This window comes from Emydura macquarii, unplaced genomic scaffold (assembly GCF_026122565.2).
Source record: "Emydura macquarii macquarii isolate MOO-44397 ecotype Brisbane River unplaced genomic scaffold, CSIRO-AGI_Emac_v2 contig_691, whole genome shotgun sequence".
Taxonomy (NCBI): domain Eukaryota; kingdom Metazoa; phylum Chordata; order Testudines; family Chelidae; genus Emydura; species Emydura macquarii.
Genome location: NW_027130828.1, coordinates 5,489,384 through 5,617,390, shown reverse-complemented (window position 1 = coordinate 5,617,390; position 128,007 = coordinate 5,489,384). Strand labels below are relative to the sequence as shown.

The 128,007-nt window shown below is 43.7% G+C and overlaps 2 protein-coding genes across 3 annotated transcripts; both read left to right on the top strand.

Annotated features, from left to right (window-relative positions):
• Positions 1 to 6,343: 6,343 nt before the first annotated feature.
• Positions 6,344 to 45,919, top strand: QSOX2 (quiescin sulfhydryl oxidase 2). Its single transcript, XM_067541813.1, has 12 exons — positions 6,344 to 6,602; positions 15,979 to 16,079; positions 18,456 to 18,504; positions 19,795 to 19,894; positions 20,085 to 20,175; positions 23,403 to 23,548; positions 24,949 to 25,092; positions 28,281 to 28,410; positions 32,127 to 32,249; positions 34,672 to 34,822; positions 38,653 to 38,841; positions 40,956 to 45,919. The coding sequence occupies exons 1-12, from the start codon at positions 6,344 to 6,346 to the stop codon at positions 41,504 to 41,506; spliced, it is 2,034 nt and encodes a 677-aa protein (XP_067397914.1). The 3' UTR covers positions 41,507 to 45,919.
• A 9,858-nt stretch (positions 45,920 to 55,777) lies between these two features.
• On the top strand, positions 55,778 to 74,965 carry LHX3 (LIM homeobox 3). Of its 2 annotated transcripts, none has more exons than XM_067541599.1 (6): positions 55,778 to 55,887; positions 66,582 to 66,753; positions 68,474 to 68,676; positions 71,085 to 71,236; positions 72,205 to 72,376; positions 74,547 to 74,965. In XM_067541599.1, the coding sequence occupies exons 1-6, from the start codon at positions 55,818 to 55,820 to the stop codon at positions 74,963 to 74,965; spliced, it is 1,188 nt and encodes a 395-aa protein (XP_067397700.1). In that variant the 5' UTR covers positions 55,778 to 55,817. The 2 variants fall into 2 exon arrangements, with proteins under 2 accessions (XP_067397700.1, XP_067397701.1); XM_067541600.1 differs by lacking the exon at positions 55,778 to 55,887 and adding an exon at positions 64,606 to 64,612.
• Positions 74,966 to 128,007: the final 53,042 nt, after the last annotated feature.

Below are 128,007 nucleotides of genomic sequence, written 5' to 3'. Positions count from 1 at the left end.
GGCACCTGTAAGAGATTGAAGTCCCAGTGTGTTAGGCATTGTACATCCATATAATGAAAAGAGCTTACAAATGTAGGCAAAGCTTTTGTCATGTCCTTAACTTTACACATTATAGTCCTTTTGCACTCAGTGGGACTACTCACAGTGCATAAAGGAAAGCATGTGTGAAAGTCTTTGCAGATTCAGGCCCTAAATCAAACAAAGAGTGGAATGGGCAATTCTGACATTCAGTTGCAATATTAAAATATATTCAATTATTCACACAGCACTGGTGAAATTAGCATGTTGTGGGGTACAAGTAGAGGCACTACCACAGCAACACACATTCTAGGCCAGAGCCTTAGCTGCTGTAAATCAGCATTGCTGTGCTGACTTCAGTGAAGACATCGAATTATACCAGCTAAGGATCTGGTTGGACTTTCTTGTGCTTCAATTCTCATTCTCAGTGTACCACTAATGGAGTTCTCCATCAAAACTGCCCAAGCCAGAACTGATGCCAGCAGTGCACAGATGTTCTCCTCCACTGTAATGCCACCGTAGACAGCAAGTGCTGACATGAGAGCTCCAGCAATGCAAACTGTCCTCCCACCCTCATCCCAGAGGGCATCAGGCATTTCCCCAACAATTCTATTGGGACGCAAAAGGAGTTTCAAAAGCTCCCACAAGCCACTGCTTTGGGAAGCTTTGCTGGGAACTGTTGGATAGGTACCAAGAGGGAAGTGCACTGCAATTTTTATTAGAGAGCTATGTGTGAGTGCAGGGTAGTGCTTGCACCCAAAACAAAAGGCTGTCATGGACTCAGTGCACCGTTCCTGTTTACATTCATGCCATCCTACTGGTTCAGTTACAGAGTTTAGATTCTCTACTGTAGAAACAAGCTTTGGGACCAGCTACTCCTTCCTGTTATCACAGAAAACTGACCTCTGCCCTTCAGACCTACTGAATGAATTGACATTAAAACTCTGAGGGTCAAGACTCCAATGGAGTCAAAGGGCAAAACCCCGGGATGGAGCGAGAAGCAAGAACTGGCCTTTCAGCGTTTCCGAATGACATGGAGAAAGGAGAGGAATAGGAAGAAGAGAAGCAGCTACATGTGCTGAATATTTTGAATCCCATTTTGAACATTTGGTTGAGTGAAGCATGTCCCGGGGTCACTTCTCACAAACTGAGACAGCCTGGAAGAATGTTAATGCCAAAATAAATATGACTGTAACCCACCCCAAACGCCTTCAATATGGTGCTCCGTTCCCTATCTAGTAGCAACTGGACCACATATAGAAGTTGCTGAGCCTGCTACACAGCCTTGGCTGACAGTACTGGGTCTTTTAACTTCGGTAGTAGAGGTTCATGCATAGAATACCCGGCTTTTGGAAGGTAAATTTTCCTACTTTGCTCCTCCTGCTAATTCAGCTCTTTGTTCCAACAAGAAGTTTTTCATATTGTCAGTACGACAGGGTGTGGCCTTCCACTATTGCAGTGTTTCTCAATTATATTTCTCCACGGAACCCTTGCGCGGCCATGCCATACCCTCCACCGACAAGTCCAGAAAATCTTCCCCTTTTCGGCGGCGCGGTGTAGGCTGGTTTCGGCAGCGCGCTCTCTAAGCAGTTTTCAGCGGCGCCATCAGCTGTTCGGCGGCTAATTTGTTCTTTAACTTCCTGGCCCCAATCTAGCTAGCAATCAGGCATGCTCCTGATCAGATAGGCTCTCGCGAAGGCTGACTCACGCTCCATCTCTCAGCACTCTCTCCGTCCCAATCAGCTAGGCTGGTTATTAACTTAAAGTTTGCTCCTGCCCTGAGCTTACAGACAAGTCATTAGGTATTGTAAGAAATCTATATATTGAAGCACTATAGTTTTCTCAAAGTTTACTTTCTTATTATTTAGTACCAGCATCATCAAGATTCCTGTTATGTAGGTTAGCAATAAAAAAACTATTTTTTAGTATAATTTATATACATGACTGAGTGGATCAAGAGCTTGGTTTATTTTGGAGTATTCAGATTACAGGACTGTATGTTACACTTGAGAGAGATAACCATTACAGCAGCAATCAGAAACCTAAGTGAAGCTTGAATCTTTGCAGGAGAGCTATATATAGAAGAAGGACAAAGCTATAAAGTAACTGCTGCTTGATGGGAATAAAAAGTGTATACACAGATGTCCAACATGTTTAATATCCTCCACCATTATGTGTACAAAGCCTTAGACTTTGGCACCCAGATATATTGACCTGTTCAGTCAGTGGCAAGTCTTCAATATCAAAATTACTCTATTTCAAGGTCTAATATTTTGCTTGCCTTGGCTTTGATCAATATTAACCTCCTGGGTCAATAAATCTTGATACTAACCTCAAGAGAAGTTATTATCTTTCATAGAAAATGATTATTTCTCAGTTAAACTCTACATTTAATTTTCCTGTAATCCATCTCTTTCAGTCTCACACATTTAACAATTCTTCTTTTGAATAAAATGCAGTCTAAAATATCTTAAACATTGTCTATTTTTAATTTCTTGTTAGTGGTAACTCTGAGATTTTTGATTCTTTGATTTATTTAGACTCCACTATTGAAACAATATCATTTTGGTGCATTGGGTTACAATAAAATAGAGATGGAAATTCTTTGGCTCAAATTAAAAGATGACATAAACAGTGGTGTAAGTTACAATTCTGTAAGCAGATGTAAAGGAACAGAGACTGCTAAGGGGTGGAAAAGAGGTGAGTAGCAACTAAAACAATTAACAGGAGGGTGTAAGCTATATCAAAGGGTGATACCATCATTTATGTCACTGCTGAATTTGGCCTGTTGGATATTTATAGCGCAGCAGCTAAAAACAATAACAATATATAGCAAAAAGGGCTATATGAAAATTTGTTATCAAAATTTAGATCTAGCCAAATGCAAAAAGTATCTGAAATCCCAAGAACTTTTGCTCCTTTCTGTTTCAGTGATGGTGAAACTTCAATGTTGAACAATGTTTAACCTCTAATCAACCCATAATGCTTACCTCTACTGCCCACCTTCGTGCATGCTTGGCAGAAGCCCCCTGAAAACATCTGCAAAACTAACTCATTATCTTCCTTCAAATCTTTCCTTAAACTCTCCTTTGCCATGAAGCCTATAAAAAAATTTGACAGGAGTTAGGCAGCTGGTGTGCTGAGACTGCTGCCTATTATGCTGACCAATACATTTGTATTGTTTCCTTTTACTCCTTGTTGGTCCGTCTGTATCCATCTTTTGTTTCCTGTCTTATACTTAAATTGTAAGCTCTTTGGGGCAGGGACTGTCTTTGTTATGTTTGTACAGCGCCTAGCACAATGGGATCTTGGTCCATGATTAGAGCTCCAAGGAATTTCACCCAAAGTTGTTAGGGTTTTTATTCTTTGGGTTTGACAATACAGGGAAATTGACTCCTACAACGGTATAATTATACCTGGATAGCAATGCTGAGATCTCTTCCCATGTGGACATTCTGTTCTGGAATAAAAGTCACTTTAATTTAGGATAGAGTGTCCACATGAGGAGTTATATTGGCATAGCTACAGCATTATAATTATGCCACTATAGTTCTGCCAGTCAGATTCCCCATGTAGATGAGTCCTCAAGCTTCTATAGCAAGCTGGCCTACCTGCTGAAAAGTTCATTTTACTGCAGAGTCAGCATCAATAGTTTTCTGACATTTACATGGCTTGCAAAGCCATATGTTTTCAGCCACATTATTCAGCCACATCTGGTCCATTTCACGTTCCTTCACTTTTTTGCTGCAATGAAAATACATTATCTTACCAAATATCCAGTCAGAGGACATTGTGTTTGTCCGTGTGCTTTTGGTTTCGTGCATGCAAACAGACACACAGGTGCTACTCATGGTAGAACTGAGTTAAGTGCTTTTATTGTGTATTGTCTCTTATATCAGCATTATTTGTTTCTTTTATGTTATGTATTTGTAAGGTTCTAATCCCTGCAATAGACATCATATGCACATTTATATCAGTGTAAATGCAGAGTAAATTAGCATGGAACTACATTCTATTATCTGAATTTACAATGGTGTAATTGAGATAAGAATCTGGCCCCATATGTTTACTATTTTACCGAGAAGTGTTAAGGGGTGAGTCTGTCTGTACACTAAGAAGCAAAAGTAAGAACTAATTGAATTTTGGGTGACTTCAATCTCTATTTATCACAGAATTCTTAAGAGTCCTTTGAATTCTTCCTCTGGAGAGCATTTGCTCTTTCCTTCTCTGGTAATGTAATGAAAATCCTTAATCCTCTACCTACAAATGAAAGGATGCTTTGGTAAGTTTGCTTCTGCTACACAAAGTGTTTAAAATGCATTTCTAGCTCATAACCAAACTGGATTTAAAAGTACAGTGTTTCAAAAGTCCTCTTTAGAACTGGGGAGTTCTGTTCAGCCTTTTTTATCATGTCTCTGTGTTGAAAGAACTTTAAAGTACTGAAGTTCCATTAGTTTCTCTCTCCTGCTGAGTTCTACAATTTAAAATATGGTTCTGAGCAGGATTGATCCCAATTCCTCACAGACACAATTTTAAACTGTTCTTCTCCACAAGCTACGAAAAAATGTCAAGAAGTTAAAAAGTTTTGTTTTAATGATAAATGTATAATTTTTAAAATAAATCACAGAAATGTTTCTGATGTTTATTCATTCTCCTGCACTTCTTTGACAATATCTCTTGTTAGTTATTTGTATGGTCAATAATTTCATTGGAAAACAAGGTTAGGCTTTAGAATGTGCAAAAAAATTCTTAGCCATTATTACCAATGGATGCACTAGTTCAGCCACTGTGGGGTTCTTAAGTATGACCCCCTTTACACTCCATTGATGGCATAAAGGGGAAGGAGGCCTTAAAGGGGGCAGAACAGGCCCTGGAAAACTCTTCCAAGGCAGGGATGGGCTGGTGTAGGCAGCCCTAGGAAACCCCCTCGGCTCCCCCCATACACACACAGCCCCCAGGGTAAGAACATGCTGAAGGAGTGGCTGTATGTGCATGGGAGAATAGCAGGGATAGAAGGGGAAGTGTCTGGAATGCTGATTGTCAAGCTCTTCTGGACTACTGAGTAACTCAGTGGCAAGCTGGGAGCAGGTCCTAATTTGGGAGGGGCAATTCTGCCCCATTTTGAAGTGTGTGTGTGTGTGTGTGTGTGTGTATGGGGGAATTCTTTTTCATTTGTGGGGCATAAGGGGATTGATTTTGAGATACTTTTAAAGCAGCTCCACCTTTATGATGCAAGCTTTTGCTGTGACTGTGTGTTTCCAATCAATATTTTATAGTGAGTCTCACCAGTGTCAGAGGGAAACTCAGCTTTTTGGGGGCAGGAGTTGACTCCGCTTCATTTATATGGAGCTTGCCTTCATTTCGGATAAACAGCCTCATTTGATGGCACAAGATGCAATTTGTTTGGTGGGGGACAATTCTCAGGGTAACACCCCTCTGTTTTCAAGGGGGTAACTTCTAATTTTGGAGGGTCTCCCCTCATTTGAATGATTGTTTTGGGGTGTCACTCTCCATTTTGGGGATGACTCATTGCAGTGAGTTTCTCTGAGTGACTCTCCCTCACTTGCAGTCAGTGTTCCCCAGTTCTCACACTCTTCTCTGGAGTCTCATGATAGCTGGTGTTTTTCTTTAAGTCCCAGCTCCTGGAATCCTGTGAACAGGTGCGAGTCTAGGCTATGAAGTAAATAAAAAAAAAAAAGGCCAGGAAGTTTCTAGCCCTCATAGCTGCAGAGAAAGGCTCAAAGACAGACCCCCCTAAAGGCTTGAAAGCCAGGAGGCATATAAACAGACCCCCCCCACATTTATTGTTATTTGTATTGCCTGATTTTTGAAGGCTGGGGGCTGGTAGTGCTGATGGGGGGGGGGGTGCAATGTTTGAGAGATGCTGATTCGCAGTGACTCCCCCACCTCTGTGGGGGCATGCCGGTGTGGAAGCTCCTGTGTAGATGGGAGGTCTGATTCGGAGTGACTCCCCCTCACCTGTGGGGCGCGTCTAGTGCAGAAGTCTCGGCGTGTGTGGGGCGGATTGTTTCGGGGCGACTCCTCCTTAGCTGTCGCGCGTGTCAGTACGGAAATCCTTGTGTGTGTATGGGAGCCGGGGACGATTCGGAGTGACTCCTCCTCATCGGGGGGGCAGAGGGGAAGGTGTGTCTCGCTGACTCCGCCCTGGGGGGGAGGGGGCTCACCGCCAGGCCAGCCCCTCAGTGCCGTGCCGGCCGGGTGCCAGTCGCTGCGGCCTAGGCCGGGCCCATCGCCAGGGCCGGCCTTGCTTGTTGCTAGGGCGAGCGGCGGCCGGGGCGCGCTCCCCCTCCCCTCGGCACCCAACATGGCGGCGGCTGGTGCAGGCGGCGGCCCCCCGGCCCCGCTGCTGCTGCTGCCGCTGCTGGCGTTGGTGGCGCTGAGCGGGGAGGCGGCGCGGCTGTATCGGCCCGGGGAGGACCCGCTGACCGTGCTGGAGGCGGGCACCGTGCGCCGGGCGCTGCTCAACTCCTCGGCCGCCTGGGTGGTGCAGTTCTACAGCTCGTCGTGCGGCCACTGCATCAGCTTCGCCCCGACCTGGCGGGCCCTGGCCGGGGACGTGAAAGGTGAGTCCGAGAGCCCCCCGATCTGTTCCCCGGGGAGCCCAGCCCAGCCTCCCCCGCGCCGCCTTGGCTGGGGACGTGCGGGTGAGTCGTCCGCACCCTTTAACCCGGACCCTCGGCCAGCCCGCCCATGGGCTTTGCCCTAGCTGGGGATGTGCAGTAAGTAGACCCCCCCACACACATACACACCTTCCCCCCATTCCCACCCCCTCGCCCCCACTGCACATCTTCCCCCAGGCTGCACCTCTGAGAGAAGACTTCCATCTCCCCTACTCCCCCCAGCCCTGTACCCCCTCAGCCCTCCCCCTTCCAGCCACATCAGCTTTGCCTTGCCCTTGAGGTCTGTGGTTTGGGATGTGTAAAGTAATGGGGTCCCCCCCACACGGGTTTGGGATGTGTAAAGTAATGGGGTCCCCTCCACCTACATCACTGATCCTAGGGCCGCCACAATGCCCATTCATACAGCTCGTCATAATAAGTAACTGTCAGAATAGTACTGTGCATGTAGAGAGCTGGATCGGATCAGTAGATGTCAAAGCAATGTACACCACTTCATAACTAACCTGCCTCCCCCCTATGGCATCACCAGTCCAGTCCGGGTAACAACCCTATCTGATCTCATCCAAATTCCATCTGCCTCACTTGCATGGGTTGTACATCCACCAGTAGGACCTTGGACAAGGACATCAGTACCTACCCTAACATTATACCCCAAATCCCAGTTCGCCTCCACTTTATTTTATTTATTTACTGATTAGCAAAACACTTGTTGCTTCATCAAAGTGCTGCCCAGAAAGGAGCAATACATGGTAAATGGCAACAACACTAGAATTAGCGAAAAACATTTTCAGATTAAGTTTGGGATAAAATAAAAGAAGAAGAAGAAAAAAGGAAACACTGCTTTTCATTATCATGAAGAAAAGAATTCCATTGCTGGGTGTTGTGTCTGTGCAAATGTCCAGTATCTAGGTGCTTTACAGTATAAAGTATACAGTGGGAGCTCTAACAGCATATAGGATATATTTAAACACTTCCAGGCGGGGACTGCATGTTCTGTATGCTTTGTAAATTGCCTAGCCTATTTTAATAGCTAAACAAATAATAAAGAAATAATAGTTTGACCTGCAGTGCATTCACTTAACTTAAGCTTTGTTAATATAAAAAAGAAGACTGAACTCTTGCATAGAGTATATGGAGAAATGAAGAGAGAAAAGAATCAAGTAATGTAAAAATCAGAACTAACTGCAAATCCTCAGAGGCATGGAGATTTAGGTCTCCAATACCCGGATGATGGGCACCACCTAAGAACCTGAATAGAAAGAACTTCTGTCAAATGAAATGTCAACTGTACTAAGTTCCTGTAAACAATCTGAGCATGTTTGTCTTGAGAAGCCACCTTAATTTACTTATTGTTAAGTGATTCCTATATTGACTATAGGTTTTCACTCAGACGCTGTCCCCCCCGGAACTAACTTTCTGCTCCTGTTATTATCTGATCCTTTCTGATCAATAAAATCCTTTCTGATTAATAAAAAGTATCTGGCATACTTTTGGGTGCTATATAAAAATATATAAGGAGATTGTTTACACAGCAGCATGGCACCTTCGTAATTTTACATGCAAATAGCTTTCATTACTTATAGTTAAAATGTATATTTTCTTACTAATAACTTTTTCAGCAATATTTTAAATTTCTCCAGTCCAGAACACTGTAATTTTTCATCTGCAATCTGGCTTACTGGATCACTAACCACAAAATTTATATAATCCTTGATATGAGTTTGCCTTTCCCCTCTCAGGAATTGAAAGACATATTTGAGAACAGACTGGTTAAATGGATGAACCCTAGACCAGTTTGAGAGGGCACTGATTGCTAATCTGCAGGGTGGGTCCATATGCAGCACATTCAATGTGTTTCTCGCATATTAGTTGACATTGTAAGGAATTTTCACTTGTGGCCTTCTGGAACACTAACTCTTAGCTCTATTAACAGCCACACTGTGTATCTCTTGCTTCTGTTTGCTCTTACAGTTAATACAATCACTCATGTTCCAAGACGAAGCAAAAATAAAAGTGTTGGATAAGCAAAAGGGAGTGTTGGATAAGAATAACAATAGGAAAACAGGCAGACTTTCTGTGTGTGGTATGAGACTACGCAATATGTCAGCAGTCACATGATAGTTATGACAGAATCATTTTATAAGAATGGATATTTGATTCATGTGCCAAAAAAGTGTTGTTACCCTTGTTCCTAGGTGTGATACTTATTTAGTCCCTTAAGATATTATTATTTTACTATTTTTACTCATTGAGCTAGCACTGATAGTGATCTCAGAGCCATATAGAATATATACCAGAAAGGTCACTGCCACAAATTGCTTTCAGTCCAATATGACATTACCGATGACCAATCAAATGCAATTACCTTTAAAAAAAGAAAATTGGGTGGTGCACTAAACTTGATGGACTGAATGGTGGAAATGTGTTTTGAAGAGGAATTTGAAAGAAGAGAGATGGCAGAAGATTGCCTCTCTGGAATAGAGAGGGTCTTAATAGCAAAATTGGATGATTTCCAGAGCAAGATCTTGCAGTATTCTGTGTGTGTTGAGATATGTAAGGAAAGTTACCTTTGTTTTCTTGTGAAATTTTGATTTTAATGGAACACCTTATTTGGATCTATTGTCTGTGTTTAACTCAGCACAGTATTTCTACTGTATCTGAAGGGGGTTTCTGATTATTAGTTTTGAAAAAAGCTTTTTGCTTTAAATGCAGCATAGCTGGCAGCTCTTTGCAAATACAGCCCTAGAGTGCAACTCAGCACTTCATAGGACTAGACTTTAGTTGAAACTTTATTTATATTATTGTGAACAACTGGGAGGTAAGGATGGGGTGGGGGAGCACCTTGTGGAAGGAGGTGCTTGTGCTTCTGGGCACATCTGAAAATTTCACCCCTAAAAGATTTTTGTTTGTTTGTTTGTGATTGGTGAACTTTATTGCATTAGCTATTTGTCAAACCAAACTGGGCACTGCTAACAATGTGGTTGGTTTGCATGGTGTCTGAAGTAACTTTTCTGTCCTACTGTCTGGAAAGTCTGCCAGACTGACTGGTAATGAGGAAGGAAATGGAAAGTATTTAACACAGGGTGAACACTATTGGCATTTATCTTTCGTGGGTGTATTACTCTAACACTGAAATGTGTTTCAGATCTCCTGACACTTACGTAAATGATACTGATTTAACTAAATTGAGTTAGGAATTTGTTTTGTTAATTTGGTGTGTTCCCTTTGTGTGGCTGTTCTTAGGGCTTGTCTACATGACAGCAGGAACCAAAATAACAAATTGGTTGTAATTCACACTTAGTTATTTTGAGGTGAAGTTGAGTGTGGACATGCTTATTTCAGATGAAGAATGCTATATTTTGACTTGTTATATCAAAATAGGGCACCTAAACCAAATGCCCTTACAGAGATTTAAATGCCCTTACAGAGATTTACACTTAAATAACTAAAGATGTGATTTACAACCTATTTTAGGTATTTCAGTTGTAGTTACCACATTGACGAGACCTTTTATGTATCCTTAAATCAATATAAGGTACTCTAATACAGAAACAGTGTTAGCACAAGGGGGTTGCACTCATTGAATTAAAGCAGTTTCTGCTGATTTAGTTAAATTGGTACAGCTTTCCAGCATAGACAAGGCCTATGCTAATGTAGTTTACTTTTATTATTTTTCTTACAGTCAAATTCTGCACTAACAACTGCAAACTTCAGTAACTGAAAGCAGGAACCATGGCTGTTTTGTTCAATGCCACATTCACTGATGGAGCATCATAACTTACATTTTCATCTAGGTATCCATTCTTCCATCGAAACAGACACAAAAATTAATTTTGGAGTTGGTCCTGATATGTGCCCAGTTGCTAAAATACTCAATATTAAAACAGTTTCCAGGACTGCTGCTCTATTTAAGTTCCCTGTTGCTACTTTTTAAAGGCAATTAAAACTTGTCTGCAAAAGTTGCTTTTGGTCTGGAATTTTACATAATAGTTCTCAGTGCAAAGGTAATTGAAAAATCCTGTAATTAACCCTTCTAAAGCTGGCACTTATGTCTCCCTTCTTGTTTCTTAAATGAACACCTTTCAGGAGAAGCTACAGAAACCTTGTCATAGTCCAAAAGAGGGAAGCCCTGCAATGTGTCTCTTATCTATTACTAAAATTTCGTAATGGAGAATACTACAATGCATGTAGTACATAAGAGAAAAAGATTTGTGAAAAGGTGTTCCCTTTTTAGTAATGTTTTGATGCTGATATGTTGGATATTTTAGAATATTAAATGTTGATAGTTTTATCTAAATATAGTCAATTTGACCAGTCTTTGAATTTTTAAAAGTTGCATATTTATATTTGCTGTGATCTACAAAGGAAGAAAATCAGCTTTCTGGCTGGAAAATTCTTCAGAATAAGTAGCAATTGTCTTTGTTTAAATAATTTTACTGAATTTCCTTTTTCACACATTTTGGGATATACATCAGGTACTTCGAGATCCTCCAGTATAATCTGTATCAGAAATTGTTTCCTATTGGTATCCCTCGCTTTCATATTTGGAATAATATCCAGTATATTTAAATATATAGCAAAGTATTGCTGCTACTTTGGAAGCACTGGACTACATTTGGCATGTTAAATGTGGGATGTTATTTTTTTTAACTCTTTAGTAACTTGGTGTTGGAAAATCTTGGTACAGTCCTATTTATCAATCTGCATTCACTGAAATCTGTCTAGGCCTTTTCAGTAATACTAATGCCACTTTAAAATCTAATATGCAATAGTGTGGTAGGCTGCAATGCCACTGTAAATAAAAAGTATACAATCTAGGCTATGCGTTGCCGAAGTGAACAGAAGCATGGCTTTCACTTCCCTTAGAAAACTAAAGGCTCTTTTTTAACAGAAGTGAATACTAAACATCACGCATCCCAGCTGGTGCTCTTTAACCCAAGTATTTAGCTAGTGATGGGCTTGCATTGTTGTAAAGTAGGTTATTTGCATTAGGTTTATAGTGCTTCTGTTCATTGTGTGTAGGGAGGATCAAGACAGGTGGAAAAGGGAGGAGAAGTGGTAAAAGTTGAATGAGACAGATACTGTGAAGCCAAAGTTTTTTAATTTTGCATTTTATGTGATAAAATAGACTGTTGTATCTTTTGTGTTCCTGTGAATACATGTCCATCTGCTCTAGGATGCTTATAGTTACTGCTGGCGCCTGTTCAGCTGTCGGCATGCTCACTACAACTGAAATTCTCAATCAGCTGCCCCATCCTTCCTGATAAAAATGCAGGAGTTCTTTCAAAGAAAAACAAAGGTCAAGCTAAATTTCAAAAGCAGCCTGGCATAGAAATGTTGATCCAGTTTTGAACTTATTGAAATGTTCATGTCCTTTGACACAGAGGCAAGTTTAACTTTAGGACATTTTTAAATTAAAGGAGTTTGTTGATTCATGGAATTCATAAAAGAAAAAGAAAAAACTCCCAAAGACATCTCTCTCCACTAATGCTGGTGTATCTTCAACTTTTTTTTAAAGCTGTTTGGCTTCTTCTTTCAGCACTTTAAAGTACCTACTTGAGGATTCCCCTTCAACTGACTGGTGTAGTAGGGAGTGGCTTAAAAAGAAAATTCTTGTGCATTCAAATACAATTGACAGATTAAGTCTTGTCCACACTTGGAAACTTTGCTAGCTACAGCCATGTTCAGAAATGGTGGTCAGACTTCAGATGTGGTTCTACCAACACCACACATGACAGCCATTTTCTAGCATGACTATGAAAGCACCATTTCTCCGCCTTGGTTAGACAGGTTTTTTTGGAAAATGAGAGCAGAAACCGAGCTAGCACCAGCTCGTTGACCACATCAAGTCCTGAAACACAGTTTCTGAAAATGGCTTGTTTTGTGACCATGTTATGTATGGTGTGGTCACCAGCTTTGTAAAACTGTGTCTGGCTGTGAAATGCTTTATAAACATTATAAACCCTATTATGGACATGGCCTTGTTGTTTGCTTTTGGCAATAGGTAAGGAAATTCTTATCCTCATCTCCACACATGAAGGAAAAACAACATGAAAGATAAAATAATTCAGTATCTCTCCTACAGATGCTTCCATCCCACAACTACTTTTTGTAAAATATAGCAGTATAGGACAGCAAGAGGGAAGGTGTATTACAGTATCTTATGTCATTGAACTGTTTCACTGTGAAACCGGAATAATAAACATTAATACAGCTCTTGATGTTGAATATTTCCTAATGTTTTTTCATGTAAGTGTACTGTCGCCATCTGTTACACTAATTGGATGATAGTATTAACTATTTTAATTTAGTTATATGCAATTTGAGAATTCAGAATGATGTGATCTGTTGTTCCAGTGCAATTTGTATGATATTGTTTTTATTTGGGTTTGAAGTTACCTACTGAAGCTAGTCAGATTAAGCTGATTGCACAACATGGCATGAAATGTCACTATGATTTTGCTTATTGATCATGATGCAGACATTTTAAAGTTTTCTCTCCTTTTGTCCTTCATGCTGTGTTATGCTTTATCACTAATGACAAATCCCTAATTATTCATAGATAGAATACCCCTTCTTCATAATCATAAAACAAGTTCTTCATCCTTATAGAAGGAACAGCTTGGTGAGCACCTTGTTGTGCTGAAAATATTGGTCTGCAGGTTTGGAATGAATCAGCCATTCTAAGTCAGCAGTATTACACAAGTTATTCTCTTTAGAAGAAGTGAACAATACTTTCTGCTTCTGTACAGAGGGAGTTTATAATGGATTTATATGTTGGGGAGTTAGGAATAAAGTAATCTAGAGATTAGACTGTATTTCAGATCTGTCTTCAGTCCAGCAGTCAGTACCTCAAGACAACAAATTATTTCCTGTAAATATTACTGCTTTTGCTCAGAGCTAGATGATGATTTTACCTGGACAGAATGATTTAGAACTCTTGCAAGAAGTGTGTGAACAATTATGTGTCATGCTATTGGTTCCAAGTTTTTTAAGCTTTACTTTACCTTCAGTGCAGAATACTAAAAACATTTACCCACAATCGTTCCTTCTGCATAGAAATAAACTTTGGGGTAGTCCGTTATTTACACAGTAACTTTCCCAATCTTATAGTTTTTTTACACACTGAGTAGAAATCCTTTTCAAGTCTCCATCTTCGCTGTCCTGAGGACAGCAAGCATTGACACTGTTTGTGAGACACTTTTTGGTGTGATGTGAGACTACTGCATGAACGATCCAGCTTGAGCCCACAAAACAGTATTTGAGGCTGTCTGTTAAAACTGTTATTGTAGTCTGCCAGATGAAAATAGAATGGAATTAGTTATAAACAAATCCTCCCGGAAAATACCTTGATACTGCTATAAGAATTCCTCTGTCACTGGTGTATTGCAAAGAGAGATTACATCCTATTAAGTTAAGGATATAGCAAAAAAACCAAACTGTACACTTGTTTTGTTCACAGTCTAGCAATTTTGACATGATGTTAAGGTTCCATTAATCATGGTAAAAGCTACCTAAGCATTTCTTATACTTGCTACATTTAGGATTGTCAATATTTTTTTTTTGCCCCAGAGTTCTAAAGTTCTTGATGCGAAGCTCTCTGACAACATGAATGCATCTCGTCTGCTTTAAGTACCACATGTAGCCATTGGACTTAAATGTCAACAGTGTGTTTGAATACCAAAGGATCCAAAAGCTTGGATGCCTCTGAACTATCCAAGCTCCTTGGAGCTGCAAAATTGAGTTGGAAATCTCACAAGAACAGCTTGATTTGCAGCATTTTGGTATTTACATTCATGGTCCCTGGAGGGCATATGTGGGCAAAGACAAAGGTGGAAAAAAGTCAATTTTTAACATCTTTAAAAATATGTGAATGAAGTTTTGGATGAAACTTTTGAGGGACAATGCTGTTAATTTATCTGTGCCCGTTCACTCATCCCTAAGAAGCATATTCCATCACACAACAAAATGATAAGTAATGAAAATCAATGATAGATAATGGTCCTTTTCCAAATGCCAACCCTTTTATCCTTGGCCTCCAACAAGAAGCACAAATTTCTTTAAAGGCTGCTAAAGAATTATTAAACTGATGGTAGAGCAAGGAAAGTGATATAAGCTGAATATTTCTTGTTTCCTATTCGGGGAGCACATACTGGAGATAGGAACTTTTCAATACTGAGGGCTTGCTTTTGAAGCTCCTTCCTTGAGGATGTCCAGAGTCATCATGACAATTTTCCGAATTTCTCTGCTCGGATTAGTTATGGCCATTTAACGTTCCCTTGTTTCCTCTTATTATTCTGCATTGGGCAGGGAGGAAGGTCGTTGTGGAGTGGGAGTTGCAGCAGAACTTTATTTTTTTTTAAAGATTGAATATTTTACTGTACCATACACAGGTATCTCTTAGCAGTGAAGCTTAATACATTTAAATGTTTATTGGCAGCATGTGCTTTACCATATTACTTGAAAATACTGATAAAAGGGGAAAGAAACAAATTATTAAATGCCTCGAAGGGTTCTCTCATCAAAATGGTTTGTGTAAGAATGTTTCCAGCAATTATCATTCTTGACTATTTGTAGTTATTCTCAATAAAACACTTTGCAAAACTTGAAATTACGCTCCAATTAATCTACATGGTGCTGTATTTGATCAGATATCTTCCAGTTGCATCCAACATGCTCTTGGACAGCACTTACACTTAAGAGCACTTTCATTAATCAAAATATGAGCTTTGTGCTTTAATTAGGCCTTGCACAGTTTTGTACACCTCTGAATAAGTTACAAGTTCAGCAAAAAGCAGGTCTATGTTACCATCAGCTCTGATAGAAGATACATCATCTATGTAACTGAAAGCCATGCAGATGGGTAACCATTATGTTCAATGTTCATCTTGTAAAACTGACATGAAGAATAAAATTAACTGAATAATGAGCTTAGCTGACAGGATAAACCAGAGAATATGTTAGCATTGTGTTGGGCCCTTTTTCAGCCACTAGGACTGAGTAAATGCCAGCAGCCTTAGAGAGATGTCTGATTTTTTGCTTTGGGTTTCTTTTTCTTTAGATTTGTTGAAAATACTTCTCTCTATTGTACTAGATATCATCTTTAGTCAGTCAGTCTTCAAATTATTGAAGACTAGCCATCCAAATTATTATTGAGGGAGCAAATGCAGGCCAGATGTGAGCAGACCTAGGAGTTGATCCTATCCCATTGAAGTCAGTGAGTTTTGCCATTGACTTCTGTGGGAGCCGGAACATCCTAAGACAGGATGCCTGGTCAACGCTGCACCAAAAAGTAAAAGTGTTTTTTATTTATTTTCAGACTGGGAACCTGCCATTAGGGTTGGTGTGCTGGATTGCGGGGAGGAGGAGAATTTTGAGATCTGTAAAGAATATGGTATTCTCTACTATCCAACTTTTCGGGTAAGTGGCATGATATATAGTATCTGACAAATGATGGTCATTTCATTTTGTAAAAAAATATACTTGTTTTAAATCTGAAACATTTTCTATTATTCCATGTTCCAAATTATGGCTATAGAACCCCCCTCCTGCCTGTTGTAGTTAAAAATAGGGCAAACTTATTTACCCAGAATATTCTGTGCTAACACTTGTTCTTGAATCTGGATGCTTTCTTTTTCTTCTGCAAGGAGTCTTGGGATTATAATAAAAGATGCTTTTCAGGCTCTGTTAGTCAGTAGAATGGAATAAATGATGCAATCATCTGAATCAGCTGGGCTTTTGATTGTCCTAAACCCTAAATTAGAATTTTCAAACAGAAAAGACATAACATCAGGAAGCAGTATATTATTAAAAGAGTTTTTGTCTCTTCCATCACTATGGTATTTGGATGCAATGTATTTGTTAGCTGTCAAACATTTATAAAGATCCATAGTATAGTAAACAACATTAGAGTTATACATTTTGTCTCCCTTTGTGACATGTGAGAGTAGATCCATAGTTCAAAACTGATACATCAGGGACAAAGATGGAATCAATTAGCTGATTTCATGAGAGACTGTGTGTTAAAGTTAGTCTTGTAACCTTTGGATCAATTCTTCACTAGCCACAGATCATTCTTAACTTCACAGTTCACTGAAATTGAATTTAAAAATATTTTCTACTGTTTGCCAAGAGAATCAGGAACTGTGTTTAATACAGAAATTTTGCATTTAAGGATGAAAATGAACTTCTGTTTTTGACGTAATACTGATCTTCCCTGCTATGTGTAATCATCATCTTTATTTACCCCATGTGAGAATAAAATGTGGGGCAAGGGGAATCTCAATAAAAAGTTTTGGTGTGAGATGGGAGATGAGAGGTATTGTAATATAAAATTGTTTGTTCTTCTGATATGAGGAAAAACAATAGTGATTTTTTTTCTTCTTTCAAGTTGTGAGTCCAAAACATGGCTCAGTTCTTCCCAAAGCACTGTATGTTTTAATTTTGCTTTTAAAAATAGACATTCTGTTGCATTACTTGTTTTGTTTTAACCACTAGAGGGAGTTGAGGATGTTTAGGGTGTGAGCAGTGTTCTTTAGCATAGAATCATAGAAATGTAGGGCTTGAAGGGACCTCAAGAGGTCATCTAGTCCAGCCTCCCTGTGCTGAGTCAGGACCAAGTAAACCTAGACCATCCCTGACAGGTGTTTGTGCAACATGTTCTTAAAAACTTCCAGTGATGGGGATTCTACAACCTATTCTAGTACTTAATTATCTTTATAGTTAGAAAGTTTATCCCAATACCTAACCTAAACCCCTTGCTGCAAATTAAGTTGATTCCTTCTTGTCCTGCCTTCAGTGGATACGGAGAACAATTGATCGCTGTCCTATTTATAACAACACTTAGCATAATTGAAGACTTACCAGGTCCCCCTCATTCTTCTTTTCATGACATGCCCAGTTTTTTTTAACTGCTCCTCTTAGGTCAGATTTTCTATACTTTATCTTGTTTATTGCTCTGGACTCTCTTTCCAGTTTGTCCACATGTTTCTTAAAGTGTGGGTCCCAAAACAGGATACAGTATTCCAGCTGAGGCCACACAAGTGCCAAGTAGATCAGGACAGGCACCTCCTGTGTCTTACTACGGCGGTCCTATTAATACACCCCACAAAATTAGCACAGTTGGCTCCTATTCAGTTTGTGATCTGCTATAACTCTCAGATTCTTCTCAACAGTACTACTGCCTAGCCAATTAGTATTACTGCCTAGCCTACTTTGTATTTGTGCATTTAATTTTTCCTTTGCAACTTTGCATTTGTCTTTATTGAATTGTATTGTGTTGATTTCAGACCAGTTGTCCAAATTATCAGGCATATCCATCAGTTAATAGTATTGCTTAATAAATCATCAATATGAGTCAGCTGCCAGATCCTAACCCTGTCTATGAAGTTGGAGACTTCAGTTGAATTTTCTTCAACATGCCTCTGAAGATATTTTTTTCTGACAAAATCCATATGGAATTTTATGTTACTAGTTTGTTACATTATAGAAACTTTTGACTTCTAAGAGTTTGATTGTTTAAGGATCAGTGAGCAAGATCCACAGATAGTGTAAATCAGCCACCATTATACCCACACCAGCTAAGGATTAGGCTCTTGCAATTTACAAGGCTAGAGTAAAGATTCAGTTGTATTTTCTGCTTTCTGCAAGCTAAATAACAATATATGATTAATTAAAACTGTAAAAAGCAAGAACTCATGAAAATCATGTTCTGCCTTTGAACTGAACTTTCCTGAAGTACTTTTTTCCCCTTGAGCCCTAAATTGCATTCAACAGAATATTTTTTTCACCCCACAGTACTTCAAAGCATTTACAGAGCAGTTCACAACTGGAGAAAATTTCAAAGGTAAGAAAATCCCACTCTAGCCAATCTCAAAAGCATTTATCCTATCCAGAGTACATTCTATAATAAACAAGATTTTTTTTGCTCATCAGTAAAATTCAGACATCCCTAGGTGGAATGTGCAAGCTGTTTAACAGCACACTAAGCAACAGTTTAGAATAAAAGGTTAAGAATATCTTTTGAAAATGAAACTGCAGGGGAAATTTTAGACAGGGAGAACGTAATTGCTAGAGTTTACATTTGTCCAGGATGCTAGAGTTAACACCCCTGTGCTTTTAAAATATGTTGTTGTCTTTAATTGTTGTAAGCGGGCAGATCCTTCATTTTAAATCTCATTTAAAAATGCCACGCCTCTCAGCAGCGTGGTGTGCCTATTGAAGCACTTGTTTGGCCCTGATTTAGGTTGAAGATTGCCACCTTCTGAGTTACCAGTACCCTGAATGCATTAGAAGTTCCTTATTTGAATGTTAAGCAAGGTTGAACTTGGTCATCTATGGCTCTGCAAGGGTCACAGCTTGAAATGATCTGGCTACAGACTAAAGTAACACATCTTTTCAGTTGGACTAACATATGACAGGCCAGAGGTCAGAAAAAAGACCACCGGCACCATTAGCCCTTCTGGTAGAATATTACTGTAATTGTACCTGCTATTTTTAGGGTTTGGGAGGGGGTTGCTTTTGTTTGCAAAAAAAATTAAGGAATCATTTTTTGGCTTGCCCCTCTTCTCTCTCTCCACCCCCATTTCAAACCTTTGATGAAACTTGAAAAACCTTTTTTTATTATTTATTTCCCTATGTGGCTGGCTGTTACCTCACCTGGGCCATATGTTAAGAGTGTTACACCAGTGGCTCAAATTTTCGATGCTTGCAGTTAGCCAGCGTGCAAACAAAAAGCATTCATTTGGTCATTGAACATCTCCATTGCAAAAAAGCTGCTTGAGCTCCTACCACGTTAAGTATTGTCTACATGTGAGTGTAGATCCTGAATGAAGTAAGATGACAGTGTATTGAAGATGAAACTGATGAGACAGGTCTGCTTTTCTGAGTTAGAAATGTCTTTGGTTTTTTTAAACTCTTAGGGAAAACAACTTCTACATAACCCCCCTCAAAAAGTTCCAAAACTTAATCTTACAAATAGAAGTACTGCTACCCCCACCTAAAACAAACACTGTCACCTAGCTTTTTAACCCCAGTTTAAAAAAGCAAAATCTGCAAATCAGACAACCTGAACTTAGTGATTCTTTTCTGTCTTCTGAATAGTTCTTTATTTTTTGTCTGTTTTTAACGGGATCAGATCGCGAACTCCAAACCGTTCGTCAGATGATGATTGATTTTCTACAGAACCATTCCCAAGAATCAAGACCACCTGCTTGCCCTCCCTTGGATCCAGTTCCGTAAGAATCCTGTTTGAAATAACACAATATTGTACACTTAGTATGCTATGCAAATAAAATGTCAGGACTGTTTCTGAGAAAAAAAAATCTTTGTATATCTGTGTAACAAATACTTAGAGTACGTTCAGTGTTGTGGGCAATGAGAACATTACATTCTTCATGTGTTAAATAGTTTTTCTTTTCTTAAAAGGTCCAGTGAGATTGCTTCTCTTTTTGACAAGAATAATCATCATTACACTGCCATTGTGGTTGAAAGTAGTAACTCCTATGTCGGGCGAGAGGTAATGTGTGACTTGTGAATTTAATCCAGTATTTAAATCATTTATAATACAATTGGGGTTATGTTTTATTCAGTCAGTGGAACTATTCCTGTGAATAAAGGTGCGTGTGTGTGCAGGATTGGCACTTAAGAAGTGAAAACCAGATCATATACATTTAGAATATGACTAAGTCATCCGATGCCACATAGCATTGGCTTGTGCTTTAGTCACAGAGTGGAGTGTGTTTTTTAAAGAATGTGATGTTTCTTTTCTGGCTATTTGGATTCCTTTCATGCCTTAATGGAAGTTTAGTTTATCTTCCTCAATAGTAGCAAAATACTTCTGGTTTTCAAACCACACATCATCACAGGAAAAATATATTTTTGATCATTAATGACATTGCTTTTTCACTGTTAGAGAACCAGGCATAATCGTCAGCTTTTGCAACATCATTATTTTACTGTAATCTGTATGATATACTGTGTGTCTGTGTGGTCCATATACCACACTAATTAAAATAAAAAAGCCACTAAAATCAAGACAATACAGAATATTGTAGTAAAACTCTTGGATGATGATGTTCTTAGCTCAATTTGTGCTGAAGTGTGGTAGAGACTTCAGGAATTGCATAATACTACATTTAGGATATTGCATATCCTATATGTTGTTATAATGTTCTAATATGCTATGCTATGTTTTTCATACTTACCTTATTGAATGTCACAAATTGGCCCAAGCTGCTAATATGCTTCTTGGAATTCGGGCCTAATTACCCATTTAAATCTTATGACAGTTTTCTGTGTATGATTGATATCAATCAGTGAAGCAGTTAAATATGTCTTTGTAGCAAGTAAGTGAGGTAAGAACCCCTTTGGTGTATTTGGCACATCCAAAGGAAGGTTAAGTAAAGAACGCAGCAGGGTCTTTTGCAGCAGAAAAAGGGCAACAATGAGTGAACTGAACATGGATACTGGAATGCTACACAGGGGACAAGTGTTTTATTTCTGAGCAATATTGAAAGCACTATGGGAGTCAAAATACCAGGCTGAAGTAAACTGTTTGGTGGGAGGGATCTAGAGAATGCCAGTGTGCTATACAACATAGTCCTTGCGTTCTGGAGAGGACAGTCTACACCTGCATATACATCTTGCTATTCACGAATGGGATAGCTTTGTGTGCCATATTAAATGTGAAACTTAAGGACACTTACAAAATGTTGTGCCATCATCCTAGTGTAGATTTGATAGTAAATATTTTCATCATCTTAAAATATGAGGCATGCGGAGGTGGAGAATTACATTTTTATGAAATTTGATTTGGCACCACTTCACAATCTAAAGAGTTGCTGCTAGCCTGTGTTACTTTTGTTAATTATCTGTTACTGCTGAAATCTAAGACAAGTAAAGAAAAGAAATTACATAATTACTAGGCGTAATCTGTGTCGAAACATGCAATATGTGTTTGACACTTCTGATTACAACTGGCACAACTGGAGTGTTGGGTGCTGCCAGCTTTGGGAAACATGTTCATAGCAGACTGGCTCCCAGGCATTGGTTCACTGTGATTAACTGTGGTACATTGACATTAATAAGAGGCAAGGAGGTGGCAGTAACAAAGCTCTTCAGCATTTTATTTTGTCCTTTCTATAGTCTTATTGTGTTCTGCTGTTTGCCTTCCAAAAAATCAAAGAGACGCTGATAATATCTGCTTTCAAGAAGGGAAGTTTTCTGCTAAGATTATATAGAATTGTAAGTTTACATTCAGTGTTTAAGGGAAACAGATACATGCTTTGCCTCCAAAAGCTTATGCTCTCAATAAGACAAGATACGTAAACAACACAAGACAGAACAGTTCAAGAGAGGGAGGATTAGGTGTTTATCACTGTTGAGAAGGCGGGAGAGACTTGAAGAGAAGGGTCTGAAGAAGCTAGCCGGAGAAGAGAGATGATGTTTGGTGAATGAACCTAGTGAAGAGTTCAAGGCATTGGAAGCAGAATATTATTATTTGTATTATTGTAGTGCCTAGGAACCCCAGTCATGGACCAGGACCCCATTGTGCCTGGTGCTGTACACACACAACAAAAAGACTGTCCTTGCCCCAAAGAGACTACAATCTAAGTACAAAATAAGAGAAAGCAGATGGCTACAGACAGACTGGCAGGGAAGTATAAGGAAATAATGAATGTGCGCTAGCCAGAGTGATAGGTTGTGATCTCAGAGCACCAGCAGCCTAACTGTTTTCAAGTTTTTGAAGGTATCATGGCAAAGGAGAGTAATGAAGTGGCTTTGTGAATGTTTATGAGGAGTACCTCCAAAGCATGAGGGGCAGCATGGGAGCATAGCAGAAGGTACAAAGCCAAGTGTGGAAAGAGGAAACAGGGGGGGAATTAAGAGATTTGGAAGATCACAGAGAAAGGCAGAGTGGAAAATAAAAGCAGAGAAGTAAGCAAAACAAGATTATGGAGGACCCTGTAGATAAGAATGAACAGTTTGATTTGATATGGTAAGAGAGCCAACGGACAGATTTGATGAGGACGGTCATTGGAATGTCAGAAGAGGAAGATGACTCTGGTAATGTGACCTTGAATGACTGAAATTGGGAGAGAATTGTGAGCCAAATGTTCATTATAATCTTAACTAGAGCTGCCTATTTGCAAGCATAATTTTGGCAGTTAAAGTTTAGGTGATGTAGACATGGAAGTCCTTGATTGTATCCACAAGTCATAAACGTTGACATCTAAATAACACCTTAACTTTGGAGTCAAATAATTGTCCCCACAATTATTTGAGCTCAGAAAAAAGGAAGTCGGTATCTGAAAATTTGACTTTAACCCTTGTATGTATGTAACATGTCATCACAAACCAATGGGTGTGTGACAGACCTCCTCTTATCCTCTGTGTTTTGAGGCTTCTCCAGTACATTTCATCACTCTCTCTCGTGCGGTCTTCAGACATGTGAGACTTGAGGGGGGAAAAAGTCAAGATGGGCTAAGGAAAAATCATACAGCTCAGAAAACAAGAAAAAATAGTTTCTCCCAATGAAGTAAAAATTCTGTTCGACAGAAATTGTTAGAGTCCAGGGAATACTAATAAATTCATATACTTGGTGAATAGTAAGTTAGTTCTATCAACAGCTTAGTTTAGTGCAAAAGTACAGTGTGCTCCTTGTATATATCTGTCCTTTCTTACCAGAATTGGATATTCTTTAAAAAGTGTGTAACACTTGTGTGTTGTGTTCTCATCACCCAGGTGATCTTAGACTTGATTCAGTATGAAAACATTATGGTAAAGAGAGTGCTGAATTCTGATAAGGCTTTTCTGGAGAAACTTGGTATTACTTCAATCCCTTCGTGTTATCTGATCTATCCAAATGGGTCCCATGGATTAATTAACATGTGAGTACTATATATCTGTAAAGGATACTTGCAGTACTTCGAGTGGTTCAGTTAAGCTTTAAAACCATTGCCTTGGTTTCATGGGTGTGCACAGCACATTTCATTAGGGTGTGCATCCAGGGAATTTGATTTTATTTTATTTTTTTTGTCAAACTCAATTCCACTGGCGGGCCAATTTGAATTACCTGCTGGCGAAATTCTCGCCACGTCCTAGTCTCTGCCGCAGAATGTCGCGAGAAACGGCATTTCGGCAGCAGATTGCGGCGTGTTCAGAATCTCCCAGCTCCTTCTTTTTCGGCATCAGCCTGTCCGCCGAGAAATCGCGTGCTCTCCACGCTTTCGGCGGCAGCTCTACGCGAATGTGTGACACACGTAAGTTTGACACCCCTGCATTAGGGTGTGCCTGGCCAAACCCCGTGCGCACGCCTATGCTTAGTTTCCTTTTATACAACTAATAGATTTGATAAGAAGGTTTTATTTGTGTATTTAAATAAAAGCAGTGTATCCTAATATGTGATCAGTGCATTTTATTGATTGAAAATTAATGTTCAGACCCTTCATATTTGAAGAAACTGACTAGCTCAAACATTGTTAGACAGCTGTTAAACATTGGGTCTGAAAAAATATACTGTCTCTCTGTCGGAGTTTACAATACATTGAAATGGACTAAGGGAACAAAAAATAAATTCCTCCCTCACCTGGAAGGGAAAACAAAATGCTGTAGTGATTAGTTGTAACTGCAATGGTGAGTTTAGACTACCCACAAACTTGCTTGTAAAATAAGCATTAAAGAAGAATGTGCCACCTGCCAAATAGAAGTACCAGGCTGATGGTGTCAATGTAGAACATTCAGAAAATGTAAGCAGCTGAGCAGTAGCTAGTGACACGCTGATAGTCTAGTGATGTTGATAAACAGGACATCATTGAGGTTTTGAGAAGAGACTCAGTATTAGTCCTGTCTCCCACTGCCACCAGTCAATATCACTGACTCATTACTGATGATGCCTGTGAGGGGAATATGGTTTGAGATAAATCTGAAATACAAATACTAAGTACCAAATCCTGCAGATCTTACCTATTCAATCAAATCTCCTGTTGGATTCAGTGGGACTGTTGTCTAAATAAGGAGTACAAATATGACCTGAAGTCTTGATGAAAATGGGATGTTGCTGTTAGCTTGAATGGTTCTGCAAGCCACTGGTGCTAATTATTTTTGCTACTGCTTCTAAAAATTAAACAGTTTTACATTTCACTTTGCATCAAACATGCTGAATTTTACCAGATTTGTAAAACAAAGTAAAGAAAACCAAATCTCTTACTTCACAGATACATTATATTGTTCCTGTCAATCATTTAGCTTGAGGTGATTTTTAACCCTTCCACTGTCCTTTCATACACAGTTTGAAGCCTCTTCGGTCTTTCTTTTCTTCCTATTTAAAGTCACTGCCTGGTGTGAGAAGAAAACTTGTTTCACAGCTTCAACCACAAAAAAAACAAAATAAAGAGGAGAGCACAGAAGTCAAGGCATGGAAGGAGTTTGATAAGTAAGTGATGCTGTTGAGCTTCAGTTTATTGGTTGGTAGTTAAAATCTACATTCATTATTGCCAAGTGGGAAGCTATAAAATAATTTATTTAACATCTGACTATAGCTGAAAGCTTTATTTTATTCCATAACTACTCAAAGGATACACCTGGAGCTGAGTAGCTGACCCAACCACATGTTGACCCTTTTCATTCCTGCTGAGCAAAACAAAGCGAGTGTGTGTGAGTATTAAAGGGACTCTAGTACTGAAATGTCTTGCAGATCACATTGTAGAGCATTGCTTTCATTTGCTTCTTCAGCAGGATCCTTTTCACAATATACTAAAATAACACTGATAAATTAATTCAGCCCTAGCAGCAAAGATGTCATATTCTACGAAGTGAATGTACCTTTCTTGCAATTATGACTGCTGTTTTAAGGATTTTAAAGAAGCTTTAGGCAATATTTTCAATATGCATTTGAAGCAAATATGTGCATTTCTATGGAAGAAAGGTCTATTAGAGGCTATTTTTATTTTAAACCCATACTTAAAAAATCAAGGGCTTGGTTCTCCTCCCATTGGTGTCAATGCAGGTTTGAGGCTCAAACAGTATCTGAAATGTACACGTCACTAGTTTAATATTTTATTGGAAAACTTTAGCTCATAACGCAATATCCCAGATAAAAATAAAGTGCTGAAATAATTTTAACAATAAGCTTTTGGCAAACCTGCAGAAAACAGAGAACCCAGTGTTTGTCTCTATTATGGTGAGCCAGGATACCACTAGAAAGTGTTAGGTAAAAGCATATACATTAGAAAACCCCACAGTCACCAGAAAAGATGTTTATCAGACAAAATCCACTTAGGTTTATGTTCACCCTCTGACTGTTTGAGAGAAGGATACAAGAGCTTTGCAGTGAGATAATCCTTCAGCATCTTTAGCTGGAAAAGATATAGGGCTGAGTGCTTCTATTTTGTACTTATTTTCATTTTTGTTATGGTTACTATTAAAGTGTCCACCCTATTTTTTTAATGGAAGACTATCTTATTTTCTTTTAACGGTTTATCTAGAATATTGTATTTTAATAACTGATTTTTGTAGCTAAAGAATATCTTATTTATGTGAATGATTCTATGAGTCTTGATGCTTATACACTACAATTTTTTTTTTAAATAAAAGATCACTGCATAAATATCTCCCAGCTGGATTGTTTGGGTACCTGATGATTTAATACTGACAATTATATTTAAGAAACTTGAAGTGAGCAGACCTACTAATGAATAAACTTTTTATAGCTGTTATTCTGAGGGTCACCTCTTTAGTAAACAATGTATTCACTTAATAAGTCTGTAGTCTGTATCATTCAGAATGCAGCTGTCACAGTTCCCGAGATATCTGTATCTCTAAGGGAATCCCATTCCCATAAGGGAACCCCATTCAGGCCTCTAGCCATATCCTTTCTCGGGTGCAAGCCCACATTCCTCCTCTTCCAGACAGGGGATTTAGGCTAAAATTCCTCCTGCAATTCATTGTGATCACCTGAGCAGGTCTGAGTTTAGTTCAACATCCGACATGTTGTTTTCTCTCAGGGGCTATGACAGGGTTAATCAGTGTCCAGCCATTCTTCATAAATCAAAGTATTTATTCGGAATCAAAAACATTATAGAGAAAACATATCTTCGAAAACAATGAACAGCTTATATGCCTGTCTCCCTTATAAAGTATCACCCATCTTCTTCATGGTAGATTTGAAATTTCTTCAAACTCTTTCCCTCCTGTCACAGCCTTGTGTCAGTTCTTGAGTCCAATGAGAGTGACCTCCCTCCTGTACCAGACTTGGCACTTAATGCAATTCTCAGTTCTTTGTTTGATAACCTCTTTCAACCAATTCAAACCAGGATAGTCCATTTTCCTCATGTGTGGTGCCTTTCCAGACTTGTTTATCTGCCTAGGGATTTACATTAATTAATCCCCTAGTAATTTTAGTTCCTGATCATACATTCATGCTTAGCGAGGTAACTTCCCCCCCAGTCACTGCCTTGTCTCACAAAAGAAAGAAACCTCTACACACCCAGCAGAGCAATACAAGGGGAGAGGGAAAACTGAGTCACATACCCCCCCCCCATAAAAATAAATCAGAAGTTTCCCAGTTCTCCATAGCAGCTTTTTGTGTGTTTTTAAGTGTACTGTTATCGTTAAGCAATCATAGTTGTTGGAATCAGCTGATTTTCTCATTGATCGGGTCTCTTAAATCTACTGTTTAATTATGGGGGTGATAAAATTCCTGAAACCCTTATGTCTTATGAAACATCATGCTGTATGGTCAGAATCCAGTTCTGTTTGTTTTGTTGTGTTGCTGTGTTTTGTGCTAACCTGTAATGTAAAAGCACTGAAGGATACAGACTAAGTTGTGTATATTTTGTTCAATTGCTTATCTATTGGTGGTGGTGTAAATACAGAAATATTTTCCATGAGAGTTGCTGCTCTGAGGAAGGGAGATGCAGATGTCTTACATTCACCTCAAATGCATGCTTTATCTGTATCCATCAGTGGGTGACTGGTTCTGTCACAAGACCTTCCGTAACTGACTGACTCTTAAATACGCTATGGTGCAGAAGGTCTCTATAGTGGGACTGTTACATTTGGGGAGAATTTCTAAATGACATTTTCTTAACATGGGTTTATTTTCATATTTGTTTGTCAGCCTCGTTGGAATTATTCCTCATTATCAAAGATACTTCTGTTAAACAAAAGGCTTTTCCCCTCACAGCCTACTGTTCTCTACTTATATTTAACCCTGTAGAGAAGTCATAATTTGTGACACCAGCAATTTCCTTGCTGACAGAATATCAGGGTTATAATTTTTCTAGAGATAGAAGTTGGGCTGGAAGGTAGAAAGTTTTTATTCAAACACAGTTTAACTTTTTATGCAATTGTGCTTCATTTGTCTAGTCTCTGAACTAGTGGCATAAAATTGCTGTTTTTAAATTAGAGTACAGTGGAAGCCATTACATTTGATATTCATCATACTAAGCACTGCACTGTATCTTCCTGCACTTGGAATGGGAAATACTGCAATCACTGTGGAATTGCAGATTTGGAGGTTTGAATAATGCCCACTATATATCAGTTTTACCTTAATGACTGGTGAGAAAATAAGTGAAAGAAAGCTGCCACAATTTTTAACATGATATATGTGTGTTTTAGAGCTAAGCTGTACATGGCTGACCTTGAATCAGGATTGCATTACCTGCTCAGGGTAGAGCTTGCCACTCACAAGACGCTTGAGGGAGCAGAGCTAAAGACCTTCAAGGATTTTGTTACAGTCATTGCCAAGGTATAAACTTCTAATCTTTGATTACATTCACTTTACTCTTACAAATAGAATGTAATATTTACTACTCGACAGAATATGAAAATGTCCTTCAGAGCACCGTTAAAATGTGCATGTTTTAGTTGCTACAGTATCTTAGATACCGAAATTCTGTTATGTTTCTGTGGATAACCTGAAGCATTAAAATGCACTTCAATGTTGCATTGCGAGGCTGGGAATAAAATAAGGAATCTGCTTGACCCAGGCTTGCAGGACAGACCCCTGAAAACTGGGATGGTTGCTCAGATTTTTCTGGATAGTAGTGATTGTAACTGAGCATAGCTTATTCTTCCCTCCTGCCCCCCGGATTCTTGGACTTTCTTAAAGTAACTTTAAAATTGTTGGGCCTGTGTGACCACATACAGTATTTTGAAAATTCGATTGGACTTCTAACGATGCAGCTGACTTTAATCAAGATTTTTTAACATAGCCGATGAGCACTATATTTCAAAGACTCTGAAATAAATCATTTCATGGGTGTTGTGAGGACAAACCCTTTAATGTTTGAGGTGCTCAGAGAGTAGGACAGTGATGAGAGTTTAGTGTGGTGCTTTGTTTTGGACTTATTTGTCCTGAAGTTTAGACATTTTTAAAGTGAGTCTGACATAAAGAAAATGTGACTTGGAAAAATTCTACCATTTCAACATTTAAAAGTGACCCCAGTTAAACATGAGCTGCAGTGTCTCTGCATATTTCATTACCAAGTAATTAACCGATTGTATTTGTTTGTAAACAAAGCAAATCAGTGATGGTTTAGAGGAACAATAAAGGTTATATAACATTTCCAAGTATCTGGCATTATATGAAAATCAGTCAGACAGGTTCTTACTCGCGATGACAGTCAGAGGTCAGAAATCTCTAGTTGGCCTCATTTCCTTTAAGAAAGTGTAGTGCTAATCTGTCCATCATATTATCCCTAAAACAGCCTCTGTTCTTCCTGATGGATTCTGGCCAGCTAATGTAATTTATTTTACAGGCTATTAGTGAATAAATGGGGAATGCGCTCTTCTAGTTAGATTCTCTTGTGTCTAGACCAGTTCCTGCAGCGGCAGCAGAAGGGTTTTTTATTTTGTATTTTTTAACACTTTAAAAAAAACATTTTCTCTTCTGGTATTTCACATTTCATTCACAGTTCTGACTTCTTTCCTGTATGGTTCTTTACACCAAGGGCTTCAGAAAATGTAACATACATCATTGATGCCATAATTTAGTTTATTTGAGATGCATTTGAGGCTTTGTTTTTAAGAACATAACTCCTTTTTAAACTAAATATTTTGTGATCAGTTTAATAAAAACATCTGTGTGAACTTAGATTTCAGGACTTTGTACACTATCCTCATCTCTAAAGAAGAGCTTTTACGGTGTTGCTAAAGTCTGTGCACCCATCTCCTGCTCAGGGATTTTCATTGTTGTAAGATTAGTTTCTTGGCTATTAGTGCAACTTGCAGCAGCCCTTTCTTTGGAATCCTGCAGAAGACTGATACCTATTTCAGATCCCCTATTATGAGTGTAGCTAACATGGGGTTCACATGCCACATGCTTCTTTAGTTCCCCTGACATTTGCACTGATCAGCTGGTCGTTTGGGAGGGTGTTATAACTTGAAGTGCATAGATATATTTATAATATGCAGTATCAGTATTTCAGTTATGCACAGTTTACTCATATTACGGTAGTTTTTTAGGAACCCCAAATCAAGAAGCAGGGCTCTTTGTGCTAGGTGCTATGCAGAGAGCAGCAAAGAAGACTCTCACTGCTCAAGAGTTTTTCATTAAACTAATTAAAAGAGCTCTGGGCCGGGGGAAGAGCCAGAAGGAGAAAGCACACACTGACCATGAATCAAGTAGTTGGAAGGAGCCAGTTGTCTGCTAGGAAGTAGACAAGAAACTTATAAACAGTGAACAGCTACTGCAGAATGAACTTCCGTTTCTATAGGAGCTTCCATCCTAAAGTTCTCTACATATCTGATTAAGCAGACATAGGGACGACATCTCCTACTGTTGAAATGCTGCTATCTTTGGAATGGAATTGTTTAACACAGAGCATCTCTGCTTCCTGTCCTAAGCTGTTGTGTATAAACTCCCATATGCAGTTGAAACTGCATGAGGAATTTAAGTATGCAAAGTGTACATACTCAAATTGAAATTGGTCCGGACCAGTTGGATTGGGACCCCCATTCCTCATAAATAATACTGAAAAGCACCATGGGCTCTTTAATAACTGCAAGCAACTCTCTTTACAACTCATCAAAGACAGCACCTCTAGCACCATGGTGAAGTTTGTCTTGTCTTCCACCTGTGTCACTGACAGGGAATCTGTATCCAAAATGGTATGTCGTTATTTGTGGTTGAGGTCCTTGGTGCTATCTGGAGTATAGTCAGAGCAGTTTACAAGTTTATACAGCAGTGTCCAGAGCTGTTTTTTTTTTTATTTTTTTTTTTTTTTCAAGTCAGTTCCCAAGAGTGAACTGAAAAGTTTTTGGAAATTAAAACTCCCTAAACAGTAAAAACATAAAAGTAAACTTACAAATTACAATCTAGTTCCAATTTTAGAAGTGACATTACATTTACACTTTAAAGTCAGTATTGTAATTCCTTTCCTCCCTTGCTCCTCTCCCAAGCCTTGGGTTCATTATTCTGTTTCCCCTGCAAGGGCGTGAAAACATCAGAGCATATACAAAAATGTAGAAAAATTGCTCCCCTTTGGTTGTCTGAGATCATCCACATTTATAGAAACCTGAATTGAAGTCTAGGCAAGTGAGGAAGGGAAGAACTGTCCTGGAGTAATAAACCTCTAGGAGTGAGCAGGGAGTTTAGTCTCTATACCCATTCAACCCTTGTGCCCTCTGCTGAGACTACTATCAAGGGAGCCATATGTACTGGTGAGTCTGTAACTATGCTTCTGACTTTCTTTAAAATTGCACAGATGCATTCCAGGAAGCCTTGTTTTGTTTGTTTGTTTGTTTGTTTGTGTTTGTTTGTTTCAATGTAACTTACAAAAAAAAAAAAAAAAAAAAAAAAAAAAAAAGAATAGAAACTTACATGGGAGCAATTCAGCCATTGAGGTGAAATCAGTATAAGAAAATATATTGGCCTTCAGCTGTACCACCTCAGATTGTACTCAGTCATGTCTCAAATAAAGTAAGGTCAGATTGAGTCAAAAGTTCAATGGGAAATCTCCATGGAAAGCCTTGGTATTGTAGGAAGCATATTGACCCTCTTCCATTTGAGTCAATATTGAACCAATACTCTGGCATTATTATTATTTATTTGTGTTAGGGGCTGGTATCATTCAGGAAAGACAGGTAAGCAAGCTCCCAAATGTTAAACAGCTGCCAAAATTCCATCTGGACGTGTATTCTGCCAAGCTAAAGTCTCCCTACAGTTTGGATACAATATTCTTCATGTTCTGTCCTAAACTATTGTATTGGATTTCCATGTGCTGTAAAACACCAGCTGCATTTCAGTGGTGAGCAGAGTATGTATATAGATGTTAAATTAATGCAAAGAGGTTATTCACTGAAAAATATAACAAGCAATTAAATCCAATTGTTTGTAACAAAAAATCTAATGAGTTTAATTAAAGCGTTTAAGGAAGTAAAAACATTTTAAAATATTAATTGGTCTCACCATATTGAGATTAGAGCTTTACAAATCTCTGGATGTTTTCTTATTTCTATCAGTTATTTCCTGGCCGTCAGCCCGTGGTGAAGTTGTTAGAGACCTTACAAGAGTGGCTGGTGAGCCTTCCATTAGACAAAATCCCTTATGATGCTATCCTAGATCTGGTCAACAATAAAATGCGGGTAAGCTGTTACTAGTTTCCAGCATTAGTAAAGGATAAGGTTCTATATAAATCCAAGACATCACTTACTGATGCCTCCCTCGGGCATAATGGAGTTATAAGAAGGTTAAAATGGAAATAAAGTGAGTTCATTAACCAGGAAAAAATCCACATGAAGGAACTTAAATGAGAGAAATGAAGGACAGTACTGCATAGCACAGCCCTCTGTGTATGAACATGCAGGCTGATGTTACAGGTCTTCCTTTTGCCACGCTGAGATAATTCAATATCTCTGATGAAAATGTTTGCTCATTATCCTGTCTAAAACAAAGACACACACACAATTTGCTGTGAACATCACCTTTCTAACAGAGAAGGACTGGATGAGACTGCAGTTCAGTGCAAATCAGTTCTACACGATTACTGTATGTTGAGACACACCTCCGTCTTTATTTCCTTCTCCTCTGATGAATGGGATTTCAAGACTTTGAATTGGATCAGTTATTGCCAGCACTGTGATTGTCCTAAAGGCCAAAGTTTAAAAGCTGGCAAAGTTAGCCATTGTGATGTTACATTAGCCCTGAAGACTTTTCAGAAACTTTTTAATGTCCTGACCTAGAACAGGCCTGTCAGTCAGGCAGGTAGTAATCCCACCTTCTGTTCGGTAATGCAAAGCACTGCCACTGGGCTGTCTTTGTGATAGAGAGGTTAACACAACTCTTCCCACACAGTAAGCCTTTTCCAAATTCTGGATACAAATACAAACAACGTTAACATTTGTCTAGCTTCATCCACTCCTCTTCACACAAAACAGGACCTCTACATCTAAAATCTTCCACTGGATTTTCAGATTGGCCAACTTCTTGCTGAAGTTGCATTTCTCCTCTTTAAGAGATTTTAAGGTAGAAGCTTGGAAATACTTTTATAAATTGAGTCTTTAATCAGGCTAGAGAACCTCATGCTAAGCAAGAATTACCATGTTCTTTGGGTGTAACTGTCAAAAATAAATTATGTTTATATATAAATAGAAAAAATAAACAATATATTATATACTTGTTATCCTGTAAATATATTTTAATTATTCTTCATGTGATTGTAACTGAGCAATAAGGTGATTTTACTTTGCTCAGCAATTTTTGGCTTATTCATCTGAGTTTGATGAATAAATAAATGATACTCTGTTCTGTTTCCTTTGTGTTTTTATAAAGAATTTTACAAATTAGAATGCCTAATATTTTCCATCACACTAATTTATAGCTTTTAACAGAAAACAATGCTCTATCTCCTGATATGTTTTATATATATATATATATATTATGTCCTGTTTTAATGCATATACAAAAAGAAGAAATTTAATAACAGTACATTAGAATAGCCCAAACTACTTAACAAACCCTAAGTTCCTTTAAATGTGAATTTAATAGCCTCAATTTAATAAACTTTTGCAAATGGATCATCTTTATTTTAAATTAGGATCTACTGTCATTAATAGTAAAGTTAACTAATCAATTTGCGGGCTGTTCCTGGAATGTGCTGAGTGACTGTGAAGCACTGAGTAGCCTCAGATCCCTTTCATTTCTGTAGGAATTGAGAACCTCCATCATCTTGCAGGTTTGAGCCATTCTGATCTGAATTGAGCTTTCATTAAACTGTTAGTTAATATATTTTCCCAGCTACCAACTAAAAAAACAAAGACTACATCAGTGTAGACGGTGGTGTGCAGAGTACAGGCACACCACAGTGACAGGCAGACTGTGTCCACACTTGTCACAGCAGTGTGTTGCTACACTTGGCTGTGAAAGGTTCCTGCATGAAGAGGCAGTGAGGAAAGGCTCTGGCTGCGGGAAGCGGCCAGAGCTTTTCCCCACTGCTTCCTCCTTGCCAGAATCTTTCACTGTGGCAGGGAAACACTCCAGCAGCAGGATACTACACTGCTAAAAAGAGCAGCATAGACACAGGAGGCATCGCTTAGGAATGGAGAGCTGTGTAGGGTATGTAACCTAGGGGTTCAGGCGTTTAGGGCGCTTACCTACTCACCTAAGCTGTGCCTTGTCATCAACACTGTTGTTTATACCCATGCTAGCTGATCATGCAGTGTCTGTACTGCACACACCACCGTAAGTGTAGACATCCCTTATATTGAACCAGAGGATAGTACAGCTGAAAGAATGTCCAAACATCAACCTGTAATACCAGCATATTACACGTTTGGCTGTATGGATTTGCTTGTCTTAGGCCCTTTTCTGCTGTCCTACGCGCATAAAAGCCTGTTTCTCTTTAACTGACCTATTGAAATGACCAGGCAAACGACAAAAAAGAGGTGCACGCACACCAAACCCATCTCGTATGTTCAGTAGCAATTAACAGACTTGATATGTTCAGTAGTGAAGTGTCATTTTCAAGTCCCAGATTGGACACATCTTTAAAGAATATTTTCTTTTCAGATTTCTGGAATATTTCTCACTAACCATGTCCAGTGGGTCGGATGTCAGGGGAGCAGACCAGAGTTGAGAGGCTATACGTGTTCCCTTTGGAAGCTTTTCCACACTTTAACTGTTCAAGCTGCAGTTCGACCAAAAGCCTTAATCAATACAGGTAAGCAGCAGTTATACAGAAGAACTAAAGGAGGGGAGATCTGATGTGGCAATTTAGCTGTGCATAAATTAGCATAACAAATTACTGGAATTGAATAAATCTCTGCTCAGAGATCACACACCGAGGCTTTAAATAAAAGATGCACTCCAGTTCCGTGGAGTACATTGATATTCAAGGCAAAGTTTTTCAGTTCTGGACCAGTAGGGGTCAGGGCATATCTTTTTTGCCACAGTCCTTCTGGTTGACTCAGGGACTGTGCTGATGGGCTCTGAAAGGCGCCACAGCCATCCCTTCTCCCCTACAAGTGGTTAAGTAAGATATATGGCCTTGAAGATGGGAAAAATGAAACACAGATGAGAGGGAATGTCTTTGAAACTCTGAACTGTTGTTTCTCCTAATGGGGGAGAGGGTTATGAAAATCTGTTTGCTAGGGATAGATCATATCCTATAGTTTTAATGTGAATTAGCAGTACAACAAAATTAGTTATAAAACAGAATAATTGTTCATGAACCAATTCATGTAATTTTATAGATACTAAATCTTAGAACTGAATAATTATTTCAACTGCATTTTCATATTGTAGGTCCACCATGAAAGTTTGTGTGTCCATAAGTGATATTTCTTGTTTAATTGCAAACACACTATATAGTCACTTTTCCTTTACAACCACAGGAGCATGTGAAAAATTGATCTTGATTCATATTTAAGAAGCTTTTATAAATTGTTAGATGCACATTTTATTTCCGTCATGAGAGGAAAACTGCTTTGTTTCCAATCATGATGGTACCTGAAATATCTTTAGTTCACTTAGTTATTAAATAAAACGATAGTTATCATTAAAACTTTAACCATCATTTTATTTAGTAACTATCATTACATCTTTAGTACACTTAACTATCATTTTATTTCCATCATGATTGGAAGACTGCTCTTCCAATCATGATAGAATCTGAAAAATCTTTAGTACACTTAACTAGCAATTTAAATCAGGGCAGATATTTGATGATCACTTCTTATGGCGAAAGAATTGGGTCAGTCTGAGACTGTCGGATTATGTCTTGGGAGGTTTTCCTCTCCTTATTGCTTGTTTAAATCCCATCTACTAAAAAGCATGATGCACTCCCTAATCCTTCCCACCACAGGTAGGGTTTTATGATTCTTGTCCACTTTAAAGATTAGGTTTACCCTGAATTGCAGTAGTTTGGGAGGAAAGAGAAAAGAAGGATTACATGATGATACATGGCAGATGTTAATAGAGGATCCATCTCTGGGCTGATAAAAGAAAAACAAACAAAATGAGCCATTTTGCGTTTGGGTATTTTATTTTTTAAAAGCAACAATATTTTCTAGACTAGAGCAAATTCACCTTAGCTATCAGACTTTACAAGTAAGTTCCAGTTACTTGTAAAGTCTGATAGCTAAGGTGAATTTGCTCTAGTTTTCTTAACATATCGCTTCCTTCAGAAACATTGTTAAAATGTTGAGCTGTGCTGTCTGATCCTGCAACAGGATCTGTGTAAGTGAATCTAGTGGAGTCTTAGTGCTTCAAATCATTGCAAGAACTCGATCCTGCAAATCCTTAGTTATCTGAGTTGTCCTGTTGAGATGATGGGGCTGTTTTCATGAGTAAATATTACATGTGTAAAAGTTTGCAGGATAAGGTCCTGTATTTAATCTTGATAATGTCCAAATTTTCTCACGAATCTGTAAATCAATTAAATCAAGAGAGACCCTCAAAAGACGAACATTGTGGCACTTGAGATTTCAAGCATGTAGAATTTTAAGAGTTAATACATATGATTAAATGCGTGTGATGCTCTGTTCCTACATAAAGATTTGCCAGTAACCTGAAGAATAGTGTAAACTGCATTTGTTTAAAAAAATGAAAAGATCACTCTTTAAAATAACTGTTGCTTAGTAATAGTTTTGTTTTTCCTGAAATTCATCATGGTTTTCTAAAATTATTTTTTAGCAATTCTTTTTAATACTCACATTTAATCTGCTTTAATCTCAGTTGGGTTTCTTATTTATACATGTCTGTTCAATCACAGATATTGGATGTCTGAGTAGAGATTGTTCACCATTTATTACTTCTCTCTGGTTTTAAATCATTTTTTTATGTTTGAGCTTTGCTTACGCATAATAGTGCTGTTTTGTTGCCTAAATGTGTTTTATGAACAGACACTTGTGCATATGTTTCTGGAGTATATAAACAGTTAATATTTTGCTAGCTAATACAATTCTGAATAGCTTGTGCTGACAATTTTTCCAGTTGAGGTTATAGAAGTACTACAGAACTGTTTTGAGATTAAAGCAATTCAAATATAATTACATTTAACAATAGTAAATGTGAATAAAATTTTGTATATGCATTAGAAAGATATATTCAATTAAATGCCGTGACCAATTATGGTAGAACTTTACTGTATCTCATCCCATTGCAGACTGTTGAATTAGAGTAGTAGTTAATTCAGTCAATCAATCCAGAATGCTATATCACAAAATGTACTACATTTGACAAAGGTTTTTACTTCAATTATTGATGATAATTCATAACATACTAGTAAATATACCACAGTATATTTTATAAGAGAAATTAAGTGCTAGTCAGACATCTCCACTATACTCTGCTATTAAATCTTTGAGAAGTGCAGTGAGATCACTCTGTTTGCTGACTAAGGGTCCAGAGACTTGAAAAAGGACTACTTGTCAGAAGTAAACACTGGGTGCAGTCATACCGGCAGGATAAGCCCCTTAGTTTGCTAAGGTCTTAGCACAGTTTTTCTGCACTACATAATAACGCACTCATGTATCTTCAACATGGGGTGTAAACACTATGAACAGATAGTCACAATTTCCAGAAAATAATTTTAAAATTATTTTTACAAATGTTACTTAAGTAAAGTCACTGTATGAAATATTCCTCTATGTATGCTTTTGTGTTTACATAAATGTAGTGAGAATGGGATATTTATGTCCCTCAAATTTACGGAGCATATTAATGAAAGGTGAGAGACAGATTGGAGCTACTGAGACATCTTTACCTATTAGAGGGGTTATGCTGTTTGTGTTTTTTTAATGAAATCACCCATCATTACAGTATTTGAGCTCAAATTGAATATTGAATGTACACGCCGTGTGTTCATTCAGTCATTGAAAGAGGTTTTGGAATATAGTCTATTTTTGCAAAAATCACTTGCTACATAAAGAAACTGCAGTTGGCTTCGCATGTGTTTTAACAGCTGCAAGTCTTATTCTCTTCCTTAAACTTCTGGGGAAAGTGTTTTATCATCTGTGTTGCATGCAGATCTTCTTGTAGATGCCTTTTTTCTGTATATTTGCAAAATATCCTTTGAAAAGAGAAATTTGACACACAAGAACAAGACTGATTAGCATTGATGCTTTATATAATATTATCCTTCTTACCTTTCAGTGCATCTTTGTACCATAAAATATATTTAACACCTCTATATCTGTCTGCTATTTGTTTACAACAAAGTTTTATTTGTATAAATAGCAAATTTTCTTAAGCAGTAGAATTATTTATGTAAAACTGTTCACTGTCCATCCCAGTTGTGATTGGCTGATGTACAATTGCTGTGTGAGCTCACTTGTGCTCTGGATAAATGAACATCTGTCAAATAAAACCAACGTTCTACATTTTAAATGCTAAGATAATTGTGTGGCACCAACAGGGGGCAACATTCCCTTTCATTTTTTCCCGTGATTCATTTTTATGTTTTTTGCTATGTATCTTGCTTGTGCCGGTAGAATAATGTCGGAAGCTGTGTTTGTTCAGGTGCTAACAAGAACTCGTTGTTCTTTCCAGGTTTTGAGGATAATCCCCAAGTGGTCCTACAGATCATGCGAAGGTATATTCAGCACTTTTTTGGGTGCAAGGCTTGCGCACAGCATTTTGAAGAGATGGCTAAAGAATCCATGGATTCTGTGAAAACCCTAGACGAGGCTGTTCTCTGGCTGTGGGAGAAGCACAACGTAGTGAATTACAGGCTTGCAGGTAAGGGAGATCTGGCATAGGAACACTGATCAAAGCTAGCATTAGTCTGGTGGCTAAGATGGTAGTACTGTTATACAATATAATTTGAACAAAAAGTGGTCTTAATTCTGTGGGTGTTCAGAAGTTATTAGAACTGATCATAGGGCAACATTTCCAATTTAAACAGAAAGAACTTCTGTCTGAGTAAAACTTCCATTTACGGTACACCACACTTCGGGTCACAGTGATTCAATAATGTGTGTGGAAGCGGCTCCAATGTTCTCAAGAGCATCAATTTTTCTGAAGTTCCACTTGCTACATGAGGAGATGATTCTCCCAGAGTGTAATTCAAAGCCTGTTTGAAACTGACTAATGCAGCTCAGCTACTTATCTGTGAACAGGAGTAATTACATTTCTTTCCAAAATGTTTTAGATCACCATTAAAACCTGTTTTCATTTTGTTCTAGGAATACAAAAATCACTAGATATGTCATTTAAAAGGTGATCATAATTGACCAGGATTCTGTTCCTCAGTGTAAAATGACTTAAAGTATTCATAAATCAATAACTGAATAAAATAAAATAATTCTTCAAACAAGATTTGTTTCTCTATAGAGCTTTTTTATAACAATTGGACTAAAACACCACCAAACTATTAGGTTGTATTTAATCCATTGTGTTGTACAGGTGTCCTATAACTAAAGCACTAAAGAAAATTGGTTTCTATTTGCACTTAATACCTGTCTCCTGTTATGGATTAGTGTATGTAACATTACTTACAATTTACATGTGCAACATTGTGTTTATTTTCTGCGTAAGCTGCATTTCCAAGATATATGAAGTCTTAAATATTGTTCTGAATACAAACATTTTGTCTTGTGCCACCTCCAAGCAAGAGAAGCACACAACATATTAGATACAATTTCCTCATAATGCATGTTACCAGTGTCTGAGGGGGCAAAGAGAAAAATTGGTGTCTTTTTGTTCACTTTAAATTGCTAAGTATTGTCAAGATAGAACAATATAAGATGCTGGTTTGAGTGATGCAACAATTGGTCAGATTCCCTTTTAGTAAAAATGTTGAAAATGCATTGCAATGATTATTAATGTCAAATGACGTGCTAAATTTGTTAAAATCTGGTTTCTCTTTAGGACTGTGATTTAGGATTAATCTGTAGTTTGTGGTTTATAGAAAGTTTACAATGGGTAGAGCTCTCTCTAAAAGCTACTTAGCGAATTCTACAAATGGTTATTTACCTATTGTGTATTAGCATAGTTTTGTGAAATATTTGAACAATAAATGTATTAATCAAAATCAGAAGTGCTTATATAGACACTGTAGTAATGTTAGTTTTTCAACCAGGTAAAGATTTTTGTTTTAATATACCTCAATTGAAGTGTGAGTTTATTCTAGAGCAGAAGAAGTCCACCAGTTAAGACAGAATGATGGCTACTGCTATAAGAAATTGAAACTTTAAAATTGAATCCAGTCCAAGAGAAACTCTTATATATTTAAATGCTAAAAAGCAAACTGAAACATTTAAAATATATTATCATGGTTTTTAAAGTACAGAAAGAAAATGGTTTGTTATAATAGTAAAAACACATTTCAAAAATAAGCAGGATAAGTATGGAATTGTTGCCAGTATCTATAGAAACTTGTAAATATATCGACAAGACTTGGAATGGCCTTGAAGCAGCTTACTGAAAACGAGGCACAGGATTACATAGTACTATGCACAAAAGAGCAGTTCATTTTGAACCAGAATTTAAATTAACCCTGAAAATGCATTTGATTGAGTTGTTTTTATCACTGATAAAACTGTAGCATTTGTGAACTGCTCTCCTGTTAAAGAGAGACTGTCAAAATTTGATGTTTGTATCCTCCAGAAAAAAAGCATTAATTCAGAACATGGCAGCAAGAAAGGCTTTGTATTGATTTCAAAATTCATTTTCGATCATTTTTAGATTAGTATAAATGTGTTGACTGTTGCTTGTAAGCATGGCTTTTATTGTTTCCTTAAACTAAGCTTACTGCATGCATTAAATGGAAAATAGTTTCTACAATTTCAGCTTAGCAGCTGGATAGATTATATTATTTTGTCCGTTTATATTTTCTATTTTTCCTTACTTAGGTGATCTGAGTGAAGATCCCAAATTTCCTAAAGTTCAGTGGCCAACTCCAGATCTCTGTCCTAAGTGCCATGATGAAATTAAAGGATTACACAGCTGGAATGAAGCCCAAGTGCTACAGTTCTTGAAGCATCACTATACCAATGAAAATATTTTATATAAGTACACTGACGGCCCAGTTAACTCTAATGAAATAGAACGTGGGGATGTGAGTGAGAGAAAAGACAAAAATTTACCCAAGCAACAGAGTGGAAACAAAGAGGACAAGATCCTAGATCAACAAAATATGTTGGATTCAAAATCTAAGGTCTTAGATAAATTAATAGCAAATAACGGACCTGTCAAAGATAGAGGTAAAAATGCAGTTGACTCAGTTATTCATAAAGAGACCAAGCAGTCTGTGTCTTTCTTAGGAATTGGATTTTCTAACATAGACATGAGTCTGTGTGTTGTACTTTATATAGCCTCATCCTTATTTTTAATGATAATGTACTTTTTTTTCCGAATGAGGTCCAAACGATGGAAAGTAAGGAATTATCGTCCAGTTGTGTAGAACTCACCAGAAATGACATTTTCATTGTAAATGGCTGATCAGTACCACATGCAGCTTTAATATATATGATCAGGGATTTTATATACAGTATTTGTTTCAAAAGCCCGCCTCCCCTTCTCCCAATTCATTTCACCGGTGTTCTAACTTAGTACCATAGAGCTTGCTCTAGGAATCCCAATATTTGTTTAGTATTCAGGTCCATAGCACTATCTTAAAATGTTTACTAAAGGAGAAAGATTGACCTTTTCCATTAAGATATCATTACTTACTGTTGCATCCTTTATTGGTTTGTAATGTGAAGAATTACACTATGTAATTAGTTACTCCAGGTTTATGAAAGAAACTGAATACCGTTGTATATGTTCTGAGACAGCCTTTTAATTTTTTCCTGAGTTGACTAAATAATCTGTCCACTCATTGCTCATTGTATGAGATCTTCTTGTTGCCTATGGAGAAGCAAGAATTTTGATTTTTTTTCCAGATGAAGCAGAAGTGTATTTTAATTGAATAAACTCTAAAAATGTGTTATGTTTTTTAAAAAATGAATATTTTTTGTCCATTACATTTTTGTAGTTGGAAGCCATAAGTATCCACATACAATTCCTCCCTCACCCCTCCAGTTCCTCACCTCCCTCCAGCCAAGGGAATGTGCACTTCCAGGAGGCTCAGTTATCTGAGGTATTTGGATGATCTGAATAGCATACAAAAGGCCTGTTTCTGATCTTGCTCATGGCAATGTCAATTCAAAAGTAACCCCGTTGACTTCAGTGAAGTTACACCATTGTAAGTGAGAGCAGAACCAGGCCCAACCTTTTAGCCTGCCTCTCTATTCCAAGTTTAAGAAGAGCATTAGATAACCTAGTCTTTATTTGCTAATTTATTAAGTAGGAAAGTAATTAAGGACTAGTTAGGGGAAATGCAGTTCTGCTGAATTACTCTATTGAAAACCACTTCTAATGAACTCCAGCAGAGTGAAACTCCATTCCTGGTCAAATAGACAAAGTCCTGAGTTGTGTCAGCGTGTCAATACAAATTACAGTTCTGGTTACAGTGAACTTCTTACAACATTGTGACATACAAAAAAAATGACTGCAGTGTAATGGGGTTCCACAATGTAAGCATTCCATTTCGAAATCTCCCATCCTGAGCCTGTGAGGTGGTGAGGAATTGTTGCTCCCAAATGCAAAGTTTTCTTGTGCTACAAAAATAGGAGTGATTAAAGACAGTCTCCTTATGCATGTTCCTTCTGCTAGTGCATTCCATTGTTTGGATTAAAAACCGACAACATAAAAACAGCCAGACAGAGTCAGTTCAATGGTCCATCTACCCCAGTATCCTGTACCAGATGCTTCAGAAGGAATGAACAGAACAGGGCAATTATCAGGTGATCATCCCCTGTCATCCAGTCCCAGCTTCTGGCAGTCAAAAGTTTAGGGACACCCAGAGCATGAGTTGCATCCCTGACCATCTTGGCTAATAAGTTCCTGGAGGATAGGTCCATCAGTGGCTATCTAATTCTTTTTTTAAGGCAGTTATACTTTTGGCCTTCACAACCTCACCTGGCAATGAGTTCCACAGGTTGGCATTGTGTGAAGAAATACTTCCTTATGTTTGTTTTAAACCTGCTGCCTATTAAATTTCAGTAGAGTGACCCCTGGTTCTAAACAGACATTTAGCTGCAATTGTGCTCATCACTTCTGCTCCAATATGGGTTGTTGCAGCTTTGGGGAATACAGAAATTGCCATTACTGCTCTGGATTACTGGTCCATCTGTCTAGTAGCCTGTCTCTGGAAGTTGCTTGTACCAGATGCTTCATGGCTTCTTATGCCTTCCTCTGAAGTGAACAGTTACAAAATTACCAGCCCAAAGCTGAAGTTTCCTTATATCAGTTTTAAAGTTAACTCAATTTCATTGACTGTCCCCTTGTTCTTGTATTATGAGAGGGGTAATAAACAGCGCCAGGCTAATTCATTCAGTCTTTTATTCCTTCATGTAATTAATTATTCTGTGTACTTCTTTAACGTCCTCCTCTTATTTCCATTGCAAGCCCTATTATAAAGTTAAAAGCTTTGCAGCAAAAAGGAGCTAAAACTTAGCACATACATCTCAACATGGACATGTGAATTTTTTATTAACAATTAAGTATATGTAACAAATGGAAATTATAGGGAGTTGTGCGTCAAACTGCAGCTTCATGTAACTTAAAAGGTAGACAAATGATTACTCAAAGAAAACTAGTGTAAAGGCACCAGAAGTGACCTTTGCATATTGACAATAACTACTTCAAGAATTTTTACCGTGCATACATTTGTGTGTGTCTAACAATGCCTAAATCTGCATTCACGCGACCAAAGCTGTGAAGGAACCATTAACTCATGTTTTTCTTAAGCTGCCGTAGGGCTACATTTTGTTTATGTACAAAGCCTGAATAAAGGGGCTTTGCATGAATGACAAATCTCACCTCTACACCTGGAGCTAGTGGGTGAGCACCCATGCAGGTCTTCTGCATTCTCTTGTCTCAGTGTCCATTTTCTGGGCCCCTTGGCAGTGTGTTGGGATAGCAGAGGCTGCCATATGGTGATGATTTTATGCTTAGGGTGTCGGTGAAGTTGTAAGAATTTCTCTGGAAATGTATGTGAAGAAGCAGCCATGATGATTTCATGTCAGTCTGCATTTTTCTAAGTAAATGGATGTTTTAAAAGCTGTGACATGATGATGGACCAAAAGGACTTCCTCCCTCTTTGTGGGATTGTTAAGAATTCCTGTAATTTCTCTTGGGGCTCATTTTTAAATACTCTGACCACTTATAAGCAACAGTCAGATGGTGAAACAAAAGTGGACATTAACAGTCAAGGTTCTCAGTCTGATCAATGCCATTGTGCTTTGTTATTATAGGGTTTCAAATAGTGGGGGCCCCAAAGGGAGGAGTTTAGTTAAGAACAGGCCAAAATCTTGGAACTTGGGTGCCTTAAGTCAGGCACCTAAACAAGTGGCCTGATTTTTTGTGTGGATTTGACGTCGACAAAGCGGAAGGAGCTCAGCATCTCTAAAAATTGGGCACCTGATATGGAAAATTTTGTTCCATCTCAGAAGGATCTTTGAAATTCCTTGCTGCTGTTAGTATCGTCCCTTTTAATATTGAAAATAAGTTAGTGTTATTGAACTCTGCCAGATACGTAGGACTGGGCTTCTTAGTTTTGTGTCTCATTTTATTTTCATCTGTAACAGATGAGCCACTGAAGGATCATGGGGATGATTTCACCCTTAGAACAGCTAGTGGGTGATGCATTTAAGAAAATGTTTTGTTCACTGCATAAATAGTGTAAGCTTTCGCTCTGCCTTTATGCTGCTTGAAGCTTGGGAAATGGAACAGATACCCAAACTTCCAGGGTGATTTTTTCCCCCCAAAGAGTATAGATAGATGTAAACAGAATTTTGATTATCCAATCTTGGTGTTATGTTAAGTGCTGCCAACTTTCATTTTCATAGGTAGCAGTGCCCACCTCACTTGGAAAAGCTACCCTGAATTTGGGGTTTAGTTATGTAAATCTCCGTTTATTTGCTGTCATTGTGTAAATTTAAACTGACTCGTGTTATTTCTTTGTATGCGTGATAACAGTCAGGATGGAGTTCCACATTCAGTGCCATAATATGATTTTTACTCCTGATTGACTGTGTCTCCAGAAAGTGTTATTAAGTGTCCATCACGAGATACGCAATGCTGTTTTGACATGCTGTATTACAAATGCCCTATCATAATCTGGTTATTTCCTTTTATTAAAATGCCTTTAAAAGCAGCTATTCAATCCTGGAATTTTGATTTTTATATTGTGCTAAATCACCAAATTTGCACGGTGAGAGAAATCCATATGTACAGATCATACCTAACGCATATGTAACCATTTTGAAGAAGGAATTTCATCTATCGTAAGGCATTGAGAGGGTTCTATGCTATTCAGATGCTTTCGATGTGAAAATATTAAAGTGCAGAAAAAAGTGAAAGTAACTAATATAGGACCTATTCTGTCTGAGGGAGGAAGTGAAGCTAGGTGCCAAGAATGCCAAAATGAAACTATTCCCTTGAGTTCTAATTTTAACTGCAAACCATGCACACTTCATGTGATTCCTGTTTAGAACTTGATATTAGTACTGTTTTTACAAAAGGTTCAAATGTATTTTCTATGTCTGAAAGTGTTGACTACAAGATGTTGAGACTTGTGACTATAACTGTTCAAGTAATTTAAATGTTTTATTTATTTTTAATTGAATGACTTTTGATTAAAAAAGAAACTAGTGGACATGAAAATGCCAGTGTGATACCTCTCTCTAGCAGGGAAAGTGACCATTTTGTACTACACTGTACACTAATGTGCTCATTTACAAAAATAAAATGCAAACATTTGGGAAAAATGGATTTTTATTCTTTTTGTGGTCAAATGCTTTTTGATCTGGACTTTTAGTACAAATTAGGTAGAGTTGCAAGAATAACTTGATTAAAATTCCATTTCAGCCAGCAGGGGCATCATGTGTTACACTTCTACAAATATTTGGCATGAACCCAAAGCTTAAGTTTAACGTTTTAATTTCCAAATTCACTTCCCCTCACCCCCCCCCCCCCCGGACTTCATAAAGCATTAATGTAAAAGGCATATTGGTGAAGCTGTGTTTAGTGGGGATGAGAAACTACTTTCTATATTCCACTTTGTTTCACGGTTCTCTTTGGCTATTTGATACTTTCCTTTATCTTAACTCTCAAAGTATTTGCTTCCTCGCTGCTGCCAATGGTTTGGGCTGTTATTACACTAGACATTTGTTAATGTCTCACCAGTGCATGTCTTCTGATGGTAGCAACAGTGGGAGTGCTAAAATTGACCTTGCCACCGCTGTTTAACCCTGCTCAAATCAATTCTAGGCGACACTGGTGAACATGCTGAAGAGAGGGTGCTGACAGGAAGACAGTCTACAATCCTGCTGCATGAGGGCTCTCACCAGTGGGAAATTTTAAGGGAAAAAAATCCAGTTGTAGACAAGCCCTTCAGAGTTCCAAACTTCCTTACAGAAAGGTGTGTTCCCTCATCGTAGCATGTGACCTTGGCTACAATGCACCAAGTTTGCTCAGTCTTGCCGTTTGGAGATTGGATCCACTGGGAAACCTGATGTAGGAGTTCATTAGCTAGCCCTCTCAAGTGCGATGCTGTCTTGCTAGTTGAAGTACTATGCTTCTGTGACCCCACCCACAGAGTAACAAATGGTGCCTCCTTTTAAAATAGGTGCTAAGAGTACTCTGTGGAAGTCTTACATCAGTACCAGTTAAACTGATTCAAACTTTCATTTCAAACAATGATCAAACCTCTAGTGCTACAAAGCGTTACTGCAGGGACAAGCCAGCATAGCTTCTGTAAAGGAAAATTCAGCCTCTAATATTAAAGTTGAGTATGGCCACAAAACCAGCAGAGGAGAGCAGGTTCACATGGTTTCCTTAATTTGCTTGTGGACTTTGTCAGAGGCATTGCTAAGCCCAAGTAAATTTGGTACTCTCCGGGATCAGAAAACAGGAATGAATGATCAATTTTCATCATAGCAGAAGATTAACAGTGGGCGGGCCCAAGAATCTACATTAGGACTTGTGTTTCATACACACGAGTGATCTACAATAAAGGTGGACAGTGAGGTGGCTAAAATTGCAGATATGCTGTAGGTTAATCAAAACCAGAGAAGACTGTGAGGACCTACCCGAAGTGCTGTTATGGCTTGGGGAAAGTGGGAGGAGGGTTGGGAATGAGCTCCCCCCACCTCTAAAATGCCAATAAAAGGCAGTGAGTGAGGTGGTATCTTTTCTTGGACCAGCGGCTGTTGGCGAGAGCTGGCTGTAGCTTGAAAGCTTGTCGCTCACCCAACGCGTCTCTCTCTAATATCCTGGGGCAGACACAGCTACAGCAACTCTGCATATAAAAGGTGGTGTCTATGATAGCCTCTCACAGCCAAATTCCCCTTCATGCGGCAGAGGGGAGGGTCTGAAAGGTGGGTAAATAACCAGCTAGCTGAGGCCCTTTAGGCAGGGGAGGACTGCGTACCTGGGAGAAGGAAAACTCTGATCTTAGACCCCCCAGCCATAGGATAAATGAAGGCAGGTGGCATGCAGCAGCAACACCAGCGCCTCCTGTTGGCAGTCCACCAGGTCTACAGCAACCAGGTGGGAAGAAAGTGGGCGCACAGTTAGTTTAATTGGGGGAAAGGCCCGCGCATTGCAGTGTGCGACTAGTTCAGAAGTTCACTCGCCTCAGCCTGGCAGCGCTGAGCCAATAGGATTTCTGGCGGCCGGCGTCTGAACTGTCCCGTAGCTGGGCAGGGGGACTAGCAGGCAGAGCGACGCGTGAGACGAAAAGTAGTGACTGCCACACCCAAAGAAGCGCCATAGCACGAAAGTAGCAACGGTGACGGTCTTCAGGTTGCTGACTAAAGGCATGGAAATAGCTTACATGCTGCTAAGGAGCAATATCAGTGTTGTGTGCGTGACCAGGCAACATGATGGCCAGAGAAGGAGCGAAGGATTTGGCTTCGATTGCAGATGCTGTTATGCAGGTGACAAGAGGCTGCATACCAGAGCCAGGGTGACGGTGAGAGGAGAGCTGAGGAAGATTGTGTCTGCAATCATTAGAATAAGTGGCCGGGTGACGGCTGCATGAGGCCACGTTAAAGAGTGTGTCGTGCGTGTGATATCAGCGTACGCCGCTCGACAAGGTGTGTTTCTATCGCGGGGCAGGCACTAACAGCACAGCCGTCTCTGAAGAACTGCTGGTGGTGCTGTGCAATGTGAATGCACACAAGCAAAAACAGAAGCAGAGAGGGAAGGGCTTTAGGAAAACGCAGGCTTGGCCTCATGAAGGAGGGAGGGAACGATACGTATTGACAGCCGATGGCTGATAGCCATTGCCTGGTTCCAAACCAGTTATTTGGTTATGTATATCAGAGGTGGAAACAGAAGCCAGAGAGATGTGTTAGTCAGGAAATCTGTGGCGTAAGTCCCTTTGAAGTGAAAGTTGGACCGATTTGGGGTCAGCCCTCAGTCCACTGCTCTTTATTATATCGATGGTCTGTGTCAGCAAGAAGATTGCGATGAGAAAAAGATGAGAAGCTGCTGTATGCAAACAACAGCGCAGGAAGGGCATCCCTAGAAGACAACTTAGAGGAAATAAACCAGTAAACCAGTGGTACAACCAGGTAAACTGGAATGGAATGAAAATGAGCATGGCCAAGAATGAGGTCATGGAGGTCAGGAGAAGTGCCACCAGGAAAAGGGCCAGAGATTAACGAAGTGAAACTAAACCAGAGTAACTAGTTCGAGTATCTTGGTAGCTGGGTCACAGAACATGGCAAGCTTGGATGTGAGTTCCAGTTCAGACTGGGGAACTCTGGAAGAGCATGAAACATCGCAGGGGTTGTGTTTGACAAGCATATGCCACTGAAAGCCCCAAGCATAGGACAAAGGTGTCCCCCACAGTGCAGTGTGTTGCAGAAGTGTGGGCAATAAAAAAAGACTAGGTTCAGTGCCTACAGGTGTTTGAGATGAAATGTCTTCACACCGTAAGAGGAATTACACGAAGAGACAGATTTCTAAATGAAAATATTAGGATGGAAGTCAAAATCCATGAGGTGGCTGACCTAATCCAGGCAGTGCAATTTTGCTGCTTTACACCCACAGACAGAATGAACAAAGGGGACCTGGTGAAGAGAGCAGGACAAGAGATGGTGGTCGGAAAGAGACGCTGAGGAAAACCAAGGAAGAGATGGATGGATGGCATCCATGAAGATGGTAAGCAGGTGGTCCTCAGTGCCACCTTGGACAGATGAAGATGGCGGATGTTCGCATAACAACCTGACCTCAACTGATGGGATAAGTGACAAGAAGAAGAGAAAAACACGAGGGACTTCAGTGGGACTTTAAAACACCTAGGTGGACAGATAGGATGATGGCTATTAAATCTAACGGTTCCTTCCAATCTGCATTACCTTGCATTTGTCAGTTTGAATTGTTGATATGCATTGCTGGGTTCTAAAAATAACCAATCACTCAAAGCCCTGGTGGTTGCATTTCAACACTGCCAGGGTTCCATTGTGCCAGGCACTATTCAAACACGTAGTGAAAGAGTCCCTGCCCTGAATAGCAGCCAATCTAAATAGACAGACAGACAAAGGAGGGGAGGACAAACAGAGGCGAAGCGCCTTGCCCAGGGTCAATGGCAGAGATGGGAATAGATCTTACATTTGTGACTCCCAGTCCAGTGCCTTAATCACTATCCCATTGTGTAAAACTTAAAACTCCGCTTAGTGTGCAGAAGCAATCAAAGCATGTCATGTTTAGGCTATAAGAAACCTCCACCCACCCCACCCCCCACTCCTGAAAGCCCTTTGACAGATAGAGACCAGGGTGAAGGGATAGGAAAAGGATGGCCAAAAGTCCAGTGCAAAGGAGCCTTGAGAGAGAGTAGCTGACGTAACGTCTGCCTTTGAGGCAGAAAATTGGAAAGTAATGTCAGTGCAGTCCACCAAGTACCCCTGTTAGAAGGTGCTGAGAGGAGATTGTCTGGAGCCCAGGAAAAAAAGAATATTTTCTACACCCAAGACTTGAAAAGATGGGGAGGGGGAACAACAGTTACCAAACCTGAAGCCAAAATTACTGGTAAAAATAACCTGTGGAACTCACTGCCCCAGGATATCATTGAGGTTAAGAAAGGATCAGACACTGATATGGGGAAGGATACGCCACAATTTCACTAAGTAGCCATGATTGTCTCCTCAGATGCGACCCTCCCTCACCCATCACCATTTCTGCTTGCACCTTGTGCCTTTTCTTACCCTGCACCTTGGAGAGTTAAGGAGCAGGTATACTAAGGCCTTCATTCATTGCAACTTCGATGCCCAGGACACGATTTTCAGAGAGCCCTGTGTGGATGCACAGCAGGTAGAAATCTACTTTTTAGTGGCGCCTGCCTGCAGCTTCCTTTCATATATGCCCTGAGGCCCATTCTCCTTGTGCGCCTTACACAAAGACTGACAGGATCAAGGCCTTAACATATGTTTGGGTGATAACGGCCATCCTTCCATCCCGCTGATTTCCGTCCTGGGCAGAAGAGCAGCACAGAATATGTATCAGTGTAATTCTGTGAAGCTATTTCCCTGCTCTTGTAACCAGGCAGTAATTTAATCAGCAAACATTTCCACCCACAGGAGTGAAGCCTGGACTCGAAGCATCTTTTCTGCTCAGCTCTTTTCCTGCCTGATTACTAACAGTTTTAATTCACTTACTGGGCTTCTGACTTACTAAACAGCTAATGTACTTCAGCTGTCCAGGCTGTGTTCTTTAAATGGTGACATGCTGTACCACCACTGAGGATTGGGTTCCTTCCACCCGATGCCAGCCGTGCAGTTATCCACTCCTCTCTAAATCTTCTAGCCACACTGAAAAGGCAGGGCCCCGCACGTGTGCTGCTGAGTGTGTTTTGCAATGACTGACAGCCCAGTACTCAAAGCCGTAATAAACATGTAAGACTGTTTGACTGGAGCTGTCTCCTCCACCAAAAGTCCATGCAACCCTGACTTATTTTTGCAAGTGGGGGGTTGTGGCAGAAGGGGAGGGAAATGAATTTTCCTTAAGGTTTGATGCTTCTAGAACAGACAGTTTTGATCTTTACCTGAGAATGTCACAGGCACAAAAACAGGTGGTTTTTGTGGGTTTTTTTTTTTAAATAATTGGATTGTTTTAGTATTTTTCTTGTAAAAACAACAACAACAACAAACAGTGCAATGGCAGAGATGTCCAATTTAAATCCAATGGTTATGATTCCTGGCCTCAAGACAAAGGAACGCAAACATACAAGTCAATTCGCTTTATCCTTCTGTTAGCTGGAACTTACTAGTGCATTATTACACTACAGCTGCCTTTACCTGACAACTGTTGTGCCAGCCTCCCCACTGTCTGGAGAAACATGCTCTCTTTGCTAGGCCTAGGTATCACCCCTAGCGCTTGGCTGTCTCCCCCCCTCCTCCCCCAACGAGGTTATCCACTGCATCTGCTCATGACTCCTTCATGCCTAGAAAGCACTACTTGAACAGAGCTGTTAGACAGTGAATATTAATTCTGTGGCTGCTTGAAAAACATTCTGTCCATGATTGTCCTCCCTTATTTTCCTCTTCTCGCTGTAAATTTAAACTGACCTGCCTGGTCTATGATCTGTTTTCCGTGGGACTTAGAGTAACTATTTATTCATTTATATAGCCTGGTGGGGGAAAAAAGTTAATTGGAGAAATTTGAGTCCCACTGCTAGGAAGGTTGGCCAGGCTGTTTAAAATGGAAAGTTGCCTGCAGGAAAGCAGGCTGCGAACAAAGCAGGTGTATGGTTTCATAATTAATAATGGATGATAAAGGCCAGGGAAGTGTTTTCTTCTGTGAAATATACACAGTGTGCAACTCCACGGAAACAGCTTTTTCTAGTCGACTGCATCCAAAATGGTCATCTACTATTTGACCCTGCGAGAGCCTGGCCTCAGTGACAGAGCTCGCTGGGAATCTTTAGAGGAGACTTTTTTCCCATCGGCAAATGAAGGTTGGGCAAACCCAAAAACTTGGGGGGAGGGGTTGATTCATTTCCCATTTCAAATTATTTTTGACTATTTCGAAGTGGCCAGACAGAAAACAACCCCCCCGGGTTGACCCTTCCCGAGCAGAGTGTGAGGCGATGTCATTTTGAACGGAAGAAATGACCTGTCTTTGAAGTGAATTTACAGTAAGAAAAAAAAAGGAACAAATGTTTGAAAAGTTGATCTAGAAGCCGAGCGGGCTGACACGAGCGAGCATTGCAATGAAACGTTTCGCTTTAGCCGATCGGCTCTGCTCGGGTCCGGTTTTCGGGCCATGACCATTTTCAAGATTTCGTTTTTTCTTCGCGATTTGGGGGGGAAAAATGAACGGCCAAAAATAAAAATCTCACAGAGGCCGGGAAGGCGGTTTTCAAATCAGCGGCGCAATAGACCCGCTCCTTTTCTAGAGTTGAAAACTGCGGAGCGGACCCTCAGTCGCCTGTCTGTCTTTAACGAGCTTTGCTTTCCTTCTTCTTTGATTGGGGCGAGGAAAAGCAGCGATCAGCAGGAAAACGTCCCCGGAGAGCTAACGGGGCAGGGCCCAAAGCACGACGCGGAACTCGGTTTGAAACCCAGATCTGGTGTTTGCGCTAGAACAGGTCCTGCCACCTGGGAACAAAACGCAGGGACCGGTCCGCAGCGCCCCTGGGGGTTCGCCTTCTTCTGGGGGTTCGTCCAAGGGAGCGTGGCCGAGCTCCCCTCAGGGCGGGCAGGGCAGGGCAGGGCGTACCCCACTCGCGCACTGACCCGAGTGCCTGGTCCCTGAGAACAAATCCATCCACTTTCTTGGCCCTGCTAAACTGCGGGCAATTCCTGCGCCATGGAACCTGGCTGAGTCCCGCAGAGCCGCGTCCTTAGCCGGGGTGAATTCAGTTCCACTCCGGCTCCTCGTTGCGTTGGATCTCACCCGCTAATGAAAGCGGAGCACGGGGTGTGTGTGTGTGGGGGGGTTGATTGGCTGTGACAGACAGGGCTCGGCGGGGGGGGGGGTCACAGCAGGACGGGCACTGGCTGCTCTGCCCCAGGATATTATTTACCTGGGCGCTTTCTGCGGCGGGTTTTCCAGAGCTGGCCGGCCAGCCCCAGCTGGGAGTTCAGGACCTCGCCGCCCAGCGCTCCGCAGGTTTCCTCCGCCTTGGGAAGCTGCGACCGGCTCGGATGATCGCCCCGACCCGGGCCGGAGGGGGCTGCCCTAAAGCGCCTTCCCCTCCCGCAGCTCTCCAGCCTTCCCCCCGCTCCGCGCCGGGATCTTGTCATTTCCCCTCGGCCTGCAGACAACGAGACTCCTCGCCCAGGCGCCGCGCCGCGCGTCCCACCCGCGCCCGCCGACACGCGTGGTGGCGGGGCAGTCCCGGGTGCAGGGACCCCCTGGGTTTTCTCCCCGGCCCGGCGGGTGGCTGTGCAAAGAGCCCTGTCTACACACTGCAGGCTGCTCCCGTCGGCGGCGGCTCTTAATGTCTGATCCGCTCAGAGCCGGAGGTAAAAGGATTCATCCGGATTAACTAGCTCACACTAACAGCCATAATTATCAGCCCCGGCTGGCTAAGGGGGAAACACACACACACACACACAAACACACACACACACACACACACACACACACACCACCGACCAGGCGCTTCTGCTGCTAGCGCGTTGGTGAAGCACAACCGGGCCAAGAAGCCGGGGCGTGTTCCACACCCAAGCCGGGAAACCCGGGGAACTTCCCCAACCACAGGAGCCAGGGAGGGGGGGGGATCGCAGCCAGGCCTGGCCCGGCTGGGAGGAGAAGACAGGCGCAGGAGAGACGCGGGGTGTGACCCACAGGCGTGGGCAGAGAGCGCAGAGCCGCCCGGCTCCAGGCCCCTGCTGGAGATCAAAACCAAACCAAACAGGCCCCGGCTCGCTGGTGCGGCTCTGCTCCGCCAGAGGCCGGGTGCCCGGGACTCCAGGCTCGCCGCAGGTTTCATCTGCCCCGGGGCAGGTTCGCCTCGGCCCCTTTGCCAAGTTTCCGGCCCTTGCCCAGGCCCAGCGGAGCGCCTGTGGCTCTCCCGGCCGGCCGGGGGGCAACTCGGCCGGCTCGCCGCGCTCCGGCTCCTACCCCGGGGACGCTCCGAAAGTCGTGCCTGCGCCGGGTCTTTCCGTCTCCAGGCCGGGGGGGGGGGGGGGGTCAGGAAGGCCGGGCACGGGTCTGCACACACACACACACTCGGCTAAATCCGCGTGTCGAAGCGCATTAGCGGCCCGGGTTCATTAACCAATTAGAGAAATAAACCATCCCCACGGAACTAGCAACGCGCCGGGGGGGGCATGACCAGGTCCCAGCTCGAAAGGGAAGATCCTTCCCAGGGGAACGGACAAGACACCGGGCCGGGGGGGGGCGGGTATGTTTGTAATCAGCCTTCGGGGGAGGGAGGATTTCAAACCAAACGAGCAGCCCCGGGCTGTGCTACGGGGCACGAAGCTGGAGGGCCCCCCGGGAAACCGGACCAGAGACACCGGGAAAGCCCCGAAGCGGGCGAGGAAAATCGTCTTCGGCTTCTGCCTCCCCGGCAACCAAAAGCAGCGTCTGGCCCCCGCCCCCGCCACCCCGGGCGGCCCCAGGGGCTGCGGCCGGCTCCTCCTTCAAGGGACCGGCCTGTTCACGGGCTCGGGGCCGCATTTAGCCTCTGGGTGTGCGGGAAATGTCCGCGTCCTCGCAGCTCGCAGCCGAGACGCAGCCCGGCTCCCCGGGGCCGGGGCCGACAGCCGAGCACCGAGGGAGTTTGCAGCGGGCACCGCTTTGAAGTTCATGGGTGTGGGTGTGTGTAGGTGTGTGTGTGTGTATGGGTGTGTGTAGGTGTGTGTAGGTGTGTACGTGTGTGTGTGTGTATGGGTGTGTGTAGGTGTGTGTATGGGTGTGTGTAGGTGTGTGTACGGGTGTGTGTGTGTGTGTGTATGTGTGCAGCAAACCGGGTTTGTACACCAACCAAAGGACGGCTGGCTGGTGTGTCCGTGGCACCGCGCTCCTGCGGCGGTGGTTTCACTGCAGACTCGGGGGGGGTTTCTCTCTGCCCGGCAGTGCCTTTCAATGGCAGAAATCAGTGAGAAGCGGACTTTCCTGGCGGGACACGGGGGGGGGGGGCTTTCGGGACGAGCCGGGCGAGCCGCAGGGGGGCCATGAGGCGAGGCCGGGGTCCCGCCAGCCCCTGTGGTGCGGGCTGAAGGCCGGACACGTGTGTGGGTATGTGTGGGGACCGGGGGGGACGGACCACACGCCGGGGCTGGCGGTGCGTCCTGCGCCAGCACCACGGACAGCTCCCCCGCCCCCCCCCCCCCCAGTGGCCGTCCCTCCCTGGGCTTTGTTATGCTAAAAAGCAGCCCCGGTGGCAAGGGAGAATCAACTGACGCCAGCCGCTGCGCAGTGGGGAGCCTGCCCCGCCCCGGCCCCCCCGGCCGGGCCCCCTGTCCCCGAACCACTGCACTCAAAGGTCGCAGCGGCTCCTGAGCGGGGCATGTCCCGGCCCCGCTGCTTCCAGGCGCCGCGGGCCAGGGGGGCAGCTCCGTGTCCTTTGCCCCGGGGCGCCCGCAGGGCTGCAGCCGGCGGGGCAGGCGCCTGGGTGGGGGCCAAGGAGGCAGAGGGGTTTCCTTCCTGCCCGGCCCGGCCGCTTCTCCCGACGCTCGCCCGCAGCCCCTGCCGCGCCGAGCCCCGCCATGCTGCTGGAAGGCGTCCGAGCCGGCCCGGAGAAGGCGGCTGAGATCTGCCCCTTCAGCAGGACCCCAGGTGAGCGCCCCTTTTCCCGCAGCTTGCCGGGGCTGCATGCCGGGCGTCAGCGGGCCCTGCCGCGCCGTCGGACGGCCCCTGGGGCTCAGCGGATCTAGTTCAGAGCAATGGCAGGGGCTGGGGGGGGGGGGTGTGTGTGTGTGGTGTGTGTGTGTGTGGGGGGGTCTCAGCTTGAAATGACAGGCGGGCGTGGAGTGGGGAGAAGAGACACCCCCTCCGCTGGAGCAGGGAAAGCAGATCTGTGCCGCCTGTGGCCGGCGGGTCCCGGTCGCCTGGCTGCTTTTGGGGGATGGAGGGGGAGGGGGGAATATCTTGTCCGGATCTGAAGTGACACCGGAGCAGGACCAGCTGTGTCCTCGGCTCGTGTTCCCACCAGGAGCCTTGTTGTGTGAGGTGTGGCGGAGGGAACAGGTGCCTGGCGGGCATGGCCGGCGGGCTCCCCGCGAGCGGCCTGGGGGCAAGGAAAGAAGACCAGCGAAGGAAATGTGGGGCTGGGGCTGGGGGGAGGGGGGAAGCGGAGCCTCCCTCGCTGTGGGGGGGGGGGGCGGGGGTTGCCTGCCACAGACGTTAGGCATGGCTAATGAGCGGTATTGTTAGCGGCTGCTCTGGACAGCTGGAGCACGCGTGTCTGACCCGAGCCGCCCCAGCTCCTCCATCACTCGCTGCTGTCATCTGCCAGGGCGCCGCGGCCCAGCCTCCCCCCGCCCCCCCCCCCCGCTCCTCGCCACCGCCTCCGGCCCGCCTGGGCCCTGGGGTGCTGCCCCTCGCCGGGCAGCGAGTGGAGGGTTCGCCAGTCCCTGCCCCAAGCGGCCTGCAATACACCGGCCCTGCAGGAAGGCTCCAGCCTGCGGGGGTGTTTCCAGGGGCACTTGCCCCCCCCCCCAGTCCGGGTAGGCGAGCTCCCCGCTCCTCGCGGTCGGCGGGGGGGGGGGTCTGGGCTCGACCCAGCTGTGGCAGGATCGGGCCTTGACCTCCAAACTGCGACGCTGGCCAGAAAGACCCAGGCGCTGAGACAAGCTCAGTGCATGAACCCCCTGGGCTGGGTCCTGCCGGGACAACGGGTGCTTTGGTTACCCGGCTCGTGCTGTTGGTCAAGGGGCATCTCTGCTCGGGGGTGACTCGAATATCTATTAACTGGGGGGGGGGGGGTTTGTAAAAAAACCCTCGTTCTTCTGCAGCCAGAGAAATCAGCCCTCATGGGCCTGAAAACGAACTAGCCCTGCCCGCCCAGGGTTGGAGACCGGCGGCGGCGGTGTGTTATTAGTCATGGGCAGATCAGCTGGCGGGAGGGGGGGGTTTATAAAATGTCAGCCCTTACTTCTTCTACAACTAAATGTTGTCTAGCAGAACCTCCGCACTCACCCCCGGCCAATATGGCTGTCCATCTAGCGCACGTTTCTGTTATCTAGCTAGCCGCTTAGAAAACAACAACCGGTCTCATCCTTTAACAAAAGCCCAGCCCAGGGCTGATGTGTCCCCGCTAAAGCCAGCTGTCTCTTAGCGGATCAGCAGGGCACCGAAACGGGATTCAAGCATCGCCCCCCCCCCCCTTCCATTTAGCTCGTTCACACGCAGGCTGGAGCGGAGTGTGGACGCTGGGTGTTCCCCCCCGGTCTGTCTCTGTTGGAAGAAGGGCTCCTCGGTGAGAGAAGTAGGACTGGCAGCGAACTCATCTCAGACCTCTCCGGGTTTCTTTTAAAACTAAATCAATCATGCAGACACTTCCATCCACCCGCCTCCCTTCCCCTGTTCGGATCTAGCGAGAAGAAAACCTGCCTGCCTGGAGTAAATTATCTAGGAAAATCCAGCTGATTTTTGCCAATTCCTCAGCTGTTTATTCGGGCAATTAACTCTCATATTCGGGGACACCTATCTCGTTTCGTAACCCTTCACACGCCGTTCCCCCACTGAGCCTAACGGGGATGTGTTTGACTCCAGGTAACCTGATAGCTGCCTGTTACCTGCAGGAGAAGTGAATGGGCTTTAGCTGCCCTGTGTGCTTAGGGACTGAAAGGCGAGCTGGAGTGAAATCCAGCAGGAAGGTACATGTTTAAAAAGAGCAGGCGAAGATCTCTATATTCCTTCCCTTTCTGCTTTCAGGTAATCTTTAGTCGGTTTCAACAAAGAAAGAAAAAGAGAACCTGGAATTTTAATACTAAAAACATATTTTCTATAAAGTACTTTATTAAGTAGGGGTGAAAAAAAATCCCAGCTGCACAGGAGAACGGGGGAGTTAAGAAATCCGTTGCTAGAAATATTCTTTGATGGCGCTGTATACAGGAAAAGCCTCTTTTGTTTTCTGTCTCTGTCTAACGGGTCTTTATTAATAAACAGTGGAAAATATGGTAGGGTTTCAGGAGCGCATCTAGAGTGAACTGCTAGCGGAGTCAAGGATAATTTGCCCTCCTTCTAAACAGCTTTCAACCTGCAAAACCAGCCGATTCGGTTTGTGTTGGGTTTGGCTGTTTGGTGTAAATGGCGGATCGAAAGCCCGAAGCGGCTTTCATCCAGGCGTGTGTGTGACTTTGCGGTGTGGAATCCGGAGCGGTTTGTGAAGAGGCAGTTTGTTTGTCGCACTCAGAGGAGGGCAATGCCGCTGGGGCTTTGTGGGATGCTAGAAGAGCAGAGTCCCAAGGCAAAAAGTCTGATCCTTCCTTTCCACCCGCCGCTTACACCAGAAACCAGGAACAATTCAGCCCGAGTTCAGATTGCTCAGTTCAGAATCCAGACCCCCTGGATTTCTACGAACGCCAGATCCTTTAAAAATAAAATAGCGTTAGTGGAACGCCAGGTCCTACAAACAAAAAGTACAGACCCCATCCCTCCCAGGTAAACCCCGCGCCCGGGGGACACACCGCCCCACTAACGCATTTCCAGAGCTCGGAGTTAGCAGGAAGGGAAACGCTGCGAATGTAACACCAGGTGCTCAGAGCAAAAAGTCTGTCCCTTCCCCCACAGCTAAACCCCCGGGCCAAGGAAGCGCGTTGATGAATACAACTCCAGACCCGTGTCCCTCGTGTAGGCATGGAAAGAATAAAACCGCACTCCTTTGGGTGAGTGTGAATTGTAAGTTAGGAAGCTGGGTGGGTGCAAAAGCAGATCTCTCTCTTTCTCTCACTCACTCACACACACACACACACACACACACACACACTCACACTCACACACACACAGGGGCACCCTTAGACCACCGCGCTGCGATAAAACACTGAGCCTCTATAGGGATCTATACTGTCCCACATACGCCCTTCCTATCACTCCTCGCTCCTAAGTGTTTCTCATTTGATACCATTAGTGTCGCCCGGCTCCTTCCGAGAGGCCGATCAATAGGACATACAATTATTATTAAAGCTAAAAAGTTGGAAATAACACTGAGGCATGGCATACCTTTCACCGAAACGCGTTTCATATCCTCGGGAAACGCCGGCAAATGGGGCATTGATTTTGAATTCATCTGCAGGGGATAGCAGCAGCACTACGCTTGATTTCCCCAGGCACCTTTTGCCTCTGAAGATCAGTGTCAATAAAATTTATCAGGGTGTTGCCGCACTTAACATTTTATTGAGCTGCCGATTGCGCCCAAAGTACACAGTTGTCTTTAAAAAAAAAGAGAGAGGCAGAGTGGCTGGACCGGACATCGCCCTTACTAGCCTGGTTTCTTCTGTTCGCCACGGCGGAGACATGCTTGGCCAAGTCCCGGAATCCGGGGACACCTGCAGCCCCCCTGGGGCAGGTGGGAGGAGAAAAGACCCGCTTTCTCGAGCCGTTTCTGCCCACAGCTGCTCCCAAAATTCCAGGCGTGGCAGACAGCTGGGCAAGCTCCAGGCGAGCGAGCTGTTGCATGCCACTCCTGGAAGAGCTGTGCTTTGCCACTGGCGTCGATGGGATCTTTCCATGGGGCTGTGGGTCAGGGTCTCGAAGCACAGCGAGCACCCAAAACGAAAGGGCTCGGATTTAAAGGGGAGGGGGAAAGACATTTCCGGGGAGTAAGAGGAGCTAAATGCATAGAAATAATTATAAACATCAGATTCCGATTGACTTTACTTCCGCTCTTGTCCCTCTGAGGCCAATATGGTCCAAAAGAAGAGGGGACTTCATTCCCTCCATAGATTTTTTTTTAAAATCATTTTGCACGTGGTTCCCATGAATTCATGATCCGGTCCTTTTACTCTCAATCTTGGGACTGATATTTCTTTTCCTGCCCTGCCTTTCTGGGCAAAAACCTCTTCCTTTGAACGAGAGGCTGTTTCACAGAGAGGAAGGCTCATGGCGGAGCTGCTTTCCCAGTAGTTTGGCACGGTTGAAGGCAGTCCGGTGAAATTCCGGTACCGCCCTGGGTTCTAGGACCCGGGCGTTAGATACTCAAACCCAGTGTCCAGTGCACGCTGGTCTGCTTTCTCCAACGTCTGCATGGAAGCGAAGACTGCATGGCTACATCTACTTCAGGCAGGCTAAGCACAGGTGGGAGCCGCAGAGTCTCTCACGGTGCTAGGATATTATCCTTCCTGGAGGAGATGGGAGCTTTCCCATCCGACAGGTAGACATTCAGCCCCCGCAGTTTCTTTTGCTGGTTTCCTCAGCTGAAGACTTTGGAAATATATCCTCCACCCCCCCCTCCCCCGACACAATGGGACAGGAGAGAACCTCAGGGGAATGTCACTAGTGTATTTGCCAAGTGGGATGGGGGTAAATAAATTTAAAAAGCAACGCATTCTGGAGGGGTCTTAATGTTTTATTTCCAGGCCCAGCGAGACACCCCCAGATCCCAGCTTCCCCTGGGAAGTTCGTTGCCCTGGATTTTGCGGTCACTCTTTATTCTGCTCGGAAAGTGGTTGGGGGGGAAGGGGGGAGGAGGGAGAAGAGGCGACATCTCGGAGCCTGTTGCGCTGACACACTGCGGGAGGCTGCCATTTATTTCTCAAAGTGGAATAAAATCATCCCAGAGCGGCTTCTCCTCTCTGCTGCCTTCTTACCCCGGCCTGCCCCTGCCCACAAACCCAGCCGGAGCCCAGAGCACCCGGCAGAGCGAGCCGCGGATAAGCCAGTCACTGGGAAGCCCCGTGGAAGTATTTTCGGCCACAGCCAGGCCATATTCCTTCCTTTTGCCTCCGCCGGCCCCGAGAGCCCAGCTGAGACCCGCAGCCTCCCTCTAGCCGGCGGCGAGACTGGTCCATCCCCCTCTGCCCCGGGTGAACTGGAAGTCGGCAGGGTTCCTCCCCGGCCCTGTTTGCTCCGGCGCAACTCCTTCTTCTGCACCGCAAGCGCGCGCCTCCGGTGTGTGTGTTGTGTGGACGCTGGATGGACTTGGGGGGGAGGAGGGGGTCTGTGCAGACCAGGCATAGGGGCCGCTGCTTCTGGCTTGCTTAGGGCAGACAGGGAGCGCCGGGGAGGGGAGCCGGCAGGCAGCTCCGGGCCCCGTTCGGCTCGGAGACCCCGGAGTTGGGCGGCAGCGCCCCGTTTTTGCAGAGTTTGTGGCAGAAGGCGATGCAAGATGGATGCCCTTAAGGAACTGAGCGCGGGCAAGGGCTGCTCCAACACAGAGATGCTCTTCGCTTTGCTGGCACAGAATGAGGACGTGCGCAAAGGTACAGGGGTTGGGGGTTTTTTTGGGGGTGGGGGGGGGAGAAAGCTGGCTTTTCAGTAGGTCTTCAGACAGTGGATGGCTCGAGGGGAGTTCAGAACAGGTGCCACCGGCCAGAGCTCGGCGTCGTGCACACGAAGAGGGGTCAGTGCGAACGCGCGGCCCTGGATTTGTAGGAGTCGTTATTACTAATTAGCGCCTCGTTTATTTGAATGCACTTTTTTTTTTTTTGAGCCTCCGAACTTCTGACTCCGAGGCAGGAGCAGGAGAGACGGAGCACAGCCCCCTGCCCCCGCCGCCATGCGTTTATTACAGGCCGCCTTCACTGTGCGTCTGGCGTCATAAATCGGTGGCTACTTTTGCTGAAAAACGCAAAACAGGCCCGAGGCGAACGGACGGGAGGAAGAACTACCTGGACATGTCCTCGGCCCATCGCCCCGGGCCGCCGCAGAGAACCGCGCGGCCGCGCCGGATCCGCTCCGTGCAAACGACTCCGGCGCACTCGGTGGAAATCTAGTCCTTGCACCTTCGGCTCCTCATTCCTGCCCCGCGTCGCTGTGGCCGAGACTCGGCCGGGTGATCCCCAGGGGGGTGCGCGTCTAGACAGGCGCGCTGCCAAAAATCCAGCCCCGGGAGGCAAACGAAATCCGCCCCTGGGCGTTCGCCCCACCGGCGTGCAATGGGGCCCTGCGGAGCTGAGCCCGGCGGCCGTGTAACCGCGCTGGGCCCCTTCGAATCCAGAGCTCCGGCTCCCTGAAATCGTTGGGTGCTTTCTCCTCCCGGTCATGCACGGCTTAGCGCTCCGGGCTGTGGGATTAGGAGGGGCAGGGGCAGGCGCAGAGACACAACGCCGACATATGTCTGAGCTGCTGCTGCTTTATACAAGCAAGACAGGCGGGAGGCCTTCCCCGCGGTGGTGGTTTAGACAGCCCCATCGCCCGCCCTGCCGCCTGCACGCTGCTCTGTCCCCTGGCCTGCTCCCCCAGCTACGCCGAGTCACCGCTGCCCCCTCGAAGCCCAGCGCATCTGGTGTTTAGGCCCGATCCTCCCCCAGCCCCAAGCCCTTCACTAGGCCGAAGCTCCCAGGAGGCTGGACTGAGGGTTTTGCTTGGGAAAGGCCGCGGGATCGGGCCCCAAGTCTCCGGGGGCCTGGCCTGCCTGGAAATGAGCGATCGCGGAGAGAGACAAGTCACCCGCCGGGGCCTGGTCTCCAGCCTGCCTCGCAGCTCGGCTGGGTTGTTCTGCTCCATGGTGAAAGAGCATTTCCCTGGCTGGATGTTGACTTTCCCGTGCTCTGTATCCAAAGCGTCATTGAACCCATCGAGGGGGGGAATAAGAGAGCCCAGAACCGGTCCCGAGGGCAGAAATGCCGTCCCCTCTGAGCACTTGGAAAAGGGGCTTAACAGAAATCGCAGCCAGAAACTCCGGATTCAGATTGTCTGAAAAGTCGGGTCTCAGGAGTGAATGGTGCATGTCCCAGCAACAGCCCAGGGCAGCCTGGGTCCCTCCCCACGTCAGCAATGCAGGGCCCCGGCCGCCCAGCAGCTCTCCGGGGAGGGCATGGCATGGTTTCTGAGCTTGCCTAAAGCGGTTCATTGCGATGGTGTGATGCGGCCCTAGGACCGGAGGCTGCTTGCTGAGATGCGGGGAGACCGAGGCGCGGCGTGACACGAAAAGGGCTCCGATGGCAGGCTTGTTTTGCCAGGGGGGTTGTTTGTCTGTCCCGTGTCCCCGTCGGTTGGGTTGGGTTGGGAAACGCTGCAGGCCTCTGGCTCCGATGCACCTGGTGCAGGGGGAAAGCCCATCTCGTCTCCTCGCGGGCAGGGCGGGCTGAGCCTGTTGTGTTCCCCCGGCTCATGACATCTCGGCCGAGGACGGTGTGTTTGCACCGCCTGAGGGGCCCGGGCTGGACCCTGCGCCGAGCACAAACCACTCCCGGCTGCTAGACGTGTGAACGCCAGCCTTGCACAGATAGTGCCGTGACCCGCCGCACCAGGCCTTGCCCCCCCCCCCCGTGTCTCCCCTCTCCCCCAGCACCGGGTTTCTCAGGTGACCGGGGTCACATCCCATCGCCGGCACCCGCCCGCCATAGCCAGCGGCCTGCCTCAGGGCGGCGTGGGCCCGGCGCTGGCGTCGCTCCGGGGGCCTGGCCCTGTGGAAAGCGGAGAACTCGGATTGTGGGGGGCCGAGGGCCGCTTGTTCGTGGGGGACTTTCCGAGCCTGGGGGGGCGCTGCGCCCGGGCGGGGGACGTGTATATTTGTAGATGTTTAAAGATGCTTCTGATGCGAAGGACAAAAGTGCATTTCCCTTTCCAAGGCAGCGCTCCGCGGCTGCGGATCTCCCTCTCTCCCCTTTGCTAAAGTCGGCCAGGGGCGGGGGCGGTGTCCGGCTCCAGACACCACCCCGGGGATGCTCCTCCGCCCGGGACCACGGGATTCACCGCGATCCTTCGTGGCAAACGCAACGCCGCATCTGCTCGCCCGTTCCCGCCACCCCAGAGCTCAGGACACTGGCACGCCTTGGCTCTCTCGGGAACTCAGGGGATTTTACGCCCCTGCCCAGCACATTTATTCCCAGAAAGTTCAAGCAGCGACCGTCTGCCTGAAATATCCCAGCCAGTCCACTGGGCACCAGCGAGGTCCTGGTGCTGAAATTAAACCCAGTGCCCACGTGATTCCCTCCCAGGCTCTTAAAACTGACACCAATGAGAGAAGCTGAAGTGACCCATGTCTAAAAATAAACTGATTTAGTGAATTAAATCTCTCTCTCCCCACCCCCACCCCCTCACCCCGCTTAGTTCACAGGAGCCTTTACAGGTTTAATTGTCAGGCGTGATTTGGAGAGAGATCCGGAGTGGAGGGGGATCCCTGATTGGTTCGGCCCGAAGGCTGGGACCAGGCATATTTGACTCAAGCCTAATTATAGACTTGGTAGCTGTGAGGGAGAGAGACAGGAGATGTGTGTGAAGATGGCAACGCCAGGGCTCCCGGGGTCAAAAGCTGTTTAGATTTGGGGGGGGGGGGAAGAGGGGGCGAGAACAGTAACCACAGAAATCGAATCCAGATGTAAATCCAGGGAAGATTCTGCGCCGTGAAGACACGTTTTAAAGACATTTCCTCTCTCTGCTGGACTCACAATGCAACGTAAGGTTCTAGTCACTTAATAGTGTGTGTGTGTGAGTGTGAGTGCGCGCGCGTGCACGCGCCCTGCAAGGCAGGAAATTAATTTCCATGTGGGTTTATATTAATTTAAGAGATTGCATTTTGTCTTAGAAAATCAGCTTAGACGGCGAGGAGCAGAAGGAAGCAATATTCTTTGGTTATGAGACGGTAATTTGGGAGTCTTAAGCTTCCCCCCCCCCCCTCATCTCTCTCCCCCCAGCCCAGCTTGGGTGTTGTGCGCTCAGGTCAGACAGAAGGTGCTGTCTGTCTGTCTGCAGATTGCGCGGAGGAGTGTATGTGGTGCTGGACAGTTCCTCTGTGCTGAGAATATGGGATGCCAACCCTGGAGCCTAACCCTAGCTGGCAAGTTGTTTCTCTCTACTTTAGGGACCCACCTTCAATTTCTGTGATGTATTTTTTTTGTTGGGGGGAGGGGGAGGTGCAGATGATCAATAATTGTGTGTGTGGTTCACGACATTTGTGCACCGGGTTTCCTTTGCCGATATATACCACAACACAACCAGACTGTCCGCTTACGGCGGTTGTGACTAAGAATATTTCCCTGGGAAATGATCCCAAACCGAATTGACTTTTTTGTTGTTGTTGTTGATCCGCTGTAATTTGGAGGGGCCGGTTTTGGAGACTGTGGAAATGACGGTCTCTGAGCAGAGACCGGATCAAAACAGCGTCGAGATAAAGCTTCGGTGGCGGCTCTTCTGGTTACACTCGCAGCCGAGGGACAGCCCGGCCGGTTCGGTTGAGATCGCGTTTGTTTGCGTGTTTATTTGCGGACAATCCGAGACACCGGGAGAGAGAAAAAACTAAGCGCTGAAGGAGATTTGGTTTTTAATTGTCATGTAAGATCATGTTTAAAGAGATGACCTCTGGCTTCGGCACAAACCGCTTCGCTTTCAACCCTTTCTCCTTCCCCGCTGGTGTCCGTGGTTCCGCTCGACACGTTACAAGAAAGCACCTGGGCGAGCTGGGCTGTGACCTTGGCCGGCTGGCTCCCAAGCCGGCTCCGCACCCCTGCGAGGGGCGCACCGACAAACCAGGTCCCCGCTCCTCGGCTGTAATTTTGCAATGAACGTTTCCATTTAAAAAAAAAAAAGATTGTGCGCGATCTGCAAGTTACACTTGCAAAACACAGCGGCGCGGCCACGGTCTGCCCAGCGGCGCGATCCAGGCTACACCCAGCAATGGCCGGGCGTGTCCTTTGCCTCCTGAAATAAGAAAAATCCGAACGAATCGCGGCTCCCCGGGGGCATTTGAACCCATTTCTGTCCCCCCCCCCCGGTATTTATTTTTAAAAGGCACTTTCCACGATTTTGGGTCTTGAATAATAAACCCCAGCATTTAAACCCCGCCCCCATTAATTGCATCTGTAATTTTTAAGAAGCGGAGCGGACCGTCACATGATGGAATTTGTGGGCTTCCCTGGATCTCTTTTTAATAGTGACTAACGGGGAGGTGCTTTTTGTCAACCACCTGCGGTTTGTGATGGAGCCTTTCCAAAGGGGAGCATCATGAAATCCTTGCTGCCGCGTGCTGGTCCCGGGGTATTAGGGAGACAAGGTGGGGGCGGTGAGATCTGTTATTGGACCGGACCCGCAGAAGAACTCGGTGTGAACTCCGGATCTTGTCTCGTTCCGGAGCAGAAGTTTGTCCTTGTTTCTCCAATACCAAGCAATTGCACCGTGGGCTCTGGACCCGCCAGAGCTCTTAGGATCCTAGACGATGAGGGCTGGAAGGGACCCCAGGAGGCCATCCAGCTCAGCCCCCTGCTCAAAGCAGGACCAACCCCAGTTAAATCATCCCAGCCAGGCCGGCCCTAAAAATCGCTCAGGATGGAGCCTTCCCATCGCAAAGGCTGGGTTCAGGCCCTGAGTTGCTGTAGAAGTGAGCAATTAAACCAGGTAACGATGTCTTTTACTCTCCCCTCCCCCCCCAGAAATCCCCCTGTGCGCAGGCTGCAACCAGCACATCGTGGACAGGTTCATCCTGAAGGTCTTGGACAGGCATTGGCACAGCAAGTGCCTGACGTGCAGCGATTGCCAGACCCAGCTGGCGGAGAAATGCTTCAGCAGAGGGGACAGCGTCTACTGCAAGGAGGACTTCTTCAAGTGAGTCAAACCGGACCAGACCGGACCGAGCAAGGAGTGGAGGGGGGGAGGGGCGGTGATTGGCGGTGCAGGGCGGGAAGGGCTGCATGGATGATTGTTTTGCCCTTCTAGGAGATGCTTTGCACCGAGACCCGCCCTGCCCCGCTCTGAGTTGAACAGGGCGGCCATCCTTCCCCATAGCCCAGCGACTCCAACCCCGCTCAGTGCCGGCACCCGCGCAGATAGACCGGGGCACCGGATAGCTCACTCGCTCCCTGCGGAAACGGAGCGGGCGAATAAAGAGCAAATCAGAAGCGGATTAAAAAGTGATGACTTCAGTAAAAGGGGCGGGGGGGGGTGGAGGAGGCGGACGCCCCCCCCCAATGGATTTCAGTAGCAGTGATGAAGTGACCGAGGGGAGATCTGCATCCCAGCCGGATTTGCACCGCCGGCGTTGGGGCCGGCCAAGACCCGCCCCGCCCAGCTCGGACCCCCCCCCGCCCGCCCGGCAAGGCGGGGTGTCCAACCGGCCAGCATCGGGCTGAGCTGCAGCCTGCGGGGCTGACGTGGGGTGTCCCTTGCCACGCACCCGAGTGTGCGGCTGAGAGCAAACACCAGGAGAAACCAACTGCGCCCCCCCTCCCCCCCCCCGTGTCTGTCTGTCTGTCCAAGGTCTGGTCTCAGGGGCGATAGGCAGCACCGGGCTCGCACCTGCCCGCTGAAAGGAGTCGCTGGGGGGGGGACGGGGGGGACCGGGATAGTTTCCAGACGGAGCATCCCAACGCCGAAAGGAGCGAGTCCGGCCCTTCGCGGCCCTGCCACAGACATCGCCCCCCCCCCCCCGAAATCAGACACGGGCTGCGGGCGGATCCGGGGACGCCGCACCCGGCTGGGGATACAGAATGCAAGCCCCGGGGGACGTGGGCGAGGTGGGCTTGGGGCCGGCCACTGAAATGGGGGCGATCTAAAAACAGGGGAGGCGGGGGGGGGGGAAGGGGGGGATCCAAGGCTAATGGCCTCAGCCAGGCCGAACGCTCCTTGAAATCCGGCGGGATCGGGGCCCGCCGAGCTACGGTCAGCGGGGGCTGTCCCACGGAGCCCAGGCTGGTTTCCAGCGGCGCCCCAGGGCCGGTCCGGGCCCAGGTCGGTGTCGTGCTCCATGCAAATGGTGCCAGGCCCTGTCTGAACCTCGGGCCTGAAACCTGCCGGTTCTCCCGGCGGAGGGACGCTGCCTTATCCCCGGCTGAGAGCCCCCAGGACACCCGGTCGCGGGTGGACGCCTCCAGGCCTCTCTCCCCGGCACGGGTTCGGGGCCGCGCCCGGCCAGCCAAGGAAGCGCCCCTGGTCTGCAGGCCCCTGCCACCCCGGGCAGGGCGGGCCCGGCTCTGAACCCCGCTGCGCACCACCTGCCCGGACAGCCCGTCCTCTCCAGGCCAGCCCCGGCATCCTAGCGGGCGGCTTTGCGCTGCGGTGCGCCCCGCAGAAATCTGCGGGTTTCCCCCCAACTTGCCTTTATGTCCACGTGGGCAGCAGCCCCCCCTTTCCTCCCCCCCCCAGCTGCAGGCAGGAGGGCGCTGGGATGAACCTAGGAATCCAACAAATCCTCCCCCCCCCCCCCCAGCACTAGCCGCCCTGCCCTGCTCTCGGGAAGGGTCCTTGGCCGGTCGCAGCTCTCGGTCGGGCTGATGGATGGATGGACTGATGGATGGATGGATGGATTGATTGTCTCTCTTTTCAACAGGCGGTTCGGGACCAAATGTGCAGCCTGTCAACAGGGGATCCCCCCGACCCAGGTGGTGAGACGGGCCCAGGATTTTGTCTACCACCTGCACTGCTTCTCTTGCATCGTGTGTAAACGGCAGCTGGCCACGGGGGACGAGTTCTACCTGATGGAGGACAGCCGGCTGGTCTGCAAAGCGGACTATGAGACCGCCAAGCAGAGAGGTAACCGGGCACCCCCCCGGCGCTGGCACCGAGCTGCGGGGAAGCTAGGGAGACGCGCGGTCCCTCCCAGCCGCCCACCCCATCTCCTTCGCCTGCCAGGTGGTGCCTGGGGCCCGATTCAGGATCAGAGATGGGAGCCGAGGGCGATTAGGGACAGCGGGGTGGTCTGAGTTTAGCACCGCATCCTGCCTCTCCTTCAGCAAACAGGATCCAGGCGACAAGGGGGGTCATAGACCCCGCACTGCGCGGGGAGCCGGATTTTCGTTTCCCAGAGGTACAATGAGGCAGGTAACTCCCAGCCAGGTCTGCATCCCTCCTGCCCCACCGCAGAGCAGGTCAGTCCCCCCCCCCCCCCGCAGGTGAGGGCCCGGCAGCGGAGGAATGTAAACGCCTGTGTTTCCGCTGGAAAAAGGGGGTCTGTGGTTTTGTACCTGGTCTCGGAGTAGTTTTTTTTGGGGGGGAGGGAGGTGGGGGCACCCTCCGTCCAGTGTCTGGAGTGATCCTGCTCCGGTAAGCAGGCCGGGCTGGTGCTTTGACACGGCTGCGGTTGCCTCACTCCGAGTTGGGAGCCGGCGGGATGTCTAAGGGCCACACTCCGGAGTCAGACCCGGCTTCGGAAAGTCATCCTGAGCTCCCACCTGCTCCCGACACACGAGCCGGTGGAGGCAGGCGAAGGCAGAGAACGGGCGTGGGCAGCGCACAGGAGCCCAGCGGCTCCCAGATTTCCAGCGGGACAATATATCCAGGCAGCCCACCCCTTCCCTGGGTAACAGCAAGCCGCGCTTCGCTTTTTGGTACCTGGAGGAATGTAAACGGGACAGCTCCCTGCTGTGGCAGCTGCCCGGGTACATCTCTCCGCGCGTCCAGCATCCGAACCCGGTCCGAAGTCAGACACATGCCTACGAATGAGCGAGTCCCGCAGCGCGCAGAGTTGCAGAAAGAGACGAGGCACCGTGGGCAATGTAGACAAACCAGCCCAGGTGCGGGGTGGTTATTGGAGGTTAAGGTGCGGCGTCAGACCGGGTTTGCTGACGCGCTAGGACAGCAGGCTGGCAGAGGTACGGCTGGCCCAAAGCGGAGTGAAGAATCTCTCGCACTTGGGGATCATTGCGACACCTTTGATCCTAGAAGAGGGGAGGAGTTGTTCAGTCAGGGAGGTGACGCTCCAGCTGTGCTGTGCGGACACGTGCCAGGCTGCGGGCCGGTCCGCTGGACCGAGGCAGTGTGAACGCAGATAAGGTGTTAGACCCCAAAGCGTTGCACTCCTGTTTTCCCGTTCAGCCCTGCCTCCACTAGGAGACTATTAAACGCGGGGACCAGATGGCCCCAGGCTGGGTGTCTGCTGTGTGCCCGTGAGACCCGGCTCTCTCACAGATCCCGGGGGGGCTGAATGAACCGCCGCCCCCGTCACCTAGCGGGGTTTAATCTGCTATTGGCTGGAATCTGGGATTTCGGGTGGAGTTTATTGCCCGTGTGTTTGGGTGGCGCCCCTGAGCGGGCCGTCCTGCCCTCTCGTGTGGACGTGATGGCCGGCAGAGCACACTCCACTTGTGAGCCAAGCGCTCGGCACTGTAAACTCCAGCTCCACTTCACTTTTGCACACGGAAACCTGTTAATACTCTGCCACTAGGCTAGGATCCGGAGTCGAGGAAAGCAGAACAGTGAGAACACCGGCGGGCATGGTGCTGTTATTAGGGAGGTGTACTCTGGTTCTGAGAACACGCATCCACTCGGTTTAACCAAAGGCCCGCTGTTTTTACTCCGCTTAAGGAGTTCCCAATCGCTGTGCAGGGGATATGTCCTGATCTTGCCTTTGGGAGGGAAACACCCGGAGCACGGCTCTGTTAGTGTATGTCCCAGGAGAAGTTTTGATACTAAGGCAGATTTGCGGCAAGCGAGGAGCAATGCCAGGAAAAATTGGGTTTCTGGTCTAAGGAGCCATTCCCACATCGCACCGCGAGTCAGAACTTTAGTTACCCACTAACCGGGCAGCGGCCTTATCCAGAGCTGCCTTTTGTTTCTGTCCGCTGAATAAGATCTAGCCGAATCTCTCTCTATCGACTTCACTGCGTGTGAAAGATTAAATGGCTGTTACTGTCCGCTCCGTCGCTCAATTAACGCTGAAAAATAAGTCTATTGCCCCAGAGAATCGAAGTCACTTTCGTTCTCAATGTGTACAGCGCCGAGCCCTTAAATGTTGGCACACTGAGCGGCGCCCCTTCGTGTTCCCGTGGACCTCCCTTCCCCCCGCAGTTCCAGACTAACTTGAATGCGCTCACAGCTGATCCGTGCATGACACCCCGGCTCCGGGTTCTCACGCCTGAACTATTCTGAACGCGACTTTGGCCCAAACGGGGGGCTCCTCTGCTCGGCCGATAACGCGCTTTGTTTCTTGGACACGGTTGCAGAGGCGGAGTCTACAGCCAAGAGACCCCGCACCACCATCACAGCCAAACAGCTGGAGACCCTGAAAAACGCCTACAACAACTCCCCCAAACCTGCCCGGCACGTGAGAGAGCAACTGTCCTCGGAGACCGGGCTGGACATGAGAGTCGTACAGGTGAGCCGAGTCCGCCGGAGCATCCCAGGCAGGGTCTCCTGCCTCCTGGGAAATCCAAGCGAGTTCACACCAGCCCCAATCAACCAATGGGGCTTGGGTCCGGGTCAGGTTGGATCAAGATAACAGTCTGTCCTTAAACATTTAGCTGGTGGGGGCCATCTCTGTGCAGAGAGACCCATAACAACGCTTACAGAATGGGATCACCAAAAGATTATTGCCTCTGCACTGGCCTAACAAATTTTTGTTAGGGATGCTCTGCAGACAGACAGACAGACACAGGCCCGCACACACACACACAGATTTGCCAGAGCACATTTGTTACAGCTGGGTGAAATGCTCCAAATCTGGATATTTATTTTTATAATAAAACAACTGGGGGTTAAAAAACACACACCCACAATTTTTGCAGATTCTCTTCCCCTCCCCCCCAATTCCCTTCCGCCCTTGTTTTCTTAAAAAACTCCAGTTCTAAAGCTGGCCACATTTATCCACATTTTGGAATGTAAACAACAAAGACAGCAACATTTTGAGTTTTGATAAAAGAAAGCAAACCTTGAAATAACATTGCAATGACAGTTTTGCTATTTCCCCCCCATTTTTGGTGCAGTCCTAATATTTGGGCCTGATCTCTGCGCTTCTATCTAGTCAAAGATTCTGGTTCTCCAATGCACCCCATCCACAGGGGCTTCTCTTGAGGTCAGTGGGGCTGTCTGCAGGCGCAGTGGTACTTCCACCTGCAATGAATAGCTTGAAGAGCTGGGGGAGATTTTTTCCCCCCCTATGAAGAGGTTTTTCCATTGAAATAAGGCATTTAATTGAAAACCAATTATATATGGAAAAAAAATGTCATTTGATGAAAATATTAGAATTGTTGTCAAACCTCCCTCCCCTCCCAGCCCAGTAGTTTTCTTTAGGTAACTGAACATTTCTCAAGTTGTTCTTTTAACCTCCTTTGGTTCGCTTGGCAGGTATGGTTCCAGAACAGAAGAGCCAAGGAAAAAAGACTAAAGAAAGATGCAGGGAGGCAGAGATGGGGCCAGTACTTTAGGAATATGAAAAGATCCAGGGGGAATTCAAAATCTGACAAGGACAGTATCCAGGAGGAAGGCCCAGATAGTGATGCTGAGGTCTCCTTTACAGGTAAGAGGAAGGAGGTGCATGTGCTGGGGGGGCCATTATCGTTTTCTGCGGAGATCACAGGAGTGTAATTCAAGGCTTGAGTGAGACTTCAGAGGTATATAGGCCACATGCTGATCTGGCCCCGGGTCAGTTTCACCCCAAGAACATTTTTCTCCTAGCCTTCTTCCAAGCAAAGCTATTGCTTTTGCACCAAAAGTTCATTTTGTTCTTTAAGTGCCATTTGCTTGCTCAGAGCATTTCCTGCCATAAAATAATCAAAGAAAACAAATGCCCAATACAGGTGAATTCAACTGGGAACATAAACACAAATAGATGTCAGCAAGAACTGGAGCAATCCAGGACTGAGTCTGCATTTTGCTAAGTAACTTAGCTCAATGGTGACTGCAGGGAGTGATTTAGAATTCCATAGGGCAGGAGACAATTTGGACTCAAATTGCATTGGAGAAACTAAAGTTGGAAGCTATTCTTTTTTAAATGGTGTCTGTGGTGTCACACCTGAAGCCATCAAAGGGAAAACACAAAGAATGTCACTCAGGAGTTATATGGGCAAGTGATCTTTGACATTAGAAGAACACTTTTCTTTGAGGAACTTTATAAATGACAAAGATTTACAAGCAAAAAGTCCAGAATGACCGATCAGAATGTTTACATGGCAGATATCGATGAGCGAGTCTCTTCATCCCATCTAGTTGTTTCTGGGGTGTTCATATTCCATGACTTATGTCCTGGAAGTGTTTTTATTTCAATAATTTTGAGGGTGGGGGTTATTTCATACTCAATTATTCTGGAGGTATTTTTATTTCATCTCCTTGTTCTGCGTTGTTTCTCTCATAGGATTTCTCTTTGGAAGAGAAATATCACTCTGTCATCTGTATTGTCAGACTTCCCCTCAGGCTCTGATTCAATAAAGCACTTAAGCACGTGCTTAGCTTTAAGCATGAGTAGTTCTCCTTGACTTCAAAAGTCCTATCCCATTGTTCAGTGCCCGCTCAGTACCATGGGCCCCTCTTTTTCATGGCATTTCTTAGCACAGCAATCAGTTAACTAATACCTCTGATCTAGTGCCTTCAGCCAATATAAGGTAGAAGCCCGCATAATCACAGTGTTCAAGAACCTCACAATGACAAAAGTAGTTTTGAGTCAAAAACATCAGTCTGAAAATGTTGAAACGTGATGTTTTGACATGTTCAAAATGGTTTTTTTCCCCAGTTTCTCCAAAATGAAATTTTATTGAAATCAACATGATTTTTTGAAAAATGTTGGTTTTGTCAAAACAGCATTTTCCAATGGAAAACTCTTCACATGAGTAATGTTTAACCAGCTTTATGTATAGATTTGTTTTCAATTTCTGCATGTCTATTGATTCCCTAACATTGTATCTGATTTTCATGCCTGTTCCGACATGATCTTATGCAGCAGCATTGTTCAATATGAATATCCCATTACACAGTAACTAAAAGTATTTAACACAGTTATTGATAAGTTTAAGATATCCAACAGGTATCCTACATAAGAGAGCATTTCTCAATTTTTATAGAGGGTCCAATAAATGCATATAATTTTGCTAGCAACTAGAAAAATATTTTTTATTTTCAAAAGTGGTTTTGTAAGTGGTTTGAATATATTCTATTAAACTGTTTCTGATCACCCCCAAACCATTGCAATTTTAATTCCTTTTCCTGAGTAATGGATAGTTTTCATCCAGGTCATTCTCTTTTATCAGTGAGTATCATGGTAGCTCCTGAAACAATAGTGAAAACAGAGATAAATATAATTAATGAGGCAATAATTGATAATAAAAGGAACACAGAACAGAAGAAAGAGGCAGATCTCAAAAGCCTAGACTCACTGTTCCCTTAAAAGATCTTTTTTAAAATAAGGTTATTTCTTAGTATCTATATTTCATACCAATTTTTAAAAGCCTAGGTGAATTAGACGCCTGCCCCTGAGAGAAGAAAAAAATCCCATTGACTTCGCTGAGATCAGCCCTAGATGGAAAACAGAGATAATAAGGAATTAAGTGGCAAGATCATTATAGCATTGAAAAGCTGTGCAAAACATACAGCTCCTGTCTATCTTTATCTATCTCCATCCCCATTCAAGGTTTCTGATCAGATTGTCTCTAGCTAGTTTGCTTTCCCAATACATCAAGTCCCTGTTTCCCTTTCAGATGAGCCCTCTATGTCAGAAATGAGTCACTCCAATGGGATTTACAGCAACCTAAATGAAGCTTCTCCTGCTTTGGCGAGACAAGCTGGGACCAACGGCAGCTTCTCTTTGGAACACAGTGGCATTCCCACTCAGGACCAGTACCACGACCTCAGATCCAACAGCCCCTATGGGATACCCCAATCACCAGCTTCTCTGCAGGCATTGCCAGGTCACCAGCCTTTAATTTCAAGCTTGGTTTATCCAGACAATGGTTTGGGCATCATGGCTCAAGGTGGACAAGGTGTGCCCCAGCCAATGAGAGTGCTAGGTGGGAATGGACCCAGTTCTGATCTCTCCACAGGGAGCAGTGGAGGGTATCCAGACTTCCCTGCAAGCCCGGCCTCCTGGCTAGATGAAGTTGATCATGCCCAGTTTTGATACAGGATCCACCACAATGTGGGGAAGAGACTTACGGCTACCAAGCATCATCTACCGTTGAGAATGAAATATGGGGCAAAAAGTGACTTCTGAGGAAAAAGTAAGATAGTTACATGGAGAAAGAAAGACAAGTGAGCTACTGAGGAGCAGGCCAGCTGTGGGTTGACATAAGACAATTGACCAAGGACTCACGTCAGAGCGACCGGCTTAAGAAAAGTCCGAGTGAAACGGATCGTTGTACTTTTACAGAACACCAAGACTTGTGCTTTACAGAGCTGACGACGTATTTCGTTATCTGTTGTCAGTTCATTCTCCAAAGCCCAGACTTACTTCGTCACTTACCAGCCCCTCAAGCTTTTTTAAAAATAAAGATCTCATCCACTGTAAAAGAAATGACAATGTCTATATTTCTACAGGAGAAATGTGAACAATGAATAATCTCTTCACAAATTCATGGTAGAAAACCATGCACCTATTTCTCTGTTCTTCCAACAGGTTTAAAAAAAAAAAAAAAAAAAAAAAAAAAAGCAGTGACACAGTAAAGCTTTTTTGTTTTATTTTTGAATTTATATTTGCTTTTCTAAATTTAAATGGTCTTTAATATGCCAATCATTTATTAATAATCACATTTTCCTTTGTACTCTGAGGATCATATGTTAACTTGGCTTTTCACCTTTTTAATTCGTAGATTACTAGCTTTATTCTTTCCATATAAACGTTGACCTGTGAATAGATGTATTTATTATCAAATAGCCACTCTTTTCCAACAGGGCCAAGAAAGCTCTTGCCCAAGACTATTGGTCATTCTGGACTGTTAAACTTACATTTTTTCTTTACTGATTCCTCTATGACAACTTCATTGCAAAGCTTTTCAAAGTTGCACCTAATGTCTTGTTGCCAAATACTGTCTCAACACTTCGTTAGGCTTGGTTTAGTTACAACTAATCTTCATAAGTTGTTGGGCGGGCGTCCCTATGAGCATATTTATGTTTACCACCACTACACTTTCTCCATTCTATGCATTTGTGTATTTCACAGCAGATATAGTGAAAGCTGATTGTGAAGAAAGGCAAAACAATATGTATACTGTTACCTGTAAAATTGAATATTGAATTAACTGTAGACTGTGTATGTCCAGTGTCTTATTTATATTCTCTTTCTCTCTGATGATCAAATACTTTACAACTTCAAATAAATTTGTCAGCTAAAGTTTAAATAAGTCTTTTGCTAAATTCACACTAAACGCACCAATCTGGGCAAATATCTTTAAAATAAATTTTAAGGGCCCCTGAAGGCTTGAAGCCCTGATTCAGCGAAGCACTTAAACACATGCTTCACTTTAAGCACATGAGAAGTCCCATTAACTTCAAAAGTGCTCTCACTTGTGAGGGTGTAACTGATATTGTTAAATGGTTGCGTCTTCTTTGAAGACTGACAGCCATTGTCAGTGAACTAGGATTACTTTTTAGCACTCAAGATATGGGGAGAAATACCCAATAATGCAGAGGGTTTGTGATTTCATTAGTCTGTGGCAACACATTCGGTATCTTGGGACTATGAAGTCCATAAATTAAACAATGGAGGCCATATGAGGATGTTTAATAGAGTAAACTGAGAAAGGGGGAAGGAGATTTAACCTGTTTTTCCCTCCTCCAGGCCACAATTTTCAAACGTAGATGCCTAAGATTAGGCACCTCAATGCAGATCAAGGCCCCTTTTATTTAAGTTTCTACATCAAGATTTAAAACCAAAAAGGGGAGATTTTTAAATGGGATTTGAGTGCCCAACTCCCACTGGCCGTCAATGAGAACTGGGTGCCTCACTGCCCTTTGTGCCGTTGAAAGTCTCCCCTCAAGTGTTCAAATTTGAGTGCTGAAGTTTAGGCACCCACGTCCATATGTAGGCAAGTGAACAAGACTCGATGTGTAGAGATGCTGCGCAGACTGACTTCAGCGAGAGCTGTAGAGTGCGGCACTCTAAGAATCAGACTCTGAATCCAGCAAAGCACCTAAGCACACGCTTACCTTTACGTTTGGGGTTCATCCCATTGAACTCACACGCTGACGTGCTTTTCTGAGCAGGGCTGGGCCATTGAACTCATGGCGAGTAGTTGCATTGACTTCGGCGCGCACGTCACTGCAGGATCAGGGCCCACACGTCTCACCTTAGGTGGCTACGTTTGAAAAATCTTTTCATTTTTATCTGGGATCGGCCGTTGAAATTTCCGCTGATCATCACTGTTATCTTATGATTTAAGACAAAAGCATGAATGTCCAAATGTATCTGTTCATAGCTCTTCACTCCCTCACCTAGCAGGAAGCGTCTTTTCACATGGGGATGAGAACAATGGCTCTTTAGAAAGTGGGCATCTTTTATCAGTAGCTCCTGGTAATACTGGTCATTTGGGACTCTGCCACATGATTTGTTGAATGTGACACCTCACACTTGCATAGGACTTGTTTGTTATGGGTGTTGTCCTAGCACCTCTGATATTCCCCTCCCTTCTCCCTTTAAGGTTACATTTAATTTTTTAAAAAACTGCACCCGTTTTTTTGCTCACAATTAACATCTGTAAAAAAAATCAGTGCCTACAGTGACCAATATTAGTGGCCATGAACTTTCTAAGAATCATAGCACAGCTGTGGATTCCAGAGAACTAACATTCAAAATATGGATCTATTTTTTTTTATATAAGAAAATTACAGAAATTTAAGGGTAACAATAAGCAAGATGCTCCCATCGCACGTCTCACCTAGACAAGGATTGAATCCTGCAACCTGCACTCAAGTCACAGTCCATACTTTTATGAGTCCCACTGAAATTAAAAAAAAAAAAGACTTTGGGGCAGACAGAAATCCTACTACATGAAATCAACGACTGTTTATGTGAGTAGTATCTGTAAGACTATAATAGGTTTATTTTCTAAGCGAGGGCTGTGAATCATCACGCATCCATGCTGGGGGGTGATTTTTCAGATATGATACAATTTTGTTTCATGCAGCTAAGATTTCAGGCTTTCACTCCGGTTTTTAAGCTATCCAGGGTGGAATCAGCATGAATGAAATCAGCAGCTAGGATTTGGAAGAGTTATTCCTCTGTTCCCAAGATTTTTTCTGGACTGCAGTCTGATAGCTAAGTTGTAAGGCAACATCTTTAGCTACTGGGCCTTAGCTATTCTTTCAGAGAGCTGAGTTAACCAGAAAATGGACATTCTTCTGCCGCTCTTTGAAAATTATGGAGTTTTTAAAAGGTTAGTTTCAGGATTTCACTCAATTATTTAACAAGGGAAACTCCTTTTTTGTTCTCTTCCCACATAATCCTGCGAACCTTCACACCACAGTTGGTCAATGCTGATTTTCGTCAAACCATTTTTTTTCCCTCTGAATTTTTTCTGAGGGAAAAAAATGGGCTTTTCAACCAGACCAAACATTCTCCTGGACAAGGTCGACATTTTCTGGTTCTTGGATGTTTTTATAAAAATTGGTTTCAGAAACTAAAATAATCGAAACATTTTTGTGGGAAATGCAGAAAATATTCTTCAAAATTTCCCACAAAAAATCATTGGCATTTTTGACCGTGTCCACCTCATGCCCGGAGTTCCCACTGAAATCAATACACATATTAGTTTAGTTACTGAAGAGAAGAAATGCAGTCTCCCACCTCCCCTTTGTTTTGCGCTCTCAGCAGGCCTTGTAGGCCCAATCCTTCAAGAACTCTACATATTAAACACCTGCTGGCGTCAGCTCTACACATAGATTAAGCGAATCTTATGTGTATTCTGCCTGTTGCAGAAGTAGGGGACAGGATGCTACATCATAGACCACCCCTGGACGAAATGGGTGCTTTCACATCAATTTTATAAAGAAAGTAAGTGAGGATGCTTCCACCATGAAGTGTCCTTCATGACCAATCTATAAAGAAAAGGGAAGAATATGTAGTGAAACCCCTGGGAGCACATGCAGATAGCGATTATAAATGTACTATGCTGGACCAGTTACAGGTGTACATTTGCCTCAGGTACTTATATGCCCCCATTACTGATGTATCAGAGCACACCCAAGCTTTTTAATGTCTCTCTCCTCCCAACATCCCTGTGAGGGCAGGGCAGTGTTATTATTCCCATTATACAGATGGGGAACTGAGGCACAGAGAGGCTAAGTGAGTTTCCATTTATCCTTCCTCTTCTGAGCCCTACACCAACATTTCCAAATGCATTTGCAGGATTACAGACAGCAATTCATTTTAACCTCCCTTTTAAAATCACATGCAACTCCCTAAGACTTGCCCACTAACCAGGTGTCAGATTCTGCAGTTGTAACTCAGACACTGGGCCTAATTCATTGCTGACATACCCAGGCATAACCCCGCTGAAGGCCGGGTACCAGTGAGCTCCGGTCCTGAAGCCCTTACTCAGCGAACGGAATGACATTCTGAGCATCCTGAACCGCCCCCTTGTACAATATCCAGCCAACACTGAAAAGACTGATCGGAAATCTAGCATGATGCCAATATTTCAGGTATTTCTTTGTTCCCCTTGATACGTAGCAGCACTTAAACTCTGCAAGAGTTTGACTTCCACTGTGAAATCAGCAGGGTTCACCAGGCAACAACCGTTCCGTTTCATGAAAAGTTTCCAGGTTTTAAAATTTGTTTTCATTTGAATGTGAAATGAAATAAGACCTTTATTCTCTCTCTCTCTCTCCCAGGGTAGCAAATAGCCAGGTGGCTAGGCCCTACCTGTGGGATATAGGAGACTCAGCTACCAGTCTCTGCGCTCGATCAAGAGGGCTGTAACTACCAGGCGATCGAGTTATAGAGCTGATGTCTCCTGTTGGCTCTGATCCACTTTGTATAAATAATTAAATGTTCACTGAGCTGGAGAGAGTGACAAAAAGTTTGTGGAAAATTTTGACCAGCTCTAGAAATCAGTTCTAAGAGCCACCTCTAATAGGAAACCTACTATCACAAAATACTACTTTACAGTATGCCTGCGATTTTCAGCCCACCTTAGAGGAAATGTATGGACTAGGAGACAGAAAACCTACTGTATTTTCAGTGGGGAAAACCTTATATCTGACCTTTAACACACCTTTGTGGCCTTATCTCATGCTCCTTGCACAACCCAGAAGTCCCTGGGAGTTCTGGGTGTGTAAAATGGCAGGAATGGACCCCTACTTCCTTTCCCCCTTCTTCAAAATCTGGTTCCACCTTTCAAAATCTAGTCACATTTTCTGCTCTAAGACCTATGAGGGAAATGCACTTGTGCTATTAAAATTTATAAACAGTCTTATTGTTAAACATTTTCTGGTTAGTTCCTAAATGGGAGTCAGTGAAAGTCTGTAATCTATTTATTCCGGCTGAAAGAGCTGGAACAGCAATACCCTGCGTCTCCAAGGAGCAGGTGGGTAACCTGATGCACGTGGAAAAGAACGGAAGAAAACTGGTGACTGATGGATCAGAAATGCTGCTAATCCCCCCCAGATCTCCCATTGGGTAGTTTCTAAGGGAAGTAAATCTTGACAACCCAACCAAATGTAAACAGAGCAATAGAACAGCCCCATGTGGACATGCAGACTCTGTACAGAATGATCTGGGGAAACAATAGGGCAAGGGGGTGGTTTCATGTTGCACAAGGCAGACCTCTAGGTGAACTCCAGAGCTCGTCAGCCAGTGCTGAACGAAGCCCAGGTTCATACCCTGAATAGATAGATTCTCTGGGTGCTGGATTTCAGGACATTCATTCCTCTTTATGGTTGGAATAGGCATGTGAGCTACATCCTGTTCTCCCCTGCACTCTGTGAATGTTGAGACTCCAGTCCATTGGGCAAGGGAGGCATAATTTGGGAGGCTGTGCAGGAAGTGCACTGCATGGCTTGGACTGCCTTCCCAGGGGACCAGAGCAAGGGGTTGCTAGGAAAGAGCCATCCCATGGATGCTCTGGTCCTCCATCCAGTGTTGGGTCTACTTCAACAGCAAGGCTAAAGCAGCCCCCACTGATCAGGACTTCAGCCACTCTGTGGCCTGCAGGGGGAGAATTTCCTCCACTGCCCTGGACAGGCACTAGCATTGGCCATTGCCACAGGAATTTTGTCCACAGGGCCCAGCCCTGCCGGATTTACTCATTCAAAACCACCCTTGGCAAGAGAGGTGTCCACAGGAGTTGGGTCTGAGAAAGCAGCACAGCAGATGGTCTAGAGAATGCTCGGTCCTGCCTTGAGTGCAGGGCACTGGGCCAGAAGACCTCTCGAGGTCCCTTCCAGTCCTGTGGGTCTATGATTGGGCCAGTCATCTGGATTTTAATATATTCCTCAGCTTCTGGAGATGAATGTGTTCTGCAAATAGTGGGCGCACACCACATCTGTATGCACATGAATATTATAGAGCGAGGAGGAAGTATGGTCCTGTAGATACCTATATAATATTCCTCCCCTCTATATAATATTCATGTGCATACAAATGTGGGTGTATGTGTGTGTGTATGCATTATATGCAGAATACATTCAACTCTATATAATAGACATTCTTCATTTTATGCTGTTTTTAAATCCTTTGTTTTTCTCTGAAGAATCCCTCAGGCCTTTTGTCAGTTTCTGTTTTCAATTTGTCTAATGAATGGTGGCCCCTATTTCAATACATAATTGAATCCATGGATCTCCACTCTGGTCTCCCTCACATGCGCTGATAGTGACCTGCATGGGATTTCTCTGCCTGCAGGGAGAGCAAAATTTTAGCCTGCAAATAGCGTGTGTGTACATAGGAAGACCTATCTCTGTCACCGATCTGTGTTAATCAGCATTTTGCTATCTATGGATGACAAGCACTTTATAAGAGCCAAGTACAGAGAACTGTACATCTTGAGAAACTGGCTATTCAGGGTCCGAACCTGGGCTTCATGGTACACATGTACATCTGTGTACATAATACACACAGTTTTGTAGAACTCGTGTACAAATATGTATTCTGTCCCACAATGAACTAGAACCTGGACCATGCAAATCTCACAGAGATGGGTATTTAAATGTTCCTCTATTGGACTCTAACCAGAAAGGCATTTAGACGGTTTACCAACATTCTTGTTTTAATTCTTGAATTGTCTTTTTAAAATGGAACCACCTTCAAATGAGTAGAAAAATAAAGACCAAATTAGCCTGGCTTAGCATTTTTATAGGCATGATTCTGAGGGTGGCATATACCACTGAGCTGGCAAGCCAGGAATATGAAAACACAAACTTTAAATGAACTCAGAGGCTCTGAAAATAATTTTTTTTAGTAAGGATAGATAATACAATAATGTAGAAAGGGGATCTCACTATTTTTTGTTGTTGCTGGTGGTTTGAACAATTTGATGCGTTTGTGACATTAAAATCTTTGCTCTCTCTGTAAAGTTTCATCCTGCGGCGATGATCAACTAAAATACATTTTGGGGAAAATACATTTGAGAACTAACAAATTGCTCCCTTAGTGATGACTAACCAGGGATGTTTTCTCACACTTAAATTAAATGGATTCTCCTTCCTGTGCAGCGTTAGCAAAAAAAAAGGGGTTGCCTCATACAGTGAGATCATGTGAAATTCAAGTTCACCAAGCATTAGAGAAAATACTCAGTATTTTAACAGCAGCTCTTATAGTGACTTGTAATACAGAGCCCACACTATAGATACACTTCTGCCTAAGCAGTTAGTATTCTTCCCCTGTGGGCTGGAGAATTCCCCATCTCAAAGGGGAGGTTAAAGCCACTTGCTGCTGTCACCATACTGAATACACTAATGCTAATGACCACACCTGCCCATACCATGGTCTCTTCCAGCTCTTAGGGAGAAGCTTGTAAAAGTCTCCCAGTCAGCTGGAAGGGAGTAAATCATTCCTGACAGTTACATCTCTACAGAGCAGTTAGAATTAATGTAACAATTTGGTGTTTAATGAAGCAACAACATGCTGGGCTGCAGAGAATGGCTGGGACCTGCCGCAGTCATGTTATAATCCCCATGGGCCCCAAACGGCAGAGATTTAATCAGATGGTGACTTGTTGGGTTGAGAGAATTGTCATGTGGAAAGAAACCCAGCAGAGAGTTTGGGGGGCGGGAGAAAAACCAACAACAAACAGGGCCCAGTTAAGTGTGAAACAATCTCAATGGGCCAGATCATTGATTTCAGTGGGGGTCCAGCTTAAAAAAAAAAATCAATGGCTTAATATGGTGTTTCAGATACCACGGTGAGGTGTGTCAGCCTAGAGAGAATAGCCCAGTGGATGCAAATGTATTTCAGTTATCCAGCCCCCTTTGAATGGTCTGAGAGCCTGAATGAAATACAGATTAGATCCTCAATTGGCGCAAATCAGCGACACTCCTTTGACTTCAATGGGATTTCTGACCTTGGAAGAGTCAAGATCGGATCCTTGCTTTTAGAAACCCTTTATTCTGGGGTTATCACCACTTGGTGGATGTTTATTATTATTGATTGTAATCACCTATTGTGCTATCCTTATCGCTCTCATTTCACCCACTGTGTTTCATGCTGGGCAAACCTATTATCATTTGGTGTCTGGCTCGCGGCAGCACCGAAGTGTCCCAGTTATGGACCAGGACACCCTTGTGCTTGGCACTCCACAAACACAGACAATCGCTTACAGTAGGTCTTCAGACAATCACAGAACACTTCACAGCTGATTGCCGTCTGTATAGACAAGCATGGTGTGTGTATGCACTGTACTGGTAGGTTAGAGAAGGTATGCGTGATGAATCAGTATAACTCATTTTAAAATAATACTTTGTGAAGCACCTCATAAGAGTAATGAAAATACATTAGCATTTCATACATAAGTGTGGGGCTGAAAAAAATCTGCAGCACAATGTGATCTGAGCGTTAAAGACAACCTGATCAGGTGACAAGCACTAGAACATCTCTGATTTCCACAGGAGTTGCATGTAGTCAGCACCTCTCCAGATAAGGCCTTGTAAACACACTGAATGTTTTGGGTCTGGAAAAAATGCAGATGGGTTTAGAGACAATCCTCTGTTCCCCATGTATACAAATATGTTTCCAAAGCGCTGCAGTTTGCAGCAGCTTGGACGCTTTAAAATAAATCATGCAGCACCTTCTTTTTTTCTTGTTCCTAAATGAAACCACAGCACAAAACAACATCCCCTCACTTGCAAAACCACGAATGCTGATTGTGCGTCTGTGTGTGTGGTTACAAAACTAAAAGTGTTTTGTTGCAGAGCCTCATGGTCATCAGCTTTAAGGTCTTGACAGGTTTATAAAGTGCTAAGTGTCCCTGTGGGACACTAGAACTGTTCACAGATAAGATCAAGCCTGCCATAGCCAGCTGGTATACAAGGCAGAGGGACATCTAAATTAATTCAGAAATCACTTCTGTTTTGCTGATGGAGGATATTGTCCTCAATCTATGAAAATAGCACATCAAGACCCATCAAGCGAATACTCATTAAAACAGGGTTTGGGGTACACAAGGCCTGATTCTCCTCACTTATACTAGTGCAAATCAGGAGTCACAATGCAACCGGGTAAAATTGGCATCAATTATAGGAGAATCAGGCCTGTAGTCTTGTAAACGGCATTTAAGCCTTTTTCCTGCACTCAGTGTGGTCAAGAGGGAAAGGATCAGGCTCCAGCTAATATCATTTATATTATGGCAGTCCCAAAAGACACAGGGCTCCATTTTGCTGGGTGCTGTACAAACACAGATGAAGAGACAGTCCAGGCCCCGGTGAGCTGAACATGTTAAATTGCTTTTGCAAGTGTTACCATAAGTCTATCAACATTGATTTTAATCCAGTTTTAAATGCAACCATCCCAGCATCCAAGAAGAAACCGGGTGGTCCAAAAACGATGCGTTTACAAAGATGAACTTTCTGGGACAGCTCTATAAATATCAAATTTGGGGAGCATTTAGGGTGACCAGATGTCCTGATTTTATAGGGACAGTCTTGATATTTGGATCTTTTTCTTATATAGCCGCCTATTACCCTCCACCCCCTGTCCCGATTTTACACACTTGCTATCTGGTCACCCTAGAGGCATTGTGGAGTCCTGCTCTAACATATTAAACATATGAAGCTTGATCTTGTGGGTTTTATGCATACAAAACTCCCACAGAAACCACTGTCAACAGCTGGTTTTTATAAAGATCTACCATGCAATGAAAGCTCTTTACAAATACAGGATTGTTTTCCAATTCAATACAGATGCCTACATTTGCTATCGAAAACCACATCTCAGGGTCTGGATACAAGTTCTGGTGCTTAACTTCAGGTGATCACATATTAGGATCCTTTATAAAAAATTTGCTTTACGCAGTACATCCATCTCTGGGGTGGAGCCACTGCAGTGATGTCAAATTTCTATAAGATTTTGGGGCCTGATTTTCAACATTTTTCACACAATTATGTACTTAATTTGCAAAATTATCACAAATTCACAACAGTACTCACAGTTCAGTCATGTGTTTAACTGGCCAGGAGTTCATGCCAATATCCAACTGGTGTGTGTAAATACCCAGTTTGTGGGGGTTCATTTGGCACTTAATGGTACATACACGTAGTTTTGAAAATCTGGCTGTTTGGGGTCTAAACTGCTTGAGTGTGGCTTTAAAATCAATTCATAAGCTGTTGTAAATGCTGGGAATACATGCTGGTTTTGGGGAATTTACTTTCATCTGCAATACAAATAACATTGCTGAATGTCGCTCACCCTGTGCATGAATTGGATTGAAAAGGACACACTCCATGCTTTTCATTGTGGTGACTGACACCTTCAATAACAAGCCCCGTTCCACAGCAAAGAGTCCACGGCATTTCACTAAGACTACTCACCTTCCTGCCCTTGACCTAGTATGTATTTGGAAAAGCACTTTGGGGTCATTAGATACGTCTAAGGTAACATTATTGTTTAACTGCCGAGGCAGATAATGGATTTTCCGATTTGTAATTATTTATGGAACTTCTTATTTTTGGGAAGCTAACATCTCGATCTGAGCCTCACTACATCATATTGCAAGACTGGGACCATACACTGGGACCATGCTAAAACAGACTCAAGCTTATTCCCTCCTCTGCCCAGCGGAGCAGAGATTCAGTAAAATGCCCATGTGTTTCAATGGGAACTTGCCGCAGGCTTTTGTGTGATTTCCATTCTGATTGAACTTTCTGGGCAGGCAGCTCCCTCCTCCCTGCATTCATTCAGACATCGTTCACTTCTCTCCCACTGAGGATTCCCCTTTTGCTCACACTTGACTCTGGCAGGTGAGGCAAACGGCAAATCAATTAAACTGACAAGATTGTAAGGGTTATCAGGGGCTGCTCACCACCACAAATAGAGGAAATCGCCGGTTAATGAAGACATCTGATATCCTGCCAATCTTCATTTCCTGCAGCCTGGTGAAGAGGGACCCATCAGCCACAGCTGAATAGATGGGATTTGGGTGCACCTTTTCCCAGGTTGCTGTTATTTACTGGCACCTGGCCTCCCTTATGCAACAAGGGCCTTATCCTACACCAGCAGAAAGACTCCCATTGAATTCAGTGGGATTTGGATCAGGCCTCAGAAGCAGATACATACTCTCAAATTCATCAGTTATATAAACTGGGGGAGACGGGGGGTTGCTTTTCTGGTGCAAGGATGAATTATCTCAAATTATATGGAGTATATTGATTTGATCCCTGCAGAACTTGGTGCTTTGACTACTCCAGGGCTTTGTCCTATTTGTTTATTTGGTTTCTAGCTGTGTGAGGCTTACACCTCACCTAATGATTTTATGTTCCAATAAACAAAACGTCTTAGCATGAACCAGGGTGGGAATAGATTTCTTTGGGGGTTTATTTATTAATTTATATTGTGCCAAGCCATGTGAAACTGAATTCTTTTTCAGCTTCATTTTGACAGAAAACCACAATTTGACCAAAGGTTTTGTTCAAAACTGAGCTAGGTCATTTAGAAGGTTGCAATACTTTCAGCAAGCCTGTGGCCAAATCTTGCTCAACTTGCTCTCAGCAATAGTCCCAGTGACATTCCAACTGTAATGTGTGTACTTGCAGGACGTTATTCAGCTGACAGATGTCTCTGTATGCTGTATGCGGTTCCAGACATGTTGTGGTCCCTGATAAACATGGGAGACACAGCTGGAACTTGAGCTTTGTGGAAAGTCGTGTGTCTGTGCCAATAATTTTTTTTTTTTTTAAATAAACACCTCCTGTTTCAGTAGGTCGGAGACTGCATTTATCATGACACCAAAGGGACTACTTGTGTTAGTGAGCTGGGCAGCATAGAGCTCTATGTCCAACTTTCAAGCTGTAACAAAATCTGAAGCCAGGTGACTTCCAAGTATGTTTGATTTAAGGCTAATTGAGCACAACAAGGATATGTGCAATGAGAAGACTAATGGGTGCTTTGGCCAGAAAATGGAGGAAGGAGGAAAAGAAAGTAAGAGAGTGGAGCTTTTGCAACTGAATTTTATTTAAGTTAATTGGTCAATCTAATCCTTTGATGACATGCATGCTTGTTTCAGTGACTTGCTCGGCTGCAAACACGTTGCACAATTCTGATCCAAAGCCAATGGGCGGCTTTGGCTAAATTAGAGAGGATTTAGAAAGCAGACCCTCCTGACTGAGAAAAGGCTTGCAGCTGGTTGAGTTTATCATTTCGAACTGGCTCCATATTTAATGGGGCTTTTTGAGAGTCATTTTAGAAGGATTGGAGCCAGGGTCTGCTACTGTTCTTTGCCACCAGAAGCACTTAATGCAGCCTTATCGTTTTCATTTTCTGAACACAACCTTCCCACTGTGGCCTGTTTCTAAGGGGAGGCTGCCATGATTTCCAAATTAATTACTGCAGACTCTCCTAATCGTTCTAGTTAAAACATACTTGTTATGCCGCATGCTGGGACTCGGCTCTTGGGGATAACTGCTGTGCGATGAAGCCATGGATGAGGGGAAGTTAGAAGTTATTCTTGGTTTAATTTGTACTAATCTAATTATCATCAGACATTTAGAAATAAAGAATTGTTCCCCCAAGCACTTTTCTGGCTCATTTATTTACACATGGATTAAAATGCAGGACGCTAATTGTGCTCCTGGAATGTTGATATTAGCCATTCCACAGCAAATAGTACTATAACAATGAAGCTATGCCCCATATATGTCCCAAGACTGAGACTTTTACCTTATTTGTGCCTTCAAAGAGTCACACTTTCCAGTTTTTTCTTATTGTTTTAAGCATCTTATCTTAAAGGGACATCGCACTGGGGTTATTGTATGCATTTCCCCCCAAAGAGATAATTCTCTTTTTTCTATTATAAAAGAGAAAAAATGAATGGCCTGCACTCATGTTCACCCTTATGTAAACAAACCCCTATGCACAGCTCAGTGCTCCTAAGCAACCCTACAATAAACAAACCAGGGTGTGCAGGTTTAGCTCCCATGAGTAAATTTATAACTCGGCTAACAAGGAATAGAGTTTTATTGGTAAATGTTGGTAAATGTCAATTTCACCATACACATAAATCAACAAAAAAATATTGCCATAGATGATGATAAAAATTTACAAAGAGTCAAAGTAAGAAAAATGCTACTTGAGACATATTGGAGCTTGATTTAAGGATATTTACTAGGACTGTCAATTAATCACAGTTAATGCATGCAATTAACGCAAAGCAAATTAACTAGATTAAAAAATAGTCATGATCAATTGCAGTTTTAATTGCACTGTTAAACAATAATAGAATACCAATTTAATTATTATGAATATTTTTGGAATTTTTTCTGCATTTTCAAATATATCGATTTCAATTACAACACAGAATGCAAAGTGTACAGTGCTCACTTTATATTTTTTATTACAAATATTTGCACTGTAAAAAAGATTTAAAAAATAGTATTTTTCCATTCACGTCATACAAGTCCAATCTGTCCTACTTCTTGTCCAGCTAATTGCTAAGACAAACAAATTTGTTTACATTTACAGGAGATCCTGTTGCCCACTTCTTATTTACAATGTCACCTGAAATTGAGAACAGGAGTTTGCCAGGCACTGTTATAGCCGGCACAGCCAGGTGTTTACGTGCCAGATATGCTAAACATTTGCATGCCCCTTCATGCTTTGACTCATCGGCTCTAAAGTTTTACATTGTTTTGGTTTTGAGTGTGGAAATGTAAAAAAAAAAATTAAAAAAAATCTACATTTGTAAATTGCACTTTCATGATAAAAGAGATTGCACTACAGTACTTGTATTAGGTGAAAAACATCCAAAAAATGTATAATACATTTGAATTGGTATTCTATTATTGTTTAACAGTGCGATTAAAACTGCAATTAATTGCGACTATTTTTTTTAATTGTTTGACAGCCCTAATATTTACTTTGTATATTTTGACATGTGATGTTGACAATTTGTGTTGTAATGCTTTAACTTTTTGAATCTCAATGGCTGTTGTCTGGCCCCTTCATACTTTCCCATAACTGATCATTTACATTGATAAAAATAAGAAGCTTAAAAAGAAATCAACATTATCTGTTGAAATTATTTTTTTTAACTCAAAATTCTTCCAAGCCCATTTCTAACAAATCAGTGTGCCAGCCAACTGTTTAAAAGCAACTCTACGAAAATAACAAGCCCCCTCCCATAGCTCAATGTCCATTAGCTGACCTCAAATAAAATAGCTTCACGTGTGTATGAGACAGGTGGAAAAATATTTCAATAAAAACACATTGCAGTTTCAAACTTTTAAGAGTTAAACGTAACGTACAAGAAGGAACGGAGGAGGGGGAAAAACAGCTTTGGACCAGACCTTGAACTGTATTAATTTGAAGTGTTAAAAGCATCCGAATACCTGGAAACTTGAAAATCCTCAGTTTACTGCTAGGACTAGTACATGGCCATGGTCCCTAGAATGGTTTGTAAAGTTGTCCCATTCAACTGAACAGAACGGCTCACTCCCTTCAAGGTAAACACATGGGTGTGGCTTTGTGGTGTTGGTGCAGAGTAGTGTGAGCTTTGCCGACACACACATACCCTTGCTGCACCCATGTGCCTCAACCCTTTATAGGGATCGATGGAGGCTGGATTTGAACCTTGGACCCAACTGATGAAAGGTTCCATTAATAAGCCTGCGTTCCTGGTCCTCCGTTCTAGTAGGCTTAATGATATGATCCATTAGCCTCCTTTCCTTAATAGATCTCTGCCTAATATCACCACCACCCAAGGGAGACGGTGCACAGTTAGTGGAGAAGCCCCTGGAGAGGACTCTGTGGACCATGTCTGCAGCATTGTACGTGGCTTTATCATATAGATTCTTGGAGCTGTTGAGGTTCGGCAGAGCCTAACTGAGCCAGAGCAGGAAGCAGCTGGAATCTGATCTCTTTTGTGGCTATGCAGACAGGCACGATGCTTGCCATTAATATTATACTAAGCCAAATGCAGATCACATTTCAGCACGTGGCGTCCAGCTGCAGCCTGGTGTTTTTATTCCTGTGATACCATGATCCAAAAGTGGGGGCGGGGACGCACAATGGAAACGAAGGTCATATTTGGCTGTGCCACTGGAATTTCTTTAGCAAACCTGTCCACGCTTCGTGAGCCAGCCTGGAATCCAGCTCAGTCTCCCGTATCTGTGCGGGCTGCGCAGGGACAACGGGAGGTGACCTAGTAACACCTTTTCCCCATAGTCAGCAGAAATGATTCAGTGGCACACAGCAGAGGCCAGATTCTCAGCTGTATGGTAGCCCCCTGAACAGGGCTGGATTGATGCCAGCTCTAGTCCCACCCTAGATTAGAGCAGCAGGGAGAGCTGCTCCAAATTGGATGTGCTGGTTGTGGCGGCCAGGAGCTATCTGCCATCCAGGGAACGACAGGTGCAGTGCACTCTGGCTATATTCCCTCCCTAGACCTCCCTGCCCCCTGATTGTTTCTCCCTACTCGCCAGCGTGGGCTGGGACCCTAGAACAAGAGGTGGCTATGACAGCTCTACACCCATCTAGGAGTGCATGGTTCCTTTCTACGGCTGGAGCACTGGAAGGGGAGTAGAGCAGACCGGAGAACCTAACCTGGGGATCGTCTCCTCCCACAAGTTTTGCCCCTGACTTCAGTGGAGTGATTCCTGATTTACTCCAGGAGAAACGATAGGCGAAACAGGCCCAGAGAACAGTGCAGCTTTGACATTGTCATTTTTCAGAGCAGACCCACCCTTTGCCCCCAGTGTTTACTACTTCAGACTGTATATCTATATATTAGGGTTTTATGTTGCTGCCCCAACCCGCAGCATCTGGGCATCTTCCAGGTAAAATCAATATATATAATATATGCATAAGGTATGTGTTGTGTGTGCATGCATATACTATATCTACGATACCTGCATGTGTATATTATGGTACACCTACATTGCAATATATTGGCAGTGTTTTTGCACCATAGAGTAACAGTTATGTAAATATGCCAGAGGCTTTATCATCAGTATTTTCCTAACTTTATTTTTCATCTTCCACTGACTGACAGCGACAGAACTTGAGGCTGCAGTCAGCTCTGAAAAGCAAAGGCAGAGACACAGACGGTCAAGATGGAATAGGTTAATGGTAAAAAATAACCGGAGATTCCATTAAGCTCTTTTTTGGGGAGTTGTGTCACCTAACACAGATCGAGTCGAGCTGATGAGAGCTCTTGGTATGAAGTCACCGCTCTGCCATTAATTAAAACCCCTTTGCGTGAAAAGATGAAGAAGAATCGAGGAAGAGCTTCTGATGCAGTTACATTTTCCATAGATGTTGCTGAGTATCCATTATGCGCAGTGAAAGCCTTGTCAACATTTTTCCAAGGAAGAATGAAAATGTAAATAACTTTAAAATTATTCAATGTCATTGTGGTATGGAAAAAGGTCACAGTGCTGGATATCATTTATCTCTTTGCCGATTTAAAGAGCTTTTTTCCTATTACATTTTTTTAAATTAATGTTTTTTTAACATTACCCAAAGTAATGTTAATAATTATGGGGTTTAAGGAATTGATCGTTATACAGGCTAGGATTTAGATCTGAAAAGATTTGTTTGGGTTTTTTAGAAATGCCTTTTGATTTATTGCTTTACTACGTACCAAAAATGTTTATAAGATCTAATTAAAAGACAAAATGTCCCACTACATTTCCAAGCAAATTTTAAAAGCAGAAGGTAATTGGGGAAGGAACTGAGATTGGCGATTCAGAGTCAATATATGTAAAGTTAAACATGGAGTTTAAATGTTTGAAGGACCATGGCCTTAGTTTATAGAGTATTTACTCCAAGGAACCAATTTGGGGCAGAATTCCTGCCCATTTTCTTGATTTTGTTGTTGTGGTTTTTTTAGTCAGGGTCTGGAAAACTGAAAATGGAAAGTGATACATAATAGGGTGAAATTCACTCCAGTGCAGGGGGCCAACACGAGACCTTTGAAACCTCATTTAATCCTTCTAAATGGAGTTTAGAGGGGCCCAGCAGCGAACATGGCTTTGTGCTCGCCCTGTGCAGGGGCAACTTTCACCCAAAACCAGAACGTTTAATATGATAGACTATAACGCTGCTCTGCAAATACTGGCTTACCAGTTCATAGGCTCCGTGGCATCCATGTCTTCCCACAGCACAATGCAAAGACTCAGAACCCTTCCTGATGGCACAGTGTGGTGGATAATTAATGATTCTGTTATTATTTAATCTAACAAACAGATGTGCAAGGGGCTCTACTGGCATGTGGGAAGACAAGGTTCCTGCTCTAAAGCAGAAAAAGAGGAGAGAGAGAGAACACGGGAGGAGTTAGGCCTTGAAAACAAGGACCAAGACTTTCAATGCAGGCTTTGCTTGTCATTCTCTCCTTGAAAGGCTGTTTTACGTACCTGGATGGGGGAAAACAATTTCTCCTGCCAAGGGCAAGGATCTCCGCGAGCTTGAAAGTTTTTGAATCCCACAGGTTTGAAAGACTGAAGAGTTTTAACTGGTCCTGACCCTCTCCCAGCATCAGAGCAGAGCTCCTGGCAACACAGACCCAGTCAGTTCTTACAGTTTAATCCAGCCACACTGCAGTGTACAATCTTTGCGCAAGTGAATGTGTATCACAATTGTTCGTGGTTCTGAAGGCGAGCTGGATTTTTAATAGGCCTTCGGCTGCTTTGCATAGGGAGAGGACCCAGTATTTCAACCGTCTGAACCCTCAGCTCCAACATCACTTTGGAAAACAGAGCTCTGTTCTTATTAGGAATATTTGGCGTCGCAAGACGCACTAGCATTTGTCATCTCTGCTGCCCCTGCTCCATCAAGTATAAGGTAGTGGGGAATGCCACAGCTGGTGCTTTGCATGTAATTTTCACCCTCTTGTTAATGACCTTGCAGGGATTAGCATGGCCTTCTCCATATGCCAGTAGATTATGTCTGTTGGCAGCTGGCAGTGCTGGAGCAAAATGGGATAGTTTTCATTAGGAGTGCTTGACACTAGGCTGCCCTGGATGTCGTCAATCCTAAACTGTCAGTGCCTTGGAATAAAGTAGCGTGCAGATGTGATTTATTAAACGTGCTGCTGCTTTGCCGCAAATGTGGCATTTTCAAGTCAGCGAGGTCTGGCGGAAGACGTGCAAAGGGGACCCTTGGCGTGACAGTCTCACCCCTTAAACACTCTGGACCTGTCCGGCAGCGCCGGAGAGACAACCAGCTCTGAAACGGACGAACAAACGAAGGGGGACTTTGAGGGACGCACACTGTGCAATGAAAGCGTTAAAACATAAAACATCCAGTGAAGTAGCTGCCGTGACTCTGTGTGTGTGTGCGTGTGCGTGAGACACGCGTGCATGTATGTCCAATGCAGCCGTTCTCTAGCAAGTACTTGTGTGTATAGGTGAGGGGGGGATGCCAGCTGAGCTGGTGATATGGTGAAAAGCCTGGGATGGGTTCAGTAATTCCTAGGGCTGGAATCTGAATGAATCTGGGAGCCTTTGCCTCAGCGCCTTGGAGATATTTTTAAAAAGGTCCCAAATATAGATCTCAGTTACACTGGCCAAAACAGCTCTTCTCAGACACTGAGAATATAAGTCTCCTAGGAAATATATGCTTATTGAGAAATAATAACTATGACCCATCTCCTTCCCCAAAGATCCATTAACTGGGAGGGCAGGGAGAGGGTGCTGCAGGGGTCAGAGGTTCAAGAAAGAGGGGGAAGGATGGATACAATATCATCCCACCCTCCCCCCCCCAGCCCAGTGAAGGTTAAGCAGGCAAGATAATACACCCAGGAGCTGTCCTGAAGTCAGAGGGTCCAAGGGCAGCTGCAGTCCTGGGCAGTCATGTTGCCAGGGAGATGGGTCGAGGAGCCTGTGGCATCATGGGCCAGAGGCAGTGAAGAGGCCTGGGGGGTGAAGTGGATATGCCAGTCCTGTGGTGGGGAGGCAAATCCTGCCCCCGCCACAGAATGAGGGGGTCAAACTCCATGAGGGGATCTCAAAGAGATTTCCTCCTCCGCCCCCCCAAAGTTTTGCTGTGGGGTGAGAAGGGAGGGGGGGATGATCCAGGTCCCTGTAAGTAGATTCTCTGTATTTTACCAAGATATTAATTCTCTGCTAATCCTGTTTTAAAGTAATCAGTTTAAAGATGATCAGCTCTAAATCTGTCGTTCTTTCTCTATGTTACAGCAAAACTAAAACCTCCGGTGCCTTTCCCTCTTAGCAAATCAAGGCCCACACTCGCAAGCACCCTCCAGTAACAAGCCAGTCTGCTAAATGACTGGGGGGAAAGGAACATTTCATTTTGAGAGGCCAAATTCTGCATCTCACTCACGTTGGTGGAAATCCAGGGAACTATGCCATAGAATCCGGGGGCCTTACTTTGCATTGACACCCATATGACCGAAAGCGAAGGGGAGCCCTTACGTTTCCAGTGCACAACCGTGATGCAAAAGGAAGAAAGAAACTTTTTAAATACTCATTGGACCTGATCCTCATCTCGACTATGGCCACCTTGGAAGGCTCTGGCAGCATGAAAGGATGGGAAAGTGAGCGTAAAGAACATTTGCACCACCTTTGAGGCCCTATTTCATTGCCAGAGTGGCATGAAGTGGCCTTAGTGTACATGAGAATCTGGGCCATTAAATAGATCTTATGGCCCACAGGTAGCTCTGACTTCTGTGAGTACTCCTGATTGACTTCAATAGGGCTACCCATGTGAGTAAAGGCTGGATCCTCAAAGCCTTCTAAACAATACCCATCAGAGTAACGTCTATGCAGTCTAACTATTCATATTTAATGGCACCTCTTGCAAGTTCAATAACCACCAATTAATTATTTAAACCATGCCAGTGGAGGATTTACAGCTATGCAATATACTAGGTCTGATTAATCCTCAATGAATCTGTTCCTTATAATCAATGGGTAATTATTTCACATGCAATAGCTCTTATTAAATCTAAATTAATTGCATGTATGGGAGCTCTGATTTAAAGTGTTAATGTAAAATTAAGCGATTTTTGCTCATCATTTATTGCAGTGTAAAAACCAAGCATTTATAACGAAGCCATTGAGCCAGAACAGCGTGGGCACCGCCAAAAATGGAAAACTCAAAAAAACCCTCCAGTTTTAATCAAGTTGATTTATTGGTCTGTGAAATTCTGACGATATCCATAAACACCCTCTATGGGCAAAGTTCCCGCTGCGTGCACCGGTGCCTGCCCAGGCTTATACTTTGATTACCTGCAAAATCAGACACTCACAGCAAATCGCACTGGCGCTGCCATTACACACACAGATTCCCAGCAGACCACCTGTCAACCCAGCTTCCAGTAGGGTCAACAAGGTCAAAGCTTCTGATAGTTTTGTGGGCGCCTTAAGAGAAACTTGTCATGATCCCATGCGCCATAGTGATCTAGCTGGAAGAGGGCATTTAGAAAGAGAAAAGGGGAGGAATGAGGAAGACTAAGAAAGAAATCAAGAGAGGAGAATGCAAAAACTAATGGGCGGCAGATTTAGCCCTGGTTTCTCTCTCTTTGTTTCAGTGGAGTTACACCACAGATGCATTTGACCCAATATGGTTCAGTTTTAGAAATATAACAGCACCCTCAAACTTAGATGCAGAATGAATGTCGAAGGATCTTGGAAGGAAGGTTAATCAGCAATGCTGGGTTTTTTTAAAATGTAATCAAATAATTAAAAGTGTGCCTGCCAGATACCTGGAAAACTGACCTGCATCATCAATTAGTTTTTCATAGAGCCAGTACATTAAAACAGAAAAAAAGCACATCTTACTTTCTCAGGATTCTCTTTTACTAATATTTATACAGTGCCTAGCACTTTGAGGCCCCAACTTGGATGAAGCCTGAAGCCATTAGCATAACATAAATAGTTAATAATGCTAATAAGAATCCTAGCAAGACAGCTTTCGGGTCGCAGTAGCTGTGTGGTTTTGGTCTGTCGGGGTTTGATAAAATTCTTCTTACAAACTTTGTATCGTTTCATAATTTATGTGTGTTCAGCTACAGGACTCTTCAAGAGCCAGTTCAGATCTGCTCTGGGTTGAACGTAGCAGTGGCTGCCCCCACCTGATGGCTGTTCAATTCATTGAATTTACAGGTCACTGTCCAATTGCAAGTGTCCATATAAACAGACAGCACCATGCCGTCTGTCCTGACAAGCCCACCTGTTGGAAGTCAAGAGGCCAAGGACTGAATGGGCCATGTAGTTTAATTGTCTTGAAATGGTCCTTCCTAGTCAGGGTTGAGGCACATGGATAGAGCTGCACTAAAACTGCCAATTCTTTATCTGTTCTGTGGATTGTTCGACTACAGTCCCCAAGTCTGTCAATCTGCTATCTTATCTGAAGTCGATGTCTAGATATTTTGGGCATAGAGACAGAATAGGGCCCTTTTGACAGTTAGATTTTTTTTCCCCATGAGAGGCACATTGCAAGAAATTCCAGGAACCAAAATCATGCCAGTATGATCATTAAATTCTATGAAAATGACCTGCTTCACAAATGGCCACGCTGTTACCTGGACCAGATTCTCTCCCCCGTGAACTGGCTTCTTTGCACAAAAGCAGTTGGAATGTGGCCCCACTTGGCCGGATGAGAATTCCCTGGTAGAAGTGTCACTCTCAGCAGGCACAAAGTCGATCTACCTGCCTTCTACCCTAGCCCTTCCTCAGGCAGGAAGCGTGTTGGGGACTTGAAGTGGAATGCAGACAGGCTCCACAAATTCGCAGCTGGTTTATGGCCCTTTGGGCTGCTCCAACTTGTGTCAGTGCTGAAGCAGGCACAGATTAACCCTTGCAACACATCTTCTTCTGCACAGAATAGATGTCAGGGCAGGAGAAAATCTAGCACAGGAATTCTTGATTTTATTGTTTACACTCTGAGCATTTTATGGATTTTCTAGGCATGTGACTGTTCTTCCTTTCTCCTCGTAAGAGGGTGCTGAGTGGGAAATTGCTCTATGCATGGAATCAGGGTTGAAAGCATGTTTTTTTTATAATGGCCTGTATGACAGTTTTGTTTTGAGACTTTCCCAGTATAAATCCCAAGATCCCTAGCACACTGACTGAGCAAATATTTAGAGAATCTGGGAGGGTTAAAAGTTCATTAGATAACTTCTTTTACTCAAACTCCTTTATCATTAAACTAAGTGTCTTAGTTAAAATAAGGAGGCTATTTGAATACATCAGTATTCGCAATGAGACAATGAATAACCTTGGTGGGGAAGTTTTATTGCTTACTTTTTCCCCTTTCATTTTGTGCTTCCCATTAGAAATAGCTTGTTCCAAAGTTAGTTAATTATTTAGACTACCAAGTTAAGCCTTGCTGAAAACATTCACCTGACAAAAGAAGTTTAAATTTGAAAGAAAACTGAGATGAAAACAGCTTTAACACATGTTGTTATCTTAGCACATTAGATATAACAATGATTCTTGGCATATTTAATATTCTAAATACCAGGAATACCATCTCATATAATATGACGTCAGCTCCAAATAGAAATATTAGCAGGTTGATGAGACAGTTCCTACCCGAGAAAAAATGGAAAGGAAAGTTATGCCCATAATCAGAGTTTTTAAGCTACATTTGAAACTTACAATGCAGCCAATAACAAATGGGAACATTGTGTTTATTAGTGCAGAAGGGATGGTGGGTAGGATACACTCACCTCAAATCGTAAGAGGAAGGAGAGAACTTTTTGAGTTATTAGAAGCTGTAAATGACCAAAACCTTCAGCTCTTCTAAATATCTGATTCATGACTCCTGATAATCTACACCAGTTACTGTTGTGAGTCTTGGGAATACAGACATTACTGTAACACAACAACAATGAACTGGTATGCAGCAGGTTGCATCCCTAGATCTAAAAGCAGGAATGCTGAAAACATCGTCTCTTCTGTAAGTTGGGGATAGCAAAGATACACAGAGCTGAGATGATTTGCCCAGGGTCATCCAGTAGCAGAGCCAGGAATAGAAGCTCACTGGCTTGACTCCCCATCCAGGCTCAGTCCACTGGTCCACGCTGCTTTCTCTTTAGCAAACGATTCCCACTATTGATATTTCAGAAAAAATGGTGGGGGTGAAGCTGGAAGATAAAATGAGGCCCAAACCATTACATTGACTCTGGACACCACAGTTCCATACATTTTATGGCTCGATGGGACCATTACCACAATCTAGGGGGACTTTCTGTATAACTCAGGCCATATAATTTTACCCAATGATTCCTTCATCACCCCCGATATCTTGTGTCTCAGTTAGAGCACGTCCATTAGAAAAGCATCCAAACTCAATTTAAACACTTCAGATGATGAAGGAACTAGATCTGGGTCCTGATCTTGCAAACCATAATGGAGGTAAGTTTAATAGGACTATTTGTAATGGGAAAAGCTACCCACGTGGTAAGTGTTTTGAGGATCAATCCCTTGTGGTCTGAACTCCACCGTTATCTCTGTAATGGGCCAATCAACATTTGGGAAAGTTCAGATCCAGGTCCGAATTTTGAGCCAGAAAGACAGAGAAAGACAAACCAGAGATTTGGGCCTATTTACAGAGCAATGTGTGTTGGCCTTTTTTACCAAGTACCAAGATTTAGCCTTATGTCTCGTGACTCCCAGTCCCCCTCTAATACATTAGATCATATGACCTCCCATATTTGCTTCAATAGCTCGTAACAATGTACTCAGCCTGTACAAAATATGTATCTCCCCCTCCACTTTTCCCTTCTGCAGTCAGTTTAAGCACAGCAACCCAATACAGCGTTGGATTGAACAGCTGGTCTACATAATGATGCTTAGCTTTGGATGCCATCTCCTTTCTAGGAGGGGGGCATCTGGCAGTTTGTCTGTACTCCCTCCTGTCTTTTGTCAGCTCCGTGGCTGGGTCGCTGCGTTAGTTCTGGAGTGCTCTGTGAGGTCACAACCTTTGTTTTCTTTTGGCTCACTTGCCCTCCTGGGACAGCATTTTGTCCTCTGACTTGTGTCACTGTGGAACCGGCCTCCTGTGGCAGCCTTTAGAAATAAAGCTCCAAACCATTTTTTGCCCCTGGATCCTGTGCAAGATGCTCATGTTGCAAAACATAAAGGCACCCAGTTATTTTTCGCCTGGAGCATTCAGTGCTGTAAAGGCTTGCTCCTCTTTCCCCATGAAATCAATGGTGCTGGACCAGGAACTAGAAGGACCTGGTGATGTACTAGAGAAAAAGCCTGACAATAATAGAGTCTCCATCCTAATGAACTTACAGCTTTAAGGGCCAGATCCAAATTCCCTGGAAATCAGCTAAAAGACTTCCATTTACTTCAACGGGCTTTGAGTCAGGCTCTGAAGGTACACTCTAAAGTTCTGCTGGTTAGCAAGAGAGTAAGTTTTACTTTTATTTTTCTAGTGGATTCTGTTGTCTCTATTTCATGGAGTCTTTAACCGTAGCCTCTTAATTAAGGTTAATCGTGAATGAGCTGAGAAACAACTTTGCGAATGTTTAGACGCAATGGCTGAAAGAGCTCTTGCCAAACAAACGGAAAATGAATCAGAAAACGGGATTTTGATGCCTGAATTTTGAAAAAATAATTAAGGTGCATGTCTGTAACCAGAAGACACTAAAAGCAATCGCATTAAAATCAAGAAATACATTTGACTTTATGGATTGTTTATGGGATCTTTCTTTTATTAATTCTTTATCCTTTAATATTATAAGGGATTTGTGTCCACAATAAATGATGCTAAGTTGAATTACATCCTCTTTGGCTTAAAATTTTAATATTCGTATTGCCCATCTCCATAAAGAAATTGTATCTGAGGTTGTTGCATATGTACAGCTGCAGTCATAACCCTAATGGAATTACTATTCAAGTGCAGACAAGATTAGTATGAACACCGAGAAACTATCTGTCTATCAGGGGAAAAGGTAAAAGTTCAGAGTTCATCTTGCATCAAATTATTTATCTCCCTAATAACTTAATAGATTGAATATATTACTTGTCAGTGACCTTGATGTACAACAATAAAGACCCTTTGGTTATGTCAGAAAATATATGAGACTATAATAAGTAGTACTTATGTAGTGGAATAAAAACGTATTCTTTATGATGATGAAGACTCTTCCCTCAAGGACATCACAAGGACATGTTGCCATGTAAATATAAAATGCAATGCAATATTCAGCTGTAACCAGACTGTGGTTTCCATCCTGGACTCTGTGAAAAGGTTATCATTTTAAGGGCCCGATCCTGCAGACTCGCATACATACGAGTGTCTTTGCTCATGAGAGTAGCCCATTTCCATTCAAAAAGACCGCTCGCATGAGTAACGATACTCAGGTGTGTAGGTGTGGGAAGAACTCTTTCGCTCTTTGTTCAGCCACTTGCAGTGTACCAGCAAAACAGATGTAGCATCCGGCTCTGCAAGCCCTTACTCAGGAGAGTAGTCCCTTCCACGTACAAATGGCCCCACTGACCCGGTGCTGTATTTTTCGTTATTTCCACTCGGGATCTACCGGTATTTAAAATAATCATTTAAATAAGTGTTTAAGATCAAATGTAATATTCTAAAGAGGCATGTTGTAAACAGGATTTAAAAATAGGCAGGTAATTTCCCTGAGTGCCTCAGTTCCCTCAGCAGTGCAGCAAAGCTGCTATTTCTCTGGATTTTAATGTCCATTTTTCAGCACGTCACATTACCTTTAAAAAAACCCCAACTTCACAGGATATTGTTCTGTAATAATGCCTACGATTATGGATTTTCTTTTCCTTCTCAGCATGCAGAGCATCACCATTGATAAACGCAAACGGAATGATGCTCCCCTCTTTAATAGACCACTCTAGTCACAAATGTAGAGTTTCCCTTGGTGGGGGAGTGGGGGGAGAAGACAAAAAAAATAGGTACTTATTTTATTAAGCTAATATTTTCAAATTAACTTATGCTATGTGCAACCCCTCTGAGTATTAACCAAGCAGGGTAAAAGCAAAGCGGTTATTGAACCATCTGGTTCTCTCCTGCGTGATGAGAATGGTTTCCCTACTTTGCTGGGAATAAAGCGGGCGCTGGGTTTGGATTTGAAGGAATCCAGCGCGCAGAAGCTGACACGCATCTTCGCAAATGATCCAGCACTTTCCAGCTGTCGTCGATGTCCCCCTCTCGCCTGCCTGGTCCTTTCTCCCTCTCCTGCTGACAATCTGATTCTTGTGCCAAGCTGAACCCACAGTCCCCCCTCTTTGACAATCCGCGACCCATGGCGGCATGCTGAGGATATGCCCAAGCTTCCAGAATGCCTCCCCTAGTCATCAGGTCCACTGTCACTTTCCTACTCCCATCAACCACTTATCCCAGCAGCCTCAGGTTTTTGATTGTATTTATGGCCACTTAATCTGTGCAAGCAGCCAGGATCAAATATATCTCCAAGTATTGATCAGCTTTAGGCTGATAGAAGTTCAAGCTCATGAGGTCTTGGCCTTTGACCCTCAAATAGGATATGAATCTCAATCCAATAGACTGATATTCACACACAGTGGCTGCCCAGAGTTGCAGACTGCAAGGAAAAAATCAATGAAGAGTGCTAATGATTCACAATTTATAGAGCAGCTGCCATTTTAATATTAGAATAAATGTTATATTGCAAAGGGATGGGAACATAGGTGGTGGCATGGAAAATATTTCTTTAGAGCCTTTTCTGCTAGAAAATGATGCACACAGAATTTTATTAAGTATAATTTATTGGCCTCATTTAGACTTATAATTTAAAACTCCTTATGAAAAAGATATTAACTAGAGTGGATAGGGTAAAGAAACGGCAAAGACAGTCTAGGCTGTCAGAGCAATACAGCGGTGGGCTGGCTGCGAGCCGGAAGCAATATTATAATATAGAAGCTTGTAAGCTCCTGGTGGGCAAGGCAGTCATTTCATTTAAACATTTATACAGCACCTAGCACAACAGGGTTCTGGCCTGACTGGGGCCTCTAGGTACTGGTGTAATCCAGTCATAATATCCAATATACATGGAGTACATTACAATTAAATGATATACAATGTTGGAGTGGGGGATTATAGTGATATAGAATTTTTAAGGCTAAAGACTGGGGATATGCTGGAGGACACGTTTCAAACCCTGGGACAATAAATTGTTTCTGTGCATTTCAGATTCAAGTCAGCTTAAGTTTTATTGCACCTGTAAAAAAAAATGTGTGTTATGGTTTCCTTTTGCTGAGGTCTCTCCACTATCGCTCACATGGCATGTGATCCTTCCAACCAATAGCAGAGAAGCAGGAGTAACAGCAGCCATCTTGGATTAATGGACGTGAAACCTGACCTTGAAGATTGCAGTGTCTATCCCTGAGATTTACCTGGCAATGTCGTTTTAAATCTCTGCATGCCCCCTGAAGCCTGGGTGTTGGTCAAAGGATATATTAATCTTCCTTGGCTTAGTTTTCCCACCACATAATTTGTTTCTTACAGCACAGAAACAAGGAAAACTGGTCCTAAATGGGCACAGAATTTAGAATAAATTCTAAATTATAATAAATAGAATAAATGTAACTCCTGCTCCAGGATGAACTTGTGCATAATTTCTTTTATTAGACCATGGGGCCACATGAGTAGGGGAAAAAAACCACAACCCACCACCTGTTTGATCACCTAGTAGGCCAAATACTGCAAAACCAGTTTAATTTACACAGCAGTCTCTAAACTGACTGCATTGCCTTTAGCAATTCAAGAGTCTAATAATTATATGCTTTGTGAGAAATCCTGCATACCTTACAAGCCTGGACCAGATTCAGAAAAACACATGCTCTCAAGTGCCTTCCTGAATAGGGATAGATTTAAGTGCATGTTTAGCTTTAAGCATGTGCTTTATCACCCTTCCTAAATAGAGATACTTTCATGAATCAAGATCTTATAAAGGAAAGCAATACTGAAAGGCAGCTGCCTCTGGGGTGGAAAGTGGCAATCAGCGAGCATCCTGCACCCTGCATAACAGCGGTAGAAGGGGAAGTTTTGACCAAGGACACTTGCTCTGTGAGTTTTAATGCAGAAGAGACATGGATGCAAAGCATAAAAGACTATATGTGCATGAGAACTACCATTTAGAATAGACCTGAAGATATGGAAACGCTGCATCAGTACAATTTTGTTGCTTTCCTTTTGGCCGTCCTTCTATATAGTTTTTATAGAAATGAAAACAACTTAAATAATTCATCTGCCTGAGAGCTCATAACTCTCTCTCCCCATAGAATATCTTTCATATATCTCAGAACCTGGAGCCTATTGACAAACAGTATGAAAAATAATAGCACTTTCAGTTGCAAAAAGCAAAATCAATTTATTGACTGTGATAGTCTAAATGATAGCATTTCTATTGACCAAAAGGTATTGCCCAACCAGGTTAAGGTTTATTTAACTCAGGGTATAAAGTGCCCCATGCATATAGTCATAAAACCAGAATGCACTTAATCCTTTTCCCATTTTGGTTACATCTACAACTGTGAGCAAAATACTTTATAAAGGAACATATAATAGAGACTTACTTAATGAAATTAAATCCTGGATTTATGGGAAAGAATTCCTAGGGTTTTGTAAACATACATTTGCTTTAATCTGATGAGATACAGGGAAGGTTTATACATATTAATATCTAGTGTAGGAATCAATAGGTGCTTTGAAATCTCCGGATTAGAAGTGCTAGGTATAATTATGGTCATATTGTGTTTCATGGCATTGGAGACCTCCATCAGTCTCAGAGTTGAAATAGATGGGGTGCAGATTGAGAGGAGACAGCTGGAAACCCACCTGAGTCCGAGCTTCAAACTATTCCTTGGTGAGTAGTCCATCAAAATGCGGCTGTGTCGACCTCCCAGACAGGCTACCATCCCATCTGCTTTTGTAGGCATGGAGGGGCGGAAGGGGAAAACAGGGTGGGGAGGTTGCCATAGCGATTTGGCAGGGTTGATAATTTTGAAGACCCTACCCATATAGTTTGGATCCATCACTCTCTAGCTGTTTATACCATGCTCATCACCACACTACCCGCCTGCATGTCAGGCCAAGTCCCAGATGTTGGTTTGAACGTCCCCAAGGACCCCTCCTCAGATTGTAAGCTCTTTGGGCCAGGGGCCACATTCTCTTTATTTGTGAGTTCAGACGTAGAGCAGTGGGGCTCCGATACCAGATCAGGGCTGCTGGGTGCCACTGTCACACAAATAAATGAACAACAGCGAGGTTCAGATTCGGTTTCCTGGCTCCATTATGGACGTGGTTCCCAACCTGTGGCCAGGGACCAAAAGTGGCCCACGGAGTCTTTCAAAGTGGCCCAGCGCTCCCCTCCCTCTGCCTGGGTCCCTGGGTGCTGGGGTCCCTGCTGGAGCCAGAGGGAGGCGAGCACTGATCTCCCGTTCCCCTGGCCGCAGAAGGGAGCCACTGCCTAGGGACCCAGGTGGAGCGCTCGGGGCTACAGGACACATGCGGTTTCCCTGCTGCTGCCAGGGGGACGGGAGATCAGCGAGGAGGCTGCCTCCCTCCCCGCTGAACTCCTGTCTGGCTGCCGTGCGGGGTGGCTGCAGGTGGAGCAGCCAGGACCTACCATGCTTGAGGAGAGGGGCAGGACTCTCAAAATCAGGTTTGGCCTCCATTTAGCAGGCCACCCACCGTGACTCAGCTGCCAGGCCAGGTGCTTCAGTGCGTAGTGACAGTCCCTCATCTACACGAGTGCTTTGTCTGTGAGTGTGGGACACACGGGGAGTCCTTTGTAGGTGTAAAATAGTGACTGTAGAAATGAGCACAGGAGCATCACAATGTTCACGGTAAATATGTAGTGGTTTGCAGTCCTTAATGGAGTGTACGTCAATACGTCTTTTAGGAGCTGAGAGACTGGTGGCCCTTCAGGATTGTAAAAATGATATTTGTGGCCCTTGAGCCGAAGAGGTTGGGAGACCACTGCCTCAGGGGGAAGTGTGAGCTGGGAAGTTGAGACCCAGACCAGACGCTGAAGTTCAGGGTAGTTTGGTTCTGGGATTCTAAGGCCGGGCTCACCTCTTTTGGCAGCTCTTGATACTCTTTTTCCTTTCTCCCACTCTTCACTTGCTTGTCTCCGCTGCTTTGGCAAAAGGGAACCCTTTCCAGCTCCAAATCACAGCGCCCTCCCCCTCGCAACTGCTCCAATTTTAAAATGCCACACTCTGCTCCCACTGATTGATCCATTTTATCATTTAAATCATAAACATTGAACTAGTGGACTAAAGGGTCCCAACTGTGTCTTTTTACATAATGAAATTACAAGGAGTCATATGTTACCACCATCCATATGCTTATTGCACACTTGACATAAAATTCAGATCGAGGTGGCTCTGCATACATACATATTTTACATTTTCAGCTTTATTAAAGAAATGAGCCGAGTGCTGGAAAGGTTGCATTGCCTGTTCGGGCAATTCAGATCCTGTGGCCTATAAATCTAAAAGCCTATGATTTGTTATTCTTTGCTCACAATAAATTAAGTCTTTGTTGATAGAGAGCTTGGCTGCATCTATTCCAGCTTAGGACCCTGTATTTGGACAGATATGTGGGCTGGAAGTGCAGAGAAGTGGGTCTATATTGGATCCAACAAACCAGAAAGAATAGCTTCCATTTTATCAACTACTGGAGTTGGAACCCACAGCCAGTTTCATAACAGCTAGATTTCAAATCTGGGTAACTGAGCACAGATGATCATTTTAAGCTACAGTCTGATTGCATGTTAAAGACGTCTGATGTAGTTCCCTGCAGTTTATCATGGTGGATGGAGCAAAGGTTCAACCAATAGAGGAGAAGCTAGTTACAGCAAGTACAAGGGAATTTAGGTTCATAGCTATTGCCGAAGGGATGCTGGAAATTGTGCTGACTAATTCTGGGTTTTTTGTAAAGGCAGAGCTAACTGGGTCATTCTAAGCAGGGGGAAATAAAGAGTACTGAAAGCATGTGGAAAAAGGGGACTTCAGACACCAAAGCACTCAACATAATAAAATATTGTCCCTGCCACTTACTATGTATTTGTACAGTGGCTGGAACAATAGGGCCCAGACCCAGTTGAGGACTGTAGGTAAGATGGCAAAACAAATATTGGTTATTAACGTTAATCAATAATAATAATAACAACGTGTCTGTAATTGCTTCTTAAGGACATTTACTCTAGCTTAGCCTATAGGATAAATGCACAGGAAATACAATTTTAATCATTCAAAGACTATACTATATCATTTAATAACAAATTATTTTAAGGAAGAGCGAAAGTCTATTGGCCTTGACATGAGGGAGGAATTTGGTTCAATTTTACATAGGTTTTAGATCAAACAGTAAATTTGAAGGGGAAAAAAAAAGTAATTTCAGGGTGACCAAAATTATTTGTGAATTTGTGTTAAATGTGGCAAATAATTTTGGACAAATAAAAAATGGGGGAAAAAAAGTCAAAATGGCTAGTTTCAATATTTTTTAAATTAAACTTTTTGATTCAAAACATAAAAATTTATCTTGATTTGTTTAATTTTCTTAAACAATTGCTAAAAAAAAAGACCCACCTGAAAACGAAACAAAAAACTGGAAAAAAAATTAAAACAAAAAATTTGTTTTGTTTTTTTTTGGGTTCAGTGAGAAAAATCAAAAAACTGTCAGTGTTGTTTCAAAATAAACCAGTTTTTCCCCCAGATATTTTTTGGTTCGGTCATAAAACTCGAAAAATCAACTAGTCGCTCAGTTCTAATAGAGTGTACCATTAATAATAACGTTAATATTTACCATGGTTAAAAAACAAAATTTCCCTCCTCGTCTTGCTAAAACCTTTGCAGCCAGGAGGAAAATATCCTTGCCTTTAATAAAGTAATGGCAGTTTTATTGAAACATCACCTTGTAGAAACAGTCTTCAGTGCAACTGCAAAATAATCATTCTGCAAAGCTGAACCCCAGAACGACACCTGGGCTCTCCTTATGACAAATGTCTTTTGGACCCAAAACTCTTCTTCCTCAAAACTGGGATTGTTAGTGCATAATAAACCAGACTGATTAGAGCAACTGCGAAAACGCAGAGGAAGTGGAGAACTGTCAGCCAGCAGCAGCAGAAATTACAATACAGTAAAGTGTCTGAGTGGGGATGGTGATTTTTGTTTCTAAATTGTAACAAAATCAAATTTGGAAGAGGTTCAACTGTAATACAAAATAATCTTTCCTCTACTTAGCAGGCTGCAAAAGTAACCATCCATAAATAAAATCAAACAAATCAACTGATGAATTCGCACTTATTTTGTCTCCCAAAGATATATTATTTGGAAGCAAAATAATGCAGGTTAAAAACAATGATAATTACGTGAATACTCTAACGTAATTTAGTAGCTAACCTTCCAGCATCATCATACTTATTAATGCATCACAAATGAGTCATCATTTAACCAAAAATAATAGATGTTTGATATTGTATAAACAAAATATTTGTGTGTTGATTGTGGCTTTATTTCAGAGAAAGGACTTGTAAATTTTCATATGCTACTGCATAAAGAGGTTCAATAAATGTTTTTTAAAACCAAACATGTTCTTCCTCTGACGACAACCTGGCAGTGACAGTGAAATGTATATTTCTTTACCCTTAACATGGCAACTACATTAAAGAAGATCAGACGGTTATAGTAATTGTGGGGGAAAAGGATTCTTTTGTTTTATTATTAGGAAGATAAATTCCCAATGCATTATGACTAGACCCCTCAACTCCCAACGTACTAGTAAGATGACAGAGATCAGCTTTAGGACAAAAGGTAAAACTCCTTGCTAAACAGAACTCATTTTGCAGAGGTATTATGCTGTTGCACCAAATAGTCTGAAAAGTGCTTGGGGCATATTTGTTGATTGCAGGGATACATCATTTAACTCCTACAATCATTCTGTTGAGAACCCACTTTTTTGCATGTGGTTCCTTTCCCTTTATTAAATCTCTGCATACATCTATTTCTCACTTCCATAGCCCTTCGCAAAGCAGCATTTTGAATGACCTGTGCACCATGCTGGGTGACTCTGCAAGTCTAGTGATCCAAAAATGTCACCGGGCACATTGTCCGTCTTCTCCTTACAGATAGAAAGGGTGGAAGTCTTCTCTTGACAGATAGAAAGGGGGATCACGGGGCCTGATCCTGGCTCTCCTGAGGTCAAAGGGACCTCTTCCTTTAACTGAGAAGGATTGGAACTCAGAAGAGCTAGGTTCTATTGCCAGATCCACCACAACCTGTGTGTGACCTTCGGCAAGCCACTTAGTGATCGCTTTGCAAATGTTGGCCTCATTCTGGGTGCCTCACTTGAGGCACCTTGGGCTGATTTTCAGAGGTGCGGAGCATTTACAGCTAGGGCTGGTTGAAAACTTACCAATTTGTAGTTCAGGGGTACTTCAATGATGCACCACCTCCCCTTGCCAAGAAGTGAGGCCAGAGTGCACCATGGGAGATGTAGTCTGACCAGGGAGACTGGCCTATAGAGTAGAATGGGAGCATGAGGCATCCAAACAACAACTCCCATGAGGCATCATAGTGGCATTTCTGAATCTAAATATTTCAGGTTTTGGCCAAAATAATTGGCTTCCTGCCCATATGCCTCCCTCCGGTCCCCTCCCCCAAAAAGTTGACATTTTCCATGGAGAAAAAATCATTTTCTAACCAGCTCTAGTCAGAGCATCCATTGACTTCAACTGGAGTTGTGAATACTCAGCAACTCTGCAAATCAGGCCCTGGTATCTCGAGTTGAACACCTAGAAAAGGAGGCACCTGCAATTAAAAGACACCCTTGCAAACATGTGGTATAAAGCTTTCTGATTCTCATTCCCTTCCGCGATAAAATGGGGATACCACCGCTAAGGGGCTGTGCAGAGGCATAATTTGTACCTTAATTGGAACGTGCTTGAGAAGTGTCAAGTATTATTGCTAGTATATTACTATGTAATTGCCTTATACTATTCTATTGTGCACTCTAGTACTTGAAGTTATTTAAGCACCACTAAAGGAGCTCAGTGACAGTGTTAATTTGAACATAGTAAAACATAAGCAGCTTAATTTTAATCTTTTCTGTCATAATACTAAAATAAAGGAGTGGAAGGTGCAGTAGCTATTGTCCAAGACAGCTCTGACGCAGCATGGAGAAAAGAAAATAAACACTGTTAAAGCTAAGATCATTCAAGTTTAATATTAAAGCTTTCTGGAAAACATCGACTCTGTAGAGCTGAAATCTCTTTGCCAAAATGGCAGCATTGTCAAATGTTAAACTGGATTAGATCAAACATGCATTTCTTTTACAGGCTGAAGTCGAGGAAAATCCTGAAAATAAAACCAGATGTTCCACACCTGTAAAATCAGAATAATGATGCTCACCTCCTTTAGAAAGTATTTTGAGACTGAGGGATGAAAAGGGATCTAGAAGAGTTAAGGAATTAATAATATTGTTCTCATGTGTCTTCCCTAGTTGGGGCCAGATTGTGGCACCCTACTCGCACTGAATAGTATCTTACACCTTGACTACTTATGGAATAAGGAACTACTTCAGGTGAGTAAGGCTATCACAACCTGGCTCTTATATTGAAAGCTCTTCAGGGCAGGGACTCTCTCTTACTAAGTATATGAACAGCACTTAGAACAATTGGGTCCTGGTCTTGTTTAGAGACTCTAGGTGTGAATGTGAAACTACTCCTAATATTTGAAAAGTTAAAGTTATTCCCACCTAAGCCCATGCTAAAATGAGGGAGAAACAACAAATTCAACTCTGCCACACCTTCAAAGGTTGCAAATTAGAAAGACTAACACATGCACAGATCCCAGCCTTGTTGTGTGTCTTGTGACAACAGTTCACACCAGAAAGAAAAACATCTCTCCTCCCCATGCAGTTTGAATGACAAGAAATAACGATGGGATCATATGAGGGTTATTTGCAAGATCTATTCAAGACAGGATCAAGAAAGAGGGCTATGCAAAGGCCATAGGCAGGCAAAAACTGCGGTGTCCAAAATGACATGTCAGCTATCATCAAGGCTGCACAAGTGACTAGGGTGCTGAACTGGACTCAAAACTGGGGTTTCTTTCCCAGATCTGTCACTGACCCTAGGCAAGTTACTTCAACTCGGTGCCTGTGTTACTTCAACTCCTGACCCACTCTTCTTCCGCCTTGTCTATGTAGAGTGTATGTTCTTTACTCTGTATTTACAGAGTGCCTAGCACAATGGATTGGTGGCCTCTAGGTGCTAATGGTATGCAAATAATAAATAATATTAGACCCTTTTTGGAAGTTAAGGGATAGATCAATGGACTGAAGTGTAGAAAATCCTGACAATCAGGAAGGGAGATAGAGAAGGATCCATAAATCTATTAACCTCCAAGCTTGACATTAGCAGTATATAGTCGACATAGAGCAGGAGCCTGCAAAGATTTACCTCCAGTTTATGAAGCTTTATAAATGGGGTCCCTGCTTATAAACGCAGCTCTTACTTTTGTTTTAAAGAACTAAATGATAGAAATGGACAGGGAAGACGTTGTAAGGTAGGTTGCCCTCTTCTGCTCTTAGACTAAAGGAAAGCTTTTGATAACAACCAATTGAAAACCAATGACAGACTGAAAATGCTGGCGTGTTTGGGGTATCAGGGTCCTTGAGCGAACAGAGAAGGGGAATGAGTGTTGATTAAAGAAGGTGCTTTCTGATTTGGAGTCAGGCTGCTAAAGAGTGGCAGGGGGTTTGCTGCCAGGTCTTTCGTTTCCTTCAGGTTGCTCAGAGCCTTTAATGAGACTGAAATCAGAACCCTATATGCTTATGTAGCGTCTAACATCTTTAAAGAGCTACAAGGACATTTATCCTCCCACTTCATTCTGAGGTGGGGACTATTACCCACTATAAATGGGGAAACTGAGGCAGATAGAAGTGATGTGATTTACCCAAACCGCACGGTCACTAGCAGACTGGGAACTAAAATGTAGAGAGCCCCTGACTCTTAGTCCTACACTCACACTTCTAGGCAATGCACTTTTTCTGGACAATGGCCCAATTGTTTCAAAATGTACTTCACAGCACAGCACAGCAAAAAGATTTTGATTCCAGAAAGTTGCGTTGGTTACTGATTCCCTGCTTAGGGTGTGAAGCACCAGTCATGCCAGGGTGAAAACTCTAGACGGTAAGGATTTAGCTCACTCTCACACATTTGTTTCCCTTCCTTCCCTCTTGCCCTGAACATCCTGCCCAGAACAAGCCTGAGGAGAAGCACGGGCTGATGTAGACTTGAGAAAAACCCTAATTCAGCTATCGGTGCAGCTGCAACAGGGTTGGCTGGGAAGTGGTCTTCAGATAGCTTAATTGATGCAAACCCTTGCTGGAACTGGTGCAACCATAATGATTGGTTGGAAGGATGGTCCAGCGTTTAGGGTGCTGACCTGTGCCATAGAAGATCCAGATTCGAAATCCTTGTTCTGTCACAGACTTTTGGTGTGATCTTGGGCAAATCATTTAAGGCCAGAACCTCAAAGGTATTTATGTGCCTAAATCCTATTGATTTCCGTGCCATACATGGATTGGTGGCAACTGATTGCTAAATTGGGGCTGCTCCCAAGCATGTAAAAGCATCCCAAATTGATAAGGATCTTTCTAAAGGCCTTAACCAAAGGTGCCCAGTTGTGACTGTAGGATTGTAATGTTCCCCTCTGCAATCTGGACGGGTGTCACCCCAATCCCCCACTCCTGGAGCGCATCTCACTCTGCTTTGCTATATGAATGCCCCACTCCTGTGCAGCTCATGCATAGCCACCTGAATGCCTTTAGACGGCCACTTATGGGATTATGCAATGGTATGCCCCTCAGCCTATAGCCCCAATCCCAGATGCAACCCTAGGAACTGCCGTTTTACACTATTCAGGGCTGCCCACCAGACATGGAAGTTCATAATCAGTTTGTCAATTTATTAAATAAATTGGTATGCACCAGCTCTGTCACTGCAGATGGAGTCTCTAACACACCTTAAACCACGTGCATTGATTTAAATAAAATGAACAAACAAATTTATTAAGCACAGAAAGATTTGAAGTGATTATAAGTCAGGAGAAAGCAGGTCAGATTTGATCAAAAGTAAATGAAAGGCAAATCACATTCTAAATTAAGCTTAACACTTTCAGCAACCTTACAGTCTGAGCTGATTCTCACCACAGCTGGCTAGTCGGCCTCCAACCAGACCCTCCTTCTGTGCTCAACGCTTCAGTTGCTTGATGTTGTCAGAAGATGGGAGTGAAAGAGAGAGAGAGAGAGCTCACAGCCAGAATATCCCCCCTTTTCAACATGTCCCTTCATACCCTTTGGGGCCTCCTCCCCCACCAGGGTCAGGTGACAAAATAGTATCCGTGCGTGGTTTTCTTCACATCCTGAGACACTGATTCTTTGTGGATTCGCTTGTTGACGTCTGGGCTGGTCCTTTGTTCTCAGGATGCTGAGCTGGGTTGTTCTGTACAAGCCTTGGCGAGGTGTGAATGGCTTCTCAGCTCTGTAGAGTTTTGCCTAGATCTGCGTCAAGCCATGAGACGCATATTTGGGAGGATGACATAGCGAAGCCTCATAAGCATACACATGGCATTGCTATAGACATATCACTATAACAACAATGTTCAGGATGCCATGAGCATTCCAAAAACATCTCACATGACATTCTTTGCACTAAACAGTACACAATTACACTATAAGGGTGCACATTGGGATGCAGGGTGTCACACGGATACAGACACGTGCCAGTTAGCTAGAGAGAGAGTGATTTCACAACCCTGGCATGCTAAGGGCCTTCGCTAATGCTGCCCATTCTTTGTAGGATTCTAATTATCCAGACAGGTGTGATCCTGTCTGCCACAGCAGATGTTACTGTTAACATTGCAAGAAGAATGGGGAAAACAAAGAGAAGGAAAATGGGAAACCTGAGATGCTACCTGCAAAATGCTTGCATACATTATTGTATCTCCAGTTCGAGGGAAAACTTCCCTGACCTTAGCTAACTGCATACCAGAGGTATTAGCTTTTAAGCACCTGACAAACTCTTCCAAACATTGGCCTGAACTATAGACAATTGCTTTTGCTGAACTGCGATTATAATTCCCCCTGCAGATCCAGATTTTGACAAGTAAATCTCATATTTTAAGCACAGGATTAAAAATTTTTATTACTACAGTCGGGTTTAAGTAGAAAAGCCGCAAAATGTAAATCTGCAAAGTAGGAAACGCAGGAAAATAAAGTGAAATCTATTGTTCAAAATAAGTCACATTTAACCCCTTGTCACCTGTCACGGAAACCACAGCAGCACTGAATAGCATCTGAACAAGGGATCGAAGCCAGCCTAGTCCTTTTGTGGCACTAAATTTTGTGTGATTGCTGTGCCATTCACTTCCTTTTCTTACTCTTTTAAAAAACAAGCCTCTTTATTAAAAAGTTTCACAGAAGAAGAATGGTAAATATAACAGTTCATCCATGACACTTATCCAGAGACGATGTTTCAAACAGGAGGGCTTGTGCTAAGGCATGAAATCCTGATCTCATTTAAGTCAATGGGTGTTTTGACCTTGATCTCAGGAGGGTCAGGACTTCATCTGAGTAGTGGTGCCAATTCAGATATTTCTTGGGGGAGCAAATTCTAGTCCCTGTCTCCCCTCCTGTCAAGGACTCTGGGCCTCCCTGGGCCAGGAATTTGCCCCTCTCTCTTATCCGCACAGTGCAGGCATCGGAGCCACCAGGAGTCGCATTCTGAGCAGACAATCCTGGGTACAGAAACAGGCTGTCTGTGTGCCCAGTTGCAGCATCATTGGCCCAGCCTCCCCTCCAGCTGGACTGAGGGACAGCAGGGCCAAATCTGAGCGTTATTGTGACCACGCAGCCAGAACGCCGTCCATACCACTCCGGCAATGGCCGGCTCTGATTTAGTATGGGACTAATGCTTTAAAGTGGTCAGATCATGGCCCTGATGGCTACACAGCCTCCAAAACTTTGTGCAAGTGCAAAATCCTTGGGGGCAGGGAGAGGGGCATTCGGCCGCAGCACAGGCTCTGTCTATGAAACCCCCTTCTGTAAATTGATGGACAATATTTCTCTACCTGTGAAACAGCGGCTTAATTCATTAGTGTTTAGGTGGAGATTTGAAATCCTCAGATGAAAGCTACTATGAAATTGGAAATAATAATTCTTACTTGCTGATTTGGACAACATTTGCCCCCTGAGATGCCCCGTATTTGAAAACTGGACTCAGCACGCTATAAATCTTCACCACACCCAAACCCCTCCCAATATTTCTAACGTCAGTTGAAGACAATGGTGTGTTTGATCACAGAGAGCGGTGAGCGTTACCGCTGCAGCTAAACCAGCATAAGACATGTGCATCTAATGGAAATCAGACTCATTTTGCATGAATAGGCATGTTACTCATCTGTATTCTGCCTCTTCACCCCCTACCCCCAAATATATGTTTGGTCTTCCTCTGAAGTATCAAATATTAGCTACTACTGGAGTCAGAATGGGTACAGGATATACAGCTCGGTATATATGACGGTGTATATTATGTTACGAGAAATCATGTGTTACTAACCAGCTCCCCTGTATTCATACATTGAGTTATTCCGCACCAGACTTTACTGAAAATTAAAGAACATCTAATATCCACTTAGGTATTGGCTCCTTTTAGTTGAGGTTGGGAATCTAGTAAAATCACAAGCACAATTTTAAAATTGAATGACTCTGAATTCCTTAATCTCCGCTGATGCAGACAGTGGGAATTCGGGGGCCTTTTTATGGAGTTCTTTCCAAATGAGTATTTTCTGCATCACCAGTGAGTGCATAATGAACCTTTGACTTGTTTTTAGGATTAGCAGTGGAATGGCTGATAAATGCAAGTCTTCAGAGAGTCTCCTGCTTTGCTTAAGGGAGGTAAATCTATCTAATCATAGGTTAATTACCAGCTATTTTCGTACTACCAGCACATTCTTAAAAAACAAATCGATGTCTAAGAAGCGATTTGTGCGCATCCAATAATTAAAACTCTAATGCAAAGCATTTGCCCACTTTCCCTGTGCTGAAATGGGCAGGAGGATGCTATTTTATTATAGTGTCATCCAGCACTCAACATTGGCACAGGTTGCGTTTACTCAGGCAGATGATTCTTTCTTGTGGAAGTGTGATTATATCTCTGCATGCTTATTTAAACATCCACTGTGGGAGGGTGGTAGATGTTAGCACCCTGAACAGGGATTCAGAGGCCATTTTGCTGACTTACCCTAATAGTCTGGGTCCTATTTCTCTAACCCAGGAGCATAAAAAGTCTTGGATTACCTTTCTAAAGCAGAAGCAACTAGGGGTAGGGGAAAAGACCCTGCAGGGACAAGAGAAAGTTTAGGCTGAGACTTATATTTTGTTGTCCTCAAGTAACTTTAGCCCTTCCAAAGGCTTTTCATCTTGCCCTTAGTTCACTTTTAAACTGTCATCTTCTCTGATTAAATGGAATCGACAGTGCATTCCAGCCTGGCTCGCAATCTATTGTTTATTTTCCCTGTTGATGTAATTCAATATAGCGATGTTGCAAAGTTACAGGTGTCATTAAAAATAACTTTTCTTTCTCCCAGATAACTGATCATTGCTTCAGGATGCTTCCGTGTCTTCATCCCATAATATAACTAAGAAGCTCAAGATCAAAGTAATGAAATGTCCCAGGACTGTGCATTGCAGGAAACACAGGCATGATTTCTCAGCAGCTGTTAGCCCCTACCACTCCAGCCCAGGTCAAAGGGAATTGGGGGTGCTCAGAACTTTTGAAAATCAGGCACCACTTTCTGATATTTAAATCGCAATCATTCTGTAGCAGAGAACAACTTCCTCAATATACAGGCACTCAGACACCATGCCCATGGACCTGGTGTAAGAACCTAAGTAGACTAGGATAGAATAGCTGTTTCTTCAACTTCTTGCAGTGATGGCTTCCCAGGCAGGATTGGCTGTGCCTTTGGTTGGGAGTGGAAAGCACTGGCCTTCAAACTGGCGATAAGTGACATCTTTGCCTGGCAGTGTTACTCGCCAACTTTCCACTCACTTGATTCCCTGCCCTAACCAGGAGACTCTACTGTTATGGCTATTTCTGAATGAAAGGGATCCTGCAGACTTGGCGACCCATTTGGAGACCTGGGTTGTGCTTTTAAAGAACACACAAAAATGCAAAACGTTATAAATGCAATTTTGCACCCTCCAACTGTGACTTTAAAGCCTGAAATAAATATAAAACCCGGGGCCGGTGATTACGACTCCGGATTGGCTCAGAAACAGAACAGCCAGATGGAGAAGAGGCAACAGCAAAAAACCAATTTACTCCTGTTCCAAAGGAAAAACTTACAAAGTTGTTAAACTGCTCAGGTTTGTAAATTAGGCATGCAGCAGGCAGATGTTATTTAATCCCCCTGCCTTCAATCTAAGATTTACCACTGCCTCGATTCTGTTTGCTCTGCAAAGTCCAATTCCCCCCCCCCCCAGGAAGGCCTGTCTCCCAGTGTCGGAGCCCATTGTGAAGGGAACACACACATCAGCACAAGTAATTAGTTTTAGAGATTCTATTACTCAAAGGACTTCTGCAATTCCAGGAAGACTGGTTCAATGTGTGTGCACTGCATTGTTATAGGAACACAGGATCTGCTGCGTTGGATCAGACTATTAGCCCATCAAGGCTGGTATCCTACACATGCTTCAGATGGCATAAAATCCCACAATGCACCTCACCAGCTCTCCAACACTGCAGGTGTGTCTGGGTGGCAATCCCTTCAACGATCGATAGACATCTGCAGCATGAGGTTGTCTCACTGCTACCTTAGCTGGTTTAGCTACAAAGGTTATAACTGGAGATAGGCTCAAGGTGCAAAACTCAGACCCAGCCACGGATTTCAAAATCCAGGAGGATTTGGATGCAGAGTTTCGTTTCAGCCCATCACAGAGAGGCGCCATTTGCAAATTTCAACCACGGAGCCACGTGTGGATTCCAAGTACCCTTAATTCTGGGGGATGTGCAGGGCAGGGCACTGAGTCAATACCTCTGTGCTAACTCTTCATAACCCTTTTCAAAATCCAGCCACAACATGCAGCTCTCAAGCCCTGTCAAAGTGTGCTCCGCGGTTGATGTCACACAATGGGAGGGAGGATTTCCTCTTCTTACTTCTAAAAGGAGCTCCTGATAACTTCATCAGCTGACCCCTTCTTCTCATTTTATGGAAAAATCAAACCCGGAAGGCAGAGCCCTGACTTAGCTCACAACCTTTTTCTTTTATTTAAAGCCAGGCAATAAATAGCTGTATGTGGAAGGGTCACTTCCGGAAAGGCACGTAAATAATATACCTGAGAACACCTATATATCGTTGCCCTTTTCGGCCTGAGATTAACCAGTATTCAGGGCCTTGCCAGATTATTTCTGTTAGGTGGAGAAAATGATGATGCAAGTGACGTATTTCCTTGGTGCAATCCTGTTTATTTGCAGTGAGTGTTCACTGCTTCCCGAATACAATAGAAGCAAGCAACAGCAGGCGGTTTCCTTGCTCAGAAATCCAAGTCTGCCTTTCCAGTGAGTCCTGGTCCCAAAAGAAGCTCTGTCTCCCATTTTCTTCTACAGTCAACTCTCATTTTCTGAGGTCTTTCTGCAGCTCTCTCACACAGAGACGCGGTTGCAACAAAACACCCTAGCCCCTCTGTTTTATAGCCAGTCCCAGAGAAGCCTCTCAGCCCACATGGCTTAGCATCTGATGATCTGCCTTGTCATACATCCCATTGCTTCGGGCAGTGGCTTCCTACCGGTTTCCAGCTATTACCACATGAAAAGGCATGTAGTTGTTCCTTCCATTTAGACTGAAAGGGGCTTGGCACACCCAGTTTTATTAAGGCCTGTGATTGTCAACAGACCAAACACCTGTTTGTGGCAGCCATTAACTTCTTCCAGCATAATATCCAGCAGTTTATATTCCCTGTTTTCTGAGTATACTGCAAAACTGTTTTGTTCTTCATTTCTAGCAAATGGCAAAATTGGGTTCTAGCATCCGGGCTGATTGAGAGGTGGCACTAGAATCCCTTTTAGCAGAGGGTGAAAGCATGCAGTGCTGCGGAGGAACGATATTTTCGTGGTTAAAGCACTTGACTAGGATGCAGCAGATCCAGATTCAGTTCCTAATTCTGCTCCAGACTCCCTGGGTGATGTTGGGCAAGTCACAATGTCTCCGTGCTCCAGTTCCCCATCTGGAAAGCTAAAATAATCTTTCCTTTCTCCCACGTTTTATCTGTTTGGATTGAGAACTCTTTGGGGCAGGGAGTGGCTTTTACTTGGAGTTTGTAATGGCGCCGTGTACAATGGGACCCCAGTGTGGCTGGAAGCCCTGGCTGCTCCTGTCAGACAGACAATGAAGTAGAGATAAGAAGACTGTATTGCCATGCAGCAAAAGAACAGCGTTGATTGAACACTCAGTCCAGCACTCCGTTTTTGCTCATCCCTGAGGGCAGAATGTGTGTCAGGGGCAGTTTTGCTTGGGTAAGATCTACAGGGTGGGGCACCAGTAAGGGCAAGAACCAACCCCGGGAATGAAAGCAAGGCACGCGCAGGGTTGCGTGTTGTAGTTTCGGTTAATTACACCCCCTCCAGGTCTTTACTTCCACGACTGCCGGGGTCAAATGTACTGCACTAACTCACAGAATACAGGTTCTGAGGGGAGTTTATATGACGTGCAAAGGTAAACACCTGCCACTTCCAAGCCTGTGCTAACGAGTTTGGAACCGTGCGCTGAGCAGATGGCCAGGAGAACGCCAGCGCTGTGTTAACGAAGGGGACAGCTCCGCCCGGCATTTCCTGAACTATGGCACACAGGAGCACGAAGGAGACGAGGCAGCAATGGCCAGAGGGAGGGGAAAGGCCAGGTGTGAATGGCTTGGTGAGGTCAGCAGGCTGAGGAGCTGAACTCTGCCCCTGCATGATGAGGCTTCCGAGGGCGGGGAGGCCTCATGTAACACGACTCACAAAAGCCTCCAATGCACCTCACCATTGGGCCTGGCCAAACAAGGGAAGGGGCAGAGTAGAAGCCAACCGATGGACTGGGGCAGTCTCTGAAGTCATGAAAGCAGGAGCGGCAGAGATTATGGCTGCAGGGCAACTCCATCCCAGCAGGCCAGGAGGTGACGGGTATAAGACCTCAGGATGGCAGGAGTGGGGGAGGCCCTTTGAACCCACCATCTCTGGCTGGCTGTGGCGGGGGGGATAGGATAGAGGGCTGCCTGGGTAGCTCTTGAACTCTGCAGTGCTAGACCGAGTCCCCAGTGAAACTCTCAGACGAGTCTGTTTGGGAAACCGCGCCTTGGTTTCCCCATCCATAAAATACTTCCCCAGCTCAGAGCCGGGGGGTGGTGTCATGCGCTCTGATGTGTGCACGGCCCTTGGAGGTGCTCAGGCAAAGGCGCTGAGAGAAGGTAAAGAAAATATATTGTAAAAGGCAACAACAAAGGGAAAGGCCTGGGGAGGGTCTGAGACCTGCTAGTTCTGGTCCCAGGGCGTGAGCTGGCTTCCTTCAAGGGACCAGACCTGTACTATATGCAAGAGGATAGAAGGAGGAAAAAAACATCCTTTAAGAGCATGCATGTGCTTGGGGGAGATTAAAACGGTGCAGAGCCCCGAAGCACAACATGCTCTGCCTTCCTGAGGGAGGGCTCCCCAGGGTGGCCTGATTTCGGATGCAGGGGAAAGGGGGGAGGGTTTCTCAGCATCAGCCTCACAGAGGATGGTAGGGGACAGGGAACTGGGAAAGGGAAACGACAATGTGTCCAGGGCTGCACCGAAACCAGCTGCTGACAAGACTCCAGCCCGGTTGCTCGGAAATCCAAGGTGTGCCCAGGCCACTGAGTTACCCGTCACTCAGACACAGTGCCCCCCTCATTCAGGGTTGCCTTTCACTTCTCTTTTCTTCCCAGGGATCCAGCTGTTCCCTGCTTTGTCCTCAAGGGCTTTGCTGCCCCCTATTGGCACAACTGTGCTAGTCAGCCCCCCTCACCCCCCCTCCAATCTCTTCTAACCACGGCAGACTGAAAGCTGACAGTTCTCTCCCTCCTCGCTAAGACTATGGGATGTTAGGCCAAGCCTTATTGATCAGCCTATATATTACCCATGAATACTCACTCCCTAGGCCAAAGCTTGGGATTTTAAAACAGGTTCACCAAATTGTCAATTAAGTGCAAATCAATCCTTAGCCATTTATCACCGTGTTAATCCGTCCACGCCGTCCAAGGCGAAAAAATCAATAGCTTTCCGACACTGGGGACCAATCGAGGAGAGCTGGAAGACCAACATCTGCTGTATCAGGGCAACAGCTGAAATTTATAATCTTCAGAGAAAAATTGCAGCTTGCCAGGAAGCATTAGAAACTTCTGAAAGTTGCACCATTGAGACCGGGGGGGAAATAACAAAGAGGCCAGTCACTGGGAATCTTACAGACACAGAACGGACCCTGTCAAGATTGAAGGCGATTTCTGTGTGAGTAGCCTCTGATATATCGAGGAGAGATAAATAAAGATTACTGTTAACGTGCAGATCAATGTATTAATACAGGCAGCTTCCAGGAATCCAAGAGGCACCATCAACATCACTGCAATTATTATACGGTAGCTAAGAAAAAATGATCTGTCAGTTGGATCTCAGTATTATACTTACCTAAAGCGAGGTATCACTTTGTGCAATGAAAGAGCCAAAGGTTGGTCAATATTTGGTTATACTTTTTTCACTTCTTTAGCAGATGAGTCAAAATCTGTTTTTCCCCACCCTTTTCTAAATGACGTGTTTAATTTTTGTAAAGGAAGTGCACATAAGACACCCAGGTATCCTGTCTGGCAGGAAGTATCCGGGTCAGAGATAATGCAGAAACATGCGTGTTTTACAGTGCACTTCTAATCTTTAATAAAACACAGTGCATTCTATTCCCCATCTGAACAGAGTGAACACTTCTGATCGCCTGAGATGCAAGATGCATGATCTCCTACATTCATTCTCACTGTTATCTGAATCATGGTAGCAACACAAGGCAACAAGCAGGACTGGAGTCTTATTGTGCTAGGTATCGAACGCACACAAAGGAAGATACGACCCCCAACCCCAAGAGGCAAAATGCAAGTAAAAAGCGACAGGAGAGGAGGAAGGATGCAGGTAACAGCAATAAGAACATGCAATTCCATAGGCAAGCTGTGTGTGCTGTTGAACAAACAGACAACATTAACAATATAGGCCTGATCCAACACACACTGAAGTCAGTATAAAGACTCCCATTGACCTGATTAGTGTATTAGAGTGGGTCCCATATGAACAAGAGAACTCACCAATGTCTCTTCCCATTTTGGAAGTATTTTTGTATCATCAAAACACTTCTCCTTGTGCTTCTTAGTCCTGAGTTTTGCTTAAACCAACCACATTCTGTTCAGGTTCTTAGACTGCACTCATCACGGTAGCATTGAGCACCTACCCGTAGTGCATTATGCAATGTGACTAACCTCTGTCATTTTTTGTTGGTTGTCTCATGCTTTCCCCGAGAGAGAAGCATGTGCAGCGGAGTGTCTTGTTTTGGTAGGATTTTAGTTGTTTCATTTTAAATATCCAAGTTGCTACATATTTATGTTAAAGAAGGCGAGGCCAAAGAAACGTGCCTGATGTTTGAAGCAGAAGGTGATAAGTTTTGTGATGCAACAAGATCTGTATTTTATCATGCAACAAAACCTCACAGAACAGGGAAATACATGAGGGCCAGTACCCCCAGTGCTATGGGATGGAAGTTAGTTGTGTTCTGCCAGAAGAAAACTGTTTGCAAAACTGAAAGCAAACAAAAGTTACATGAAAGGTATTCAGCTGTTCACAAACATTTAACTGTGTGTGGCGTATAAGAGGAGATCCTAACTCCTTTAGAGTTATTCCAATGCGCCTTTTTTATCTCTTTATGTGTTTTCTTTATGCTTGCAGTGCACTTTTATTAGATGCACTTCAGTCTTTCATTGCTTGTTATCACTTTCATCTGGGAAACACTGTTCTGCTAGCCCTGAAGAGATCACAGTTCTTTGCAATGTCAATTGAATTTCTCACAATATTTTTACTCTGACCTAGTTATCAGTTTGACCACAAACTATTCCGATTCTAATTAGCCCATTTGTTTACTGTTCACATTTGCATTTCTTAGCTTTAATACTTGACTCTCTAGCATAGCGGTCAATCGTCTCACCTGGCAGCTGCTTTCTTGCAAACTGAAATAAGTGTATAGGTGTCAGAAAAAAATTCAGTCTTTGGGAAAAAGAAGGCTGGAGTTAGATGGATGAGATTAAAAGGACATATCTTTTGGAATAACTCAGAATTATCAGCATGGACATGAAGTGGCATGTCTGGGTTTATCAACATTGTCTGCTTGGAGGCAGTAGTAGAGTCCTGGACTGGGACTTTAGCGACCTGAGTTTTTCTCCTGGCTGTACTACAGGCCTGCTGGGTGACCGTAAGCAAGTCATGTCCTTGCCTTAGTTTCCTCCATTTGCAAGATATTGATAGTTGCTCTCTTTGTAAAGTGCTTTGAGAGCTATACAAATACTACAAGCTCAATGTTATTGCCTCTCTCTGGTGGAAGAACCAGGAGGAGAAAAACAAGGCTCTAAATATTTTATAAATGGGTCACATTTTAAAGTGTACATTTTCTAAGTGTACATTTTACTTTTCAGGGGCTGTTCTTGCTGTGAATAGTCACATGTAGTGTAAACAAGGTCTCCCAGCACACTGCAGGGATGGAGCACCTCCCATTGGATGACTGTATAAGGGTTTAGAGTGCCTCTGCTCAGAGCCCAGGTGATGAAGAAATTACTTTTGCAGATCTGTGACCCGGAGGAGACACACTGGTGTCCAGAAGAGTATTTCCCAACAAATCTACCAGTGTAGAGCCTAGTGAAAAGCCATTTTAAGACAATGGGAATCTTTTCTTTGACTTCACTGGGTTGTAGTCAGATCCATACAGCTCGAAAACTGGCATTCCTAGCATAGGAAAGTTTCTTTTCCATGAAGAGCTTTCCTTTAGTATGTTTCTTGGAGCGTGTCAGAGAAACAGTTGTTAGAAATTATCTCTCTGGTGATATTTGTTCTCAAAGTCCTGCCAAGACAAGACAGCAGGGCAAATTCACCCCTAGCATAAAGTCCATGGAGTTAATAGTCAAGGATGAGAGACGGATGATATTGTCAGCAAGGTGAGTGTTTTTGCAATTAATGAAATCCTCTCAAAATGTACACAGCTCGGTGTCCAGAGCCTGTCCTGAAAAGAGCAGGGAAGCAGCTGAGATTGGTTGTAGAGGCTTGATGGAAATGATTTCTTTGAAGTTACCTAAGACAACACAGCACAACTCTCTAATGAAAAGGGTGATGTAATTCTGGGAAAGCATTTTGCAATACAACACAGCAGACAGAACAGGAGTTTAACTTTAAAAAGTTCAGAGGGAGAGAAATGAATTAAGAGACATAAGCAAGAGAGGAAATATATTGCTCTTCAAGATCAGAGATGAAAAAAGGCAGAATCAATGAGTTGGAGTGATACAGGAAGGCTGTTCCTAGTGGCAGAAGTCACAAGGAAGAACGTTCTTCCACCAACAGGCACCAAAGTCTGCTGTCACTTGGGTAAGTGCGTCCTCCAATCATCATGCTTGGTCAAAGGTGTTCAGTTGGGAGACTGAGCACAGTGATTATCAAAGGCATGAGAAGACAACTGCCCTCCACCCCATCCTCACTCTACGGCATATAGTCCTGTCTACAAACTAAGTGATACAAGGGGGGTGTCACCTAGGAGAATTTGCCCCTTTCTGTTTCCTTGCCTTGGTGACTGTCACAGCTAAGAAGGTCTCAGGCTTCCAACACACATTCTCCATGTGCCACTCTGCTATGCCTTAAAGGTGAATTGAATCAGATGAGAAAACTCAGCCAAAAACCATTGTGGTTTCCCTCTCCTGGTTTGACTGAAAAAATCTGCCCACGTTTGTTCAAAACTGGACAAAGGTCAAGAAATTTAGAGAGTGTCTCAAATTTGCAACAAAAACCTGAAACTAAACAAGTTTCCTGGTTTTTTTCTTTTTAACAATTTTGCAGTTTTAATCACAATGTGCTCCAATATCAAGGTTGTTCCATCACCATATTAAAACGCTGGCTGGCATTTTTCTTGTAAAATCTGGTAAAAGATATAGTTCAGAAACAGGGTGGTTGGTCTTGGTTCCCAGATTAAGGAATTAAAGATCGACTAAACTGTTCAAGTATTTAAGAAACGAACCATCTGTATAAGAATCTAGGACAGATTACACTTAACCTTATTCCGAAGTAAGAGATTACAATGAGAACAGCTATTGTAATTAAGATGCTGCAGATGCTGTTTGCCAAATATTCAGCAAGAAAAGAGATGCTAGGGGTCATGTGACTGGTGGGAAAAAGAGTAACACAGGACTCTCCTAAAAGAGACTCCACTTCTTGTCTGTGAAAAATATCCCTCTCCAATAACTTTACTGAGACCATTAAAATTAATGTAAATGACAGGCCAAATTCAAAGGTGGTTGATTTCAGAGGTGTTTACCTACACCAGCTGAGGATCTCTATGGGGGAAGACCAACACTGAATAGTTTGAAATTTCCTGACCTTTTAGAGGAAGCAAATGCACAATTCATTGAAACGGTAGCTGAACAGTACTCAAAGTTGTGACTGCACCTTCAGGTGTTGGAAACCCTCTCTAAATACTTGCCATTGCATTTATAATTCTCTTTTAACTTCATGCTACCTTCAGAACTCTTGCTTTCAGAAGTGGGGCAAATGGTGAAATATTTCACAGTACAAGCCATGGTCATTTTGCTCCAGCACAGCGTAGAGTGTGCTACTGGGAAGGAGTATCCCAGACAGCTATTCCAGCTCAATTTAATTCTCAATTAAAAACATACAATGCATATTACTGTGAAACTGTGGATGTATTTCCTGCCTTGTGTTCTTGAACAGCAAATGAAACCCAGAATAAATGAAAGGTTTGATCTCCCCCTTTCCACTCAAAGAGAACATAGAACACTATTTCAAGCACAGATGAGTCTGTTTTGAGCAGATGATGGAGGACTATGGAAAGAAATTAGGAAAATGGACTTGAAATCAATGAAAAAGGAACAGTTTCTGAGAGTTTAGTCAGCCTTTGCTGTTCACAAAACATCCTTCAATTCTGATGGAACAAGGATAGAATGGCACATGCCGGCTGAATTCCACTCCGGCTCCTAAGCAGACTTGCTCTTCCACGCTTTCCAAGATTGCATTTTAGGACTTTAGAGGATGGTTATTGCCAAGCAAAACTTTGTGGTGTCCCAGCTCAGTGGCAGCTGTTACCACAAGGTCCAACGGCTGGAAGTTGAAGCCAGACAAATTCAAAATGGAAAATAAAGGAGCGAATTTTGGACAGTGAAGGTAATTTACTGTTGAACAACTTAGCAAAGGATGCAGCAGATTCACCCTTACTTGAAATCTTTAAATCAAGATTAAATGCCTGTCTGAACGACACGAGCTAGCTGAACCACAAATTAGTGGTCAGACGCAGGAATCACTGGGTAAAATTCTCTGGCCAACAGTATGCTGGAGGTATGACTGGATGACCTCTTAAATAAAAAGAAAATCTATGAGTTCTGGTTGATCACTCCAGAGTCAGATGACATTTGGGATCCTTACCTACAGTAATTCTCTCATATGAATCTGAGGGGTGTTTTTCTTTTTTTTAAAAGCAACTTTTACAATGACAGTACCTGTAACTGATATAAGAATCAGGCACAGGCAAGGAATGTATGAGATTAAGATGGTGCAAGGGGGGGGAGGGCGTCCACTCCTTTTCTCACTTTAAAGGTTAGTGGTATAAAAGGATTGTCCAGAAACCTTTCCTGAAGATAAAGTAACTCCTCAAATGACAGCATGAAATACTGAACGTGGAGCACAGACTCCATCTATCTTGTATTTTGCCTGAAAAAAGGTTCTTGCTAATGCCCCATTGGCACTTTCGGTTTTGACTCCTCCCAGTGCTGAAGGCGGAGGCAGAATGTAGGTGGATGGATAGTGCCAGGTCAGGTTGCTGTTTTTTTATGAGTACACATGAAAGTCATTTTCCTTGTGACCTTTATGTCTGGCAGTTAAGAAAGATTTTTGGCTATTGTGACTCGTGGGCATAAGATAAAATACCAGCGCATTAATCTAACTGACTTCAGGAAACCATGAGCAGCAATTCGGTTCCCATTGGGAAGCACTTCCCTGGAAATAAGCAGAGCTTTTCCAAGTGTTCATCTATACATCTTGTCGTACAGTGTCAGTTTGCTACAAGGCTGGGCTATAATGAAGTGTTTGTTGGACAGCCAGTTTCTAAAGGGTGATAATGGTTGAGATCTGAAGGCACAGCGGTGTTCCAGCAAAGCAAGCTTAGGAATGGTACAGAGAGGATAGGGGGTGGGAATTTTTTTAAAATGTGTTTTCCTGGTGTCATTGAATGGATTCTTACTCTGAATGCAAAGCAGGATTTTCCCCCAATAAAAATGGAAGTGTTTCATTTTTTCAAAAAGCCTTGCAAGAATTGACATTTGGAACCGAGAGTGTGAAATTCAGAAAGCTCCTGCCGTGTCGGTGAAATAAGACCTTTGAGAGAAATCGCAATCTCCTGTTCGGAGGAAATTAATGAAAGCCCCCGGTCCTGCAAAGAGCTAGCTGCACACAACTTACTCTGTTGGCACTAGGTGATCATGTCCCCATTAGAGGTTTTTTATTGTGGAGGAGGGAGGCGGTTGCTAATGTTGGCCCACTTAAACAGCAAAAATTGCTATTCGTTAGCATCAGGCTAAATCAGTTTCCTGGGTGATATTCCAATACAGCAGCCACACAGACCAAGTGAAGCATACTGTAATAAGTTTCTTTGCACAGTGCTTCTCACCACTCACTCAACCGCCACAGAAATGCAGCCACCTCTGGAGTGGAATACGTCACTTGTTTAACAGCACACGTCAGTACCATTGTGTAGTCCCCCCAGCTGCCTTACATCAAAGTGCTGAGTCTTGGTAGTTGGACAAATAATTATGAGCTGTATTAATCATGTGTGCACTGCATGAGTGTTCACACAGCCCTGGCTAAACTCCTCGAGCACTATTCTCCTCATGCCCTGGGCTGCATCAGATTCTTCGGAGAAAGTATCTTGTTCAAAAGGCCTCATTAGAAATCAGGAGGGGATATCTTCAGACTATGACCCGCTAAACAGAAAATATAATTTAAAAACGTCCCCAGAAATGAACCCTGCATTCTTTAAACAGGTGAGAGAATAGCTAACCTCCCTAGATCTCACACTTCTCTCCTGCCAGCTTTTTTCTTTTTCCCCTGGGCAGGCTGGGAGTTGCTTATAAATGAAGAATTGATCACAGTGAACTATTAAACTTGTTTGCATACGTCTAGTTATTATTCAGATATTAAAATGCCAGGCAGTGAGACCCATGCATACTCATGTGGAAGCATTTAAATATAGCAGCTTTGCACTTCCATC

What these genes read in the sequence shown, in the direction of transcription:
- QSOX2 (XM_067541813.1), top strand. Translation starts at nt 6,344, where the DNA reads ATGGCGGCGGCTGGTGCAGGCGGCGGCCCCCCGGCCCCGCTGCTGCTG. An exon ending in GCATGGAAGGAGTTTGATAA is followed by an intron (nt 25,093 to 28,280) that starts GTAAGTGATGCT and finishes TGTGTGTTTTAG; the next exon opens with AGCTAAGCTGTACATGGCTG. An exon ending in AGTGAATTACAGGCTTGCAG is followed by an intron (nt 38,842 to 40,955) that starts GTAAGGGAGATC and finishes TTCCTTACTTAG; the next exon opens with GTGATCTGAGTGAAGATCCC.
- LHX3 (XM_067541599.1), top strand. Translation starts at nt 55,818, where the DNA reads ATGCTGCTGGAAGGCGTCCGAGCCGGCCCGGAGAAGGCGGCTGAGATC. An exon ending in TGCAAGGAGGACTTCTTCAA is followed by an intron (nt 66,754 to 68,473) that starts GTGAGTCAAACC and finishes TCTTTTCAACAG; the next exon opens with GCGGTTCGGGACCAAATGTG. An exon ending in TGGACATGAGAGTCGTACAG is followed by an intron (nt 71,237 to 72,204) that starts GTGAGCCGAGTC and finishes TTCGCTTGGCAG; the next exon opens with GTATGGTTCCAGAACAGAAG.